Source organism: Marmota monax, unplaced genomic scaffold (genome assembly GCF_021218885.2).
Source record: "Marmota monax isolate L192 unplaced genomic scaffold, Marmota_monax_Labrador192_F-V1.1 WCK01_AAM20220418_F8-fsc00018, whole genome shotgun sequence".
Classification (NCBI taxonomy): domain Eukaryota; kingdom Metazoa; phylum Chordata; class Mammalia; order Rodentia; family Sciuridae; genus Marmota; species Marmota monax.
Window position 1 is genome coordinate 16,423,053 of NW_026692201.1, and position 144,179 is coordinate 16,567,231.

Sequence of the window (144,179 nt, forward strand, 5' to 3'; positions counted from 1 at the left end):
ACAACTTGTTTCATTTTTCAGAGAAAATTGTCTCAGTCATTTACTTTTTAGCCAATTAGGTCTTATAATTGCCACCAAAAACCTTATTCAACCTCTGCCACCCAGTATAAGTTAAGATCCATTCAGAAATGGTGTCCCCTACTCTTGAAGAAAGCCTAATGCTCTCCAGTGTTTGGAATTCACTCCTCTCTACCCTGGCACATATTCCTTAAGAAGATCATCTGGCTCTGGACAGGAGGATTCAGCACCTTCCTTTTGCTGTTATTGCTTAATTTATTTTTGGTAAAATCATAAGGAGCACAAATAAATTTGCTCATTCATCTGTTTAACAAATACCTATGTAACACACACTACATAGTACAACTGATATTAGGTCTTGGAAATTCAGAGACAACAGGGTTCTAGGATATGCCTACATGAAGTTTCCAGTTTAATTGGAAGAGAAGGTAAATTGGTACTATAATCTAAAGTATATAAGTAACAAAGAAACAAGTGTTCAGGGAGAACAAATGAATTATGGAGTAAGTAACAATGAAGGGATCTGAGGATATGATTCTGTGGTAGAGTGCTTGCCTTCCACCCCCAGCTCTGAAATAAACAAATAAGTAAACAAATAAAATAATGATAATAAAAACGAGGGAAAGTATCTTTACATAGAACAATAAGGACAGGCCTCAGAAAGAAGGGACCTGTTCCATGAGTGGCAGGGAAACAAAGATAGAGAGGAAGATAGGTACAAGTTTCCTGAAGCAGGTAAGAACTTCTTGTTAATGAATGTGTTGTTAATGATGAAGCCCTTGAACCTCAGTGAGGCTAATGAGGAAGGAAGCAGGAGACAGACATGAAAATGAGACTGGAGTGTGAGAACAGGTCAGATTCCCAGGGCCTCTTCAGTCTTCCAAAGCAGTTTAGATTATACTCAAAAGCAACACCTAAATTATTTTAGCTGTTCTTCCAGAGTATAGATATGAAGAGAAGATACAGGTAGCCCTGTTGAAATGCACAAGGTCAGAGCACTGACACTCACAAAAACACTGCTTTGGTTTTGGGGGGTATTTCTACAAAGAAGCATGCCTAATAGCCATTTTCTAAGCATGCATCCATTTCAAGCATATTAAGAATTTAGGTTAAGTAACTTTATATCAGTATTTTACTAGTGAAGTTTAATTGTTTTATTTTAAGTGGTCTTGTTATTGTTGTTTGTTTTTTAAACCTATGATCTCTGTCATCCAAATAATCAATTAGTGATGCTTTTCAATCCTACTTTTGACTTGGGCATTTCAATCACATATTGTTTTAATTTATACTTTATTTTAAGCTTTATTTAGCTATTCTGTTGTTCTCCTTCTTTATTTAAATATGAATATGCTCAGCAGGCGGGTGGCTATATTTATCAAGCCGCCCCCTGGTCTTCCTAAAAATAAATAAATAAATAGCTCTTATGTAATGAAAAAATAAGTCAAATAAATTAACTAAATCAAATATTTTCCTCCTACAAAATGTCCTTTTTTGGATATTCTGCCTACTTTTTGGCTACCTCTTTTGCTGCCTGGAAAGGGAGCAGAGAGGTACAGATGATATTCATAACTTGTAAACGGTGTCATTAACAGAGTTTTAGATTATTTGGTTTTCGGCTTCTCTGTAAGGGTTGAAAGAATCCGATCAGATACTGAAGTACCTGTCCACATATGAGCACAGCCCTGTTTTCAATTCCTTACAACCCACTGGCAGAGCGATCATCAAGTACCGTCTTGTACAAAGAAGCATGCCTAATAGCCATTTTCTAAGTTGCTTGGAGCTATTTCGGCTGTAGCATTATTTCCAATTCAGGAAATGTTTTCCAATGCAAGGGAAAAAATAGAGATATTTTTAACAACTCCGTAAAAAGAAACCTTGCTTTAAACTTTGTTCTGCTCCTGATGTCAAAGCAGATTGCCCAACTAATTAGGACTCTAAGGTCTCAGTCAGGGCCCTCAGCTTTCCTGAAGCCTTTGCCTTGACCTTATTTACAATCAGTTCAATCTATGAATATATTCCAACAATCATCTAGGTTAATTCCTAGCTTAATTTCTTCCCTCCTCGCCAAAAGGCCTTTCTTTAAAATCACATGTAAGAAGTAAACCAATAAGGATGAAATGCAGGCTCGGTGGGCTGTATGTATGTAAAAAGCCTGTCTCTTGTGTCAACTTAGACAAATACTTAAACTCTCTGGGCTACTATTGCCATATTAAAATATAGCATGCTCAGTTAAATTTGAATTTTAAATAAGTAATGGATATTTTTGGTAAAATCATATTCTATATTATATTTGGCCACCCTCGGGTTTCAGTTTTCTTAAGTATATGATGAATATAAAAGAAGAATTGTGAAGTTTAAATTAATCCAGTGGAAGCATTAAGGTTAGGTGTCCGGCAGATGCTAAGGCTTCACTGATTACTAGTTGCTGTGCTGCTATCATCTAGTTTTCTGAGAAACACAGGAATATACGGAGCACACTAGGTGAAAAGGGGCTTAGAAATTGCCAGAGAAAATTTATTCTGTCAATACATTCTTTGTCGGATGCAATCATGTGACAGGACATAAATGTTCCCATTTAGTCCCAGAGTCTGATGTGTCATTATTGTTTTGGGCCCATTTTAAAGATTTTCCAATGTGAGAAACTAAGACTCTAGAAGTTGAGTAAATTGCTGAGAGACATAAGTAATATTTGGTAAAGTCGGAGTTTCTTTTGTGAGATTCCAACATACAGACTGCTTTGTCTATTCTAATCAATGTCCTAAAATAAAATGAAATTTGATACTACTCAAAAAGTATTCAAAAGTTCTTTGAATTTAAGGGAAAATATGGATTTCTATCTTAGTATTAATAGGAAAACGATAATGAAAAATTATATAATACTAAAAAGCTAGGATGGACCATCACCATAATTTAACTTAATTATCTCACAATAGACCTATAAAAGTGAAATGTCTAGTTATTCTTTTCTTACAAATGAGGCAATGAAATTCAGGATCTAGATTAGCATACAGTTGTGTTAACATCAGGACTAAAACCCAGGTGTTATTATCTCTTAGGTATGCTGCAATAATATACCACAGATTGTGAGGTTTAAACTACCAGAATTTACTTTCTGAACATTCTTGAGACTGGAAGTTCAAAACAAAAGTTCCCACAGGGTTAGTTTCTCCTGAGACCTCTCTCCTTGGCTTGCAGATGACTGCCTTCTAGTTGTACCCTCTAACATGGCCTTTCTCTAAAAAAATGAATACCTGAGTCACTCTTCTGTATTACAAGGACACTAGTCATAGTGAATGAAACCCCACACTTAAGACCTCAAAAACCTCTTAAAAGGATCTGTCTCCAAACCCAGACACATTGTGGATTAGGGTTTCAAAATAGGAATGGGGGGGGCACAATTCAGTCCATAATATCAGGTTTTTTCTCATCTTTTAAGCATAAGACTTTTCAAATCTGATAATTTGCACATTCAGTAATTACACACTTGGGATCTGTTCCTTCTCATATCAGCATGGTATCTTGGACTAAGAGAAAAGCAATACTGAGAAGCAACTGATCATAGCTTATGAAATAATCAACCTTATGTGTCAAGAAGTATCAGAAATTTAAAATTTATTCTGATATGTATAAGGAAGAGATAGTGATGAGGCATACACTATCTTATCCCAATCCCTTCAAATTTGAAACTTTGAAGTGTAGAAAGTGTAGGCAGCACTCTATAGGTCAATCCAGGTATCTACAAATACCAGATTAGAGATTAATAGCTGTTTATGCTACATGATTAAATGGATGATTCATAAGACTACTACTTACTCCTGAAATAAGGTAGATTCTGTGACATAGGCTTATTTGTGCATATTTAGCTACAGCATGGACCTAGTAAAGAAGCTATTATGATAGCAGCTGGAGAAGAAATATGTAGAAGAAATGTAAAAAAAAAAATTTCAACACATTGAATATAGGTAGAGAGCATTTAATATGGACACCACTATAAATGGTTTTGAGCTTCAATATTGGTTTTTTAAAAACACAGTCTGTACAGTGGTATTTTTATAGGCAGTGTCAAGCACAGTCGTTTTTAGTTACAGCTTGCATAACAGTTCAAGATAAATCAAAGTGAACTGTTCTGGAGGAAAAAAAATAGCACAGATTTGCTAGTACTCTCATCATTGCTTTGGCCAAAGGCTACTTTGCACTGTGTCTACATAACACTCATTTAACAAATATTTATTAAGTGTTGATTATTTGCCAAATACTGTCCAAGGTTGTGGGAATATATTAATGAATAGAACACAGTCCCAACATGCAATATGCCTACAGCCTCTTCTAGGGAGAGAAGTAGCAGCAGTACAGGGCATTTAGGGCTAAATGATGTAATGACCATATTCTCTGGGTTCTATGGAAGGGGCTGGCACTTTTTGGCTGATGGAAATCAAGGTAAATTTCCCCATGAATTGGTGTCCAAGCTCACATCAATGGCTCAGAGTTAGGCAAGTAGTTGTAGGAAGAGTCTTCTGAGACATAGGCTGTGATCAGTGTACTGAAAGTCAAAGTGAGCACAGTATGGGAAACCGTATACCACAATTAGACAACAGAACATGACACTGGGAGCCTTGAGAAATGAAGCTGGGAAAGTTCTCAAGGAAATGTATATGCAATAAGGAGAAGTTTGGTTTTCATCCTGGAATAAATAATTACTTTTAAAGAATTTTAAGAATGGTAGGAGTGTTGGGATTTTTTTGTTTGTTTGTTTGGTTGTTGTTGTTTTGCTGTGGTTATAGAAAAATTACTCCAGTTCACCCCAGGTGTGATATGATTGGAAGACCAGGTAAAGTTAATATAGAATATAGACATAAGATTAAGGTAGGTTGACAAAAGCATAAATAAGTTGACACATCTTAAAGAGACCCCACTGACAGAATTAGTGGTTGGATTAGATGTGGAAAGTGAAGTAGAGAAAGAACTAAATATGCTCTCCAGGTTTCTGAATTAGGCAACTTGTGAATCATGGTTGATTAGCTAAGAACAAAGAGCAGGTTGGGGGAAAACAGTCAGTCGTGTATGTATAATAATACTGCTTTTTAAAAATTCAAACAGTCCTTACAGAAACCCTATTCTGTACTTGATATCATTTTATTTAGGATGCTATAATGAAATATCATAATATGAGTAGTTTAAATAACAGAAATTAATTTCTTATAATTCTGGAGGCTGAGAGGTACAAAATCAAGGCACTGGAAAATTTGGTATAAGGAAAGGGCTCATATTCCGTCTCACAGATGGTTGTCACTTTACTATACCCTAATATGGCAGAAGAGATGAGGGAACTCTCTTGGACTTCTTTTATAAGGGCACTAATACCACTGGTGAGAGCTCTGCCTTTGTTATCCAATCAGTTCCCAGAGACCCTTTCAAATACCATCACCTTGGGAGATAGGTTTCAATATATGAATGGGGGAAGTCACATTTAATCCATATTATTTCACTCTAGGCCCCAAAATTCTTGTTCTTCTCACAAGCAAAATGCATGCATTTCATTCTTACCAACCCAAAGCCTTAACTCATTCCAGCAACAACTCAGAAGTCTAAACTCTAAAATATATGAAAAGTCATCTAACTAAGGTACAGGGGACACTCAAAATATAATTAATCCTGATAAGAATTGTAATGCAAAAAAATTTAAAATTACACGTATAAAGGCATGAATTGGCGTGAACATAATCTATATACGAAGTTATGAAAAATTATGCTCTATATGTGTAATAAAAATTATAATGCATTCCACTGTTACGTATTTTAAAAAATAAAATCAATAAGACTAAAAAAGAAAAAAAAATTAATCCTTACTCCTTTCCAGCTGGGAATTTGTGAAATCAAATTTTGTGCATCCAAAATACAATAGTGGGACAGTCATAAGATAGATATTCCTGTTCCAAAAGGAAGAAATAGGAAAAAAGAAAGAGGCAACAGTTTTCAAGGAAGTCCAAAATTCATCAGGACAATCAACCTAAACCTCAGTGCTTGAGGAAAAATATTCTCTGACATTATGCTCTTTCACCTTCGGGACCCTCCAGGGTAGGATAACTACCCCTGAAAATTTGCTGGCAGGAATTAGGCCCTTAAGACTGTGTGTGGTCCTGTCCCCATAGATTTGGGAGGTTCCAACCCAATGGCTTCACTAGGCATTGCTCTCATGGGGATTTACGGTGGTCCTGCCCCACTCAAGGTTCTCTGCCATAATCCTACCACAAAGGCAGTCTTCTGCTTGGTTCCCAGCCCCAATGGTATCATGTGCCTGTGGCTCTTCTGGATATACTTTGAATCTAGGTGGAGATAGCTGTACCCCGTGGCTCTGCTGGGTACAGTGCACACCACACTGGGCCCCTCCTGAGCCACACTTGGGGTCCCTGAGGACCACAGCAATGGAGTGTGGGGAGTGGAGTCTTTGTTGTGAGAAAGCACTAGCAGCAAATTTTGAGGTCCCACAGACTCTAGCTTCCTCTCCTTTGAAACTGTCGGGTTCCCAGGGCCCTTGTACTCTGGGCCTATGATAAAAGAGGCAACCCTAATAAGCCCTCCTCAGTTACTTTAGTGAGGGAAACAGGGTTTTTCTTTCATGATTTTGAACAATATCTCCAGGCATCTGTTGAGATGGTTGACTAATCCCACCACTGTCTTGATTAATAACATCTGAATGACCCATACTTATCTCCACATCACACGGTTGCTTGGCAGCATTCTCCCCTGAAGAGGGACTCTGTTCAATATTGATAAGCTGAGAACTTTCTAAATCTACATTCTTCTTCCCTCTGATTAAGAATCCTATCTTGAAATCATTTATTTCTTTTAAAATTTTACTATAAGCTATAAAATGAACCAGACTATTCTCTCAAAGCTTTGATCAGATATTTCCTCAGCTGAATATCCAACTTTGTTTCTTGCAAATTCCACCTTGCACAAAATAGGAGGACACAATACATTCAGCTACGTTCTTTGAAACTGTATACCAAGGACACCTTTTCTTCCACTGTCAAGTAATGTGTTCCTCATTTCTTACTGGGGAGTCATCAGAATACCTTCCATATAACATCACTCTGTTTAGGATTACTTGGGAATTCTCTTAGGAAGACTGAAATTTTCTCCACAACTCTCTTCTTTTTGAACTTTCACCCAAATTGCTCTTAACAGTCTGTTCATGACAGAATAGGCTTTTTAATGCCTTTATTAATGCATTATACTTACATATAATAGTTGGGTTTCTTTTAATATAATCATATTTGCATGGAATTGATACCATTTTGGTTCCTAGTACCCCACTTTACCTTTCCCTCCACCATACCCTATTCCCCTTTCTGTATTCCACCCACTCATTTATTTATTTTTAATTTTTGATTTATAAATATACATAAAGGTGAAATTCATTGGGCTTTTTTAGATAGTCACCTCAAAAATCTCCTAGTCTCTACCCATTACCCAGATGAAAAGCCACTTCCATGTGTTTAGATTTTGTTACAAAAGCACCTGACTCCTGGTATTGATTTTCTTTCTCTTTCTGTTTGGTCTGTTATAAACAGAAAGTCATAGATTGTGTGGCTTATAAACAATAGAAATTTATTGCTCACAATTCTGGAGGCTGGGAATTTCAATTCCAAATATGGGCAAGTATAGTATTTAGTGAGGGCTCTTTTCCTAGGTCATAGCCATTATTCCATTATGGCTTCATATGGCAAGAGAGGTAAACTAGCTCTCATTGTTCCTTTTATAAGGGTGCTAGTCTAATTCCTGAGAGTCTTTCCCTCATGTACAAATCACTTCCCAGAGGTCCCACCCCCAATACCATCATACTGGAGGTTAGCTTTCAACATATGAATTGGGAGGCAATATAAACATCGGCATTACAGTGGTAAGGTGGTATAAATAAACTCCTAAGCTGACCAGCTATTGACGTCCTTTACTAGGTGGAATGACATGGGTGACAGTGGTTCGTTCACTGTAGGTGTTTGATATAAGAGGAATTGCTTTCTGGTTCATAGATGGTGACTTCTCACTGAGTCTTCAGATGGTAAAGGAGCTAGCTAGCCTTTTGGAGTGTTTTTATAAACTCATGAAAGTTTCACTCATGACTTAATATTACCAATGCATGGGTAATATTCAACATCATGGGAGATATTTGACACCAAAACATTGAGCAACATAAGAAAAAAGGTTTAAGATGTTTTAGGAATATAACTTATGACAGATAATAGGAAGCATTTTTGAAAATTAAGACGTGATAAGAGGTACCTGATGAAAACCAGAAGACATTGGCTGCATGGTAGAGACACCATTTCCTGATTCCATGAATCACAGTAGAACACTAATCCATGTTACTGTTATGAAATGGAATAGATTATTCAAGTCTCTGAATAAGCTGGTACCTATCCCTTTTATTTGAGCTAACAAAATAAATCTCTTTTTAATATTGAGTTGTAGGAACAGAGATGGAAAAAGCCACTAGAATGAGCTTTTTCTCTCATGATAGTAGAAAAATGAATATCTTCTCTTAAGAAAAATAAAGGAAAACTGAATTCTAGTCCTATGTACAATTGTATAACTGTTATAAATAATCAAGTAGTTGAAAAATATAATTCCAAACAACATATGATGGATTTAATGTTATGTTTAGGTTTTCCTCTTTTATTTCTGCCTCTGATATTTCTGAATAGAAATCCTTATAGCTATAATAGTGATACTGATGAAAAATTTTATTAAATGCCACTCGATAGACAATGTGTCCTGCATAAATTCCAATCATCACAAAAATATTTTGAGATTATAGTTTAGGAAATCAAAATTTGGAGAAGTTGAGCAACTTGTCCAAGATTACATGGTGATTATGTTGGTGGAGATTGGATTTGAAAAAAGATATGCCTGACTCAAACACATGTTCTAAGTAGATTGATTTATGACAAAACCTCCATAAAGCTGAAGATCTTTGGATTTTTCTTTCAGCTACGAAGGTCTGTATTATGCTCAGAATCAATTTTCATCTTGTTTTGAAACTAAAGAATATGTTTACATTTCATTCATTAAAATTACATAATGCCCTCACCTTGATAAGATATAACTTCCATAAAAGTGAAAACAAATTTATACAGTATTTTCTCCTATGAATTTTTTTTAAAGAGTTAATTTATTCATGAGCAAAAATGAATAAAACCACCTTCTCACCAATAAGGTCATGTTGCTAACATGAATCACTTTTTGCCTGATGAAGCTAGATACTGTCCATTGGGACTGTGTTTTCTTTCATAAGCAGGTGCCAATAATGGAAGAAAAAAAGTGTGTTGAAAATGGTCACTGGTCACCAGAGTCTGGGCTCCATTTATGGAAAATGCCAATACTTAATTTGCTTCCCTTAAATCATGTAAATTTCTTCTTCATACAATTAACCATCTTTCTCCCTTGCTGGAAAGCTACTAGCATCACATCCCCTTCCCCTCTATAAAGCAAAGGGTCTGGGGTTGTGGTTCAGAGGGAGAGCACTTGCCTAGCACATACAAGACACTGTGTTTGATCCTCAGCACCACATAAAATATAAATAAATAAATAAAATAAAGATATTGTGTCCACTACAACTAAAAAAAAAAAAAGAGTCTCAATAAAGCTTTCTCTTAGAAAGTCCTAGCTTTTATCCCTTGTCATAAATTGTATTGTGTCCTCCCCAAAAGTATATGGAACCTAATCTCCAGTACCTCAAAATATGACTGGCTTTATTTGGGAAATAGATTCATTGCATGTGTAATTACTTCCATACTGGAGAAGGATAGACTCATAATCCAATACAAATGGAGTCCTTGTAAGAAGATGATCATGTGAAGACACAAGTAGAATGTCATGTGAGAAAACAAGGACTGGTATTATGCAGCCACAGTCAAGGAACACCAGAGATCACCAGAAAACCAACAAAACTATCATAGTTCATTTGGCCTCTATATAAAAAAAGGGCAGGGAGCTGGGGGTCTGACTCAGTGGTAAAGAGCTTGCTTAGCACAAAGCGCTGTGTTAGGTCTCTTGGCACCACAAACAATAACAACAAAATTCCAGATTGGGTACCTATAAACAGCAGAATTGTATCTCTCACAGTTCTGGAGGTTGATAATTCTAAGATTAAGGTGCCAGCAGATTCAGAGTATGGTGAGGAATTGCTTTCTGGTTCATAGATGGTGACTTCTCACTGAGTCTTCACATGGTAGAGGAGCTAGCTAGCCCTTTGGAGTCTTTTTATAAACTCATGAAATTTTCACTCATGACTTAATAATCCCAAAGGCCCCACTTTCTAATATGATCATGTTGGGGATTAGTTTACAAATTATAAGTTTTGTGGGGTCACAAATATTCAAATTATAGGAAGAAACTAAGAGGAAGGCATACAGCAATTTCTTCCCTAGGTCCTTCAGCAAGAACTTAGTCCTAGTGATATCTGGGGTTTGAACTTTTATGTTCCAGAACTGTGAGATAGTAAATTTCTGTTTTTTAACTCAACAAATTCATGGTACTCTGTTATGACAGCTTTAGAAAGATGAATGCTTTTTAAAAACTATTTTTGCCACCATAGTCAACTTTGTATCATGAAATACTCCTGGACTTTCAAGATTAATTCACTCATTGAAAAGATTTCAAGAGGTAGAAGAAGAACTTCAGTTCATGTGGTCTAATATCTTATCCTTGGAGTGTTTCTTTTAGAAGCATTCTTGATAGATGATCATCTGACCTCTGACTAAACTGGTAATCACCCAGGATAGACACATTTGGAAACACAATAAATATAAACCATCCTCTATCTTAATTGAACTTGTCATTTATACCAGAGAAAATATTTGCAAACAAATGTGTATTAAAAGGTTTAAATACATGGAAACAGTATCCTCTAGGCTGCTTGTGCTTAAAAGTTCAACTCTAGTTTAAGTAATTCATGTAACAGAGTAGTACATTGATAGGTCTAATCTTAAAATCTATTTGACAGAGAATGCAAAATGTATCACTAAAATTATATTTTGTTACTTCTTACTCATGTCATAGGTGTGGAACATTTCTGGATCTAAACATAAATAAGATAATGTCAGATATTATAACAACCAAATGAAAAGGGTATGTATGATCAATCTCTCAGTAAGATTATCTAAAGTTAACAAATACTGAGTTTGCATGGGTGACCTCACTTTTTACATAATCACTGGTCAAGGGCAGCTGAAAACCCACCTTTAAAGCACCAGGCTTCTAAGGAGAGGAAAGGGTTAGACCTTGAAAGGAAACCTGAGTGCTCTTAAAGGTATAAAGAGACAAATCTCATTGGGGAGGCAGTAAACCAATATCTACTGAACAAAATAATTTGTATCAGGTTATTTTTGTACATAAAAGCAGAGGACAAAATTTATTTCTCTTGAGCTATTTGAGAAATTTCTCATAGAAGAAATGTATTTCTTTACTAGGTTTGAAATAGTAGAGCAGGTACAAAGAAAATACAGAGCTATATAAAATGACCAGAGTTTCAAAAATCAAAACAAAGAAGCCTAAACAAACTTTGAAGTTTTTTGAGCAAGGATTAGTATGAAGTAAGAGTGCAAAGAAAAGTTGGGTTGGGTTGCCAGGAACACCATTGAAACCAGTGCTGACTCTACACTGAGGAGCCATGGAGTGGAAAAGTGTGTTTTAGAGGAGTAGCTTTATGAGACAAATTAAAGTGATGTTACACTAGAAAGTACAGTAATCTTTAAAGTGAGTATGGAGACCTGAATAAGAACTGAGAATTGAAAAATAGAGAAAATAAGGCACCAAGTGGGCAATTTCCAGGACTTGGTGGTCAGTGAGAGAAAAGAACAAGGAAAAATTATCTATAAGATGTTTTTATGAACCATAGGGAGAAAGCACCACCTTTAATCAAGGCAGGGACTGATTTGAAGAATGAGAGTATGTTGAAGAGATAATGAATTATTATGGTTGTACATAATGTGGAGTTTCACTGATGGTGTATTAATATATGAGCATAGGAAAGTCATGTCAGATTCATTCTACTGTCTTTCCTATTCTCATCCCCACCTCCTGCCGGTCATTCCCCTTTGTAATAGGTTGCACTTCATGTATGTATAATATATCAAAATACACCCTACTTTCATCTATATCTAAAAACAACAAATTAAAAAAAGATAAGTACTATTCAAAACAAAAAGATAATGACTTCAGTTTTGGATTCAATGATTTTATAATATTTAAATTTACCCATATGAAGATACTTTTCAAATTGTGTGTGTGTATACATGTATGTGGATATATGTATATATATGTGTGTGTATATATGTGTATATAAATATATAAGCACTTACGTATATATAAATATATATATAGATAGATAGATAGATATAGATATAGATATCTCAAGTCCACATTTATTAAATTATTATGGATCCTTTAATTATTAAACTTATTATTAATCCATAATTTCTCCCTCATTTAAAACCATAAAAATCCCTCACTGAAATGATTTCACTGAAAATACCCCCAAATCAATGTGTGTTCCACATCTTTGACTTTTGTGTCATTCTTTGTTTTTAGACCCCCAAGCTCCTCAGGGTAAGGACTTTGTCATTAATTTAGCACAGCTGAATATATTACATGGTGCCATGTGTATTTATAGAACTTTGCTAAGTAATGATGATTCAGATTTGGTAATCAGCACTTGCGATGGATCATATGGTTATGCAGATCAACACTTACTATGCAAAAATCATTTCCTATAGGGGCAGATGTGCTGGTCTCACTCTTAGTAAATTTTTAGATCAGTAAATTTCTTGCAATATGAAAATCTGTTTAGGATTATGCCTTTGATGATCTTGTTACTCAAGGGAACCAAGAATGCCATAACTCTTCATGGTTCCAATCTGTTAAAGATTAATAACATTTATGGCATTAGCAGTAACTTATTCTAATAATTCAAATGACACAAAACCCTCCTTATCAAATAGCATAAAGATTTTACTTCACCAAGTCAGACATTCATAGTTACGAAATTTAAAATATTTAGAATATGGTTCTCTAAATGTACTTCCTACACTGAAGCATATTGAGATTCTATCAGAATTTGGAAATAATTTTCACATTTTTTGGAAAATGACACCTGCTTCCAGATTTCAGATTTAACTGCTCTTCATAATCTCATTAACTTCTTTTAAAACTCCTGTAACATCTATACTGATATCTTGAAAATATTTGCAAAGACACCATGTATTTAATTTGCACTCTGTTAAATAGTGGCTTTTATCAAAATAAGATATGTAGATATCAATCCAAGTTAGCAAGAAAAAGTGGAAGAGAAAAAAAGGAGTAGTAAAATAAAGAAGAAAATAAAGAGAGGGAGAGGTCTGGAAAATTGAAATTTTTATTTCTACAATATCAGAATGCAACCATAAAAAGCAAATTATTTTAAAAGGAACCTTATATCCTTAAGCTGTTTTCTTGTGTAAATCTTTCAACATACTCTCAAGTGAAATTTTTCTATGACTATATACCTGGTCTCTCAAGAATTTTTTTTTTAATCATTCCCTCATATTTACAATAATCATCACCTCTAGCTGATTGAATTATTTCATACTCACATGTATAGTTGATATACAACTCTAACCCCTTTAAAATCTATCAATTAAGTGGCTTTATATTACTAACCCCTCCAAAAATCCCTCAATATTAACATTAATATGTTCAAGTAATTATATTCTGGGATGCACTTAACAATAAATACCACCACAACAGAAAGTGTTAGCAGAAATGATGACAGTTTCACTGTGCTAGCTGCTGCACACACCAAATATGATTAAGCCTGTTGCTTTTTTAGTCTTCCCCCTCCCTCTGCACTTGGAAAGTGGTGGGTAGGGAGGAAGGCTGCAAACAATTTCTTACTTGTGTATGGATGCATTTAAATTTTTCTTCTCTGTGCTCATCTTTGGAATCAACTAGAATAAAAACTGTAAAAAAAATTCCTTTAGTACTAAAATGGATTTCTTTCTTTCTTTGTTGCTATTGTTATTGTTTTGTAAAGATTTGTGTGAAGAACAGCTTGCTATTTATGTATTTTTGGAGAGTTTCGTTGAAAAATGTGGGTCTATCCAATCATGATGGGGATAAGTGACTAAAAAGCAATGTGAAAGGAGAGAATACCTATACCTATGTGCCAGTGTTATACAGGTTCTAAATTAGATATGCTTAGAAAATGAGCTCTTCCTTCCCCCAAATTTATGAGATGGGAGATTATAAAAGAAAGGATGCCCTAGTGATATAAAGGCAAAATTGGACAACTATTGGGTGGTCAATAGAGTAAAGTAAAATAGAAAACTAGACTCAAAACACTGGAAAATGTTGAATGTGATGGCAAAGAAAGAAAAACGTGTCAACTTTCTGATTCACCTTCTTCCTGAGTGTTCCATCATGTTTGTGAGACTATTACTATAGGGTGAGTAAAGGGGGAGCAGGAACAATTTCTCATATGTGTAAAGTTTTACAAAGAAAACTATGTAAACAGTGCCATTGTGTCTTAGCAGATACATATGTGTGAATGCATTAAATTTTTCTTTAGATTTCCTAAGTATTATAAAAATAAAAGCAAAAAACTCTCAATTCATTCTTTTTGCAGGATAGAAGGCTGTAACTAGATGGGAAATACTTTGTAGAATTTCAGAAATGAACAATTTAATACAAGGGTAAAATATAGTAATGCTTCATTCAGGCTTGCAGATGAATAATTTTAAGAAATTATTCAACATCCTATAAATATGGCAGCAAATTTATATACATTGTGGTCATTTGTTACCTGCGATGTTTAAAAGATAACATCTACAAGCTTTATTTCTTTCTTTCTTCGATTCAGGGACAACCACTCCTACAGCCCCACTCCTTCTTATTTTTATTTTATTTTATTTTTTTATTTTGAGACAGATCTCATTAAGATCCATAAACATTTTTAAGCACCTCTTTTGGAAGAATAATTGGAAAATAATATCATAAGAAATTACTTTTTCTATTTTGTAGGGTTTTCAGAAACATGAGCACACAATAGTCATTCATACCAATTATTCTACTGTTAATTAGAGAACTGTATTTTATACATTATGCCCTTTGCTTAATATCATAGAGAGCAGGTGAAGAGGTAGAACTCCTTTGTTTAAAAAATCTTTGTAGGCTGGGTCTATGGCTTGGAGCTAGCGCACTTGCTTGGCATGTGTGAGGCACTGGGTTGATTCTTAGCACCACATGTAAATAAATAAAATAAAGGTCTCTCAACAGTTTAAAAAACATTAAAAATAAAATCTTTGTATATATTTCCTTTCCTCTCATACCCTTCCATTTATGACTTTTAATTTTTAAGTAAAATGTTCTCAGATTCTCAAGAATAGGAAAGCAAGATCTGTTTGTGTTACTGCCACTCTCATCTGCCTTCTATGCTGTAGATTTTAGTAAATAAATACAGGTCACTCACTAATTTCAACTTTGTTAACTCCAGCAACTGATAAATGAATAATAGGGGAATATACTCCCTCACACATACAGAAAATGGGGAAGTAGGTTCATTCTCAACGATGCCAACTAACCAAAATTTTCAGCTACTGTAGCCACTCCTAGATGCAGGCTCAGAATGGCCATGTGTCTTGATTTTCAGAGGGTCACTTTTGTTGTTTTATTTTGATCATCTTTCAGGGCATCTAACCAAATACATATCTTGGATAAACTCCAGTTGTCAGGTTTAGAGACTTGGTAGAAATGATCACATCAGAATTACCCCAAGAAAAGAGATTTCTCTTTGTCTTTAAAGAATTATTTGTCCTCTTTGCTCTTGTCCACTCTCATTGAGTACTTTCTTCCCTCCCAGAATTTCCTAAACCCATACTTCTTCTCTATTCAATCTTTCTTTATCCTTTCACTTTCTTGCACTGGAGCAAACAATGACCATAGCTCTGCACCAAAGCCTCTACTTCACGCACCCGCCTCACATTATTTTTCATTAGTCTCATTTCTCTGCATCATCAGTCTTTCCCTAATAACCTTTATTCTTTCAAAAGTCATGTTCCTTAGTACTGTCAGAGTATTCTTCCAAGAACATGTAAAATTGATCCTTCTGCCTCTTGCCTTTGACTATGATTCTTTCTCTTCATTAGCTTTCTTGAAAGCACAGTCCATGTTCAATACTTTTATCACCACATTTAAACTCTTTTTCATGAAAGAAATCTAGCCCTTGAACATGACCTCCGAAAGGCATTTCCCCTTTTTTAAATTTTCCCATTTTCCATTTGTGTGTGTGTGTGTGTGTGTATGGGGGGGGGGGAGAGAGAGAGAGAGAGAGAGAGAGAGAGAGAGAGAGAGAGAAGCTAAAGACTGAACCCCCAGGGTCACCGACACTGAACTATATCACCTACCTTTTTTATTTTTTTAGTGACAGGGTCTCCCTAAGTTACTGAGGCTGTCTTCAAATTTGTGATTCTCCTGACTGAGACTTCTGAGTTGCTGCTTCAACAGGTGGACTCAGTCCCCATTTATCTCTTTTTCCTCTCTTTAAATTCTTTGTTTTTTATTTTGCGTGTGACAGCTGAGCCTTCCTGTGTTTCTTTGAACTAGTTTCCTGCTTTAATTTCTGCAACATTCCATTATCCACCTACATGTATTTAAATTTAATTTTGAAGAATATTTTGTATCATTTTTATGACATTTAGTGTTTTCAGTCACAAAACTAATATAAGTTAAATATAAACTGAAAAAACTGCATGAGATATTTTCTACAAATGATGCTGAGACAACTGGATATCCCACATGCAAAAGAGGAAAGTTGGAACCATACATTACATCACATACAAAAATAAATTCAGAATTGATAACAAACCTTAACCAAGAGTTAAAACCATAAAAATCTTTAAAGAAATCATAGATATACATCTTCATATTTTTGGAATATTTTTTTTTCTTGGATATGGCTCCAAAAACACAAGTGTCAAAAGAGAAAATAGATGTGTTGAATTTTATCAAAATAAAAAAAAAAAAAAACTTTTACGATTTCAAGAATACCACCAACAAAATTAAAAGACAACCCACAAAATAGAAGAGAACATTTTCAAATAATGTATCTGTCTGAGGGATCTGTATCCAGAATATGTTAAAAACACAATTCAGGAATAAAAGATAGCTCAATTTTCAAATGGCCAATGGATTTTATTAGGCATTCCTCCAAATATGATATACAAATGATCAATAAGTAAATTAAATGTTTATATCATTAGTTATAGTAAAGTAAAACTCAAAACTAAAATGATGTACCACTATGTATATCCACAAGCATGGCCAAAATAAAAAAGAGGAAAGCAATTATTGACAAGAATGTGGAGAATCTGGGGGCTTAGAGATATAGCTCAGTTGGTAGAGTGCTTGCCTCACATGAACAAGGCCTTGGGTTCAATCCCCAGCACCAAAATAATAATAATAATGTGGAGGGGCTGGGGTTGTGGCTCAGCAGCAGAGTGCTCACTTAGCACGTGTGAGGCCCTGGATTCAATCCTCAGCACCACATATAAATTAAAAAATAAATAAATAAATAGACGTATTGTGTCCAACTACAACTAAAAGAAAAATAAATATTAAAAAAAATGTGGAGAATCTGGGACCCTGTTAGAGGGCTGGTTGCAAAACCTTAGAAAATAGTCTGGCACTTGTTTAGAGTTGCCCCATGACAGAGCAATCTCTCCTAGGCATATATATAAGAAAATTGAAAAACATACCTTTACACAAAACTTGTGTACAAATGTTCATAGCAGCATCCATCTTTTTATTGTTCTTCTTCTTCTTCCTCTCCATATCCTTCTCCTTCTTCTTCATAGTGCTGGCTATTGAACCTGGGGCTTTGTACATGCTAGGCAAGTGTTTCACCATGAGCTATACCTCCAGTCAAACATTATTCTTAGTAAGCAAAATATGAAAAACACTAAATTATTAGTGAATAAAAATGTGATATGGCCATACATAAACTATTCATCAGTGGAATAAAGTAGCAATATATGCTGTATTACATATGGATGAACTTTGAAAATGGAATGTTAAGAAGCCAGTCACAAATGAATATGTGCTCTGATTCCATATATACAAAATGTCCAGAATACACAGATTCATGGAGACAGAAAGTAAGCCAATAGTTGGGGGAATGAGGAATGAGAATACACAGCTAATGGGACTTGGTTTCTGGGTGAAGAACATATTCCAAAATAAGATAGTGGTGATGACTTGTACAACTCTAAATACACTAATAGTCATTTAACAGTGTATTTTAGGTGGATTTCTTGCTATATAAATTTTTATCTCAATAAAATTTTTAGAAAAAATACATGATAAAACAAAGCATAAAACAAATATCACATATGAATGCACTCTCAGAGATGATCACTCTGAACCTAAAAGGAAAATGGGGCAGGTTCTAGGGTCCTTTAGATCTGTGTCCAAATTCTTTCCTTTTCACTTACTAATATAATTTTGGCTAAGGATTTTAGTTTCTTTGACTCTTTTTTCATCTGTAAATAGATGCATTACTAAGTGTAAATTTACTATTGTTACAAATGAATTCTGAAATACAGTGTATCTACGCCTGGGTTCATTACAGCCCAGGAGAGCTGGCTTCAGATTGGTGGATGTTCTTAGAAATCTGAGAATCCAGTTTCCTGAATTTTGACTTTGGTATCATTTAGGGCAGGATATGATGACTTTTTTTGGTAAAGAGCCAGATAATAAATATTTTAGGCTTTACAAACCCCAAGTTCTGTGTTGCATTTACTCACTTCTGTTATAGTACAAAGTAGCCATAGACTGTTTGTACAGGAATAGGCATGGCTGTGTTTCAACAAAATTCTTTACAAAAGAGGCAACAGGACAGAGTTGGTCCACAGGGACACATTTTGCCAACTATAGCTCTAGAGTTTGTAGTCCATCTGCATCTAGCTAGCAAAACCAAAAAGAAGGTGTAGAGGAAGTATGTCTGGTTCTAACTACTCTGCCTGTAAATTATACTCAAACACACCATTCTGTATACATACAATCATCTCTAGATTACTTATAATACCTAATACATAAATGCTATTCTATTGTTATAGTATATTGCTTAGGGAATAATGACAAGAAAAAGTTTGTACATGTTTAGTACAAATGCAAATTTTTTTCAAGTATTTTCAATAATTGGTTGTTAAATCCACATTTAGAACCCTTGGATGCCAAATTTTTAAATTACTGACAACTGACTGAAGTTGGTATGCTGTTCTCTGTTCTTCTGTTTCTTTTTCTCAAGTCCATTAGATACCCAGGACTGCCTTAACAAAGCAAGTGACTTTCATAGTTGGCTGTTAAAGGTAAGAAGCCTTTTTTGAATTTTAAAGTAAGTGAACTTCCTTTAAATAACACCATAGTGTTGAATCTGAGCATTTACTTGTTTTTAACCCCAACAACAATCTGCTTTCATATGTATTTCACACACAATACAAATTCTTCAGTATTCTTTTCTCTGAAAGATTTCATGAAAGTCTAAGTAGTACTAATCTCATTTATCTTCTAATATTTGAAAATCTGAGGTTGAATTAAGTTTCAAAGCTCAAACAAGGCTTAGTGATCATTCAGCCTTTTTCATAAATAATAGTACCTAGAAAAATTATATGATTGCCATCACGCTGCTAATTAGTGCCAAAACTACTATTATAAACTGGGGGATGTCATGTGCTCTTTGCAGTCAAATTGGAGATAATGAAGATGAAATCCATGGATGATCCCTGAGAATGAGAGCTCTGTGTGGAGGTCCTGCCACACTGGCACAGTTGTCATGGAGTGTTGCTTGCAGACAGTAGTTCTGTACACAGAACATTAATATTTCTTAGAAAACAAATAACAAACCTGTGCATACATAAAGGCTCACACTACAGCCTCAGAGAGAGTAAATTCAGGAAAAACAATTTGAAAAAGGGGGGTTAGAATCTTTTTTTCTTCATATTCTCTGTAATTTTTTTTTCAAACTTTTCATTCATTGTAAATCACTGGGGATTTTGTAAATGGAGATTATGATTCTATAGATCTCAGGTCAAGGCCTTACAGAATGTATTTCCAACAAGCTCCTGGGTTATGTCAATGCCTATGATCCATGAACACACTGAATAGCACAGCTGAAATATGTGTGTAGATGAAAATTACTCTGGTGGCTAAGGTATGCTCAGCCCAGGCCACAGGACACCCCCCACTATCCTTTCAGTGACCATAACACTTGCTATCTCCAGTACTGATTTGGCCCTTAGCTCTATTCTTTTTTAATGTTATATCCAGGTTTTCTTTTTACACAACTAGAAAATTCTTACAAAGAGAGGACATTATAACCCACCTTTCTTAATCTCTCCAATGCCAAGAAAATGTTGGTTACTTTGAAATGTTGTGATTGACTAAGTTAAGGGGCAAATGCTTAGAAAAAAACATGGATTCAAAGAATGAAGTCCTTTTTAAACATTGGTTCTTGATCATGATCTGAATCATTTTGTAAACTAGCCATGAAACACTTGCATTAGAACAATGTCATATTGTAAAATGTCCAGTTTGATTCATTATATGCATTGATCTATAGCATAATAGTGCTTTACTTATTTTTGAAGAGAAATATTTAGTAATTCTATTTACAATTTAATTTCTACCTAAAACTGGAAATGAGAATTATCATTAATTATATGTAAAAATAACTTTGTACATGATAACAATAGTTGCAAAAAAAAATAAAGGTAAATCCATTCCAAATAATGTGAAATATTTTGGAGACTCATACTAAAAGATGAAAATAAATATTTAAAAATAATTTACAGGGACTGGGGTTGTGGCTCAGTGGTGCCTGTCTAGCACGTGTAAGGAACTGGGATTGATCCTCAGCACCACATAAAAATAAATAAATACAGATATTGTATCCATCTACAACTAAAAATATTTTTAAAATAACAAATACATAAAATAAAAATAATTTACATGGTCAAATAATAATAAAATCAATACTAATTGAAAATACATACTAGAATAAAGGTTGATATCTTTATTTTAGAAGGAAGCACTTTTTTCCCAGTGAAATCAGTTGAGGGTAGGATAGAATACCTTTATATTTCTCTAGCACTATTGATCACAAAAAAGAGGTATAATTGAAAAAAATTATTCTAGTGATTCATTAATTTTCTCAAGACCTCTCTTGGTTTTGTGATATCCATGTACTCTCTTTTGGAGTACATACAATATTCTCATCCTAGGCAGTTTTATCTTTTGTAGTTGGTGACTGGTCCCATATGCTGATTTCTCAATGTTTTTGTATCTTTCATAATAATTTTCATTGTCTGAAATTATGATGCTATTTTCTGTAATAGCTGACATTCCAAACTCAAAAAGATATTTATTGAAAGGACATGTATTTGCATATATACCTGGAGATAGAGTGTGCTCCAGATATATATGATAGGTGCTCCAAGAGACCAACAACGACTTGTGTTTTCTTTATTTCTCAACTTAACCTTAATTTTCTATGTCTCATCCAAAGGATGGTTTCATGATGGTTTTCTGAGATATTTAAGAATCTTTTATTGAATTCCATAAGAAAAGAAATCAATGACATGTGAAAAAAGAAAACTCTCTCCCATTCTCCCCAAAACCAAAAATGAAAATCATTCTCTTTGGATGAATGGAAAACTAATGTATAATCTCGATTTGGATCAATGATGGTTAAGAGGGACTTGTCCATCATTTGAATAGTCTAATTAAAATCCCCCTCTGCATATTGAGTCTATAAAATCTAGCATCTTTTACAGCTTTCAGGTTCAGGTAGCAAAATATTTGTTCTGCCTTCATTTTGCACTATCTTCTGACAATCAGGTGAGAGTGACAAAGTATAATTAACAAGTGGCTGGGGTTGTGGCTCAGTGGTAGAGCACTTGCATAGGTTCGATCCACAGCACCACATACAAATAAATAAATAAAATAAAGGTATTGTTTCCATCTAAACTAAAGCAATATGTATTAAAAAGTATATACAATTAACAAGAATGGGTATTAATAGTAGGGGACAGGGACTAATTTAACAAGTTATTATCACAGTGATATATATTTTCTTGTCATAAGAATTTTTTTCTCTTACTACTCTTTCAATTGAGGAAACTCAGGAAATGAACATTTATAAAATAGGATACTCTACATTTCAAATATAGTTGATATTTGTGACTTATTAGTTCCAAAGAAAAATATACTAGCAGTTTTTACTGTGCATCAACAAAGAAGAATATGGAAATTGACAAAAGACCCTCCACTTTTGAGTTATAGAAAAGTAACAAAAAGGACCCTTGCCCCAATTTTTTCATGCACAGGGACAGAATGAATTGGAGGCATTTTCTGGGAGATAGTGGAGCAGCTGAGCATCAATGAAGAATGCAAGGTTATTGAAAAAATCTCTGTCCTTGGTGCTTTTCTCTGGCACAAGGAATGGCATTTATAATGATATTGGTAGACAAAATTATAATTTGGTCTACTCCCCCCGCCCTACACTTTTTTTAGTTCTAAATTGATATACAGCATTTGTGAACCCATGTAGGAGTGAATTGTGTTCTAATGGAATTCTTTTATATCTGGTAGTTAGAGAGCTATGCTAAATTTATAGAAAAAGAGTGGAGAAAGATTGGATTTCTTTTTCGTATACATTGAGGACTGAATCTGTAAAAGGGGATGACCTTCAAAATGATATATTGTTTTTCAAGTGTGACATCTGAATGGTGAATGTCAGTGATGACAGGCACAGGGCAGGAACATCAGCCAGCAGCATGGAAGCCTTTGTCCTTGATGACAAAGTAACAAGCACTGGGTAGTACTGAGGATGCTAGAAGCTAACTTTATGTGTCACTGAAGAAAGTAAGAAAAAGGCCAAAAGGTTAAAACAAAAGAAAAGAAATGGATCTCCACAGACTGGTGACTAAGGCAACAAGTTATACTGAGGCTCAGAATAAAACAGCTCAGAAAATACACCTCCAGTGTGTGAAGAAACACTTCTGTCTTAATTTTGACTGTCTCTTTGTTTACTCTATCCCTTTTCTCTGAGCAAAAGTACCACATGGGAGGTGTGGTCTGCAAGAAGAAAGAAATTGAGGGAGGGAGCAGCATCTAGATATGCAAATACTAACCAAGATTCAGGTTAAATAATGAAAAACAACAAAAAGAGACTATTATATCTACATGTCTAATCATGTGGGTAAAAATAAATTCCCCTCTTCCCCACAAATAGTCTCTTCTCTTGAGTATTATCAAGGAGGCTCAGCACAACATGGAAGAACCAGTAAAGCGGCGTTCTTATTTCACTACTTGCCTGACTTTCTTTTTTAGGTGTCTTGAGTTATCATTTCCCCAGCACACTTAATTTTAAGAGAAAAAAATATATACAGATAGAGAATAATACTAGACATACAAAAGGGTACAGGAAACTGAAGTTCATGATAAGCAAGACGAAAAAGACAGTCAATTCTGCTGGACAAGGTGGAGTATGCCTGGAATCCCACTCCAGAGACTGAGGCAGGAGGATCCTGAGTTCAAGGTCAGCCTCAGCAATTTAGGGAAGCCCTAAACTGCTTAGCAAGACTCTGTCTCAAAATAAAAAGGGATGGGGATGTAGCTCAGTGGTAAAACCCCTCTGGGTTTAATCCCCAGTATGAAAAAACAAACAAACAAAAGCCAGTTCACTGTGTCTGCTTTGAAGATGTTCCATATGGTCAATAAATATGATTGCTAAAGCACCCACTTTAGAATTTGTTTTATTCTAGTTTTTTGATACCAGTTACCTTATCCCTTAATTACTTGTGCATTTCTAATGGGTTCAATCATGGTACCTTCCTAAAAAAAGGTTCATTCTATAGTGTCAAATGTTCAGTATGTAAAAATAATTATATTGTTTGCATTTGTTTTAAGATTGCTCTTTACTAGAGAAAATTTAAACTGTCTTACATTATTAACCCTTTTGATCCTCACAACATCATTTCTGTATAAACCTTAGCTCAATCTTACAGATGAGCAAACTTATAGATAACACAGAAAGGTTAGCACACCTAAATCCCATAGAACCAAATGGCAGGGCTGAGATGTCAACCCAGGTAGACTGAATCCAAAGCCCATTTGTTTAACTACCATGATACATAATCCAAACTTATTTGCACATAATATTCAGCAATAAAATTTTTTCTGCTTTGAAATGATTTTTGTCATATTTGCTCCTCCTAAAAAAAATAAAATGCCTCCAGTAGCACAAAAATAAATAAATAAATAAATAAATAAACAGAATGCCATTTATACTAAGCTTTATTTGGATCTTTGCATGATTTGCAAAAATAAGCCAACCCATTGCTCAGTTTCTTCAGAATTTCAGGAGATGGATAACTAGGATCATTGAACAATTACAATTTAAATTTAGGAAATTTTTGTATTGGCCACAATTACAATTCCTTCATTCATTTTTTTTTTACAGTGTAGTGCATTTGAAAAATGCAAAACATAATCTAAATTGAAAGAAAAAATCTCTGGTAACCTAATCCCAGATAAAATGGGAAAAGAGTAACTAAACTTTAAGGAAATATATAGAACTAAAGTGTGATGGGCTTGTGAATTGCTAGAAATAATTTTTAAGTGAAAACCTTTTTATTCACTTTACTGTAAGAAATATCACAAATAATTCTTCTCAAGAAAGAAGAACCTCTACTGTTTTAAAATATTTCTCCAATTGTAAGGATCCCATATAATATTCTCTTATCACTTTGAAAGGTAAGCCATTTCTCTGAGAATATCTGATTTCTTCATACTCTATTAAATATTTTTAAAAGTAAACTATTAGTCAAAAGAAAATAGCAAGTTTTTTTCCCCCAAAACAGGCCAAAGAAGCCGCGATCAACGCTAGGGTTTATGATGACATAAACTTTTCCTAGACACTAAAGCAAGACATTGCTCCTAGCACTCTACCATCTGCTGCAGATATTTTAAAATTCTAAAGCACTAACAATGATGCAATTTGCTACATTTTGAGCTGCATTTTACAACTCTCTTTTTGCTGAATTACTATTGATGACATTAAAACCCTTTACAAATCAAGACAACACATTTGCTTGCTATTGCCACCAAAGAGCTGTCAGCTACTCTTTCTCTGCTGAAATATACCTGCCACCTTCCATGGTCAGCAATATTTACACCCTTTTAAAGAAGGAGAAATAGAACACAACATCATTGTCTACATTAATTATCCTAAGAGAAAATACCCAAGGAGAAGGCAATTATTGACTCAGAAATAAACTGAGCACAGTGAGCAGCAAATTTTTAAATAATTTTTTTCATCTTCTTATAGACAAAAGAGAGTTTTCTAGGTTCCTGGAAACAAAGACAAGGAGAATAAGTTATATAACATAGGAGGATCCAGAAACTAAAATATTTCTTCATGAATATAGAACTAAAAGTTGAAGAAGTACTCAGAAAATAAATTTCCTGAAAGAAGAAAAATTTCAAGAATTATGATTTAAATATACTATAAAGATTTAGAAATTATCTTTTTCCCTTGAAAGTTGAACAAATACTAGTAGGGCCAGTAGTAGTCTCATTTCTAGTTAAGTTTTAATAATTGCAATTTCATAATTATTTATGGCCCACGATAATGTGATATTTGGTTTTTGCAGTGATTCTTGCTTAGAGGAAATAAAAACCACTCAACAATTATAATAGAAGCTTCAGCTCTACATGCCACCTGATAAACTGTGGTCACCATTTCAAACTTCAGAAACTATTAGCTGTGACTTTGTAAAAGTGACTATAATATTCAAACATTCGTCCTGGAAAAAAAATGACACCTGTCAGAAAATATAGCAGTATAAAATATGTCTTCGTTCATTTCACAGGACATTTATCACCAGAGATTTTCATATATTTGGGGTAAAATTGGGAGTTCATAACCAACTTGAATCTAATGTATGAAATATGATATGTGAAGAGCTTTATAATGTTTTGAACAACCAATAAAAAAAAATTAAAAAAAAAAAATAAATAAAATAAAATAATCATTTTTCGCATCATAGGTTAATTTCCTAACTCTTTCCCTTAAACTAGGCTCTTTTAAAAAGATTTTTTTTATGTTCAAATCTCATAATTTGTATCATGCGTCTTCATTTCTGAAATAGCTTTAACTATTATTATACCAATTAGGAAACCCACACCTACAATTGTCCTTAATTAGATTTTTTTAATGGTTATTAGACATAAAATACATTTGAATTTTGGTATAAAATTATTTGCCTAGATGTGGAAAAACAACAGTTAAACTTTAGGATAAGTGGGGGAAACCATTTGTGTCACATAATAGTTTTGCTTCTAAATATTCTACTGCATAAAATGAAAGGTAACTTCACAAACAGCTTTGATGTCTGAGTCACCACACTTGGAAGTGGCAAACTTTTTGTCATTTTATTTTTAGTATGGACCACTCAGTTAAAGTGAAAGAGTGTTGAGGTCACAAGCAGGTGACCAGGCAAGAGGTGAATGAATCACTTTGAGAGAAGGCACTGATATGGCTTGTCACAAGAGGGAAAAAAATTGAACAGAAAGAGCTATCCATAAAATGACCCCACAAAAAGCTCTGTCCTTACCCAGGCAAGTAGCAATAGAAATAGTAGTAGCAATACTGCCCAATGTGTATGTATTATATGCTTGTCCCAAAGCAGTCACTATGTAGATTATTTCTAACCATTATCCCAGTACAAAGTAAGTATCATTACTTTTACTGATAAAAGGAGAAAGTGAATCTCAGACCATATATATTTATATAAGGTGCCAATACTTAGAAATGGCTTACCTATGCTCTAATACCAGAGCCCATACTCCACTTACTCTGCTACTGCATGCTGGTAGTATGTGAAGTTTTGTTTTTTGTGTTTTTCTGGGGAGAGTTGGCTACACAAGGGCTAGACAACTTGAATTTTTACTATTTAATTACTTATTCAATTACCAAAAAGGAAAGTAGGGAATAGGCTTATGAAATATAAATTTAATATACAATTACAATCACTATAGAAATTTCTGTCAAGATTATATCCTGTAGTACCTATAGTAATTATATCACATAAGATGTTGGATAGACAGTGAATCAAATGAGTTCTCCTCTTCATTCCCCACCCCTGTGCCTTTTACTTTCTCACTTTAGAAATGCTGAATTGGGCAGGGAATAGGCTTATTCTAGTTGTTGGATCAGTGCCTTGGTTTGAATCAAAACACACAGGCATGACTGTTTTGGTTGGAGGAGGTAACACAAGGTAGACCTTTCCATCCTCTGTAAAGTTGGTCATTCTAATTTATTACCCTTGCCCATGCCTAACCAAACAGGAGAAGCCCATCTCTAACACCAGAACACTTTGTCCGTAGTTCAGAAGCCCAGAAGAAAATGCTATTAGTTTCTTCATAACTTCTCATCTGCACTGCATTAAAAATAATACTCATTCAATGATTGCTAATTTAAAATGTGGTTCTGGACATTTCGTCATGTACAATTAAATTTTTAAGTGTTTCTAAAGATTTTATTGAACTATGTTTTCCAACTTATAATCAAACAAAGCCAAATTTGGTCTTCAAGAAATATCCCAATTACATGGAAAATTCATGAGCTCTCTAGAAACATTACCATAGAGTGACAATCTGAAGGAGAGCTGAACAACTTAAAAGAATGAAGAGTCCTAATCATAAACAGAAAGACTCCCCCATTTAAGCAATGCATGCCAAAATGAAGTAAGTTTTCTTTGAAATGAATGCTTAATACCTAAGAAAGGAGCATTTTAAGTTAGGCAATGCTTTACCTTTTGTTCTGTTTTATTTTAACTCTATTTTTCTTTGTAATTACACTGTAAACAGTTCATCAAGGAAATTTGTTAATGTGCTGCAGATGACAAGGGGACTGTAGAGTATTTTATCCTTTAGCATCTTGGTCACTTAATTCTCATTAAAATGAGTCCCAGTGTTATACTTAAGAAGAGGTATTCATTTTTTGTTTGCTTAATTGTTCACTAAGAAAAGTAAAAATTAAACACCAGCAACCTGACACCTGGATATCTCTTTGACTTCCCTTGCAGTTACATTTGATTGCATTAAAGTTATTTACCTTTTCAATATTTAAGAATGTTAGAAAGAGGACACTGCTTACATAAGTAAATAAACTGAAGTTACATTTATCCAGATATCACATAAACATAAGTGTGTGATGTTAAGGGCAAAAACAACATATTTTAATTTTATATCATACATGTAAGTTTCTTTAAAAAAATTTATGTTCCCTATCAGAATCTGATTTTGAGAATTTTCAAAACTCATTTATTTTAGTTGACAAATACTAGTGGTACATACTTATGGGGTACAGTGTAATAATATGATGCATGTATACATTCTAGAATATTCCACTGTTTAATTTTTAAATTTTATTTGAAATTAATGCCCTCTCCCCAGTATTAGTTTTAAAAAATCAGAATAAGCTAAGTAACAGAATTCAGCACTGTCAGTAAGGCAGTTTTCTTCTGCCTTGCCAATATCTTTGTAGGTCTCCTTGTTAATCATTTTACTTTATTATTTATTCCATATATATTTCCATGAAGAGTTCTTAACTTGATGAAAATCTGATTTCTTGATCCACAATCAAATCTCACTATGGCCAGCTGCTATGTCTTCATAGCTGTGAAAATATTACATCTCTTGCAAGTTGGCTCTAATACAAGGAAGGTTACTAAACTAACCCAATTAAATTGAGCATATCTGCAAGTTTAGATGATTATTGCTGTTGTCTGTGAGGGCTGGGATCTAAAGTGATGGATTGCTGGCTACCCTAGTGAATTCTAAAGGGGAAAACTATCCCATACTGGATTAGCTTGAATTGGCTTACATAAAAGTTTTATGATGCAAATTGAAGATATTGGACTTAGTAACAACCTACAATATCTGTTATATTCTCCTGCATAGTCACAGGAAGCTTTCTAGAGTATGATGCTCCATTCTCATTAATAAGCTCTGTGTTGTACATCTTTGTCTGATATGAAGCTGCCATACCTTGTCACCAATTATAGACTCTGAAAAGACCCATCTCATTATAGTACTTAAATTGCTTGTTCCTGAAGGTGATGCTTGGTGTGTCTCTTCTGCCTCTTGCCAACAGGAAAATCACCCTTGAAGTGAATAGATGTCAGTCAAAAGCTACAAAAGAAAAGCAAAAAGAATTAATAAAAAGCCTGGCTAGAATATTTATCAGCTTATTGTACAAAAAAGAATATAGATCAGACAAATAAATTGCAAGGCTAAAAGAGACACTTTTGAACATTTTAATCACATGAAACCTATCTGTCCATAAATTTGAAACCAGGAAAATATCTTGAATATGAAGCACACATGTGGACCAAAGTAGATTGTTTACCATCCTGTCATTGTATCACTGAATGAAGGATGTGATGTTTGAAAACACCTTTTCTGTGTTCCTCATTGCATCTCTAGGTGGTAGGAAACTGAACACAATGCAAAAGGATTCTTTCTTGAATGCCACACTCTGAAGAGCAAACTTGGTCCATGTATTTTTTTTTCCCTGTGGTTGTAATTAATGAGTAAATTGAGATATCAGTTAATGAATTACTGCATCAATTGGGCAAGAAAGTGTACATCAGAATGCTCTTCTGCCAAAGGAAAGCTGGGAAGCAAACATATTAAACATGAAAGCATGCAGAACATTTAAAATGCATCCAGAGGACTTCCATTCCAAGGTGCAAAGCATTCTATTTATTCTATTCCATTTCAAAATTTGTCACAAATTCACCTAACAATGAACTTCAGTATAAGAAAGTGAAGGAGGAAAACATTTATATTTTCCTTATTGCATCTTGGTTTTTAGAATGTATGTTTCTATTCACAAGTTAAGCCAATAGAGGCTATTTTAATGGTAGGGTCTCTGTAAAGGCATTCTAGGTTGAGTATCTGCCCCAGACAACCCCATCTACAGAATCAAGTCTGTAAGGGACAAATTAACAGGTTCACAGATGCCTCAGAAACTAACATGGAATTCCTAGTTCAGATCCTACAACACAAATATACCCTAGTCCTTTACAGTATATTTTAAAAGCATTGATCTTGTTTGGGCATATTTTTAAGAAATATAATTAATTAATATAAAGAAAAAATACCTAAATTGAAGTTACATTTACACAGATATCACCTAAACAGAGAAATGTAATGTTAAAGACAAAATTAACACATTTTAATTTTACAAAATACACATAAGTTCCTTCTTTGAAAAAGTTTATATTCACTATCAGACTCTGATAAAGAGCACTTAAAAATTCATTCATTGCACTTAGAAAAAATTGTACATGTTTATGAAATACCATGTGATATTATGATATGTGTACACGTTCTAGAATGATTACATCAGACCAATGAACATATTCATCACCTCACTTACCTATTCTTTAATTATGGTGGGAACACTTAAAATCTTTTTTTTATACCCAATATACAATGTATTGTTACTATTGTCACCATGTTGTATAATACATCACTAGAATTTACTTTTCCTATCTAACTAAAACTTGGTAATTTTAAAGCAGCAATACAGAAAATGATTTTTTTGAGTTCCAATGGCAGAAAAGTATTTGAAAACAAAAATGCCATTTAGCCATTAGGGAAATGCAAATCAAAGCTACAATGATATACCATCTCACCCTAGTTAGAATGACTATCATGATAATAATAATAAGTTTTAAAATTCTGGCAAGAATGTGGAGAAAAAAGAACTCTTATACACTGTTGTTGGGAATGTAAATTAATACAGTCATTATGGAGAACACTATAGAGGTTCCTCAAAACACTAAAAATAGATCCAGCATGTGAATCAGCTATCTCACTTCTGGGTATATATCCAGAGGAAATGAAATCAGCACACCAAAGAGATTCCTGCATGTTCATGTTTACTGAAACACTATTCACAATAACTAAGATATGGTTTGAACATAAGTGCCCAACAATAAATGAATGGATAAAGAAAGTGTGAGATATATATATATATGTATGTGTGTGTGTATATATATATATATATAATTCAGTTATAAAGAAAAATGAAATTTTGTCATTTGCAGAAAAATAGATTGGATGAAACTAGAGGACACTATTTTAAGTGAAATGAGCCAGAAATAAAAAGACAAGTGTGTTCTCTCTTATATGTGGAAGCCAAAATAGTCAACCAAAGAGTAAATGATTACTAGTGACTAGAAAGGATGAAGGGGAAGGAGTAATCTGGGCATGGAGAGAGCATTACTGAATTTGATCAGTGCACTCTGTATACATGTAAGGAAATATCACAGAAGACCGTATTAATATGTATAATCAAAATGTATTAATATTTCAAAAAGAAGATGTGAGTCACTACTTTTTATTCTGTATGCAAGTAAGAATGAATACTATACCATGCTTTTGCAATTATGTCAACATAAATTCTATCATCATTTATAACTAAAAAGAACCAATGAAAAGTAAAGTTTAAGAAAGAATGGATAACATAAGAAAAAGGAAATTGTATGTTTCTTTGCCTGAAAAAAATATATAGTTCAGAAATAAAAATAAGAAAAAGTACATGAAACAAAGAGAGTGAATTTATGTGGATCTACTAAGAAGTAGATACACATAAATCTAGTCAACTGATCTTTGACAAAGGTATAAAGACATAAAAAGAAAGCCAAGACAACCCTTGCAACAAATGGTGCTGAAACAAGTGGACATCCAAGTGCAAAAAGAATAGAAGACTGAATACAGACCTTACAATCCTTAAGACAATTAACTCAGAATGAACTACAGGCCTAAATGTCAAACATAAAACCATAAAACATCCAGAAATATTTTAGAAGAAAACCTAGACATCTATTAGTATGGTGATGAATTTTTTGATATGATGCCAAAGGTAAGATCTAAGGAAGAAATAATCGATAGCACTTCATTAAAATTAAGAACTGTTGCTCTGAAGAGGACAATGTCAATAAAAGGAGAAGACAAGCTACAGACTGGAGAAAATAGATGCTAAAAACATTATTTGATAAAGAACTGTCTCCAAAATATACAAAGAATTCTTAAGTGTATAATCGAAATGTATTAACAATAAGAAAACATCTGGTTTAAAAATGGGCAAAAAAACCCTTAACAGATACTTAAGCAAAAAAGATAAACAATTGGAAAATAAGCATATGAAAAGATTATCTATATCATACCTCATCAGGGAAATGTAAATTAAAGCCACAATGAGGCCACCATAGGTCTATGAGAATGGATAAAATTCAAAACACTGACCACACCAAATGCTAGTGAGGAGGTAAAGCAAAAGAAACTTTCATCCATTGGTGTTGGGAATGCAGAATTGGTATAACTACTTTGGAAGAAAGTTTGGCAACTTTTACAAAACTGAACACATCTTTACCATACAATCCTACAATTACACTTCTTGGAATATATCCAAAGGTATTAAAAACTTATGTCTACACAAAAACATGCATACAGGTATTCACAAGAACTGTATTTGAATTTCCCCAAACTTGGAAGCAACTAAGACGTCCTTCAGTGAATGAATGGATAAACTGTGGTAAATTCAGACATTGGAATGTTATGTAGCAATAAAAAGAAATACAGACTCAAGGAAATTTAAATACTTATTAATAAATGAAAGAACCCTACCTGAAAAAGCTACACACTGCAAGATTCCAATCATAGGACATCCTATGAAATACAAAACTATGGAGACAGTAAAAAATTCAGTACCAGAGGTTGTGGGTTGAGGTAGGGATTAATTGGCAGCACATAGAGGACTTTTACGGTAGTGAAAATATTCTATATAATATCATCACAATGGATAAATGTCATTACACATTTGCCCCAAAACATAAAATGTGCACTATCAAGAAAGATAGCTATGAGGGCTGAGATGTGGCTCAAGTGGTAGCGCGCTCGCCTAGCATGCGTGCGGCCCGGGTTCGATCCTCAGCACCACATGCAAACAAAGATGTTGTGTCCGTGGAAAACTAAAAAAAAAAAAAAAAATTAAAAAAAATTCTCTCTCTCTCTCTCTCTTTTAAAAAAAGAAAGCTATGATCTTCAAGTGATTATTATGTGCAAATATAAGTTAATGAACTATAACAAATGTACCACTCTTGTAGGGGATGCTTATAAATGGAGAGAATTTATCTGTGTGGGTTCAGGGGTTATACAGGAAATATCTGCACTTTCCTCTTAATTTTCCTGATAATCTAAGATAGGTCTTTTTTAAAAAGTTAGTATTATTGGTTCTTTGTTCTTGTATATGACAATAGGATTCATTTTGAAATAATTATAAAAGTATGAAATATCATTTTTTCTAACTCAGTCCTTAGTACTTGCCCTATTCCCTCCTCTATACTCTAATAGTCTTTCTACTATTTACTTATAGGGGTGTGTGTGTGTGTGTGTGTGTGTGTTTAATTAATGTCTTGTGGATGTACATGATGATGAGATCTACTGTGGTATATTCATACATGTACATAGAAAAGTTAAGTTATATTCACTGTCTTCCCTACCCCATCTCTCCTCCAGGTCTTTTAAAAAAATAGACATTTAAAACAATAATTTTTGTTGGTTTTAAAGGAAAACAGAAAAAAAAAATTATGAGGAGGGTTTATCTCAATATAGGTGTCAAAACACATATTTAAGGGTCTAAAACCTGCACTTAAGTTTGTCAAAGGGCAAGTGGTGATATTTTTCTTATCTTACTTGTCTCAACACAGTGAACTTCAACGTTGAAGATGAATGTGGGGTCATTGTTTTCTACACCTCTCTTAAAACTCATTCATCTCTATTTTCCCCGTTAGGTTCCCACTTTGTGTCTGGTTCTCCCCTAATGGGAGACATGGAATTACATCGACTGTTTTATGATTTCTTCATGTGTTCTGCTACATGCCTTATCATTTTTCACTTCCACTTTGGTGAATTTGTCTCCACTAAAAAAGATTGGCCACTAATCTTTGCAAATGTCTTTTTTTAAAAAAATTTGTAATTGTAGATGGACACAATAGCTTTATTTTATTTATTTATTTTTTAATGAGGTACTGAGGATCAAACCCAGTGCTTCACATATGCCAGACTAATGCTCTACCACTAATCCACAACCCCATTCCCTGCCAAAGTCTTAATAATGATATGTGTCAGTGTTATTATCTAGTGATAATAATGATACCCAACACGTCAATGTACCCAGAGTCTTGTGTCTTTAGGGGTGGTTTCATTTTCTGCTTAGTTCTTAAGACTTGTATTACTTTATTTTAAAAAACAAAGTAATGCATTTTTAAAAATAGCTTGGTATCTAAAGTAAAAAGATTTATAAAACAGAACAATCTTTATATTTTGTTTAATGTGTATTAATTAAACTCTTTTTAGTGATCAAAAAAATAGCTTGGTGGAGTTCAGTAATGTTATGAAAGATAGTTCATTAAAATGTCACTAATCCTTAGGGCTGCCTTGTTTGAATTTGCAGTTTGGTGTTAGACAATCTTGGGAACTACAATTCAGATAGAAAATAAAATGAAAGACATCTCTTACAACCCCACAGCATGCAAGCTGTACCACTGTGCACCATGGCCTTGGTGACATCATGGGCAAGGAGCAAGAGGTCTTATACCTCAAAGTTTCAAAATATATGCACAATGTCCCCAGATAGACATCTTTAATAATATATATGTTCTGTGGATATAGCAACTGATATTTTCAGAGTGCTAAAGATATGTTTTAACAGTAAACAGAAACAAACATGAGCACACATGAGTCTCTGAAATAGTGAATCCATAAAGAAAGACATCTGAAATCCTCTGGTTTGCTCCAATGTAGGTGTCTCTGTTTCAGACACAGAGTCATACAAAAAAAAAAAAAGGAAAAGAAAGAAAGAAAGAAAGAAAACCAGTACCTTGGTCTTCACACGTATGAAAACCTCTCCCTACTGAAAATGTTCATAATGGTTTTCACTTTCAGGAGTCCAATGAATGTGATCATTATCTCACCTGGTGTATAAAGCACCATTGATAGGTCAGGTATACCGACCCTAAGACATGTTCAGATCTTTAACTCTATCACCTTACTGATGATGAGAGATCCAAGTAATACAAGTAATGTAAACATACAGCCCTGCATTTCCTTTTGTTTTGATATTAAACACAATTCAAGCTAAATTTTTATCCCTTTAATATCTATTATTATATACATTCCTAATGACCAACACATAAATGAAATGAACCAGCAGCTTTTAAATCGCTATTCAGAATCATTTTTAATTGAGATGGTGACTCCTTGCTGAGATTTCAAAGCCACCTTCCTTTTTAAAGAAATAAAGAGGGTTTCTCTCAAAGGGATGCATCTCTCTGTGTGCTTCCATAATTCTCTGTAAATTCATTTTCAGTTGTGTTTCACAGAAATTTACTTACAAAGCAATCAATAAAAGCAAACTGCTTGTTTTTTATTTCCTTCCAAAATATACAAAGAAATGTCACTTCAAGATACAATGTAACACTTATCATTTTTGTTTGTTTGTTTGTTTGAGTACTGCAAAGTAACCTGGAGCCTGAAATTATCATTTTTCTTTTTGCTAGGCAAGAAGAAAAAATTTCAACTTTATTTTTTTATCATTTAGCTAAACATGTGCTATAACAAAATAAGTGTCATTTAATTGATGAATTAAATATTGTGCATAATATTATTAGCATGAGGAAAATGATAAATCAAGAACTAGGGTGAGAATATTTTATACTCATCATTGCATTTAAGAAAGATATCTTTGGTTTCTGTCAAGAATACATTTGCTAAAACTTCAATTTCTTAGGTTAATTCTCATAACAGTTCTGTCTTTACTACCATTTCTCTAGTTTCTGAGCTTTTAATCAACATAAATAACTAAAAATCACACAATCTTCATAAAATCATGACAAAAATCCATTTCAGCAACCTATATTATATCCAGATTCCTCACAGGAAATAAAAAAGACTTTGGAAGTATGACAAAAATTGTTGTCACAAAGTCCATGGAAGGTTTTTATTTCACCATCAATTCTGAAGCTTAATTTTGCTGGATATAGTATTCTTGACTGGCATCCATTTACTTTCAGAGCTTGGTATAAGTTATTCCAAGACATCCTAGCTTTGAGGGTCTAGGTTGAGAGATCAGCTGACCTCTGAATTGGTTACCAGCTAAATGTTATTTGTTGTTTTTCTTTATCAACCTTTATTTTTTTTCTTATTCTATGTTAGGCATTGTCAAAATGAAGTGCCTTGGTTTCTGTTGTAATTTGGTATATTGGGGTTCCTGTAAGCCTCCTGTATTTGATTTTCTATTTCATTCTTTAGGTTTGGGAAATTTTCTGATATTATTTCATTGAAAAGATTGTACCTTGCTTTTGTTTGTATCTCTGAGCCTTCATCTATTCCAATATATCTTAAATATGCTCTTTTCAGGTTATCCCGTATTTCTGGGAAGTTCTGTTCATGGTCTCTTAACATCTTTTCTCCATGGTCAACTTTGTTTTCAAGATTTTATATTTTGTCTTCATTGCCTGAATGAAACTTTCTTCCAAGTAATCTAGTCTGTTAGTGATGCTTTCCACTGAATTTTTAATTTGGTTTATTGTTTTCTTCATTTTAAAGATATCTGCTTGTTTTTTTTTTCTCAGAATCTTTCTTTATTGAAGTGATCTTTCACTTCCTGTATATTTTCTTTCTGATTTCACTCCTTATACTGCCCTTTATTTCATAGATCAGTTTAACTATGTAGATTCTAAACTTCTTCTCTGACATTTCTTCCACCATGGTGTCTATGGATTTTGTTACAGGAGTATCTTGCTTTGTTTGTTTTGATTTATTCCCTTGTTTTTTCTTGTTGTTTGTGTGTCTACTCATCTAACAGTATGGATCTAAGGCAGTAGAGTTTCTACCCTGTGGACTTATAGTGTCCCTGAAGGCTTCTAGTACTTCACATTTCTAGTGGAAAACAAATAACAACAACAACCAATGCAAATATATGTATGTGTGTGTATATATATATATATATATATATATATATATATATATATATATATATAGCATTTAGCCAAATAGTTCCTACTATGATGTCTACAATGTTAATTATCACAATAAACAGAAATGGTATGTTCAATTATTGCCTATAGTAACAACAGCAAGTTTGTAAAATGGTTTACAATTTCAGATGGACAGGGACAGAACAGAAGTGATATGGTATGTGGTAATTATGAGGGAGGAGGAGAGAAGATAGAAGTAAAATATTAAAAGAAGTGTGAAAGAGAGAACAATAGTAATTGGCTGTTAGTAAAAAAATAGAGAGAAAAAGAATTATGGGAAAATGTAAGAGAAAAATGTATATATAGAAAGTAAAAAGTTTAAAAAGTCAAAAATAAAAATAAAAGAATACAAAGCAAAACTAAAATATACTAATCAAACAACCTAGTCCTCAAAAAACTGATCCATGAAAAATAACTGGCTTCAAAAATACTAAAAATTAGAAAAAAAATATGAGTATGTATAATTGCCCATGTACCATTAAGGTCACAAACAAGAGAAAAGGGGGGGGGAAAAGTAGGAAAAAAAGAAAAAAAAATAGAAAAAAAGGGAGAAAAAAATCTCAATGAAAAGTTAAAGAATTTTTTTCATCTGAAGTTCAAAATATTCTCAGCTACTCTTCTCAGCAGTTTCAGGTGGTGTCATCTAGAGCATGATACTCCACCCCGTGGATTGCTGGAGTAAAATAGGTAATCCTGTATGCAGAATTCCTGGTGGCAGGGTTTAGGCTTAAGTAGGTGCCAGGGTGTTCACTGAATGCAAATTGGTCTGGAGATTTTAAATTAGTGCACCTCCAGGGCCCATTAATTGCCAGTCCATGCTGGAATACTGTACCCCAGAGATCTCCCCTGGGTTCCACTCATGTAGAAGAGGAGCCAATTCTTTACCTCCTAAGTACTCCACATTCCTTGGTTTTGGGTTTAATTTTAATCTCTCCTGAACCCCAGCCATTCTGAATTCTCAGCCAGACACATCTCTCCCAGCCAATCCTACAGATTGCACAGGTTTGTAGTCTAGGAGCAAAAGACTATACTATGTAGCCTCCATGCATAGTAGACTATACTATCCAAGCTTATGTAAGTAGAGGCTCAGAGAGGCTGGCACAATGATAAAATTGTCTAGCACATTTCTCAGAACATATCTCTGTCTTTAAGTGATGCATGACTGTGTATGTGACATATGTATATGTAATATGTGCAACAGATATACTACATATATATTACATCTACACTTTATGAATATCTATACAAAGTATTTTGTGTGTATCTTAATTTTGAAATACATGACATTATTATCACTACATCACTTTGCTTCACTTCACTCAACATTCTTTATATAGATTTATCTCCTAAATGACATCTTGTATTTTTGCTTTCCAGATTCTCTAATCAACTGCTTTCCAGATTCTCTAACCAATGGGGGATACAACTGGGTGGGTTTTCGTGACCAGTTTTCCCCTGTTTAAACCTTACTTAATGTTTGATTTTCTCCTCATCATTTAAGCACAATCCATGTTGTACAGTGTGTATTTTTTGGTCTTGTATCTCAGCCCAAACTCAGATTTGTCAGGAATTGGCTTCCTCAGGCTGCCGGCCCCCACACTGTGGTTCCTTCCTTTGTCCTCCACAGCTTCTTACCCACACGAGGATATTGTGCAGCATGGATTTCAATCTAGGCAGGCAATGTCCTTGGTCTCTAAATGCTCCCTACCCAGGCACACCTCAGACCTTCTAAAAATGTGAGTTTATTTAATTCCTTTATCCTCCATTTTGCTCTTGGAGGGACTGTTCTGGCTCGTGTTTCTGAGCCACTGGGAATTCCTTCCTTATTTTATCCTACTTTTTGAGTCTCTAATCTGCTTTGAATGTCCAGTTTTGAATTCCAGTAAAGGTACCCCCCCCCCTTTTTTTGTTTGTTTGTTTTTCATCCACCTTGCTGAGAAACTCCCTGTTTGCTTTCCTTTCTTGGTTTCATGCCAGGGAGCAGCCAGAAAAGCAGACTCCTCTATTCCACCATCTTGATAGTCCTGCATGTATGACATTAATAAACAAAATATATTCTTTGTTCTTTTTGCATTGAATGAAATTGTAAGTGAAACAGAGTAATTCTTCTGGAAAACAATATTATCTATGGAACAGTAAATCATATTTGCTTCTCTCAGGAAAAAAAAAAAATTCTGTCCCCAATCCTGTTTTTATTTCTCTTTGTGACACCAGTTAACAAAGTAATATAGTGTGCTTTATGCATGTTTCCTGCAAACTTACTCTTTCACAGTTTTACTCCACTGTCATGTTTCTATACTTCAATTTTACTAATACTATGCTGTTAGTGCTTCTGTCGTCTCTAGTCTCTCTGTGAAATTTTTAACCCAAAGCAATAGGAAACCTCCTTCAGTAAAAAAATGAGAAATATCATCTGAAGAACCCCTTGAGGACTGTACTATGTGATTTTGAGGGAAGAACTCCATTTTTACCGAAACAACTGAGGTAGATTATTGCAGAAGCAGAGCAAATAAATGTGTTATAAACACTGGTATAATTATGTGTTAGTAAAATTCACTAGAACTTTCTGCTATTCTGCAAATGTTGTATACCCATGAGGTTCAATACAACAGTTTTAGCCACATGTGGCTATTGAATGTGGTTAGTAGGAACTAAGAAACTAAATTTTATGTTTTATTTAATTTTAATTCATGTAAATTTAAATAGCTTCTTGTGGCTACTGGCTACCATATGGAACAATGCAAAAAAAATTTTTTTTTTTGGTGATATTAAAGATTCAAACCATGAGTATCCTACCACTGAGATATATCCTTTTCCTTTTTTATTTTGAGACAGGGTTTCACTAAATTGACAGGTCCTCAAATTTGCAATCATCCTTCTCAGCCTCCCAAGTAGCTAGAACTACAGTCGTGCACTACCATGCCTGGTTTGGACCATGCACTTCTCTAGTATGAACCAAGGTATTTTTAATTTGGTTTGAAGTTAATATATAGAATATTCATGATAAGAAGTCAAATGAATGGAGGTACTTACATATACATGCAAATATATGTAAACTTTTTGTATTCTACCTGTACCCCCAAGAGATTAGGATAGTTGTTTATCATGTCTTTATACAACTCTTAAATAAATTAAATTTTTCTAAATATCTGGTATAAGATTTCATCTACATACCCAAATTTATTATGTATCTCAGTGAAGTTTCTGTTCAAGTGAAAGCAGTGTGTCAGAAAAAAAATCATTTGTTTTTACTTATCTTTAATAGAAAATTTCAAACCTACTTTTAAAAAGTGGAAAGACAGTATAATAAACCACCATATACACATTGTATATTGGTTCCTTAATTCATTTTCCTACCAACCGTATACTTCAAAGCACATTCCACACCACTAGCTCCATAAGGCAAAACCAATGCATTATATTATAGGAAGAAATGAAATTCCTGAATATTTTTGAGGAGAGGAGAGACAACATTTATTTTAATATATATTATTATGGATATTTATATATTTATATAACATATATTTGTATAAATATTTATATATTTATATAATATATTTATATAAATATGTATAAATTTATATATTTTTATTAACACTGACAGATTATATAAATATATAAATCATATATACAAATATATATTTTAATATTTAATATATAAATGTATATTTATATAAGTTATATATAAATATATATATTATATATACATATTTTATATAATTTATATATAATTATATATATAAGTCTGTCAAGGTTAATAAACATTGGAATTAAAAAAACAGAATATCAAAATATAAGTCTTTGTCTCAAAGCTAACAAATATCTAGAGACTTAAGTAGTTATGTAATAGTTTTGTACTAAATAAGTGAATAAATTCACACAAAGAGAAGAACTATTACTTCCTTGACAGAAAATTTAACAAAACTCAATAAACATTGAAGAACCATAGAAGACAGAAATAATAATAATAATAATAATAATAATAATAATAAAAATACCTGAAAGTCTCTACTTGGAGCTCTCCTATTCCTCTACTTTCTAGGCCAAAACTGTAGCCTCTTCAGAATCAGGGCATTCTTTTATCTGCTTCCCTCTGAAATGTGCATGGTGACTTTGTGACAGACCATCTGGTGGAAGTGGATGTGCCCCCTTTTAAATCACTGTCTCACATAGAGAGCTGTCAAAGTCTTTGACACCTTACAGTATTCAATATCATTCCTCAGTGTCCTCGACAACCTTTATTTCACAAGGTTTTCTTCGCCTAAGCCTTTTTTTTTTTACCCTGTTGACTCTTGATTTTCTACTTGTGAATTGTTTAAACTTTCAGGCAGTTTTAAATTTCTGAACATCCTCATTCTATTTTTTTTTTCCTCTTTGTAAACTATGTGATCATGAACTTAATTACTAGGACTCTACCTCAACCTACAGAATAAAGTCCAGAGAGGCGAAGCATTCCTGTATAAATTGTGATTACTGAATAATAGTGTTTGGATGTTATAAAGACCCATGTTTTCAGAGGAATGTTTACCTGACAATGATCAGCGGCAAACCATGTAATAGTTGTTAAGAATGATAGAGCAGCCTAGGTGTCCAGGGATAGCTAATCTTCTCCTAAATGTATTCAACTGGAAGGTTGCAGGAGAAGGAAAATATTATTAAGTCACAGTTTATTCATGCAGTAGAATATAGTCAGCAATTGCACTGAATGAACTGGAAAGCAAAATAGAAGATGTCACTCAGGAGATAAATCTATATATAGAATGTTGAGTGAAGTGAAGCAAAGTGATGTAGTGATAATAATGTCATATATTTCAAAATTAAGATACACACAAAATACTCTTTATAGATATTCATAAAGTGTAGATATAATATATATGTAATACATCTATTACACATATTACACATGCATATGTCACATATACAGTCATGCATCACTTAAAGACAGAGATATGTTCATGTTCTGAGAAATGTGCTAGACAATTTTATCATTGTGCCAGCCTCTCTGAGCCTCTACTTACATAAGCTTGGATAGTATAGTCTACTATGCATGGAGGCTACATAGTATAGTCTTTTGCTCCTAGACCATAAACCTGTGCAACATGTTATATTACTAAACATTGTAGCAATTGTAACACAATGGTGAGTATTTGTGTTTCTAAATATTCCAAACATAGAACAAGTACATTAAAAAGCTAGGTGACAGGAATTTTTTAGCTTTATTATAATTTATGTGACCACTGTTATAAATGTGGTCTATTGTTGACCCAAATATTATCATGTGGCATATGACTGTCTATGTATTACATTTGTTTTTTATATATAGGCATATATGAATAAAGTTTTAAATGCCTGAGATGAATGGGAGATATTTATGCCAGTTTTGTATGATGACTTATGTATATTCAGAATACATAAAGAATATCTGTAACCTGACAATAAAAAGAGAAATAACCCAATTTTGAAATAGACAATAGATTTAAAAAGACATTTTCCCCAAAGAAAATATATAAACGGGCAGTAAACACTTGAAAGGATGTTCAACGTAATTAGTCACTGGGGAAATGTAAATAAAAAATTCAATGAAGTATCACTTCACACCCACCAGGATATGGAGACATTGGAATGCTCCTGCAACGTTAATGGGAATGGAAAACGGAGTGGCTGCTTTAGAAAACAGGTGATTCCTCTAAAATTAAACATGGAGCTATCACATAATGCTGTAATCCCACTTCTAGGTGCATATAAAAGAGAAATAAAAGCACATGGGTCTATAGCCATATAGATGATGAATGTTCTTAATAGCATTGTTCTTCATAGCATAAAAGTAGGGATAACTCAGATGTCTATACAGTGATAAATGGATTAAAAACATAGCACAATGTTATTTGGCAAAAAAAAAAAAAAAGGGAGTGAAATACTAATCATTCCATGACAGGTATGAACATTGAAAACACACTGAAGGAAATGAGGTCAGTAAGAACCATATATAATATTATTTCCCTTGTACTAATTGTGCTGAATAGGCAAATCTGTGGCATCAGGAACTAAGATTATTTGTTGAGGGGAGCTAGTCGTGTTAGAAGAGAAATGGGAAATGACAGCTAATGGATTCAGGTTTCTTTTGGGAGGCCAAGCATATTCTAAAGTTAGATCATGGTGATAGTTGCCCACCCTGTGAATAGATCAAACACACTGAATTGCATATAGTGGATAGGTGGATAAAATGGCATGTGAACCAGGCATCAATAAAGTTATTTTAAAATATTATTAAACAATTTTGAGTCATATTTTTATTTAACAGAGGTAGAAAGTAATGCAAATGCTTTTGATTTACCTATGCAACTTTATTCCTTTTTTAAAGTATTATGTTAAAATATATTAAATGTGAGTGGTGGATACATGGTATCTGGTAAAACATTTTAAATCTTTTTTTTTAAGTTTTAAATAGTCAAAACCTCAATTAATGTTGAAAACAGATATTTGAAAAGCTCCAAACACAGCTAAATGGTTTCACATGAACATTACTTATTCTTCACATTTCTCTGAGGTATCACATATTTTGTCTTTTTTAATACAGTAAAAATGAGACAGGACAAGACATGAATTCAGTGAATTAATGTAGTTTAATGATGATATATAGCTTTGAATCCAGACCCCAAGAAGTCACACTCCTTATACCGTGTCATACTACTTGCCCATAACAAATTAATTTTAGAAAAAAAAATATTAAAGTAGGATTTGGTACCTTTTCTATTAATAGTTAATTTTAAAAATATTTCATTTCATTTGGCATCACTTGCACTCAAATCCTTGTAGAGAGGTAACTGCAACCTTCAAAATGGCATCAAAACACCACTGGCTGTGTAGCTTGCCAGGATGTTGGTTACCTTTAACTTTCTCAGGGGCAGTTAGATCTCCCACTTCTACTAAACTCTGATGATCTTCTTGGCACTGAAATGTTCCAGCACCGGCTCAAGTTTTCCTTCTGTGTCTTCAGCTTCCTAATACCTAGCTACCCTCATAAGCATGTGAGCTTAACTTGCTGTTTTAGTCACCCTTTTTGCTGCTGTGACTAAAAGACTGACTAGACGAATTGTAGAGGAGGAAAGGTTTATTTGGGGGCTGATGGTTCCAGAGGTCTCAGTCCACAGTTATCCAGCTCCACTTCTCACTCTTGACTTGAGGCAGAACATAACGGCAGAAGAGCGTGGCAGAGGGAAGTGGCTCACACGATGATCAGAAAGCAGATAGAGACTCCACTCACCCGATATGAAATATAGATACCCAAAGGCACACCCCCAGGAACACACATCCTCCATCCACACCCCACCTGCCTTTAGTTAACACTCAATTAATTCTATCATGGGATTAATTGAGTGACTGGTTTAAGACTCTCATAACCCAATCACTACTCCTTTAACCTTCTTGCATTATCTCACACATGAGCTTTTTGGGGATCCAAACCATAAAATTTGCCTTACCTCCAACTTGCTTACCAGTCTCTTAACACTATACTTGCCAACTTCAACTAACATCAGAATTTTCTACAGAATTTTAATAATATTAATTTTCTATAAATACTCATTTTTTAGTCTTATCTATTCTTAAAAGTTTTACTTGATTTTTAATTTATTTTAATCTACAACTTTGTCTTCCTGTCCACTGATTCCTTATAATTGAGCAGCTAAGGACACAGGCCATGTGACCTGTTAAATTTTCCATGGTTTAGATCTCCCTCATTGTATATTGGTTGTGTAGTTCAGCATTTTCTTGTGCTTTTTCTGTTTTCTATAAATTAGAAGCTGAATGAGAGACTCGTTCCCTTTGGCAAGCCTATAAGGAGTGTTACATTGTTCAAACCACCCATGTTTCTGTAGTTAGCACCCATTAGTGTTCAGTGCATTTATCTATTCATTGAGGCACACAAATTCTAATTCTATTGTTTCTTTTCTTCCTTTTCTTTCTTTCTTTCTTTCTTTCTTTCTTTCTTTCCTTCCTTCCTTCCTTCCTTCCTTCCTTCCTTCCTTCTTTCTTTCTTTCTTTCTTTCTTTCTTTCTTTCTTTCTTCTTTCTTGTTTTTTGTTTTGTTTTGCTATGTTTTTTGTATTGGGATTGAACCCAGGGCTGCTTTACCACTGAGCTAAGACTCTAGACCTTTTAAATTTTTATTTTGAGACAAGTTCTGGCTAACTTGCTTAGGGCCTCATTAGAGTTACTAAGATTGGCCTCGACCTTCTGATCCCCTGGCCTTAGCCTCCTGAGTCAGTGGGATTATAGGCATGCATCACCACACCAGGAATCATTTCTTTATTAATCATTAACTGAACAGACTATATTAAAAAAATTTTGACCATATTTATGATTTTAAAAATAAACATATGATTCTATTTCTATTTAATGGTTCTCAAAATATTTCTTTCTTAACTTTAGAAGAAGCCAATTTTTAGTCTTGAGGTATTATTGAATCTATGTATTTATGCATATTTGATGTATTTCAATAGAGTATGATTCATATGCTCATAGTTAAACTGTTCCATTGTTGATCAGTAGACACCTCTTTGTGTTATCTCTTAGGTTCCCTTGAAACTATTCGTAGTCTTTAATGCCTTTTATGCTATCTAGAATAAACTACAATAGAAACATACCTTGTACATCTCTTACCAGTTACATGGAAGCATTCATTTATTCAAGACATCCTGATTTCTTCCATTGGGAAATGATATCACTATATCACAACCTGGAGATGAGTGATGTTACTAGATTTTTATTTCTAGACTTCTTTAGTAATAGCAAGAGCTATATTGTATAAAGATACAAACTCATTATTTTAAAATATGCTTCATGCACTCATTTTGATTATTTTAATTCAAATGCAGTCTCACACTGATTTATTTCAATCTTCTCTATTACAGTTAGATTTTCTTAGTCAAGTTAAGAGGGAATTAAAATAGTCTTCAGCCAGGCACAGTAATGTACACCTATAATCCTAGCAACTTGGGTGGTTGAAGCAGGAGGATCATGAGTTCAAAGCCAGCGTCAGCAAAAGCAGGGCCCTGAGAGACTCAGTGAGACACTGTCTCTAAATAAAATAGAAAATAGGACTGGGGTTGTGGCTCAGTGGTTGTGTGCCCCTGAGTTCAATTCCCAATACCCTCTTCCCGCAAAATTCTACAACTACTCTTTTGCTTTATCTAGCCATAGAAGCCCCAAAGCCCAAGTAAAACAATACTAATTTTGCTTCCATATCATCATGGAAAAGATGTTTATCATCATGGAAAAGATGATATTTTGCATATGCTCCCTACTTTCTCCTACATTTTAAACAAATTTGTTGTTATTACTGGAGTGTATAGTCAAAGCCAAATATATTCCTTTCACTTTATGTGATCTTAATTCTACAGCTGGGTCTCTTGCTCACAGTCATCATCGTCATCATGGTAAGCACACACCTCCAGCGTGAGATTCCTTAGGACAAGAACATGAAACACTTTCCTTTGACTCCTTCCCTGTAGACAGCAGTTTTCCTTTCTTTTTTGTATGTAAAACTTCATTCTGCTTGTAAAACCCTTGGCTCACATTTTCTTTTAAGTTACTTACATATATTATTCTAATCTTTCTTTTTCCCCCCCTAATACAAAGCAGTCTTATTTTTTAAAAAGTATCTTTGGTGAGAACATTTAACCTCCATTCTGAATAACACATCTGTTAATTTTAAAGATTTACCATTTCACAACGTATACAAACTTTGACGTATCATATGATAAACAAAAACACACCCAATTTCATCTGTCAGTTTAAAACATAAAAAAAATTAAAAAGTATTTCCACGTTTTTTCAAAGTGTCTTTGAATTTTAGTTTACAGCTTTTTTGATTCCTTTGCTAGCATTTGTCTCTTCAAGATCTCTAGCAGTCCAGAGAGAGGATCTTTTTTTTTTCCTACCATCAATCTCAATTGCTCTTTAATCTGTCTTCTTTCTTCATCAGTCCTTTTGATATTTTCAGTAACCTCCTTATTACTGCTCATTTCTCTCCAGACATAATGGTTTAGGCTTACTTACTTTTGGATTCCTTTCTTTCTTTTTTTTTAATTAGTTACACATGACAGTACAATGATCTTAACATATCAAACATTTGAATCAAATGGGGTATAATTTCTCACTTTTCTGAGTGTACAGTTTGCAGAATCACATTGGTCATACAGTCATGTATATACATACAGCAATACTAGTGTCTATTTTATTCTGCTGCCCTTCCTATCCCCCCTTCCCTTCCCCTCCCCTCCCATCACTTCTCTCTACCCAATCTAATGTGACACATTTCTTTTTCTTTTCCCCTCACATCATCATATATGTATTTTGTATAACGACGAGGGTCTCCTTCCTTCTTCCGTGAAATTCCCCTTCTCCTTCCCAGGTTCCTTTCTAGTTTACTCTCCCATTCTTAGATATTTTTCCTTTCATTTTCATTTTTCTATGTTCTGTAGACAAAGTTCTATTTTTTCTAACTTTGGTTTATATCATTGTTTCATGTTTTATGTCATTTTATTCATGTATCTAGTTCACTTTAAAGTACTGCACTCCAATTTTGGTCTAGTACTTGGTCATTTTTCCAGCAATATTTTATGGTTTGTGTAGATGTAATTATTTTGCTCTCTCTTTGTTAAAATAATTTTGAGTAAAATTTGATGTCAATAACAATTTGTTGGTCTTTTTATGTAAAATTTACATTCCTGAATTTTTAGAATGAAATTGTATACCTTTTTTCAACTTTATTAGATCTCCCTACACACCCACCCCTCCAGCTGCCAACATTTTAAAAATGTCGTCTTGCTTGGAATCTTTTTTTTTCTTTTTTAATTAAGGCATTAATAGTTATAAGCTTTCCTCTTAGAACTATCTTCCTGATGCTCTAGAGATTCTAATATATTGTATCTCTATTTTGATTTGAGTCAGAGAAATTTTTAATTTCTCCAAATTTGTTTGTTCTATAATCCATTAATCATTCAAAACTGAATCACTTAATCCATATGCTTACATAGGCTCTGTAGTTTTTCTTGCTGTTGATGTATAATTTCATTCCACTGTGATCCAATAAGACACAAGAAATTAAGAAATCATATTTTTTGTATATGATAAAGTTTGCTTTGTAGCCTAAATAATGGTCTACTTTAGAGAAGTTTCCATGAGTAGCAGAGAAGAAAATGAATTTAGATGCTGTTGAATGAAATATTCTGTAGATATCTGTTAGGTCTCTTTTATTTTTAACATAATTTGCATATGAACAATCTACTGTTTTTATGTCTGGATGATTTACCTATTGGTGAGAGAGGTATGCTAAAATCACCAGGTATCATTATACTGGGGTCTATCTGAGGTTTTACGTCAAGTAATGTTTGTTTTATATAATTAGGTGCACCAATGTTTGGGGACAAATATTTATTATCATTGTATCTTCTTGTTGGAGTTTTCCTTTACAGGTATGAATTGACCATCTTTGTCTCTTCAAATTAATTTTGTCTAGAAGTCTACCTTGTCATATATAAGAATATTTATTTCTGCTTTGTTTTGTATTCCATTTGCATGGAATATTATTTTTCATCACTTCACTCTTAGCCTGTGTCTGTCTTGGTCTAAAAGATGAATCTCTCACAAACAGTATATAGTTGAGTTTTCCTTTTAATGCATTCTTCCAGTCTAGATCTTTCAATTGAAGAGTTGAGAACATTAACATTTAGTGTTATTACAGACAAAGGCTTATTACTTCTTTTGCTAATATTTATTTTTAAGTTTTAGGTGGATACAATATCTTTATATGCACAGGCATGGATATGTTACAATAAATATTTTACATTTATGTGGTGCTGAGGATCGAACCCAGTGCCTCATGCATTCTAGGCGAGCACTCTACCACTGAGCTACAACCCCAGCTCTGGTTTATTACTTCTTGCCATTTTGATTTATTTTTAATGTTTAATTTGGTCCTGTTTCTCATATGCTTAGCTACTCTTCGAATGAGATTCATCTATTCAGGACCTCTGAAATGTGTTTTTATTTCTTCTTGTATAGAATTTCTCTTTCTTATTTACTTATTTAGGTACAGGAGACTCAACCCAGGGGTGTTTTGCCACTATACCATATAGTGCTTTTTATTTTTTTTTATTTTGAGACAGGAAATCACACATGTGCTGAGGCTGACATTCGAATTTGTAATAATCCTGCCTCAGTTTCCCAAGTTGTCAGGATTACAGCTTTGTGCCACTGTGTCTGGCAGAATTTCTTTACATCTTTTTTGTAGCTCTTGATTAATAGTCATAAATTCTTTTGAGTTTATGCTTTTCTTTTAAGTTTTTTATTTCTCTCCTCAAAAGACTTGAAACGGAACCACTACCGTAGAACCCAGCTATACCACTCCTTATTATTTTAATAAATAATTAAATTTAGCATATTATAGCAATACATGATTACCCATGTTTATAGCAGCACAATTGACAAGAACCAAGTTACGGAATCAGCCCAGGTGCTTTTCAACAGATGAATGGATAAAGAAAATGTTGCATATATACAAAATGGATTTCTAATGGATAAAGAAAATGTTGCATATATACAAAATGGAGTTCTATTCAACCATCAAGACAGAAAAAAAATTGTATCATCTGAAGGAAAATAGATGGAACTTGAGAGCAATATATTGAGTAAAATAAGCCATACTCAGAAAGTCAAAGGTCATATATTTTCTCCCTATACTAAAAATATAGAGAAAATATGGGAAAGGGGAAAGGTGGTGGAATTTCATGAGATTTGAAGGAAGACAGTACAGTAGAGAAAGGGGACTGAGGGAGGGAGGAGAGGAGAGAAAGAAAAAATATAAGAAATAAAATTGACCAAATCATGTTATGCACAGGCATGGATATGTTACAATAAATCCCACTATTCCATATAATTATAAAACACCAATAAAAATTAATTTTAAAATGTCAGCTTGCTTTCTCAGATTTATCTTTGTTCATTTTGTTTTCAATATTTTTAAGTGTGAAACTTTTCTTTCCTTTATTTTTATCCTTTCTGTCAAACTCAATCTTGATTTCTCCACAGTAGTTCCTTCTCAGTATGAAAACCTGTTTTAGAAGAAAGCCTTGATAGTCAGTTTCAAGGTTTCATAGGGACCTGACAGCTCCCAACTCTTTATGTCTGGTTTTAGACCTGTTGTGCTTACTCATTGTTGAAGTAAATAAACCTAATCCTGTTTCAGTTGTTATTGTCAAATTTAGCTCTTCCACTTTTTAGTGAATACCCAAAAGTATATTTTAGGGATTTTTTGTTTGTTTGTTTGTTGTGTGTGTGTGTGTGTGTGTGTGTTTGATGCAAGGTTAGCATTTTAAAGTCCATCAACTACTCCACTGAGTCTCTTCACTTTGTCCACTCTGCCACCTTATGCACCAACATGTAGCTGTGGCCCTTGGTCATTTCACCCAGCTGCTTGTGCTTTAGAGTTCATAGGGCTATCTTTTGATACAGCTTTTTACTAAATGTTGTGCAGTGCTTTAAAAAAAAAAAAGTTTAGTTGTAGGTGAACACAATACCCTTTATTTATTTATTTATTTATTTATTTATTTATTTATATGTGGTACCGAGGATCGAACCCAAGGCCTCAAGCATGCAAGGCAAGTGCTCTACCACTGAGCCCACAACCCCAGCTCCTGTGCATGTGCTTTTGATGTTGATAACTACATACTCTAATTTTATATTGGAATTTGGAAAAATTAAAAAATGATGCTGTCAGTACTGTCCTGGTCACATCCCTGCTCATAATCCCAAATCTCTTCCAAATTGTATTTAGTTTAATCTGGAGTGGGGTCTGAACACTGTTATTTTAAAAATCTTCCAGGTGATAGTATTGTCAATACAGATTGAGAGCCAGTGGTCTCATCCAATGAGGAGACATCTTTTAAGTTGACAAATGAAAACTATACATATTTACCTTATACAAAATGATGTTTTGATAAATGTTTACATCATGGAATTGCTAAAACAAGCTATTTAATATATACACTAAGTCATATATTTATATTTCTGATATGGTGAGAAATTTAAAATTTACATGCAGCATTTTTCAAGTATACAATACTCTGTTATTAACTATAGTCACCATGATACACAATCGAACTCTTAGGCATATTCCTCCTATGCAATGAAATTTTATGTCCTTACATGAACATTTCCCTACTCTCCATCTTCCTGCTTCTGGTAACCACATTTTTACTTTTTGTTCTTTTGAACTAACACTCTCTCTCTCTCTCTCTCTCTCTCTCTCTCTCTCTCGATACTACATGTAAGTGGGATAATGCCATGTCATATTTGTCTCTCTGTGTCTAATTTCATTTAACATCCTATCCTCCAGCCTCATTCATGCCATTGCAGATGACAGGATTTTAAAGCCTGAATAATATTTTGGTGATTATTTGTGTGAGCTTCTGCTGATCACTAAGGACCATGAGTTTCATTGCCCCAATTCAAAAGTGGTTTTAACCTCACATAGGTTGGCTATGCCAAGAAAGGCGGCTAGAGGATGAATGAAAGTGAGGACAGGTGTGAGTCCAGGAGAGTGTCTATGCAGGATGACCTCCATGCTATCTGCTGCCCCCTCCTTCTTCATCCTGCAACTTTTTGGTAACAAGCCTCTACCAACACACATATTCCCAAACATGCACATCATAACATGATTATCTCTTATTTTTATACGATGATTTAATTTAGAAAAAAGAAATCATTAAGAAAATAATGGGTATTGAATTTACAGCTTAAATCTGTGAATTTCACACTGGATGTTCCTTAGTTTTTTAGAGATTTTGTTTCATAAATATAGATTCTATCATGACATATGAAAGAATAGATGCTGCCATAAAGATCCTTCGACCATTATCTAACTCAAGGTGAGTTTTCTGTGATTTTATAACATGTCTACTGAAAACACTTTTAATTTTTAGAAGTCTTCTTAAGAAAATCTCCTGCACCTCAGCATTCACTCTCCCAAGTCAGGGGGCAAATGAAGTATTGGCGAGACTCTCAAATCAGGTGGTTTGGCTGCATGTCTATCCTTTCTCCTTCTGTGACTCTACTTAATCACATCCCTTGTTTGAATGAAATGCATTCAATGTTTCACCCTCTCTCTTTCATCTCTGGGCTTCAGATTCCTCAGTGTTCCCAGTTAAGATTCCAAGACCTGTCTTTTCCCTCTATGTGTGCCCCGTGTTTGACACAGTGCTCTGACCCTGCCAGAGCCTCCCTGAAGACAGACTGTGCCCTATTAGTGTATGCAGGCTGCAGTGTTGGCTCTGAGTCCCAGTCCACTTGAATTTTAATAAAGATTCATAAGCACTTGTTATGAAACAAACACCATAATGACACTCAGACAGGCTGGAGATTTATTTTTAGGCAGATGATGTGTGTGGCCCATGCCTTAGGCCCACCAAATGATAATAATAGTATCACCATGCAGTAAGTAAAAAGAACATTTTTTTCATAAAAGCTGCATAAATCATAAAATGTTTCCTGCCATCCTTCTGCCTCCTGCCCACCTTCCTTCTCCCACCCACCTTCCTCTTTACACCATCACAAACTGCAGGGTTCAGTGTTGATTACCTCACTGAGCCCAGGAGCAACCAAAAGAACAATGAATCTTTAATTTTAAGTACTCATTAGAGAAAAACAATGATGACACTACAAACATACAATAAAAACAGCCAAGCTTTACATAGTTTGAAGAACTAAACCCAGATCTGTGTGTCTTTTTAAAATAGAGTTAGAAATGAATTCTTCCATATTTGACATCTTTCATATATATGCGTGCACACACACACACACACACACCACACACACGCACACACACATCAATATGTACTAGCAGCATAAAACCTGAATTAATGCACTTTAGAAAAGAGCTGTCAAGCTGAAAACACTTAGAAGGAAAGGACCATTCTTGGAATCTTAAGAAACATAACTATCATCAGTAGAATAAAGAAGCTCTTTTTACAGAGTGTCATGTTAGGCTATTGATAAATTTAGATTGCCAACATTGCATTCACATCTTAGAAGTCAAAGATCCAAATTTCTGTTTCATCTAGAAGTTAAAGAAGCTACTTTTTTTTTTCTAAAGCTCTCTATTTGCTCTTCCATGGACTGTTAAGAACTGCCAAGATTGGCTAAATATGGAAACCATTTAAAGGAATCTTATTAAAAATCCAGCTTCCTAAAATTGAACCTTAAGTGAACTCCAGCATCAGAGGAAACCAGCAAAGTAAGATGAATATTTAAGGCAAAACAGATTAAAGAGGAGGTTATAATACAAATAATTGAGATAGCAAAAAGTTTTAAGGTATATGTGTAATTTGGTGCATTTCCTCAAAAATCTGTAAAAAGATATAACTAAAACTCAGAGAGCACCAGTGTGGTACTAGATTCAGGCGTATCAGAGTCAAAGTCCTGGCCACCTCTTGACCTTGGGTAATTTTTCTCTCTTTCTCCCCCTGTTTTCCGAGCTATGAAAAAATAGGAAGCAAATAAGGAGTAAAATGAGGTTTATTTTCCCTTATGGAGAATCTAAGGGAAGAAATACAAAGAAAGGAGCTATAATAAGCATAGTTCAGCTATTATTTAGGCTTTTGTTCTTTTTTATAAAGATTGTGTTAATGTCCATACTTTTCTCTTTCATATATTGTCCTTTGTTTTCTTCTATTTCCTTCCAATTTTTGATTTCTAAAATTTCCTATTTCATTTTTTAATATTTTTTTAGTTGTCAATGAACTGTATTTTTTATTTATTTTTATACAGTGCTGAGAATTGAACCCAGTGCCTCACACATCCTAGGCAAGCACTTTACCACAGAGCCACAACCTCAGCCTTATTGATGCTTGAATTCTTTGTATCTTTTCTTTCATTTCTTATTATTTTTTACTTTATGTCCATTTAAGTATTTCATTTTATACTAATGCTTTGCTACTCCCACTTGTACTTAGTAACTAATTCAATTTTCCTTCTCTTTTTTGTGAGCTAAAAACACATACTCTTTCACTATCTTCTACCTTTGTCTCAAATACTGGTGCACTGAGTAACTCGTATATGTCAAGCTGCCCACCCATTCATTACAATAGGGAGATAAATATGTTGCTGCATTTCTTTTCTAATTCCATGGGCTAATCCAGACTCTGCAATCGTCTTGTGTTTTACTGTGCTACAAACACATGCATTCCTATGTCTTACAAGTTTGATGTTCTCTGAAAATTTCTCTACTATGTCTTATGGAACTCCCTTTAATATTAAACTAATATATATGTTAATCTTGAATGTGGGGAAAGTTGCCTCACTATTAAAGGCATAATAGGGAAAAACTGACAAACTGATGATTTATAAAGATCTGAAATTCAATTTTACAAAACAGACTAAAATTCACTTTATAAAAAGTCCACACCAAAGAGTGTGTCCCAAGGGCTGGGGATATATCTCAGTTGGTAGAGTGCTTGCCTTGCAATCACAAAGCCCTGGGTCCAATCCCCCCCACACACACACACAAAGTGTGTTCCAACACATGTTTATATGCTCAAAGAGACCCATTGTACCAACCTTCCTTACAATTCCAGATCTCAGTACATTTCTGAGTTGAATGGTGCCCTCTACTTTTCTTTGATATTGTACAGTCCACATACATAGCAAATTCCTATACTGGGCTTTACAGACATATATAGACCTTAAATAGAAACAAACAAAAAATATAATTGAACAATAATAATAGTCAACAAATTAAGAAAATAATAGTCAAGATAAACTCCCTTTGGAGACCAGTTAGTAAAAATACAAATAGTATTGCCAACCTTGAACCTCAGGTTCTTGCTTTGCTCTGCTTTACCTGATCATGTGCCTATCTGATCAATAATTTTAAAAAATATTTTTATAGTAGATGGACACAATACCTTTATTTTATTTTTATGTGGTGCTGAGGATTGATTTGCAAAAAAATATATTCTCAGTGATAATGAAAGGAATATAAGAAACTGATTGGTTGCAAAAGGAAATATAAAATATTTGACCCACATTCTGTCTGGAAAGGTGAGAGATAAGAAAAAGAGTCAATTGTGACATATCCATTTTAGATATAATTTGAGAGGAGAGATGATTTTGAGAATCAACCAAGCCATTAGAATAAGTGTTACTCCTAGCTCTGAATATCAGGAGATATTGAATGGCACGGGAAATTTATCAGCAGACAAATCTTTTATTATATTAAAACCAAGTCACAAGACTCTCTCACCAAGGCACCAATTCTGTTTAGAAGATGAAATATGTTGACTTAACATAAAGTATTACAAGCTCTCTTGTGAATGGAAGTGACAGAATTGCCCAAGACATTTGAAAAATGGTCCCTTCCCATGCCAGACACCTTTCTCCAAGAAAATGCTTGTTGGAGCATTGTTCCATATGCCTTCTGTTCATAGAGAAAGCAATTCTAGCTATTCTGGGAAGACAATCATCCATGTTTTCTGGCTATGCTTTTCCTTGTTAGGCATCTGAAAAAAATCTAGATTGAAAAGATATATAATAGAAACTCATTTCAATTCAAATAATAATAGCATGGAGTCATTCCCTGAACTACCAATCTTTTTTATAAAGATTGTGTTAATGTCCATACTTTTCTCTTTCATATATTGTCGTTTGTTTTCTTCTATTTCCTTCCAATCATTCCACCTTCTTTTTCTTCTTTCTTAGAATCAGTACTCTCAGCATTTTAGAAGCTGGATGTATATACACATTCTAGGACACAGAAAGAATTAAAGAGCATTACAAGCATGAATTTTAAAGGAGTAAAAGAGATATTTACTTTGAGAATTTCAACCTTAGTTAGTGGAAACAAGCTAGAAACAATGGTACACATCTATAATCCCAGCCACTCTGGAGACTGAGGCAGGAGGATCACAATTTTGAGGCCAGCCTTAATATAGTGAGACTCTCGACAATTTACCAAGGCCCTGTCTAAAAATTAAAAGGGCTGGGCATGTAATTCAGTGGTAGAATATTCCTATGTTCAATCCCTTGTATCAGAAGAAAAAAAAAGGAGTGAAACAAATCAGTGGAGCAAAATATATTCAACAAAGATAATGCAGCAAGACATACAGTATGATATGCAAAAAATGGAAAGAGAGGCTTTAAAGACTTTGTGTTCTGACTAATCTCTCAGCATGCAGTCCACTGTCAGCTCCAGTTTTTAAGGAAAGTATCCTTTTACAAGTGCTTCTGTTTGATCAAGAAAAAATGGTTCTATACTTCAATATCTTTGCATAAAGTAGCTGCTTAACAAAGCTGAATAGTGCAATGTTCTATGGAATAAATTCTATGAAAAGCAAAGCAAAGGAAAGGAAATGAAAATTCACAGCCCATATGTGAGTCAAAAGGAAAAGAAGACTGTCATATGCAAGAGAAACAATGAATTGAAATCAATGTCTTAATTTTTAAATACAATACTTTTTTAAAGTACCCAGGAACATAGTAGGTTTGTAATAGCTGTCACTGCTTTCTGAGATCTTTCTACAGGTACATAATTTAATCATTCCACCTGAAGTGTCAAGCACATAAAGGTATTATTAGTTAAAACTGAATAGAGGTTTAATTTGAAATAGGAGACTTGAATTTTGTTTTTAACTATTAAAACAGAAAAAAATAAAATGAATACTTTTATGGTTTTAAATAACCACATTTCTTGCTATTTTAGCTTTAGCCAATGTGATCTTTCTAAATGTATGACAACATTTATTGTGAGACCTATTCAATTTTAATTTTTGGAACAAGGTAAACTAAACAGCACCATGGAGACTTATAACCTTTGAAATTTCTATTATATTTTAGAAAGAGGGATTGAAATCAACAGTAAACACACAATCAATGACTAAATGTCAGGCATCATTAAGCATTGTATATGAAGAAATGGTAAGTTCCAGTTCCTACTCTCCATGATCCCACAGACTAATGGGCAAGATACACACATATAAATGTATTAGGCACAATAGGTTAAATGCTATAGTGAATATGTGTACAGAGTATTAAATAATTAATTGTAAGGTACAGATAGTACAAGATATTTAAATGACAAAAGTTTCTAAAGGATGTAATAGCTTAATTGAATTGTAAAGAAAATAGAAATATCATTTCTACAAATGAGGACTAGGAATAATTCCTGGCATAGCTAAAATGTACATGGAAATAGGGTGAGGTATGAAACTGAATGACAATTCGAAGACTATGTTAAACAGTATTTCCAGAGGATAAAGAAGGGGAAATCTGAGAAATAACCCAGGAAATAACTGAGTAAATGTTCATTTACTACAAAAAAAAAAAATGATACAGTTGTTAAGAGTTCAAGCTCTGAAAAAGTGTCTGTTAAAATTAGATCCATAAAATTACAGATTAAAATTTACAATATGTTAAGCCAACAGCTTTTTCTTCTAGTCTGGTAGCTCTTCTGGAAGGGACTCTGGCTGAGACCTTGGCAACAACAGGATGTAACTGGCTGGGCTGGAAAGCAGAGCAAAATCTTCAAAGTCTTATAGCACTTTGATAATCCAGAGTTTTCTCTAGAAATTCCTATAGTTAATCAGAATAAGTCTCCGAGGTTTTATATTTTATTTTTTTTATAATTCTGGAGATTGAGCCCAGGGGGGCTTAACCACGAGCAACACCCCCAGTCCATTTTATTTTTCATTTTGAGACAGGACCTGGCTGAGTTGCTTAGGGCCTCACTAACTTGTTAAGTCTAGCTTTGAACTTTCGATCCTCCTGCCTGAGCCTCCAGAGTGACTAGAATTACAGTTGTGTGTCACCAGGCCTAGCTAGATCTGACTCTTAAACTATCTCACAAATAAATTAGATAAACTATAGATCTCAAAAGTATGACCATCAATCAATATGTTAAAGAAATTACCAAATAAGATAAGCTAAATTAGAAAGATGTGTATTTCTCAATAAAGAAAAGATCTCTAAAGAGAACAATTGACCCTCTCAAATTGAAATTTCTTAAAATCTCAAATTAAGAATTTTGGGGGCCATAGTGCTTAGTAAATATTGTATACAGTAGCAGAAAGAATCAATGAGTGTGCGAATAGGAAATTAGAAATTATCCAACATAAAGTATATAGATTAAAATACCTTAAACAAAAATCTAAAAACAGTTTGCAAGAAAAACAAACAAAAAATAACATTTGTAAACCAGAGTCCCCAGAGAAGAAGAGAAATCATTTTTAAAACTAAATGATCCAATTATTTAAAACGCTCATTAAACTCATGCCAGATAATTACAAATAAAATTATATTAGGACACACCAAAGTCAAATTGCTAGAACAAATTCAAAGAAAAATTCTAAAAAACAGACTGAGATGAAATTCATTTTTCTTACAGAGAACAAGAAGAAAAATGGTTGACATCTAATCGGAAACAATATAAACTGGGAGATACTTAAAGGCCACCTTTAAAGAGATGAGTGAAAAAGGAAAAAAAAAATAGCTGTTCACTATTATTTCTATACCTAGTAACCTAGTAAAAGTATTATTCAAAATCAAAGACACAAGGAAAACATTTTCAAACAAAATCTGAGAGAATTTGTTGTCCTACAAGAAACTCTAAAGGAAAATTCTCAAGAAAGATTTCAAGCTGAAAGGAAATTATCAAGCCCTGAAGCACTGTCCATGGGAAGGAGTGATGAGTGCCTAGAGGATAAATACATGATGAAAAATTATGCTTAAAAAGACTACTAACATTAAAACTGAGAAAGTTTTAATCCTAAACATAATGGATAAGAAGGATCTTCATAAAAATTAAACTCTTTTTCATCCAAAGACTACTTTAAAGATATAAAAGATGATTCACAGACTGAGAAAGAAAATCTTATAATGCATGTATCAGAAGAGAGAATCCTCATTTCCAAAATATGTAAAGATTCCTAAAAGTGAATAATAAAATATAAACAATTCACAAATGTGCAAAATATGTGAACTGGTCAATAAAATTAAGAACTGTGTTCAGTAATGTTATTCATCAGAGAAATGTACTTTAAAACCACAATGAGATGTCACTACATATCTACTAGAATGACTAGTAATAAAAGCGTCTATTATACTAAATGTTGACAAGCAAACTGATCAACTTTACCTATGTTACAACAGTTTGAAAAATACTGCGATTGGTTCCATTGAAGTAAATCATACACTTGCCATTTCTCCAAGAAATGCCCCTCTCCTAATTATGCATACAGAAGGAATGAGGGCACATGTATTCACAAGGATTATACAGTAATGTTTTTATGACAATCATGTTCATAAGAGTTGATGTGTAATAATCCTAAACTGGAAACGATCTAATATCCCCAATTAAAGGAGTAAATAAACCAACTGCTACATATTTGAACATAAATGCGCAGTAATAATAATTTCTTAAAATACTTTGATAACTAAGAATCTCAAAAAATGTTGAGTAGAAGATAAAACACAAAATAGTTTATATTGTATAATTGCATTTACATGAAAATCTAATTTGGCAAAATAATCTGTGTTGATAAAAGTCAAATGAAGCAATCTTCTTCCTGATGAAATATTCTATCATTTAATCTTGGGGTTACATGGATATATACATAGAAAGAATATGTCATACTACATACATAATATTTGGTCACATCATCCCATGCATTTCATGCCTCAAGAAAAATAATAAGCTCTAAAATTCTACCAGTTATATATACTATATGGGATAATTTCAAGTTCAGTACTGGTTATCCCCTTAATGTACAAATGTGTTCAGTAATGGTAGATAGGGAGCTATTGTTATTACTTATGTAATGTTAAATGTGAATGTCAATAAGTTTCTTACCATTGAGACAGAAACTTACTACCTATTTATATTCATTATCTTATAAATTTGTTTCTGTGTTTTAAAAAGTTCCTAATGAAAGCTGTTTAGGTTCAGGCCCAGGAAATTCAGGAATTTAAGTTAGGTGAAGACAATTTTGGCTTTAGGTCTGTTGATGTTAAGTAATATGAAATCTAACCCACCAGCAGGATGAAAGGATACCAGTACCATGTCTCCTCTGTGTTCATTGGATCAGTTCTGCTATTGTTTTCCTGATGTTATATGTACTTGTGTTGGTTTCAAGTCGCACTGTCATGGGAGTTCTTTGCTTCTGTCTTCTCCTTGTTCTTTAATTCTTATTTTCAGATGCATGGTGACAAACTAGTAATGTCTTGTGGGAAACTGAATTAAGTCAAGATGCCCATGCATCATTACTACTTGAAATTCCAGTTTCAAGCTACAAGCTATTTTTTTCAATTAAAAAGAGTAAATAAAGTGATCTCCAGAAAAGGTGAGTTTGATTTGAATCAACTCTTCCCTGAGAACTAGAATCATGGAGTAACTCGTGTGTGTGTGTGTGTGTGTGTGTGTGTGTGTGTGTGTGTGAGAGAGAGAGAGAGAGAGAGAGAGAGGAGGAAGAGGGGTCCTCTGTAGGCAAGAAAGAATTGCCAAGCAGGAAAATGTTGAGAGTCAAGACCCAAGAGGAAAGGTAAAGTCCATCAGGGGTCACTTTTTGTCTAGGGACTTATGCTGAATTGGATGGGTAGGAGCTGACAGACAAAGAAATAATTTTAACAAACTCTTAAAACTGGGTTTGGGGGTAGAGGTAGGGAAAGTAGCATTTGGAATCACTAAGATACCACTAATGGGTTTTGGGGGATCATAAGGATATATCCAGGAAGAAAGCTAAACTTAAATTAGATCTTAAAGGATTGAAGTTGAGTTTAAACTCATCTCTATTTCTGTTTGGCTTAAAGTAATCTCTGTTTGCAAATGCTTCTAGATACCAAAGCGAAATTTATTCATTATTATTTAAATGCTACAAACTTAAAAAAAAAGGAAATCCAAGGAAATACAGAAGCAAAGTCATCCAACTCAAACTATGAAATGAAGAAACAGATGATAGAAATAACATCTTCAAGGGGCTGAAAGATAATAACTGTTAACCTAGAATTCTATCTATAATTCAGCAATGGAGGTGAAATGAATATATTGATATACAAAAACTTAAGAAACTGATAACAACAGTACTGCACAAAAGGGAAAATATTTACTTGAAGCATAAATTGAATTATCACAGATGCAAGCACAAAAACACAGGAAGAATAAGAGTAATTGAAATATTTAATGTAAGGGTATATCTAGATTAATACTGACTATCTGAAACAAAAGTCGCAGATTGCTTTTTCCTTAGGACTTATTATATATTTATAATTTGGACAAAAATAGCATTCACTCTGGAAAAGTATAAATGACATGAAAATGTTTTAAAGTCCTTATGCTGTGAAGGAAATAGTAAAATGATTAGTTTGCTAAACTATATTAATCTTTAAAATAAACACTGGAAGAATAAAAAGGGATTGTTTTGGTAATTAACTAATGGAGGGGGAAATGGTACAATTAATATGCAATCTGTCCAGAAAAAGATAGTAAGAAGAATAAGAAGCAATATAGTATATGGGAAAGGGAGAAAATATTATACTATGATGATAGACTAAAGAGAAATATAATCACATCAAATATAAATAGACTATTTCAATCAAAGGAAAGAATATCAGACAAAAATTATGAAAAAAATAGAGCTGGGGTTGTAGCCCAGTGGTAGAGCACTTGCCTAGCATATATGAGGCACTGGGTTTGATTGTCAGCAACACATACAAATAAATAAAGGTATTGTGTCCATCTATATATGTTAGTTGTAGATGTGTGTGTGTATATATTCTTTCCTATATATATATATATATATATATATATATATCTCCTAGAATTTTATATATATATATATATATATATATATATATATATATATATATATATAAAAAATATATACTGTAAATTTAAATATACTGTAAATTTAAAATTTGGAAAGGAACTTGCTATTTATAAGTGACATGGATTAAATACCTATAAAGATACAGAAAAAATGAAAGTAAATGAATGAAAAAAACACACCTTTTATTATTTATGATAGTAAAACTTGACAAGGACATTAAAGGAACAGAAAAATTCCAGGTTGATATCACGCATAAACACAGATGAAAAATTCATTATCATCAACAATAGCACAAACAATATAACCAGTCAGAACTGTCAACATAAAAAAAAATGACAATTTATCAAGTTGTGATGTTCAGATTGAATGTAATATGCTGGTGTAGTAGTTGTCTGGGACATTCTACAGAATCTGCTATAGCATCATTATTTAATGCATATTGTATCTATACATGTTACAAACCCAACCATAAGCTTTATAATTATTGTTTTATATAACCAATATCTGCTAAAAAGCTTCAGAGAAGAGAAAAAGAGCAAGTACATATTCATATAGTTTAATATAATAATCTTATTTCCATTTCTGTTTCTTTCCATTTTTTGGTCTGTTCCTGAGGATTAAAGTTACCATGAAGTATCATGTCCTTGCTCTGAGCAGCTTTGTTCCTACCCGTTCCCTTCATATTTTAGCTGTGAAATATATTTCCGTGTTTTAGGTTCAACAGTACACTTATATGCATACCATTTTATGCAATTGATATTTAAATCAGCTAAAAGATAAAAAGATAAGAAACAAAAAAAAATTATTTTATAATTACATACATAATTACATTAACTGTTACCTGTTTTTATAAAGTAGATTGGAATTATTGTCTAATGTCACTTGCATTCAGTCTGAAAAGATTAGCATTTCTTATAGCTTGGATTGCCAACAACAAATTCTCTTAATTTTTTTCATGTTGGAATGTTTTAATTTTACCTTCATTTTTGAATCATAAGTTTTCTCAATATAAAATTTGTGTTTATCAGCTTATTTTTCTTTTCAGCATTTTGAATACGTTCTATCACTGCCTCTTTGCCTCCATCATTTCTGACATTAAATCAGCTGTTAAACTTGGGAAGCACTTATGTGTGATAAGTAATTTTCTCTTTGATTTCAAGGGTTTTTCTATGTCTATGTTGAGCAATATTTAGATTATGATGTGTTTTTTGTTGCTCTCTTTGACTATTTGGAGTTCATGGAGTTTCTTGCTATGCTGATTAATGTTTCTCATCAAATTTGGAATATATTAAGGCCTTACTTTTTAAAATACTTTATTCTGCTCTCCTCTAGTAATTTTATTACATTTATGATCGTATACTTAGTGGTATCTAACATTTCTCTGAGACTACAAGTTTTACTTCATTTTTTAAAATTTGTTTTCATATTAAACAATCTCTATAGAACTTTCTTTAAGTTCTCTGTTTTTTTGTTTTTTTCCCTGCCAGTTCAACCCTTTAGTAATTTTCAGTTTTGGTTGTTACACAGTTTATCTTGAACTTTCACATTATTTTTTTTTAATTTTTGTTTTTTTCTTGATGAGACATTATATTTATTTAGTTTTTTAAACAGAAATGCCTTTAGTTTTTTGAACGTATTTGTATTAGTTGCTTTAAAGTCTGCTAAATCCTACACATGGACCCTTTTAAAAACAGCTTCTATTGCCTACTTCTTTATATTGGAATCAGTCACACTTCCATTCTTTGTGTATCATAGATATTACTTTTTAATTTCTTCTTTTATCTTTCTAATGCATGTCTTTGGTCACAAAGTGTACAATGTGAGTTTGATGTAGTTCAGGAAAATTTCAAAGAGAAATAAATCAAAGGTCTCCAGTTATATCTCTGTATGCTACCTTCAAAAAACTATAAAATGCTTATTGATACTAGCAAATTATACAAAACATGTAAAATTCTATCATTTTAACCTCTGTTAGCTTTTTTCTGTAGAACATATAAAACATTTTCATATGCTAGCACTTGAATTGTATTCTTGTATAATTCCTTGTACTATATCAAGAGAAATTTCTCCATACATTCAACTTCATAGCTTATTCTTCAGGGATGGATTCCTGGCCTTTTGCTCATATCTATGTACTTCTGAACTATTCATTTTTGATCTGAAGTATTATAACACATGATGAATATCTATTTTGATTACCTTTCTTGACAGTAAAGCAGCTTTTGATGATGACTGAGTGTTCACCTATAAACACATCTAATTCAGACATCTAAGTTCACCAACCTGATTTTTTCAGGCATTTTATCTTTCTTTGCATCAAATGTTGGTTTCATTTCTAGTACTTTTGTGGTTCTCACTCACTTTTCATTTAACAAGCAAACAACAACAACAACAACAAAAAAGAGGGAGCATAATTTTTCAGCAAATTGAGTTTATTTGAATGAAAAAGATGATTGTTAAAAACTATAAGTGGTAAAAATTCATTTGGTTACCATAAATATTATCTCTAGATAATTTTAAACCAAATTTTACTTGTTTTTTCCTGAAAAAAATATATAATTGCCACTATTGATCTAACAGGTTTTCAAAAGTCTACCATAAGGTAAAAATCATGCAAGTTTTAGGTGGCAGACAGACATGAGGAGTAGAAACAAGAATTTATGGGGCTAATTCTACAGACTGGGCCTACATGCTAGCCCTCCAACTACCTTCTTTTAAAACGCAATTTAACTAAGGCCATTCTGGCCCTACTCTGGCTTAAGTAAATAGGATGTTAGATTCCTCACAAACATCCACTGATCATTAGGGTTATTCTCTCAGGGCCAAGGAATATAAGAATACTCTCTTCCTATAAGAACACAAATTACCCTAAAGATGATTTTTGTGACCTTTATTCTGACCAAAGATCCCAAGACTCAGGAAGAAAGGATAATTAAGAGTAAAACCCACTGACCAAAAAATCTGTAGAAACAAGTTCCAATTAAAATCAGTCAGCGCAGACCAAAGTAACCAAGAGTTGCCTTTAGATCTTGAGCATGCTATTTTAATATTATTATAATAGTAATCACCCTATGGGTTTCACTTGGAAATTCGTGAGCAAAATCATGCATAACAGAGACTTTAAAATTATGATTCGATCCTATTGTCATCCAAGAGTTAAGAGGTGATACCTGGGTTGTACATTCTAGTAACTTCCCTAAGACCCTATTTTCTTCAACTTTCCTTGCTACTTTGACCAAAAGACCTGACAAGAACAATTTTAGAGAAGGAAAAATTTACATGGGGGCTCATAGTTTCAGAGGTCTCAGTCCATAGACAAACAACTTTATTCCTAGGGTTGTGAGGTGAGGCAGAACCTAATGACAAAAATGTGGCCGAGGAAAGCAACTTGAGACATGGCACCAGATAGCAGAAACGGAGAGCTCTGCTCAGCAAGGACAAAATATATACCAAAGGCATGCCCCTGGGAACCACCTCCTTTAGCCACATACTACCTGCCTACAGTTACGACTTGGTTAAGATCTATCAGGGGATTAATGCAGTGAAAAGTTAAGATTCTCATAACCAAATAATTTCACTTCTAAACCTTGCATTGTCTCACCCATGAGCTCTTGGAGGACAGCTCATATCTAAACCATAACAACTCCCAATAAAATTAGGGAGCAAACGCAGCAAATTGCTCTCTGTGAGATGACCCACCATTTCCCTTTCTCTTCTAATAAACTTTGCTATACTTTTACTACATTTTGTGTCTTGCTTGAAATCTTTTCCTGCAAAGATACAAGAGCTAAGAAATACCACATGACTCTCCCACCAGATTCCCAGGATCTCTGCTAACAAATAAGAAAGATTTAGCTGTAATACTTTATAACAGTGAAAAAATCTGAAAAATAAAACATTGAAAACAGGACTGATTAAGCAATCTGTGGCACACAGATATAATGAATACCCTGCAACCATTAAGAATAAAATTCTATCAGATATTAATGTCATATCACATAATAAAGCTGTGTCAAATCACATACAATGCATTCCTGCTAAAATACAAATACGTGTACAATTAAAAGTAAGAAATACATGCATTTTACTTCCTTTTACATTTTAGTTCCTTTTGTTTGTTTTTCCCAGCAGTTTGTCAATTATAGTATAAAGAGAATGAAAAAGTTATATATGGTCTCTTCATAGGAAGCCTCAATTTGTTTCTCTGTACCTGTGCTTATATGTCAGTTTGGATACTATAGAACTAATCACAAAAATTGAAGGAATTTTATTTCTTTCATAATCCTACCCACCAAAACATAGAACTTTAAGCAAATCAGTATATTTACAGGTGACTTATGTAAATTTTATCCTCCTTTAATTTGCTTTTTACCCCGATATATTCAATTTATTTATTTATTTATTTTTAAATTCATTTTATTTTTTTAAATACATGACAGTGGAATGCATTACAATTCTTATTACACATATAGAACACATTTTTTTTTCATATCTTTTATATAAAGTATGTTCACACCAATTCATGTCTTTATACATGTACTTTTTTTTGCATTACAGTTCTGATTACATACATATACCACAATTTCTCATATCTCTGTTTGTATATAAAGTAGGTTGACACACAATTTGTGTATTCATACATGTCCTTTGGATAATGATGTTCTTCACATTCCACCATCCTTGCTAATCCCCTACTTTCTCTCTTCCCCCGCTCCCCTCTTCCCTATCTAGAATTCATCAATTCCTCCTATGCTCCCTCTCCCTACCCTACTATGAGTCAGCCTCCTTATATCAGAGAAAACATTTGGCATTTTTTTTGGGGGGGATTGGCTGACTTCACCTAGCATTATCTTCTCCAATGCCATCCATTTACCTGCAAATACCATTTTATTCTTTTTTATTGCTGAGTAAAATTCCATTGTGTATATATAGCACATTTTTAATCCATTCATCCACTGAAGGGCATCTACATTGTCTCCACAGTTTAGCTATTGTGAATTGTGCTGCTATAAACATTGATGTGGCTGTGTCCTAGTAGTATGCTGTTTTTAAGTCCTTTGGGTATAGTGTGAGGAGAGGTTTAGCTGGGTCAAATGGTGGTTCCATTCCAAGATTTTCAAGGAATCTCCATATTGCTTTCCATATTGGCTGCACCAATTTAATTCTCCCCTTATTAGCAGTACATTCTCAGTGGTACAAGATTGAGATAACCTCTCCATGAGCCACACTTTATTCTTCCTTTTGTTTAACTGGTGACCTAGTATGTTCTTGTTCCTGTAAAAACTCCACAGCTCATGAGTTACTTCCAGGGTGGTATTTTGTTCTTTAAGTTTTTCTAGGGTGAGGACTCAAACATGTAATCATAGCTACTTGAGAGACTAAGGCAAGAGATTCTCAAATTTGAGGCCAGCCTGAGTGATTTAGCAAGACCATGTTTCAAAAACAAAAAGCAAGAAGAAAGAGAGTGTTGCTAAGTGGTAAAGCACTTGCCTAGCATGTGCAAGACCCTGGGTTCAAACCTCAGTACTACAAAAAAGAAAATAAGCTTCTTGAGCATTGGAACAAATTCATATTTTTATGTCCTTCGTCTTTGCTAATGATAACTGCTTCAGAGTGAATAGACAACAAAGATAGACACTTAGGGAAAGATCATGAAATAGATCAGAAAATGTCATTTCTCCTAGAATTTTTCCAAATTCAATGGGAAGAATTTACCTTTTGTTCTTTCATCTGTGCTGTCCCATACATGGTAAAATGGGTTTCTTTTTCTATTTTTTTCTCTATATCACAATTTTATAGGTAATGCATCTCCCATCTCTGTCATAAATCCAATGCTTTGAGGTCAGAGCATTTTCTGCTCTCATCTTTGTTTTTAATCCCCAATACCTCAAGAACGTAGAATGATCATTCAATAAATGAATGCATGAATGAACGTGTCAATCCATCATTAGTACTAGCTATACTGCCAATTGACTCTGTAATTTTAATCTGGTTGGTTAGGTCTTTGAGTTTAATTTATTTATTTATATAATGAAAATACTAACATCTTCATAACCTTATTGGAGAATTGATCAAGGTAACCAGCATGTAGTTTTATTCATTTGCAAAACAATAGTGTTCTATTAGTGGCTCAATGAATACACATGAATGATTTCAATTCTAACATTGGTACTGAATCCAAACTTTTTTTTTTTTTAATGTAAAAGACTCTACTTGCAAAACATCTCACACAGAGTTAGGCATCTTGTTTGCTCTTTATCCATATTGTATCTTCCTTCCCAAACATTTTAACATGGGTTATGTTGTACTTTTACATCTCCATAAAGAGATCATGCTCTTCTTTCCAACATTCACATATACAGGAATTTGCCTTTATATTCTTTTTTATTAGATTGTTCTGTCCTCCAAAAAATTTACTTGCTCATATTTGTGGCCTCAAAATTAAATTTAGCTTATAGAGATATGCCTAAGTTAGTGTTCAGAATGTGTGAGCTGCTTAATATAATTCTTGAATGAAAAAATTAAAAATGAATTAAAGATAAGAATTTTGAATTACTTTCATGCTGTCTCTCAAAATATGGAATAAATCTTGACATAGCATATAGCATTAGAAATGCTATGAAACTAATTGATATGGGTTGTAATATTAAAGCTGACCCAGCCAGCTTTCTGGGTTCTCTTTTCCTAGTCTTTGTCCTGGACCTGAACTTTGGCAAGTAGAAAGTATGTTCTAGTTTTTCACTTTCATCCTGCAAAAGGAAGACCAGGGAATTTCAAAATTAATTTTGACAGATATGACAAATGGGGGTTGCCATTTCACACCTAGAGCATGAATATTTCAATGGCAGAGAGTCAGCAACTGTTAATTAAAAATGGGTATTGTTAATTGGGCCCAGTGTTGTAGTTTTGTCAGCAGCTTCAGACCCTTTCAGACCTATTTCAGTGTATTCTTATGGTCTGATAAGATAAATGTCTTTTCTTTCTGGTATGGATGATAGCAATTATGACCCAGATTTTTTCCCCTTTATCATATTGGTTCTATAGGTATATAAGGACACACAAGGGATTACGGTATCTCCACGGTCCTCCCATCATCTCAATCCAAAACATTTGCTTAACACAGCAATATCATAGATGTTTATTCACTTCGCAATCTTTCTAAAAATACTTTTTAGTTGTCGATGGACCTCTACTTTATTTTATTTTTTTATTTATATGCAGTGCTGTGAATAAAGCCCAGTTTTTCACACATGCTAGGCAAACACTCTAACACTGAGCTACAGCCCCAGCCCTTACTTCACAATCTCTTACCATGTAAAGATTAGAGATAGGCAAGCAAACTGGTGAAGCTATAATTTAAAGATTCTTTCAGACCGAAAACATTTGCTTAAAATGTAAAAATATTTGAGATAAAGATTCCTTTTTATTTAGATTATTATAACTATAAATTCTCAATCCTACAATTTATTTTCACCACCAAAGTATATAATTGACAAAATATAATAATTTAATGTACAAATATTAATTCTGTGGACAAAGAAAAAATAATTATTAAAAAATTATGTATTGGAGCAGAATATTAACTGGATAACATTAACCCAATTTTCCCATTAATATTGATTTAGCAAAACAAAAAGGAAGCCTGAAGTATACATTTGGATCCCCGCTTTCATACTAGTGATCAAACTCAGGGCTGCTTTACTACTGAGCTATATCCCCAAACCCTTTTATTTTTTATTTTGAGACAGTGTCTTGCTAAGGTGCACAGACTGGCCTCAGTCATGAGATCCTCCTGCCTTAGCCTCCTGAGTAGTGGGGATTCAGATGCACGCCGCCATACCCAGCATACATTTGAACAATAAATCCATTTAAAATTATTGCATGATGCAAAAAAAAAAGTTAGCTACAGCATCATATCTCCATGTTTCTAGTGACTACAAGGAAGCTTCTCAAAGTGTCTTTGTAGAAAGAAAGTTTGATGGCTGCACGGATGGTGGGAGGGATTGCAACATGAAGAGCTACTTACTCCAGAAAACATGTCTCTTTCTTTCATTTTTTTCTATTCTTTGAATATTCTCTGATTCAGTTATTTTGGGAACCAAGGGTCAAAATACTACAGACACACTCCAGAGCCACTCTGAGTGTGCACATTTGAAGACAAAATGTTCTTCCTTGTCATTTGTAGTTATCATTTAAGCCATGTAAATGTCAAATATAGTGAAGAAATCAAATGCTCAAAAAAGCCCTAAATTTTAAGTAAATCATTCTTAATTATCTTTAATAGACTCCTTTTCCTTAACAAAATTTTCTACAATTTTAATTATATATGCACACTCATACACATAAAGTATACTACTCTGAAAACTCTGACAAATAACCATATAATTTTAATTTGTGCATGCCTGTGTATAGGTAATATTGATATCTGGTGCAGAATTGGTGTTCAGAAATTTCTTGTTGAAAGAATGCATAAGTTGAAGAATTTTTTTAAAATGGAAATATTGGTATTTTTGTGTTGGTCTAAGAAACCTGGAAAGGTATAAGGTAGCATTGTCACTGGAATTATTCATAATTGTTAGCTAACTCATTACAAAAAGTATACAAAAATGATGAAAACTCTGGAAGAAACTGCTATCTTGAGGGATCTGACATATATTTCAAGGAAAATAGAACTAGATACTCTTGAAATAAAATTTTCATTTACTTATATATTCCAAAACAAATGAAACAAAACAGTAACACAATAAGAAAGTGAACAAGATTCTTAAATATTAAAATCCATTTCTCTGTCATTATATGGTAAAGAGCAGGACCTAGATTATTTTTTAAAATAATTTGTCATTTTTAAAAATCTTTTTCTTTTTAATGTGGTGCTGAGAATCTAACCCAGTGCCTCACACATGCAAGAAAAGCACTCTACCACTGAGCTACAGCCCCAGCCCAAGGACCTAGATTTTTAAAATGGTGTTTTGTCTCTTTCAAACATACACACACGTGCACATACTTACAAAAAACACCATCATTTATTTCATTGTATTATTTTACAGCTAATAAATAAGCATCAAATGCAAACAAGTCCTTCCAAATAGGGCTTAGGAACATGACACCCTCACAAGGCCTATTGTTAAATGCCCACTCATGTCTGGCCTTTTGGAGTGGCTACCAATGGTGCCATTTAATAGCAATGATAGAATGATTTTTTTTTCTAAATTAAGATTTATTTGGTAAAAAACCACTAATTCATTTTATATTCATTACTGACAGCTATCAAATAATAATAACCATGGGTCTACATCAGGCTGGTTTGTATTCAATCTTTTTATCTACAGGGAAAATATTCCATATCCTATTACCAAAGCCCTGAGCCAAGAGACCCCAAAATAGACTTACTCAATACTGAGCCTTAGTGACCAGAAATAGACAGATAAACATTGAACTAAAAAGGTAGGATTTCATAAAGCTTTTGTCTATAATCCTCCAAGTAGGGTAGTTGGTTCTGCTGCAGAGTTAATTAGCATACATGTGGAAGCAGTTTATGGATGCAGTTTAATCCCAAACAAATGTGAAAATAAGCTCACATTGTTCTGTAGAATGATTTACATTCATTATCATCTACTTAAAAAAACACATGCTTTTAAAAAAAATCATTATTCCTTCCAGAAAATCAGAGAATAAAGCATTTCCATATTTGTACTTTTGAAAATTATGTATTTCCAGACAAGGTCATATTTTTTCAAATTGAAATAAAGTATAAGCGTATGTCTAAAACTGTGGTTTCTAAACTTTGTCCATATACAAAGACATTACAAAATGACATAGGATTCATGAAATTAGTCAACAGATTTCTGACTATACATCATTAGAAATCCAAACTTGCTTTGTTAGTTTCTATAAAAAACATTTTGGATCTTCATTAAGTAAAATCTCTATAAAAGGCTCATGATGGAAATAACTTGAATACTCTTATACTACTCTAACTATGAAATAATAAGTTTTATATTTTAATATGATTTATAAAACTATCTCATTATTGTTTGTGATCATGGTTTTCAGTGGAAACTACTTGACCAGAGATACAGTTGTTGTACAAGATAGTTATAATGATGAATACAATTGTAATGGAGTTTGACTACTCATGGGAACTTGCATCAAAATGAATATACGATGAACTGAGTTGGTTGTATTAGGATCTCTGAAATGGTCTAATTGGAATGCTCAGGGAGGAAAAATGGAATCCCCTCACTCCTAGTCTTTCTGAGCTGTTGTACAAAGAACAAGGCCAAAACACAAGTGATAAGACAGGGTGAATAAGGAAACTTTCAATCTGTAAAACACTCCATCAGTTTACAGATACTTCAAGTATAAGCCTTTATCATTCCACAAATATTTAGGATCTTTATCTACCAGGCACAAGACTAAGGGTTTCAATGTTAGTTTTCCTTTTTTTCAGAAGGTTATAACCTCATGGAGGAAAGACTTAAGGAAATCACTAACAATAGGATAAATTTTATAATAAGCAAATCTCAGGGTAATTGTAGGAGAGCCACCTAACTCCTAGGGAGGATAAAGTAACAAGGATGATTTGTTAAAGGTAAGTAGATTGTGAATGAATGGCATTTAAAAAATTATTTTTATTTGTTCTTTTTAGATATACCTGACAGGAGAATATATTTTGGCATATTATACATACGTGGAGTATAACTTATACTAATTATGGATGCTATTCTTGTGGTTGTACTTGATGTAGAGTTACCCTGGTTGTATACTCAAATAAAAGGTTAGGAAAGCCATGTTCAATTAATTCTACTGTCCTTCCTATTCCCCTCCCTTCTCCCTTCCCTTTATTCCCCTTTGTCTAATCCAATAGACTTCTATTCTTCCGCTCCCCAACCTCCCTTGTTGTAGGTTAGCATCCACATTTCAGAGAGAACATTTGGCCTTTGGGTTTGGGGGACTGGCTTATTTCACTTAGCATGATATTCTCCAGTTCCATTCACTTACTGGCAAAGGACATAATTTCATTATTCTTTACTGCTGAGTGATATTCCATTGTGTATTTATATCACATTTTCTTTATCCATTCATCTGTTGAAGGACACATAGGTTGGAATAAATAGAATGATGACTGTTAACCCAGAGAAAAAGACAGGGCTGCTTCTAAAAGGATGCTTGTTTTGGAAATGGAGAGTATTCACTGTGGCTACTATTTCAACATAGAATTTGAACATTAGAGGTTGGTGATGCATGAAACTGGAGATATTAAAAGGAGGGATCAGTCTGGAGGCATATTAGGAACTTTGAACTTTACATTTGACTTAGCAACTACTCGTCTAGACTCATGTCACTCTTCTGTGATGTTTATTAGGCTTTGCGTTTAGCTGAGTAGTGTCCTTAGCTATGTTTGAAGTCAAAATTCACTCTCTCTCTCAAGATGAATTTTGGAGATGATGGATCTACTCCATCTAAAAGTGTTGGTTAGGGCAGATTCAAAATGAAACACTCATCCTTTCTTCATTTCAATACTCTGTTTCTCAACATAGACTCACAGTAGTCCATAGGAGGAAGTTGCTAGTGTGTGAAGAAGGTAAGTGCCTGCCCCAAGTTTATCATGTTTCAATATCCCAAATCAATTCTTCATTAATTACATTTAAATTTATTTTCATTGGCAGGCAACTAAGGTTTGGTTGTTTTTTGTAAGGGGATACATAGAGGAGAAATTAGAATGGGCCCACAAGTTTAAATAAGCATGATTCGTGTGTGTTGAAAACTCAAGTTACTGGATCCAGGGTTAGATAATGTGGTCAGAACTGGATTTCAGGTATGGATTACTTCGATGCAAAGCCTCTCCTTAGACTGCTTTCTTCGCCCTATCTCAAGACATTTGGGGATATGCTTATACAAGTACAATACCATAAAACAAATAAATGAATAAAGTTAGATGGTAGTGATCCTTTTTTAGAGAAAATATGCTCTAAACTGTGTTATAAGTGGTCAGTTTGAGATTTTTAGAGATACGCAGATCCCTTAAATCTCTTCTAAGTGAGGTCAGTATAGAAGAAGAATGTTTGCTCTTAATGAAGCCTCACAGGCATTCCTATGGTTACATGAAAACAGCTGAGAAGGCCCACTCCTACCAATAGATTCATGTGTGGAGTTTCTCCCCCTTTTAGGAAATAGGATGAGAGGCCTCTGAGAAGGCTTACTGCAGTTGTCCTGGATTTTCAATCTCTGTTCCTTTTAGGGTTGGAACTGGGCATTTCCAAAATTGTTCAGACACTAATCACATAATGATTATGACACAATTCGTATGACACTAATCAGATCTTTTGGAACCAGTAGCACCTCAATCTCTGATTGTTTAACAGGCCCAACTATTATAAGTGATACATTTCTTTTCTTATTATTTCCTTCCTTTTTGATGTTTTTAAAATTGTCTTTATTAATGAGGACTTCTTCATAAGAAACATAGAAGTATAGTTTTCAGAATTAACTTTTTCCTGACTTTGAAAGCACTTTAAAGCAATAACAAATCTGTGGCAGTTTTCTTGTTTCTTACCATCCTAAGTAGGATGAGAACACCTGTTTCAAATTCAACAATAATTTGTATAATGAATTTTCATTTAATTTAGACTAGAGCATTAGTTGATTTCCCTTTTACTCCTGAATGTGAAAATCTCTTGGAACTTCCAGGAGTTATTTTTATTGGTAAAAATTGGTGAGGGAGGTGTTTTTGCCACAAGGCTATATAAAGTAACTCATTTATTTTCCTTTTCCTCATTTATAAACCACTGTGTGACTCAATACAAAATGTCTGAGATCAACACTACTGACATCCATAAATTCAAAGAAATGAAATATAATTTTTATGTACATATTTTTTTTTCTTATTGACCTCTATACCACTAGAAATGTTTTTTAAAGATGAATTTAATGATGTTGTTCCACTGCTAAAAATTATTTAGTAGAAAATTTCCATTGCTTTCAGTGGGGAAAAATCTTCCTCACTATATAAAAAAAAAGAATTTATTCAGTCATGTCATAAATAAATAGAAATATTAATATTAATAATTAATATTTATATGGAGGCACTACTCTAAGTTCTAAAATAAATTAAGAGTAAAATTAAATTCTAGATTCAAGGAAGGAAAAGATTAATTACTCTTTGATCATAGTTACAAGTGACTACAAAAACCAATTTTAAGCCCATCTTAACCTATCCAATAATTTTGTACTAATAACCACACTTCTAATAGCCACTCAGTCAGGGTCCATCCTGTCACTAACCACCCACTCCATGCCATGCTCCTAAGAATCAGTCAAGCACCAAGAGTTACACTGAAGTAACAACTGTTCTGCTGCTAATGGCCATCTGAATATTCCAAATTCTGAAATTTTCAACTTCCAAGATTTATACTTCCTCAAGCTTCTAAGAGTTTGATCAAGGACACTATATCTTATAAAGAACATTCTCCTTTGCTTACCCAGCAACAACTTCAGCTTTTTGTTTCTGATATGGAACTATCATCTCTTTTTTTCAATAGCACACATTTATTTAGTCCTCAAAAGGTTACACCATTATTTTGCCCATTTGACAGATAAAGATATAGAGTTAAAAAGATGTTCATACCTTGCCCAGCATTGCTCCACAAATAAACAGTAAAGGAAAACTTGAGTCCAGATATGGTCCCTGAATCCATACTCTTTGTTACTATTACATATAGTTTCTTAATTTCTCTTCAAGGGCAGACTCCATTCTACCTTTCAAAACTGCCTAGTAGTTACTACCCACCCTTCCTGTAAAAATTACACACTTGTAGCTCCTTGAATGCCCCTCCTCTGCCCTTCCTTTGATCTCTTTTACATATCATTCCTTTAACAGAAAGAAAATCTCTTCCCACTTCAACTGTGTATAAGGTAATAGTCACCTTTAATAACTTGCCCATTTACTTTAAGAGACCTCTAACAGTATTGTTATTTTACAAATATGAAATTGAGTTGTAAAGGACTAAATAATCTACTGATATGTACTTTTTAAACATGCAAATTTTAAAATCTCTGCATTTTGTCATAGGTGATTCAAAAAATAATTAAAAGTATAGTTTAGGGGCTGGGGTTGTGGCTCAGTGGTAGAGCACTCACCTAGCAAGTGCAAGGCACTGCGTTCAATCCTCAGCACCACATAAAAAATAATAAATAAATAAATAAATAAATAGAATAAAGGTATTGTGTCCAACTACAACTAAAAAATTTTTTTTAAAAAAGTATAGTTTAAAGTTGAGAACTCAAATTTTTGGTTACCAAAGTCAGATCCAGAAGTGCATTCAACATAGCTACAATATTGTTTGGCTCACAGTAAATTCTCAATAAAGGTTTACTAAGGAAGTCAAATAAAGTCTTTGAAAATATTGAGAGTATATGCTTAGAAAATTATATTTCTAAGCAAAATTATATTTGAAGATTACTTGCTATCATTAATTTTATGTTTCTTATTGTCTTTGTCTAGTGCATTTTTAAAAAATTCTAAGATGAATAATATTTTTAAATCTGGTGACACTTAAAGTACATTCTATTCTATGGAGATCAATCACAAAACCCGAAAACTAGCATGATAATCCATTCTCAAAACCAACCTGAATAACTAATTAAAAGTAGTATTAGAATTTTCACAATCATAAAATTTGTTACCTAATAGGATTTCAAATGGTACTGGACTTCAGTGGAATACTGACAAAGGTATCAGAAACTATAATGAAATCATGTAAAATAAGGCTGTCAGATAAAAGTAACAATGTTTCCCAAACGAAGTATAAATTAGGTATGCTAAAAATAAATTTAACTAAATGGGCTTCTCATAAAAAATATAAAATGTACATATATATGTATGTACAGTCATTTCTTAGTGTCCTGGTAGGATGGTTTCCAGATCCCCAAGGATCTCCAAATCTACAGAGGTTCAAACTCCTATTTAAAATGATGTAGTATTTGCATAGATCCTGTGCATATCCTCTTGTACACTTTAAATAATCTTTAGATATCCAACATAAGGTAAATGATTTGCAAATTTTTGATGTCTGTAGATGTTCAATACAAATGAAATTTGTTTTCAAATATTTTCCACCTGTGTTTGATTGACTCCATTGATATAGAACCTATGCAAAAGAAGACCTGATAGCATATGGCATTTGTGCTTGTGTATACACGTGGTTAAAAAGGAAATTATTACCTGTTTTTTTTTCAAAACTCAAGCACCGAGAATATGACCCCAGGTTTGAATTAACTGAGCTTAGTTCTCTATTCAACATAAATATGTCCTTGTTTCCCAGATATAGAACAGAGAAAAACTTCATTAGACTTCATACTCTATTGACCAGAGAATACAATGAAGATCGAACTGTATTATTCTTCAAGGCCACTTTATCCTTGATGTTGACTTGGAAAGAGAAAAAGACCATAGCTATAGAAAATCTAACCTATGAGAGATTTTTGTTTATTGTGAACTGAGGAACATTCTCAAGTAAACAGATGGTGTAGATACAGAGCAGAGTGCTTATGATAAGCACTAACTTAATCTCTTCCCAACCCCTGGATATCTCTCTACTTTCCCTGGGCTTCCTTCCCAGAACCACTTCTCATTTCAGTTTCTCTTACTCAATATTCTATGCTATTATTTGTCATCTCCTATGGATGTTCTCTCATGCAAGGACAATTTCACTTTTTCTTCATTTTACACAAAACACTGTCCATGCAAGGTGTCTTCTATGCATGTAGCAGATTTTACTGAAGTTGTAGAAAAGTCAGCTTTATATTCTAAGCATCCAAAGACATTGATGAGTGACAGTTCAGTTAGTGAAAGAAACAAAACTTCATGTTACATTGTTTTTGAGCTATATTTCCATCCTCTTTCCTCCACTCCCCTCTTTTTTCACTCTCATATTCTATTCACTTATGATGTTCAGAGATACTCATCTTTTTGCTTTCTTATCTCCAGCCATCACATTTCTTTAAGGTTTGACTTATAACACCCCCCCGCCCACATACACTATCATTCTAAGTATTTATCAAAGATTCATCCCAAACCAAGAAAGAACAAATGAAAGATAAATCAAAACCATGTCCCTTCCCAAGAGGAATCTTAGTGCCAAATGTCAGGATTGTTCAAAAGCCTGCTACAGGCGTAATCTCTGAACCCTCCTCAGCCACACTCTGAGCATGTGTTATCTAGAGATGGTATTCTGGAATCTGAAGATTAAGCTGTCACCAAGCATGACCTTAGGGTGTCAACCAGGGTGATATTGTCAGACAGGGTTGGTTTACTCTTGCCTGCTTCTTCTATTCCCAAGAGGAGAAATTTCTTCTTTTCATTGAGTTCTCTTTGGGGCAGTTCAAGTTCTATATACTTCTACTTTCAAGTAGATACTGATTTTCTTTTTATTAATGGTTCTATCACCTTTCTCTTCCTGTGTGAACAAATTCCCTGTTTGAAGTTCTTTGAGGTTAGAAGAGAATGATTTGAATGGGATGAGACAAACAACTTACTTTAAGATAACAAAAAGCTAACTGATTCCTTCACTTGCTTTCTCTATTAAGAATAGGAAATTATGATTTTAAAAAATCAGCAAGAGTTTGTTCTTATTGCATTTCATGCTATTTCTGAGTTTGTGAGCTCTCAGCAGCCTTCCATGGTGTCAACCCATTATATACCTTAAAAAAAAAAAAAAAAAAAAACCCTGCCTCCATTAAACTTTAAGCTGTCAAGGATTACAACGAAAGATGCAATTTTTTTCACTGCAGGAAAGGTCTGATTTAGTAACAAGCTATAAGCTAACAGAGCAGCAGAATTCACATATAACGTTTCATTGAAAGGGGAAAAAATGCTGCTTTATTGTGTGCTTCAATCTTTTTTTTTTCTCTTTTAATATGTGTGTATGTGTGTGAGTGTGTGTATATACATATAATTGAAAAAAAATAAATACTAGGACTGTGTTCCTCTATCAGTTGTAGGTATAAATTTTAGTGTTCACAACATACAAATACATGGTTGGTTTATATACCTTCTATATTGAATGCCATTGAGAAAAATTGTTAGTCCATGTTGCTGTCTAGCCTACATGTTTAATATTGATTTAATTAGTCATTTAATTCCAAACACCCTTATTATCTACTTGTATGAAAAGGCTATTTACTTTCACCACAATGCATACGTTAAAAGCAGTGACTGAATAGGAAGCCAGGCCTGTGGCCTGCTGCTTTCTTGGTGCAGAAATGATATCTTCCTCCCCCACTCTTGCTTGAGCATCACAATGTCAAACATTCTACACACATTCCCTAAGGAATCTGCAAGGCTAATTAGGGTGAGCTTCACCATAAAGAATACAGTTGTTAAAACAGCTTCTGTACACACTAGAGTAATGAGCATTCTTTACACACGCTGTGATTTGTTACTGCAATTTGCAGTCATATATCTCTTAGGAAATAACTCATATGTTGTTATTTATTACATCTATGATTATTAATGATATATTAACAACTGTTGAAAGCAACTTATTTCACCTCAATAACTCATGCACTCGGTTCAATGTTTGAAGAACCAGGGAAGCATCGGTTTTTCCATAAAATTATGCCTTTTGCTTTTTTTTTTCCTTTCCAAATAGTAAAGAAAATTTCAAATTCTTATAAATAAGAGAAATGTCATTTAAATTTCCTTAAGAAAGGTTTATTAACACAGTTACAAGAAAATACTTTTAAAGCTGTATCTTTTAAATTTTTTAAATCCTTCATAAATCAGATGACCCCCCTATAATCCAATTTCTAATGTAAAAAAAATCCACTTTTCTATGTTAGTTGTTATTAGTGGCTTCAACAGGGACAGAATCATGTACAAAGCTAATTCCTAAATTAATGTTACTAGAAGAAATATGTTGCTGTTAGTCAGACTGAATCCAAATATAGAGTTACCTAAATACTTCAAAATGCTGTGTTGGTAATTTATCTTGCATTAAATATACAAGGGAGGTTAAGCTACTGACTTAAATATTATGTGTGAGACATAGCACCATTCAGCATTGATGAAAACCGAGCTCCTTACTGCTTCACCTTCAGCACTGACAGATTTTTACCAATTAACTAGTACCCAAATGTCTTCTTATAATTGGAACACAGAAACAAGAGAGCTTTTGTTTCAGAAATTAGAAATATAGCATTAGATTTAAAGTTTATAAATCTTGGAGCTACTACCAGGGATGATTTCAGGGTCTAAAAAAATGGTTTTCGCTTACCTGAAATCATGGGTGCTCTGTGCTTACATCCCTGCAGGGATCTTTTCCAAAGATATAAATCGCATTACAAGTGTGTCATATTTCCAGAGAGACAAAAGATTCCACCTTTTGAAATATTCAGAGATCTGAAGAAAGCACTACACTGTATTGGGAGTTCATTACCAGATAATGCCATAGATCTACATGATGGTAAAGGCAAATAAACAATTAATTCAGCTTTGATGATCAGAAAAAAATGATTGCTGACACAAAGTGATGCTATCTGAAGAGACAGCACCTTAGGTTGCTAATTACTTAAGTTTATAAAATCATTTCTGACAAGTATTCATTTCATGAGACTTTTTGAGCTCTTGTGAAATAGAGTTTTGCAATGACAATGACATAGCAGTTAGTAAAGCTGATATTGAATTTTGCCTTCTTTGAAATAGTATGCATTGGACATGTTTTTTTTTTTTTTTTTCAGGTATATTGAGTTAAAAATCAACTGAAAGCATTTGGCTCTCAAAGGAAGAATGTGACATCATTTGCCAAATGCTAGAGGTATCAGGCAGAGAGCAATATAACAATAAACAAATAAAGAAACAAGCAATTATTGAGTGATGTGTCTCTAGAATAGTCTTTCTAGAAAGACTGAAGGGACAGGACTTGAAGAAAAGCAACACATCTGCATATCTAAGGAGAATGATAACAACATCAGATGAAACAAGTGAATATCAGGATTGAAAAGGCTGCAAGAGTTTGCAAGCAGATGTCAAAAAGCATACACGAAAATGTCAAGAAAAGTATAACAAGCAGCTAAAACTGGTTGCAGAGATTATGGTGCTAAATATATGCATGATGAGCACACTACTCTATGGCTTACAGACCCAAGAGCTGCTTCACAAGCAAGAAAGGGAAAAAAGAGCTTCATAAATAATTTCTGCAGATAAAACTAGGGTCAAATGTAAACAGAGGTAAAAACAAAATAAAGCTCTGCCTGGAACTTGTTTCCAGAATCCCTGTGCTAAGCTGCTGTTTTGCCAGATCATGAGAGAGAGTTTTGTTAAATAGAAATTACAAAAAAAAAAAAAAAAAAGCTAAATCTAGAAAGGAAATATTGATAGATATCCATAGGTAATTGTTATAAACTCTGATTTTTAGAATCTTACTCTAGTAAATATTACAAATCGGAATTATAATTTAAGGTTACAGAATTAGATATGTCTCTATCACAAAACCTTACAGTAGAATTAAATTCCTGAACCCAACCTAAAGAATACTTCTTAAAAGTAACTGTTGACATTTCAGTTATAATCCCCCTCAGTTATAATTATGCATTTATTCTGATTAGACATGCATGATGTATAGATGACAAGCAAAATCTACCAGACAAAATCAATAAAAATTATAGGCAAACTATCATGGGGACATCCACCACAAGTTATTTTTTAAATCAAACTCTATTCTTCAGATAAGGATTTGGGAATCAAATAACAGGACAAAATACCTCCCCTTTGAGACCACAGTTAAAGGAGTTAATCATTCCACACAAATGCATATTACTTTACACGAAGTATGTCTAAATTCAGTCATCTTATTGAAAAACTATGATGAATTATCTCAAACATGATGTAACCACCAACTCTGCACATCAATTCCTCTTTAAAGTACAAACCACTTCTGAACACAGCAGAAGCCACTTAACAAGTCTAAAGTTTGCTTCTAAGACTTGAATTTACGATATTGCATATTCAAGTCCTCTTAGTCTTCCCTTTCTTGTTGTTGTACTTGCCAAAAGTCTTCTCAGCTCCTCGCTATTTAGTAAATATGGTCCTCAAGCACAGACTTCTAAAAGATCCCTTTTCTCCACTACCTTTATCCATTTCTTAAGACATGTCACCTCTTGTCACAGAAGCATCACTTGCGAGGTCAGTAGGAGGGTGGTCACTGAGCCATCTCTTTTCCTATCTACAACTTTACACTTTGCACTTTTATCAGAAAGACACCAAAGCCATGTGAAAAAATTGATTTTTTATAAATCTTGAAACAGATTCTTTGTTTGGTAACTTGCAACTCCTGATTCTTAAAGAATTCAAACAAATTTTTAAAATGGTAGTTTTATTAGTGAAAGTATGATAGAAGATACATATATTTATATAAGTTCCTCATGACCCTGTCTGGAGATTGTATCATGAAATTGGTTCTCTGGGACAATATTTTCTTAATATCATTCCCCTCAAAATTATCCAATGCATCCCAGCATGTACAGAATAAATTCCAACTGTTCTTTATGTTCAAAAAACATAAATATGTTTAAATATGTTCTTTAATCTATAAACAAAATCAATTCTGGAATAACTCACTGAACACATACTAGGTGTTAGAGGTAGTGTTTTATACTGGAAGAATAAAATGATTATGATACAGTCTCTATTCTTACAGAGCTAAGAGTCTGGTAGACCAAAAGCAAATAATAAATACCCCAAACTTACCACTACTGATCTTAATGATGAGTTTTTTATTGTGTTTTCTTGTTCAGAAATGCCATGCCACACATAAGCCTGCTTAACTCCTATCCCTCCTTTAAAGTTCATTTACTGCTATACCTGTGTCCTTTTCTGAATGGACACTTGAATAGTAGGCTATTGTCAGAACTCCTATGGAATTGGTCACTGGTACAATTAATTTTGGCACTACTGCCATTATTAAAATCTGCTCCACAAAAATCTATTTTTCTTCATTCTATACTAAAGGATGCTAATTTTAATTGAAGAGGAAATATGCAGAGCTAAAAAGTTAGCTCCCAGCTTGCCTTGCAGAGAGTAAACTTAAGAAGTAAGTGGGGCTTTCAGAAGTTTCTTAAAGGAACTTGACTCAAATAGACATCACTGCATCTTGCCTTCTATCTACTTCGTTTTTCTTGCATAGAATACAGAGAGGGAGACTGAAAATTTAATAACCATCCTGGATTACAGCAATGAGGGTAAAAACCATGTACAAATAAAGAAGGAGAAAGACTAAGGATCCTGAGTCAGTAAATTATGGAATTGCAACACCAGTGCTTAATGAAAATACATATGAACTTCATTTACATGAAAGAAAAAAACAAAAATCCATTAATATAATCCTATGAAATTTTGCTGGTGTGGTAAGAGGAAATTTCATTTCATTATTTTAATGCAATTTCTAACAGATTAGTGCTATTTAGCCTCAAATTCAGGTGTTGAATTCAACAATACATTTGTTGTTCACCAGAAAATTATATATAGCAGATATGTTGTTCTATATTGATGACACAAAGGCAAATAAGAACTGCTTTGCCTTCCAGGGGTTCCCAATGCAGTGGGAAAGAAAAACAGAAAGAAAGCAACTTGTATAATACAGGGGACTTGGCAACTCTCAGGTGCTAGAGAGAGCATATTGGAAAGACATCAAAGGATACCCCAAAAGAAAATGACACCTGAACCACATCCAAAAGGCAGCCAGAGTTAGCCTGAGCTGAGCAAAAGGGAGGATGGAGGTCTGGCCTTGATGCTGGATAGAGGACAGATTATGAAGTGCTTCTTATGCCATATCCAGGAACTTAGTGTTTCATCTCAAGGTGCTTTGAAGAAATTGAATAATTTTCAAAAGGAAGAACAAAATGAAAATTTCATAACCATCATATTTAGGACACATCTATCCACAAATTATTTGGAGAAACTTTTGAAAAGGTGAAGGTATCTAAAATGCAGTTGGGCAAACCATACTATCAAATAAGAAGTCCTGGGTCTGGAGGTAGCTCAGTGGTAGAGCATGGCCTACAAGGTCATGAGTTTGATCTCAGCACCTAAAAAAAAAAAAAAAAAAAAAAAAAAAAACAGTCCTCACAGTTATTTCGAGAGAATTCATTGTAGAGGTTTTGGGGCAGTGGATGGACACACATATGATTCAGGCTTCTGCTTTCTAGAGAGAATTAGAGTATAATCAACAAAATGAGGGCAAATGAGAGGAAAAAAGTTTTATTGAATATTGTAGGAAAATGACAACTTCAGTTTTTCACAGAATGGTCTTGCAATGGTATAAGAAAGCCAGGTGAATATTTCTTATAGGCAGTTATATTTAATCTCTAGAGTTCAGGATAGAGGTCTAGGCTGAATTTCAGAGTCACTGGTGTCTATATGATGGTAAAACCATGGTATAGGTGAAATCACTCAGAGGATGCAGAGTTACAGGAATAGACTTCTGTCAAAAGCACCACTTTTTAACAGACCAGCAAGTGACAAAAACATCATGAGAATGTCCAGAGAGATAAATGAAATCAGGAAAGAATGGTGAATTGAATGCTAAGAAATAAAAAGTTTCAAAAATGTGTAGAGGGGTCAATGTTAAACGTTGCAGATCACTAAAATGTTGCAATGCTTAAAGTTTTAAAGAGAACTTTAAAAAGTATATTATTTTTGGCTACAAATTCAGGTAGATCTGTTTCAATGACTTGTAGAGACAGATCTAAATTGAAGTATGTTGAATAACAAATGGTAGGTAAATGAAATAAAGTGCAATCATTCCCTGGTATATCATATCTCTTATGCTCAATTAAACTATAAATTTCTAGAAGTCAGTTTTTATATGCCTTTTCTATAATTCTGATGTATAATTTTATATAGTACATCCAGAATTCTGTGTATACATTTATCTATTATGTGCATAAATATGTATGGGTTGTGTACACATATTTATGTATCCATATATTTAAAATATTATATAGGTGTGCTTTTCCTATACACATAATTGTGGCTGCAAAAGTATCAATGGCTAGGTTTGATCTGATGAATAGAAAAATGTAGTCCCCAGGGTCTCCAAGCCTACATTGACAGCAAGCAGCAGTGACACTTTTTATCATTGTTCTTCCTTTTTTCCCATATCTTCTAAGCAATGTTCAACCTGTTTTCCCCATAGTCCTTTGTGTAAACCAAATGTGCAGCCTGTTATTTCTCTTTGCTTCCAAAAATTTATTTTCCTCTTTTATATCTACATTTTCTTTCCTCCTTAGCTCAGATCATGAGCAGCCTGCCTCTAACAGCTGGCATTTATAGAGCTATAAGTTTCCATAACTTCTACAGGAGCTCTGCATGCATGAGCATGCCAAATCAAGCCCTCAAGCTATTCTGCAAATAATTTCTACAGTAAATTTCATTTGTAATGACCTGAAGTTGAGTCTGTATACTTTAGGAAAGGCTATATCTTCTCACAGAGCTTGCAGGCTCTTTCCTTGCAGCATTAAATGTAAATTTCACTTGTATAATTAGTATACATATGGAATTTATGGCACAAAAAGTGTAACTGATTAAAACAAACTGAATCACTTTAAGCAGTACTAAAGCACAAACATACTTTTGTTTAGAAAACCTTTTATTTTTCTTACCATGTCTTGGGCTTAGGGTTCTCTCTAACCACAATACGGTGTGTTTGGGGCTTCTATTATCTGTTTTGGCATTTCACTCACAGAACACCTGCATGAGATAGGTTCCTTGACTCCATAAACAGCTTGCAGGGTAAGAATTTATTATTGAATGAGTCTTATCCATGCTGTTTAAATGAAAGGAGAAGTGCCACCATGGTTTCTTTGGTTTAGTAACTGGAATGTCTTATAGTTTCATCTAAATTTTATTTTACCCCATATGTTTATGGAGTTTTATTCCTCTGAAGTTGAAAATTTTAAGGCTACTTGTTAATACTATGTCGCAAGGTCTTGATGAACTATTTTTCTTTTCCTGCCACCTTTTCCTCAAAATTTGCTTTTGTTCTTCCTACAGGCTTTTATAAATCTGTCCTTTCCCCCTAGTATTCTCCAATCTAAAAGGGTTAATAAAACGTGGGTGTTAAATAAAAGTCATAAAGGGGGAAGACAAGTTGGAAGAAGGAGATTTGAAGGGGAGGATGAAGGAAAAGCAATCAGTTCTCCAGGAAATATAATCCAAATAGCCCCAGTAACTGTGTTGGTCAGCTTTTCATTGATGTGAACAAAATACTTTACAAGAACAATTTAGAATAGGAAATGTTTATTTTAGTCTCACAGACCACTGTCACTCCATGGTCTGCTGGCTCTATTGCTATGGGCTGAGGAAATATAGAAAATCATGACCAAAGGACATGTAGGTGGAAAGCTTCATAGCACATGGCAACCAGAAAGCAGGGAGGAGGGGGCAGGGTGAAGAGACACTAAGCTTGGAGCCAGGGACAGGACATAATCTAAAGATATGCTTCCATAATCTGCCTCTTCCAGCCTGTCATCTAAAGCCTATGGTGTGCTAGTTTGAACTTTATGGCTTAAAACTTACCTTAGCTTTGAATCCATCATGAAGGAGGTGGGAAAGTTTGGGAGGAGGTAAAATACTTGATTTGTAGCATTTGCCAATTTCTGTGGTATATATATTTCCAAAGATGATAAACTTCAACTGAGCAAGTTTATGAACTAGGTCTGACATATTTTAAAAATTTATTAGATGACCCTCAATTACTATTAGCTAGCTGCTGCATGCATAGCATTGAAAAAGGACTTCATGTAAATAATGTTGAAGAGAGGAAACAAACCCATTTTATTTTCTACCCTACTAATTACTTGTTTGTATCAATGAAAGAAATGCCCTTACAGTTTTCTCTGGGCCAGTTCTAGGCAAACTTGCAAAGTAAGTGTGACATACCTTCAGGGTCTTTGTTCTGCCTTTCAATTTCCCCAACTTTCAACATTTTCTTGTTCTTATTCTCACCAAGTTAATATCAGGTGATTTAGAAATTCCACAGAATAATCTCAACTCCTTTAAAATTACTTGCCCTGCTCTGCATTCCAAAACTGACCTAATCACCTACATGTTTTAATAAACTCACAGAGGAGTTAATGAGCACTGTCAATTGACATAAACAGCTTGATTCTTTTATTCCCTTCAATGGTAAGACTGATGGTCTTAAAAGAATCATACTAACTCTGGATAGTGACTGGCTAGCAGGGTCTGACACTAAGAAAACAAGGGAACTTTTATGTCAGTGATATCAATTCTCAAATGTTATACAAATAATTAAACATCCAAGTTTCTCCCAAATAAGCTGAGAAAATTCTAATGAGCAGAGAACTTTATCCTGCTCAAGAGTATTTTACAAATTTTCTCTGACTTTTCAGGGGTGTTTCATTCATAGTTGTTTAAAGTCTTATTTAGAACCTTCTTTTGTTTTATTCCTCAACCTTCTCACTCCTCTCTGTGCCTTTGTTTCCTCTTTTTGTATCAAATTCAGACCTTCTTTCCATCTTCAAGTCCTTTCATTACTCCTTTGAGATGATCCTCAAATTTAGATTCCTTTTTTGTAGGTTTTTTTTTTAATTATTTTTAAAATGGTTCTTTTTTAGTTATACATGACAGTAGAATCCATTTTGATATGATTATATAAGCATGGAATATATCTTATTCTAACCAGGAACCCACAGGTAACAATAAATATCGATCAGGACATGGTAAAGAGGTACAATCATGCATTGCTGGTGGGACTGCAAATTGATACAACCACTCTGGAAACCAGTATGGAGAGTCCTCAGAAAACTAGAAATGAAACCACCATTTGTCCCAGCTATCCCACTTCTCAGTATATATCCAAAATATTTGCAATCAGCGTACTACAATGAAACAACCACATCCCTGTTTATAGCATCGCAATTCATAGTAGCTAACCTATGGAACCAAACTAGGTGTCCTTTAACAGATAAATAGATAAAGAAAATGTGGAATACATATACACAATAAGGTACTGTTCATCCATTAAGATGAATGACCTTATGACATTTGCCATTAGGTGAATGGAGACTATTATATTAAGTGAAATAAGAACGTTTTCTCATTTGTTGATTCTTGTTATTAACTCTTATGCTATGGGTGTCCTATTAAGGAATTTGGAGCCCGACCCCACAATATATAGATCGGAGCCAACTTTTTCTTCTATCAGACGCCGTGTCTCTGATTTGATATCAAGGTCCTTGATCCATTTTGAATTAACTTTTGTGCATGGCGAGAGAAGGGGATTCAGTTTCATTTTGTTGCATACGGATTTCCAGTTTTCCCAGCACCATTTGTTGAAGATGCTATCCTTCCTCCATTGCATGTTTTTAGTCCCTTTATTAAATATAAGATAGTTGTAACTTTGTGGATTAGTCTCTGTGTCCTCTATTCTGTAAGAATCAACAAATGGGTCTTACTTAAACTAAAAAGTTTTTTCTCAGCAAGAGAAACAATAAGAGAGGTAAATAGGGAGCCTACATCCTGGGAACAAATTTTTACTCCTCACACTTCAGATAGAGCCCTAATATCCAGAGTACACAAAGAACTCAAAAAATTAAACAATAAGAAAACAAATAACCCAATCAACAAATGGGCCAAGGACCTGAACAGACACTTCTCAGAGGAGGACATACACCATCTCTAGCAGTCAGAGAAATGCAAATCAAAACCACCCTAAGATACCATCTCACTCCAGTAAGATTGGCAGCCATTATGAAGTCAAACAACAACAAGTGCTGGCGAGGATGTGGGGAAAAGGGTACACTTGTACATTGCTGGTGGGGCTGCAAATTGGTGCGGCCAGTTTGGAAAGCAGTATGGAGATTCCTTGGAAAGCTGGGAATGGAACCACCATTTGACCCAGCTATTCCCCTTCTCGGTCTATTCCCTAAAGACCTAAAAAGAGCATGCTACAGGGACACTGCTACATCGATGTTCATAGCAGCACAATTCACTATAACAAGACTGTGGAACCAACCTAGATGCCCTTCAATAGATGAATGGATTAAAAAAATGTGGCATTTGTACACAATGGAGTATTACTCTGAACTAAAAAATGAGAAAATCATGGAATTTGCAGGGAAATGGATGGCACTAGAGCAGATTATGCTAAGTGAAGCTAGCCAATCCCTAAAAAACAAATGCCAAATGTCATCTTTGATATAAGGAGAGCAACTAAGAACAGAATAGGGGGGAAGAACATGAGAAGAAGACCACCATTAAACAGGGACAAGAGGGGGGAGGGAAAGAGAGATAGAAGGGAAATTGCATGGTAAAGGAAGGATACCCTCATTGTTATACAAAATTACATATAAGAGGAAGTGAGGGGAAAGGGGAAAAAAAACAAGAGAGAGAAATGAAGTACAGTAGATGGGGTAGAGAGAGAAGATGGGAGGGAGGGGAGGGGAGAGGAGGGGGGATAGTAGAGGATAGAAAAGGCAGCAGAATACAACAGACACTAGTATGGCAGTATGTAAAAAAGTGGATGTGTAACCGATGTGAATCTGCAATATGTATACGGGGTAAAAATGGGAGTTCATAATCTGCTTGAATCAAATGTATGAAATATGATATGTCAAGAGCTTTGTAATGTTTTGAACAACTAATTATATATATATATATATATATATATATATATATATATATATATATATATTAATTACACAAAGATCAAGAACAAGTGGGAGCAAATAGTGTAGAAATTCAACAGACTATAGTGAGCAAAATGTTGTCTTAACCAAATCTGATTTTGTCAAATCGGTGAGAACAATGCTACATTAAGGCAGCCCTCAATATTGAATAATATCAATTAGAACACTACCAGACAAGTCCTTCCATGTGCCATGCACCAAGAAGTGCTTTGCATAAGTTAACTCATTTACTCCTCTGGATCATGGAGCTATTCTTAGTATTCCCATTTTTCAGGTGAGAAAACTGAAGCTTAGAGAGGTTAAGCATTCACACAAATGGTAAATGAAGACATCATGTTTGAACATGAAAAAGTCTGAGCCCATCCCACACGTGGATATGATTTCCAGAATCCATCAGGGGCCCTTAGGAGACAATACATTCTCACTCACAAGACATGACTGCAATGCCTTCCTTTCCCTCGTGGGTGCCTGAAGCCTAAGATCCAATATCTTCTCTTAGTACAAAGAAAACACAAAAAGGATGGCTTTCCACCAGATTTATTTTCCCAAGTCAATCAGTCAGAGTCTCAGCAGAAAACAGATGATATACTCAAAAGAGAGAAACAGAAGAGAGTTTTATAGAAATACCAGTCAGGATATGTGGGCAGATGGAACCAACCATGAAGACCCAGACACTAGCAATAGCAGGCAGCATTATCACCCGTAGGCACAAGGAGGCTGGGAAAAAATGATGAGCAGGACCTGGACAGAGCTGGAGTCATGGTCGTTATCCTTGAAGAGTTCTGCTTCCTCACATGTTGAAGTTTGAACATTAGAGAAGCACACCGAGGCAAGCATATAAAGCAGTGTTTATTTAAAAAGGGGTAACATAGACTTCTCCTGGGAGGGAAAAAGGGGGCCACAGTTAGTATCCTGGTATCCCAAGAAGCGAGGTGTTCTGCACTTTTTATGTGTCCTAGGCTTCCTTTTTCTCCTGACCTCTTCCCCTTATCTTTCTCCTTCCTGCCTAAATGACTAGGCATTTGACTAGGCCTAGGAAATGCTGGGTGGGACGGCCAAAAGGTGGGAAACTGGTAGGACACATTAACAACCAAGGACACATTAACAACCTTATAGCTCCCTGTAGGGAGGGGAAATTCCTGGGACAGGTTAACATGGCAATAGGCTGAAGGTTCTTGATAAGTGTAGAGGAAGGGCTCTGAAGGAATTAACATTTCAATCCCTCAGGGGACAGTCTCCAACTTGACTGACTCACTCAAAATTGGCCTCCTTGATCCAACCTAACTCGATTTACCTTTCTTTACTGACTGCCTGTCTAATTCTGGCTTCAGTAGGACCACCAGACTGCAAATGCAGCTTGCAGTAGGCAAGATTCTAGAACTAGTCTCAAGAGTCCACGCCCTAATCCCCAGAGCCTTTGAATGTAATAAGCTTTCACTCCTATGATTGGGTTATGTTACAGCATGGACCTTCAAAAAGGGAGATTACCCAGTGTATCCTCTCTAATCACAAAAGCATTTAAAACTGAAGAACTGTCTCTAGCTGGGAAGAGGAAAGTGGGAGGGGAAATCAGAATCATCCAAATTGTGAGAAACCAGCCTCTACCTCAGAGCAAAGCCTGTCCAAGGAAGGGGGCGTGACCCTTGTCCTTGGAAAGACCCTAAGAGCACTCCTAGGCACACACCCACCCGGATGAGTTGTTTATCTACAAATAACAGGAGAGATCTGTGGAGCCAGGTGTCCTGACTCAGTCAGGTTAGGTGGGGACCCATAGCAAACCCCTAGCAACCACCAATCAGCATGAGGCAAGGAAAATACCTGGGATGCCAGATGATCCTCCCAGTAGTTTATGGTGGTTGATAACATGTTGGGAAACCATGTAGTTCAGCACATACTCCCCTCAAGGCTTAAACCAATCAGTTCAAACGAATCTCCCTCTTGTACTAACCAATTGCCCCTACCCAACTTGTTCTCGCCAGTGAATGTGCTAATCATGTTTTAGAGTTGTTTTATGATTTTCCCGCGGTGTGTGACGATTTGCTAAGAGATGCTATGATGTATGTGGGGTCCCTGCCTTCCCCAAAGAGTGTATAAAACTGCTGCAAACCCTGGGCTCGGGGCCTCTCAGCGTCACCAGTTGCTGTGTGTGTGCGGAGGACCGAGGTAGCTCGCAATAAACACCTCTTTGCTGCTTAAAAAAAAAAAAAGAACATTTTCTCTACTATGGAGAAGTTAACCCACAATAAATGGGGTAGAGAGGAGAAGCTCAGTAGATAAGGCAAAGGGAAAGTGGGTATAGGAAAAGGAAAGACAGTGAAAAGAATATGACATAATTTTCCTATGTACATATATGAATATACCACAGTGAATCCCACCACCATGTACTCCAAAAATTAGATCTTTAAAATCAAATTTTCTTAATACCTGCACCACTATGTCTTACTTTCATTTCAATTGCATTAATTCTACTCACACTGTTTCCTTACCAAATAAATAATCTGGAGCAAGTTATTTCAACATGCTGGGCCCTAGCTTCATTATCTGTATCACGAAAATGTCAATAATATGTACCCCAAAGGTATTGTGGAAATTATGTCTGTTACTATGTGAAATGCATGAAAAAAGAAATTGCATTTACAATAACCTCACAATAGATCTTTTTAATTATTACTAATACTAATACATGATATTTTCAATCCCTTATCTAACTCTTAGATCTTTAAATCAAATGTCTTAACCATCATTGTATCCTGAGCCTCTCTCTTCATACCTGGCATTTGGAAAAGGTTTAACATGTTTATCAACTAGCACATGATATGTGGTAAAATTTTTGCCTGATCAGATTGTGTACCTATGTTAGTTCCTCCAAACTAAATTGTAATATTTTCCATAAAATAGACATGTCTTCTACTTTTTATGAATTCCTCAAAGAAGGTAATGCAGTACAAGATAGCACTCAGAAATAACACTAACGAATAAATTGAGTGTGAAATGATGTTAACACTGGTTGACCTAAATCCATTGTGTTCTCTTACTTCCTTTCTCTTTTTCTACACTATCACTTGCAGAATCCAAAATACAAGCTGCCAGGGCAGGTACTACATTTGCTTCACATATTTAAAATGCCAAATAGTTTTTCAGTACTCAGTGAAGAGTAATGACAATAATAATAAAGATAAAAACAGTACTAAACTGGTTAAACAAGAATTATGCACAGAAACTGGCCTTTCTATTACATCTGAGGAAACGAAGCATGACTGCTCTTCAAAAATGGAAAGTCACTTTTCTATTAAACCAAGGGTATTTTGCAGTGGTTGCAAATAAGTAAAAATGAGTCAGATAAAGAAAATGGAAAATCTGAAACTCAAAAGTCCTCCACATTGAGCTAATATTTAAATAAGTGTTGTGAGTTATCCAGCCCACCTAGATAGCTCGAATTAAGGCAATCTTCCATAGTATTGAAGCTGAATTAGAGACTTGATTTGTATTAGACATAATAACATTTATATTGGATTTCAAAGGGCTCCAAATTCCTAGCAATCCTTGCTACATTCCTATTGGCAACTGCTACTGTTAAAATAGAAATTAAAAAGAGAAAAAAAGTGACTGAAGACAAACAAAAAGGTAAATGCGTCAAAACAGTCAAATAGGATATCTTGCTAAATAGCAGCTCAGTATCTTTTCTGAAATGAAAAACAAAAGGAGAAGCTTTAGTATCAACATCATATCTCTTCTTCTAGCAATATGCTTATTCATTCTGTAAGCATGTTTAAGCTATTACAGTGCTGAATGCTAGGTGAAATGTACACCTTGAGACATACATGTGCAGATACTATACTCAAGGCTCATGCTGAAATCAAGATTAAAATATACTTTGATATTTTGATTTTATGTCAAATTAAGCTATTCTATGGGTTAAAGTGTTGTAATTAACAATATAAACACTGAACTCCTACTATATGTTGAATACTGTTTTAAATCTTTCCCAAAACTATATAAAGTAGGTATTAATATTTTCTTCTTAAAAAAAATTCTCAGGCCCAGAAAGACTAATAAAATTGCACAGTATCATTTAGCTACTAAGCAGCAGAGCTGAAGTTTGAGCCCAAGCAGTCTGCCTTAGGGCTTATGGTCTTTACTGCCACAGCTCACTCTCTCAATAATAGTGCTAGCTAAATCTGCTTGATTATTATGTACTGGGTGTTCTGAATATAGGTTGTTGATATTCAGAATAACTCTCTAAGGTAGATACAGGTGAGGCTTCCATAGAGGAAAAACCAATTCTTTAGTAGCATGTATCTAGTAAATGATAAAGTTAGGACAGAAAGGCTGACTGTCTCTAAAGCTTGTGCTTGTAACCACTACACAGTGCTGTCTCCCCTGAGATCACTTCCACCATCTTATGAACAAGACACATTATACAAACACTATGTTGTTCATCACTAGGAGCAAGGCACACATTTTGTTCTATACAAAACAGAAAAAAAAAATCTGGATCCCTAAGTTTGTAAATATGTAAATAGAACAGAAGTCACAGCACAAATTAAAATATTTTAACAGAAAGAAGATTTGTACTAGTTCACCAAGTCTCTTTCCCCTGTATACATAATCTATGGCTCAAAAGCTGAACTACCATGTGCTACCCTTCATCAGGGAAGGAATGTCAGGAGAGTTGTTCAGGCCTTGGAAGATCATACAGACCATGGAAGAGAATGGTAATTGTTTTTTTTTTTTTTTTTTTCGTTTTTTGTACTGGGGATGGAACTCAGAGGCACTTGACCACTGAGCCACATCCCCTCCCCTAGTCTACATTTCATTTACAGACAGGGTGTCACTGAGTTGCTTAATGTCTTACTTTTGCTGAGGCTGGCTTTGAACTCACCTGCTTAGCTTTCAGAGCCTCTGGGATTACAGGTGGGCACCACAGTGCCTAATGAGACTGGGGTTTCTTGAAAAAACCATCTCCGTCTTGGCTTAAAGAAAACGGGTTTGTTGGTTGTTCAATGAAGATACAAATGCAATTGAAGAGGAAAAAGAAGAAGCAGAAAAAATTAAAAGCAAGTCAGCAAGCTTAAAAACAGAAATGGAAGTGGATATAAAACAAATTTTTTAATAAAAGACAAAATAAACAAAACTAGTAGAGACAATATATAGAAAACAACCACCAAGACCATGGAAGACTGGCTTAAAACAAATGGAGAACAATTAAATGTAGGAAAATAAAGTCTTAAACATAAAGAGATAGATAAATTCTTCTGTATGAGTATTTGCATATTCTCATCCATAGATTTTTCTATTTCTTTTTTTTCATTTTTTATTTATTTTTTAATTTGTTTTTATTAGTTACACATGACAGTACAATGATCTTGACATACATTTGAATGGGATGGGATATAATTTCTCATTTTTCTGATGTACAGGTATTTTTCTATTCCTGAAGTTAAAAAAAAAAAGTCTAGAGCACTCAACCTGTGGCTGGCTCCTGGAAACCTTACCTCCTCCCACTATGAAGAGCTATTTACTCTAGAAAACTTGTCTCTTTCTTGCAATAGGAATCTGGGCAGGTGCTGGGATAATGAGTGCTGAGAAAAATATGACCAGTCTGTTACAGCTGACTTTTCAGAATTGGTAATGTGTTGTAATATATCCTCTCATTCCAGATAAATACTCAGATTCATAAATAAGATAATTAACCCTAGACAAAGAAAACAAATAAGATAAACAACCCATTGGAGGAGTAAACAACAGACAGTGGATTGCTAAATGAAAGAAAATGTAAACAATTATTATATCTACCAAATTGTCTTTTAATAATTAGCTAGATAAAGAAAAATAAAGGTGCTGGTGGGGGGTGGGGGAATCTCATGAAATTTGAAGGAATATTAATAGAGAAGAGGAAAGTGATAATGTGAGGGGAGAGGAGGGGAAGGAAAGGGAAAATTCTGCAAAATTATATTGGCAAAATGATATTGTTTTGATGTGCATGTTTGAACATGTAGCAATAAATCCTACCATTATGTACAACTATAATGCACCATTAAAATATGCAAAAAATTTTAACACAACAGGTAAACTTTTCATAAAGTCCAGGCTATACAACTCCCATGAGCATTTTGGAGAACTATTTAATCATGAAACCCAAATGGATAGAAATGAATCAAAGCAAAGACCAGGAATGGAAAAACTTGAGACAGACTATATAGATGGTGAGCAGTCACTCCATTTACATAAAAGAGCTAGTGATAAAGAAATGTGGATCCTCTTATTACATGTCAGCTATATAAAAATATAACCAACAAAACTGGGAGAGGGAGTGAAAGAAAGGAACTTTGACAAAGTGAATTTATAATCATACCCCAGGTAAGAGCTCTAGAAATGCTAATTCTTCCAAATCAATGTTAGAGATAAAAGTTATAAATAACCTATATATATATATATATGTATTGGAAGTGAGAGTAATTAAAATGTTACTAAGAATCTATAAACTAACTATGCTTATGTCTTATCTTTTGATGTACTGATGTAACCAATTTTCTAAAGTGAATAAATTAAAAAATAATCTAACATAATAAAACTTACAAGAAGAACTTAAAAATCAAAACACATTCCAAATAATCACAAGAAAAGAGAGACACACAAAAAGAAGGAAGCACAACAAAATATAAGCTATTCAGGAAAAGGTTGAAAACAGATAAATATTTGACTATAGTAGTGAAAGCAACATTTATTGGATCAATGACAGTAAATAGAATAAAATAACCTATTAACATTAAGAGATTCTCTAATTTGATCAACAACAAAGCTCAATTCCATAATGAACTAAAGGGAACTTTTCAATAAAGTGGCTTTAAAGAATTAAAGAAATGAATGGAAAAGACCTCTCTAAAAAAATCTAACAAAAAAAAGAAAGAAAGAAGGAAAGAAGGAAAGAAGGAAAGAAAGAAAGAAAGAAAGAAAGAAAGAAAGAAAGAAAGAAAGAAAGAAAGAAAGAGCAAAATTGGTGATACTAATATGAGGGATGAAATTGAGGAGGAAAGGGGCATTTAAAGAGTTAAAATGGCCATTTCAATACATTATAATGTAGGAAAGGATACAACACACTATACAGATATAATAAACACAAAGTTATGTAGTAGAAGCAGTAAACTGAGGGAAAATAACAAAAATGGACATCCAAAATGCTCAAACTGCATCGTATGATGGGAAGATAGAGTAAAAACAGTGTTAATATTTAACTTGTATATTATAGCTTATTTGGTCAAATATACCAAACAAATATGTATAAATATACAAAAAATATGTTGAGCTTCATGTCCAGTTCCTTATAGAAATTAGGTAATAAACATTTAAAACAAGTTTTTTAAAAAGCAGATGAATTTAGAGAAATCTTTTGCTATGGTGCACTTAAATTAGAATAACAAAAGAAAAGTGATATTCTCTAAAGACTTAGAAGCAATATGTTAACCAACTCCTGTTTTTTTTTAAGTGCTAAATCAAAAGTGTAGAATATCTAGAGAAAACTAAAAAGTCATTATACCTCTGAAACTATAAAAATTGAGTAAAGCTGGGGTTGGGGATGTGGCTCAAGCAGTAACGCGCTCGCCTGGTATGCGTGGGGCACTGGGTTCAATCCTTAGCACCACATAAAAATAAAATAAAGATGTGTCCACTGAAAACTGAAAAATAAATATTAAAAAATTCTCTCTCTCTCTCTTCTCTCTCTCTATCTTTAAAAAAATTGAGTAAAGCTGAAATTTAAAGAAAATGTATAGGCTTTAACCATTGTTAACTAGCTAATTAACTTTCTAAATAACACAGGATGAAATGAGTGAATTAAATATTCTACCAAGGAAAGTAGAAAAGTAATCAAACTGAAACTAAGAAAAACAAAAGGAGGACATTGTTGGTGATAAAATCAAAAATTAATAAATTTAAAAACATAAAAAGTGTCAAAAGGCAAATTTACTAACTGGTTGATGTGTGAGTACATTAAAATTAAACTGATATGTATATAATCATATTCTAATATATAACGTAAGCATATATACCTATATATGTAACTGCATATATACCTATATATGTAACTAATACAAAAAATAATATTAGGAAGAAAATGTTATTAAGTATGGATGCAGCAAAATTGGGAAAAGACATACACTCTGGAGATGAATTTTGAATTGTAAAAAAAAATTAATGTGTTCAATGAAAAAAATGATGAAATTGGTGCTAGAGAATAGCAAAAGTTAAAACAGTTGAGGAAAAAATTTTCAACTTGCAAGGGAGAATAATTAAGAAAAATGGTTATATCTATTCCTAAATAAACCAATCCCCTTCCTAAACAAAAGGACTTCAGTGGTGAATTCTTACTGTTGAGGAACAGATAATTCCAAACCTGTTAAAATATTCTAGAAAACAAGGGAATAGATAGATAACTTCCGGACTCACTTTTTATAGAGCTCCAGCCTCAAAATGACCTTTTTCCAAAGAGTAAGTGAAACTCTCCAAGTCCATACCTCTTTTGTATGCAAAGCAAACAAATGAAGAAAACCCTCAGAATATTCAAAGTAGAGCACATAATTAAACAGGTTTACTTAGACAGTGTGAAGGCAAACATTTATATAAAACCTATTTTTGCTTTGTAAAAGTTACAAAGTAAAAAGATAGCATTCAATAATACACTTGGATAAGAAAATGTGATTCTGTAACAGTTATTATCATATCATGATATTTGAAATTATTAATACATTATAATTTTGTATTTTGTTATAATTTTACATATATGTATATACATATATATGTGCATGTGTGCATGTGTAAAATATGTATATCTACCAAAATGTAGTCTGAAATATATATATATATATATATATATATATATATATATATATATATATATAGTTTCAAAGCAAAATACATTATAATGGTGAAAAAACTAGAAGCATACCTATTAAATCCAGCACCAATTAAAAGAATACTTATTTATATCACCATTATTCAGATGTCAAATGATTTATTTTTAATATTATTTTTAATATTATTTAGTAAGTGCCGAATGTTTTCACTTTAAAAAAAAATATATGACATAAAAAATTCACATGATTATATAACCCAAAAAAAATAACTAAAACTAAAAGCAATAGAAACACTATATATTTAAAAATAAGTAAATATATGAAAATTAACTTCTTTCCTGGACGTAGTCAAATGCAGTTATAAAGTGCAAAGAAATAAAATCCCATCTTAAAAATAAATTGAAAAAATACAGAGGTATGAAATTAATGACAAAATTGAAAAATCACTATAAAAATTGTAAAATGCTACTAAAGAAAAAAATATATATAATACACACACACACACACAGAGGCTTCAAAAGAAAAAGGAAGCTTATACAAAAAGATTCTGTATTGTAAAAATGTAAGTTCAAACTAAATTAATCTACAGATTTCACATGATCCAAATAAAATACCAACAGCATTATTTTTGGAACTTGAACAAGCTGATTCTAAATTGCTTATGTAAAAATAAACATGTAAAATTGGCAGTAAGTTTCTGAAAAAATTAAAAGTAGTAAAAGAGAATACTTCAATAGGATAGTAAGATGTATTTTAATACTACTGTGATTGTTGCTGATTGATAGTCAAGCTGATCAATTAAATGGAAGACAAATTGAGAAATAAACAGAAATACATTTGAGAACTTATTGTATTATAAATTTGCCATCTCAAATCAGAAGAGAAATAGCTTTCTCAATGAATGAATCTCGGAAAACTGGCTTTTTAAATATAAGAAGAAAAAAACACTAGTCATTGCTGGGAGAGTAGACCTCAGCTGGGCATGGTGGCACACGCCAGTAATCCTAGAAACTTGGAAGGCTGAGGCAGGAGGATCACAAGTTCAAATTCAGCCTCAGCAATTTAGTGAGCCCCTAAGCAATTTAGTGAGACTTCTCTCAAGATAAAGCAATAAAAAGGGGTGGAGATGGGGCTTGGTGGCTAAGTGCCCTTGGGTTCAATCCTGGTACAAAAAAAAAAAAATAGGCCCCAACAATTTTCAGGTGTAATAAAGACTTATAAGATAAATGTACTGAAACAGTTTTCATGCTTGAAAACATAATTCTGGGGCTGGGGATGTGGCTGAAGTGGCTAGCGCGCTCATCTGGCATGCTTGCGGCCCGGGTTTGATCCTCAGCACCACATACAAACAAAGATGTTGTGTTCGCCGAAAACTAAAATAAATAAATAAATAAATAAATATTAAAAAAATTCTCTCTCTCTCTCTCTCTTAAAAAAAAGAAAAAATAAAACATAATTCTGCTATGACAATATTCTTTCTAAATAAGGGGAACCACCCAGAAGCAGAATTAGAAAAGATTAATAAATATGGCTACATAAAAATTAAAATATTCTATGACACAAACCACAAAAAATAAAAATAACATTTGTTGAATTGGATTGTTGCACTTATAGATAATAAGTACATATATAATTTTTAAGAAAATGTTAATATACTTGGCAAACTTAGTTCTACATATCTAATGGCAAACTTAACCAAGGCCATGATTCAACAATGCCATTTTAAGGCACTATTTTCTAGATAAATGCTAAATAAACAGGCATCTTAAAACAAAGAAATAAGAGCTAAATATTCATTGTAGAATACTTTGAAAAAACAAAAGTCTGCAAAACTTCTAAACATCAAGGAGTAATAAATGAGCTAAATCAATTTAAGGGCACCCATCAATGAGATACTGTGCAGGTATGAAAAGCGAGAAGCACGGGAGTGGGTGATGACAATATCCCTAAACCATAGTATTAAAAAGGGAGAGAAATATTTCATGAAGTTTGAATGTATAAACATTTTTTTTTAGAAATATGCACAAAAGATTTAATCTAAAAATTGAGACTGAAGTACAGGGTAGTAAGAAGTGTCTCTTTTCATATTATGACTGTTTTACTATTTAAAACTTTTGCGCATACATATATTATTTTTTATATTTTAACAGAAGAAAATAAATGTTAAATCTGGTAGTTAAAATAAGCATAATAAAAATAAAATACCCTGTTTGTAAACTTCACATTTTTATAGCTTGATAATAACCAACAATTGTTATAAAATCATTTTAAAAGTTGGACAACATAATTTCAAGTCACAATTTCTCATCTTAATATTGGTCCTCTCAAAACAAGAGTAACCCTAGGGATGAGTGGAAGGCAAAGGTGTATTGTACAACCAGTGTAATCTTTTTCACTCCTGATGATGTACCTGCAAAAATATTCAAGCATTTAAAATGAAACACTAAGCAGTTAATAGCAAGTATGTGATTTAGAGCAAAAGGTACTGAAATTGTATTCAGATCATCTGGATTGGTAGCTTGCTGTACCACTTACTTGGAGAAGTTATTCAATCTGTAAAAGCCTAAGCTTATTGAATGGCAAAATAGACAGATAGGGGTAACAATTTTATAATGCAGTTATGAAGACCACACTCCAACATAGTAAAGTTGAACAAAGATTTCAGGACATTTAGAATGATGGGATGACTGTCCAAAAGAGGTTATCTTTGTGGTATTGTCTACATCAGCATCTTCAGGCCAGAAAATGGTTAGAGGTCCCAACAGATCCAAAGTAAATGCCAAAAAGCTATAAAAACAAGAAAATGGAAACCATATGTAACTTAATAGAGTCTCAATTCACTAAGCAGCACGGAAAGCTGACCAACACGGAAAGCTCACAGAGGCATGTGGGTTATATTCAGCTGGATGAGTTTTGAATGCTTTTAAAATACTCTTTAATTTGTTATTGTTGTTAATGACCCTATTGAGAATTTTTAGGGTCTACTAAAGAAGCATTTTATTTGTTAGTTAGTACTATCTCTTTTCCTCCAATTTTCTTCCCTCTCTGTTTTCTGCCTCTTCTTCCACTACATAAATAGATAGAGCCATGCCATATGTGTAATTTGCTTCAATTTCACTCTTTATCCCCTTATAGAAAGTTGTTTTAAATGGACTATACCAACAGAACTAGAGGTGCTAACTAGATCAAACAGTTAATTCTGAAAAATTTGAAGGCTTTCCATGACATTTGTTTATGTTGGCTTTTTCATTTAGTTTCTAGGAAAATTTTATCACTGTGACAGTTAATTCAAATCCCAGCAAGACCTGGTAAGCAAATAACTTGCCAAGTTTTAACTAGAAGTACTCCTTAGCCTTTACCAAAAGAAGGACCAATTTGAGGTGTATTTCTATAATGGATGAGCCTTCTGTCTGAGTATTCCATTACCTCATTCATTTTAAAGTCAATTTAGAACTTATGGACAGTGCCAAATTTACAGCCCTGAGTCCAGACTCCCTTTTTTAGTCTACAGAGGAGTCATTGCATAAGTTGTCATGCTGCAAGCCTTCTGAGCCAACTCCACTCCATCACATCCTTTTTTCCTGAGGGGCACAAGGGTTTCAGACTCTTAAGCTATCCAATAATGTCAGTACCATTAAAGATCAGCTAATCTAGCTGAAACCTCAAATCTCCATCTTATGGGACATTATCATACCACTAACAGAAGGGGTTGGCAAAGGCAACCAAGCTCTAAAGTACCCAAGATTCAAGCCACTGACTATCTTTGTGTTCACTCTATGATTAAAAATTAGTAAACAGGAAGTTCATAAAATATTTAATTTTCCCAAATGTTTTTAAAGAACTATCCATTGGGAGACTCATGCCCCTAAATGTGGAGCATAAAGCTTCAAGGAATGAGAGATTAGACCATCTTCTCTAAGAAGAAATGATGTCATAGTTGTTTAGGGGAGCTAAGCTTATTTGTGTGCATACCTCATCTATAATTAGCTTCTCTAAGGGAAGGGCTAAGCACTGCTGGGGTAGGATTACCTCTGGTATTTCACAGTATCAGTGCTATTGTGAGGCTGGTTAGATCATTCTGACAAATGCCCTGATATAAGAGGGAACAGAGAGTTTAGGCCCAACAAGATGGCTTATCTTTTGTCACACACATTGTGCTCTTTGCAGTCTTATGTCTTTCCCCCATAATTTCCTCTGCCTGCTGGACATAGTCATGTTTCCCCTTGATAGACAAAGTAAACTTTTTAAGTACATCAGATTAGCCTGCAGGTTTGAAAAGTAGAGTAAAATCTTACATGTCCAATTGGAACTTCAAAGTTAAGAAAGGTACATCTGTTTTCAAGTATGGAGGAAAACTATAGAATACAAGGTCAAGAGTACTAAGATTGCAGAGGGCAATGAAATTCAAGTTTCTATGAATTTTTTAAAAAAGTGATAGGTGTCCTATGCTCAACTTTTAGAAGTGATGGAAGCCTATTTCAAGGGAGCACCTGTTTGTTTGAAAGGGTAGAATCAGGATATCCAAGTATTCCTTCTACCTCTTTTTTGCCTCATAAGTCTCTTTTCACCTTCACTTCCAAACTCACATATCATCTATCTACAGTCTTCTGCAACTATTTCCTGAGTTCAGAGAATGAATCATTGTCTCCTGAACTCTCTCAAGACTTGTTCAGATTGCCTAGGTGGAACTTATCATTTTAATCTAGTTTGTTACAGATTTATCTTCTTGAGATGAGGCCAGAAATAATATTTTATTTCTCCTTATAGCTCTAAAAACTAACCAATTCATAAGGTAGATGCATAATTTACATTAGATGAATTCAATTTAAATGTTACTTGCATCCTCTATGAGACTAGATTATGCATATAACAGGTCACAGCAACTTTAATGAACCAGAGTTTATTACTTACTTGATTAATTCCATAGCTACCACAAAATATATCTTAGCATACCCTAGAATCACATAGGAAATTTGTAAATAAATTAGATAAAAGAAAAAAATATTACTGAAATGATCATGATTATATAAATCAAGTGAGGTGAGTTTCAGAGAGAAGATAAATTTGCTTTTTACAATTGACTTGAAGAAGACATAGTTAGATGATGGAGGGGGAGAAATAATTCCATTGAGCCACCTACTGTGGAAGATTATTAAATATCTATGATAATTGTGATAGCAATAACTATTTTTAAGAGAAAGGAATGTACTTATATTACTATAGTGGCATCTGTGAAACATTTGGATAATTCTAGTTCACAGTTTCAATCTTTCTGATTTTCAGAGCATTCATTGTTGCTGTGCCCTGTCACTTTGGAGAAGGAGAGCTCATTCATAAGGAGCTGTATCTTAGTTCTTTAGTCATTAGTAAAAATGGGTCATAGATCATGTCATGTTGTCTGTAACCTAGTTATAATTCTGGCAGGAGGGAAGTTTTAAAATCTTGGTTTCATATAGAAACCTTTAAAAACTCATTAGCTTCTGATAATTATACTAATATCTAAAGCATTAAAATCATGGAGCTAATTTCAGAAAAAGATCACTGGTGAACGTGTTCTAGGGACATTTTTTCTTTCAACTTCCTAGGAACAAAAGAGAAGGCAGTTCAGGACTCTAATGTGACACTCTATTTTAGAGGCAAAAGAAAATCAAGTTCACGGAAGCATCACGTCGTGAGTTAGCGGATTCTAAAATGAAAAGCAAGAATATTAGAGCAACATCTCTAAATGTGACTCTGGGCACTGGAGAAGCCTCTCCACTTGTGATTGATTTGCATTTCTGCCTATGTCGAATTCATATTCCATAAGCACAGATGGAGGTGTGATAGTTTTTTTTTTTTTTTTTTTTTTGAGCACATCTATTTATTCAGATACCGGATTCAGTCTCTGAGTAGGGAGATGGTAAAGGCTGCTGTGAGCAGATGGCACATAGGCACTATGACTTTAGAAATAACATTCTTTAAAGATAAGTGGCACAGTAATAATAATAATACTTAGCACATATATTGCACCTTTGGTCTGCCAACATTAACTAATTAATCTTCAGTAGACCCCTGTGAAATAAGGAAGTGCTTATAATTATCTCTATTATGCAGTCAAGTCAACTAAGAATGTGTCTGCACATACTGTGGAAGAATTGGCCCAAGTTAAGGACCGGGTGGATGCAATTTGCATGGCTCTTTAAAATTTCTGCTCTAGTAGCAGAGACTAGTATTTCTAGACACTCTGCTGTTTGAGGCACCATGTCGATTTGAAGCAGGATATCAACCGCAAGATTTATTTCATTCAGAAGGTTTGTGCTGCAGGCATCCAAAATAGGCCTGAGAAAAGTTGAGTCATTTTTCTAAAGCCTGAGAGGCCACGGCTGGCCAGAAGCAGGTGTGGAATTACAGAGTGCCTGCCTGCTTCTATGATTTGAAGAAGGCAATTTGGCTGCACATATCTTTTAATGACATTCTTTAAATTATTGAACAAATTAAAGAGTTCAGAGAAGTCTGGTTACTTCCCTTAATATTTGCTGCGCTTGAGGTCTCTCCAATGTAAGTTGGTTGGACGTGACCTATGGCTTCGGCCAGGGAGATTAATAATACACATCAGAATGAAAGACTGTTGAGCTGCTTAAAGGTGACACTGAATTGCTCAGATTCTGAGATTCTGAAGCTGCTGACATGGAGGAGCAGAAGTGTCTTGTCTTGAGGATATGAAATTTGGCATTATTGGAGTGTATCAAAAGAATTCAGTCTCAATTTGGAAATATCCAGGAAAAAAATAATAACACGAATACATGCCACACAAACTTATTAGGAGAACTTAAAGAGAAAAGATATGGGGAGAGTCTCTAGGCCTCTAAGTTTTATAGACAAATTACTAATATTTCAATCCCCAACCACCCCTTATTAGCAATATGATGATCTGAGGCAAGTAACAATCATTAAGATTCAGTTGGCTCATCTGTAAACTTGGCTAATTCCACCAACCACAAATAACTTGAAAGATCCTAGAGCCACTTCTGTTCTTTTCAAAAGAGTCAAGGGGTTTTCATGACTATTTTAAGGTCTCTTTGTTTTCCATTACAGTATCTATTACAACACTTGCATTTGAAGCCACCAAATTCTTTACCTTTAAACCTTGGGAGGTGATTGTCACTGACCTTCTACTTTTCCTTTTCCATTTTAAAACAGCTCTAGTTTTATGCAAGGGATCAATGATGATGCTTAGAGGCAAATTATTGACTACATGGTCCCACTGCAGCTTAAGAACTAAATGTCATTTTTAATACAAATCACAATCAGGGTCACAGGAATATTTCATAGGTCATGAAAGATATTTCCTTCCCCAGATAACATATTCTTCTGTTCCCTTGGATTAGAATGCTCTCTTCCTTCTTCTCTTATCAAAATCTTTTTTTTTTAATTTTTAAAAGTGTAAATTACATCCAAACTCTCCCAGAAAGTCATTCCTAACCTTCTACTGTTGATATCTACCTCTTCTTATGCAAAATTCTTAAGTTTCATCTTCTGCACATCTGAGCTACAACCCCAGTCTCACCTTTTTCTTTTAAAACATTTCAAATTCTGAACATTTACAGAAATTAACATCTCCTTTCCTAACAAGGAGAATGCACATCTGGGATCACAAGAACCCTGGATATCATGATAGTTGTAAGCTAGCCACAGCTCGCCTATTTTGTTGTTACAGTGGCTATAGCTGGGTGTAAAATTTCCTTCCTTCTTTGCTGGGAGTTAACAACAGGAATAAACAAAAGCCCAATAGGAGAAAGCATATTATAATAACATATCACTGTTGAGTATTTTGACTCCAGTCCTCTCAAACATAGATTGAGTCTGGAGAAGACAGTAATTGTGAAGTTAAAGGCTTAGGAGGGAGGGGATGGAGTGGATCAATGTTCAATGTGGCAGAAGACAAGTCAACAAGAATTTTTTTTTTCCTTCAGTAGCAAATGACATTATTCATGCATCCACCATTGCTATTCTGATGGTGATAGAAGGAAGACTGGAGAACTTAAAATAATGATACAACTAAAGGAGCAAACTTGGGTTTTCCTCATTGTAATAAACACGGCTCATTCATTTTATCCGTCGGTTCTAGAAAAACTCTTTTCAGAGCATTTGTTCTCAGTTCGGTGAAGCAGTACAGGTGGTGCTGCCTCAGCAGGAAACTGTCTCCTTGCTGAGGGACCGCCAATTATTTGTAGTGAAACTGAAACAGAGGAATAAATATTACATGTTGATGGATGCTTGTCAGTAAGGAGAGTGAGGTACTTTCAATGGGGCTTGTCAGACACACACAAAAAAACCTTCAGCAAATCTGCATTTTCAATGGCAAAGTGGCTAGAATTCTCCAGCTGCTTCACTGGTGAACCTCAAGATTTATCTCATAAATTTAAATTATAGATGACATAGCACTGGAATGGAAATAGATGACACCTTTAAAAATAAATCTAGTGCAACATTTGGGAAAAGAAATCACACATTTAAAAGGGGAAAAAAAGAAAGTTCCAATGTGCCAAAACAGAGCTTTTATTTGTTGTCCTATTTACTATTCTCTGTCTAAAATTAGCATCTCTCTTACTTTTTCTCTTTAGTCTCCTGTATAAGACATGCTGTGGAGAAGCTATGAAAGTTTCGTGTAACTCAAGGAGTAATCTGGGTTGCAACTATAATAAAAAGCTTGCCAAGGTTGGGAGCCAAACTGGCAAGGTTTTCTGTTGTGTCAGCGTTTGAGTATTATTGCAATGTTATCATATCACTGAAGAAAGGAGAACATGGAAACAGCATAGACAAATGCTAAGGAACATTAGAAGGAAAGTGTATACCTAGCTTCTATAGGTATTTTTGCTCTATTGGACAGGGCTTAATGTTAATAGGAAATAGTCAATTCAACTTTTAAAGCAATTATATGAAACTGTGTTTTTAAAATTTATATCAGGAGATCATGATTCCAGAAGTTTTCCCAAATAAGATAGCAAGAAAGAATAAGCAAGATAGTAGGTCTGAAAAATCTATATCAGCAGATGAAGGCTTGCTTGCATTGAAAGGACATTTGCATTGGCCAAAGTAGGAAGAAATTTGAAAGGAAATTTGAGAGAAATAATTTTAAGATTTTTTACCCCTTTATGTATTTATTCACATGCCCAGGTAAGGTCAAGGAAAATTTAGAATATTTGCATACCAACATTTTGATTATCCCATGCAAGGTATTCTCTAGATCAGGAATATTAAACCAAACTGTATAGGAAATGCTTCAAAAAAAAAAAAAAACTAAATAAAAAAGAAAGGAAACAGGACACAGAGAAGCAAATGTGCTCTTCCAAAGGAAAATTTCCCACCACTGTCACTAATTCTGTTCTCTAGTATGTCATGGAAGTATGTATATATGTTTCAAAGAATGTAAAGACTGAAGTGAGTTTAAGAAGTTCACCTCAATTTGCCATTAGTCTCATTTGATTTCTAATTCCTTGTAATTAGAATGGAACTGGATGGATCTCACCAGTGATTAGTTTAGGTTTTCAAGTGACACTATGCACATGGAGCTCAGAAAAACCAAACACCTACAGGAATGTGTTGAAGAAAGCATATAGCAAGGCCATCAAGTTACTCAGTCTCTGTTTCATTCCCTGGGGTTTATCAACTTTGTTAATGGGGCATATGTGCTGAGAATTATGTAACATTAAACATGAGGAACCGTTCCTGAAAATAATTCTCATTGTTCCTCAAAACAAATGCATTGGTAAGTCCAGTGTCCAGGTAAAACACCACCCTCTAGGGTATATCTCTAAATAATGTTATGACTGCTCTGATGGTACTGATTTGATAGTCAAGAATATTAAACCAAGGATTATAATGAAGGCCAACTGCTACTAATATGCATAAGGGAGTTCATGCAAATATTAAATGCATAATGAGTGAGGTCAAAATTCATTGGTGAGGTCAAAATGTATCTTTGCTCAAAATGAAGCAAACAGTTGATCAGATGAAAGAATCCAACACAGACTTGAAAAAAAAAAGACTCTTGAATTGTACAACTATTTGCTGAGTATCTGGTATGTGGGAGATGCTATCCATTGGCACCATAAGAGCAATAAACACTTAAACCATGGAATGGAAGAAACATTTTCCAAGAGGTGAACATCCTAGGAGAAAAATCTCATGATGCCTGCTCTTTGGGAAAATAACACTAATTTCTGGGGTCAAGGTGGCATTCAATTACCTAAAGAATATAAAAATATGATAATAGAAACAAAAATATTTCTAAGAATTTTTCAAAGTAATTGCCACAAAAATCTAAATTCTCCTATTATACAAGGAGAAAACAATGCTAGTTGGTGAAACTCTAGATTAGAAGCTCTTTTGTAGTTATGTACCCCGATTCCATGGGAATCTTAGGAATAAATGGAACACTTTTAAAAGGTTTTTTATTCCCTGCTATGAAGATTGTTGGAAAGTCCTATGAAGACATTTGGCATTGTTCTCCTTTCTTTGTACAGCTCTCAAAGAAATTTAACTCTTTGAGAATATCTACTATTCCTTTCTACACTGGTGAATCTCTCAAGAAACTTCTTTTCTTAAACATATTTGGCTTAAACTGTTGAATATAGAATTGGCCTGGTGCATATAAGTCTGAAGCAGTTGAATGTGGTAAAAAATTTGCCCACAAGACATGAAATTTATCAACTTTATATACATACATAAATTTTCTCAGAATATTTTCAAAATGTCTTATTGATATTTCTTTCTTGGTATCTTTCCATAGAATCAGAGAACACACCTAGGATCTCAATCTAACAAGAACATCATTGCTCACCAATATAATCCTTTAACTAACAGCAAGTTATTTAGACTTTTGCCACAAGCAAATATTTTCTCCTATACCCACAACTGTGATATAACTGCCTCAAAACATTTTCTGGAAGTTGTTGGAATTTAATTAAATACCCATATATGTATGCATGTGAATATTCTGCCCAAGTTTATGTGGAATGAACATTGGCTGAACATAGGCACTCAGGTAGAAAATATCTACTAAAAATTATAGTGAAATTACCCTGGAAATTGTCTTATGGTATAGCTATGAAAGATACACAATTATTTAACAGCCTGGCTCTGATTCTAAGTAGTATGTGAGTTAAAAAAAAAAAAAACAACTTTTATTACAGACCTCAGATTCCCTTCTCCTATAATGTATACTAGAATTGAATGCTAGCAAAATATTCTTCAAGTTGTAATAGTTCATAGTTACAAAGCTTCTAAGGCTTCTTTATTTGGCTCTTTAATTAACATTAAAATGTAAGTTTATATAATTTTGGAAGCTAAGATTAATGTTGGCCATAATCAACACCAAAAATATGTAAAAGAAAATTTTTGAATAAATAAGCATTCTAGTGCTGATGCCTCCTTCTATGCTTCCTAGCAGTTAGCAAAAAATGGTGCATAATGATGCTGTCCAGTTCCACTATGACTAGCCACACAACGTCCCTGGGCTTTATGTTTCTTACCAATAGAGTAGGCATTATATTTAACCTTACTTTGAATGGCTATCTTGAGGATGAAATGTAACTACACATATAGAGCTTTTACCACAGACTTTACATAGATCAAGTTTTAGCAGTCTTTTTTTTTTTTTTACTAATACTAGAGAAAAAAACATGAGAAGGAAAACCTACTCCAATTCTAAGTTTTAGAAGAATGTTTGAAGGAAAACTATTTTTTTAGCTCCACATCAATAGTTAATAATCTTTAGTTATGTCTTTGCAATTGGCATCATCAGTGACTAGAAATACAGGTAGCATCTGGCCAATGCTATAGTTTGTACCATGGAAGTGATATTTCGGAAGGATGGGTTGTTTCAATGAGGCATAACTGAGCTGTCAAAATGGTTAGTGAATAATAAATACAGGTATGTGGCATGCCTCCTCACAGTATTCTCAACAGCACATCAGTAAGAATGCACAAAGAGTAGCCACGAAAGCATCCACTACCACACACAATGTAGTGGGAAGAAAGGCACATTATAACTGTGGAATACATAGCAATCTCTACCACAGGAAAACTATAGTATTTAGTTAATCCAACAATATGGTTTGACAGGTTCTTTAAAAATAAACAAAACAGCACATTGTGAAATTTATCAAGTGATTTTTTTCAAATAAATATCCATGCTGTGTTTCAGTGTTCTCTATGCCTTGACATTTATGTTGAGTTATAAACTTGCTATGAAAATGGGAACTTGGATTTCTCCAAATGAAAGCCTTTTGGAGTTGATAAACAATTCTCACTGCAGCTTAATAGATTCTCTTTAAATTTCAAGTCCAAATGTCAGAGCTAGAGACTATGAAGCCTGAAAAAGTAGAGGTTTTGTTGATGTTTTCTATCCTATTACTGTTCTTATAAAGGTTTTTGTTCCAACTGAATATAACACATCATATGGTCTCTAGTTAGCACTGGCAGGAAAAAAAAAATGAATTTGCAGAGTTCAAAGAGACTAAACTGATAGAGATAATATGGCCGGAGGATATCAGCTTCTGTACATTTATTTCTTATATTTAGTGCTGTGCATAAAACTAAGTGGGTTTTGAGTAGACTGCATTATCTTAAAAGGGTGTAAAAAACACCCTGAAACAAAATTCGTATTTTGAGAACTCTGACAGAAATGAGGAACTGAGGCCAAACTGACACTACTTAGCAATCAACAAGAGTTGTCCGTGTATTCAACGGCTCTACTGGGCACATTTAGCACAATTGATCAGGATAACTTTGAGAAGGATCACAGGATATAAAGACTCCTTGGAAGCAGTAGGAAAATGAATAGCTGAATGGAGAAAATTGTGCCACACATCTTGTCCTATTACTGTTAACGCCAGCAGGCACAATCAGTAGTTTATTGTATAGGGCAATCTTGTTGATTAGAAACTGGATTCAAGTTCATCAAAATGGAATGGCATGTAACTCATCCCTTCTATTCCTACAGAAATAACTTATGCATCTTTATAGACATTTTTATTTGTAGAACTATATTATGTCATAAGAATTGGCTTTGGAAATGTATGTAATGCCTTGCCAATCACTTCTGCCATTCATTTCTTAAAGAAACCAGAAAACAAATTGGAAAAAAGTCTCACTTTCTGTGGCAAAGTAGATATTTCTATGCTACTTTTATTAGGAAGGTTTGAAATATTTGTCTTGAGGTCCAATTGCTTTGTCATATTATTTGGACTATGTTTATTTCAGGAAGTAGACACTTTGCAAAGGCTCCTATATATAATTTTTAATTTAATGATCTGAAAGAAACAACCCTGAAGAAGCAGATTAACATGCTCAGAATTAGCCAGAGGTCACCAAATTTGAAAACAACACAAAGCCCAAAAGTTTAAAGTTCATTGTCAGCCACTAACTCCTTTCTCTGGCACACAACATCAGCTCATTACCCCCAGTCCTGACCCAAAAGGAGAGAATAAACAGTTAGTTGCTTAGCAACAGGACTGCTGAGCAAAGAGGTAGAATTTGCTTTAATGTTGCTTCTTGGGCTGATCATTTCAAGGTCTTTGCAGATCATGCAACTTCTAAAAGCAGCAACTCTCCATAAATACTGACTTAGATTAAGAATCGTGTTGACATTCAAATACTGAGTAGAAATGCATTTAAATAGCAACCTTATAATAATATTATTTAATCAACATTTATTGAAGTCTGACTGTGTTAAATATTTTGTTCTTTATGTTAATTTATATAGAGAAAATATGAAGATTATACATTGTATATTTGTTAAGTATATATTAGATAACAAATTTAATATTTGCATATATTTATAATATTATGTATGTGTGTGGGTTCAAAAAATAGAAAAATGGTTTTAAGGTGTGTGTGTGTGTGTGTGTGTATGTGTGTGTGTGAAATTTTGGCTTCATAATTCAGCTAATACACAATGAAACACTGCCTAGACTACTAAATTTTATTAAGAACAGTATGTTAGTTATCCTTAGCAAATCAGTTATTTTTATAACCATCATCTTCTTGAGGTTAACTCTAAAGATGTGGATCACCAGGTATCACAATGTGTAGATCGGGCCATATCTTATTATTTTTCCTCATAGAGGCATAGTCTAGCAATGGAGCACTGAAGTCATCCCAAGAAAAACAACTGATTGAATATAGATCAAAATTTAGCGTTTTCTATGCATAATTTGAATGCCAATTTGCTTGTTTTGAAACACAAAACTATTCCATGGTTGATAGAAAGACTCTAAAGTTCATAACTTCTTTAAGTCTACTTGGTTGTTCTACTACAGGAAGACGGTCTTTCAGATTCTGTAGATTTACTTTGGGAGGAAAAAAGTTCACAGTGAGAACAATAGTTCCAGGCACCACAGATGGAAATTTAAATGTGGTGTGATACTGCACATCAGGAGCCAGCTAAGGTAACTGTGCTGCAATCTGTGAGCTACTCTTGTGAAAAGATCCCTTGGCATTTTCTTAACAAGAGCAGAGTGTTAGTGCCAGTGTTTTGACTTGCTCCCATTTTCCAGTGTATGAGCTCCAACCACCAACACTTTTTCTACATTTCACATCTTAAATGATTTTTAAGGTTATGCAATTCACTTTAACATTTTCTCTCAAACGTGCACTTTAGTAATAGCAATGCAGACTTTATTAATCGTTTTGAGACTTCTTGGGGAAAACATGTGCTGCTCTTGAGCTCCAGTAACAGCAGTCTTATGTCTCCCTTTTTTAAAACCAAATTTCAACTGCATTTTCTTAAATTATCCAGTGCATAATCAATTTAAATGCTTTGTGAGTGTGAACTAACTTCAACACACAAAAATATGTAAAATAGAGGAGAGTTGGACAATAAATACAACAAAGCACATAATATCTGGTAGCATAATAGAATTTTTATCTTTAAAGTATTTTGTTGCTTAGGAAAATGAAATGTGATTTGCAAAATACAGATATATACTTTAAAATATAATTAATTTTTTAATCTTATAAATATTTTCAGTATTTTTGATCTAATGAAGGATGAACAAATAATCAACATGATTTGTTTAAAGAATACATTAATTTCAAAGATAAAATATTTTTGAGACTAAGTCTCAAAGTAATTTTAAAATGTATTGAAGTAACAGTAATAAATTATCACAGTTATCAAAAGTTGATATGGACTCGTACTTACTTTTTTTAATATTTATTTTTTAGTTGTAGTTGAACACAATACCTTTATTTTATTCACTTGTTTTTATGTGGTGCTGAGGATCCAACCCAGGGCCTTGCGCATGCTAGGCAAGCGTTCCATGACTGAGCCACAACCCAAGCCCCTCATACTTACTTTTTAGTATTTAAAATTTTCTAGTCATTATCATAATCATAGGATTCAACCTCTTTTCAAGTCATCTCAATTAATTTACTCTGCCTATATTCTGTTGTTACTGTTTATTTATTGAGTGCTCTCTCTTTTTATTAAATATTATTATTTTTATATATGACAGCGGGATACATTACAATCCTTATTACACATATAGAGAACAATTTTTTGTATCTCTGGTTGTACACTAAGTATATTAACACCAATTTGTGTCTTCATAAGTGTACTTTGGATAATAATGATCATCAATCCCACCATCATTTATAGCCCCCTCCCTCCCTCTCCAAGCCCTCTACCCTATCTACAGTTTGTCCATTAGAGAAGATAATGCTAAGTGAAGTTAGCCAATTCCAAAAAACCAAATGCAAAATGTTTTCTTTGATATAAGGAGGCTGATTTATTGAGTGTTCGATTGACGTTTAGTACCTAATGGACATAATCCTATTTAACCTTCACATTCACACTTGGAACTAGAAATTTATCATGGCTATTTTACAGGTGAAGAGTCTTAGATTTAAAAATGTCAGTTAACTAGCTAAAAAGCAACAAAAACAGGGTTGGAACATGAAATTGACTGTTAAGTTATAGATCTATTGTGTAAAATTATTAGCAATGATAAACTATACTTCAACAAATCTTACCACTTTTTTAAAGTTTAGGGTCCAAAAATGTCTAGTTATGCCTTTATGAAAATATTCTTCTCGGAACTTCTGAGTAAAATTAAAAATAACTTCTTTTTCTAGAACTGAGTAGTAATCAAAGATTCAAGTGAAAAGCTGGGTAAAAGTTTCTAAAAGCTTCTCTTTGTTATTTGATTTGTTACCATTCAATATTTTCCCAAGGTTTTGAGATAATTAATGATTATCTTAAAGGGACTAAGGCTATCTAGTTAAATACTCTAGAAGAAATAAATGATGGTAGTAAATTATAACTAAGAAGATAAATTTACCCGAATAGTATATTGTCACAGACAAGGGACAGAGAAAAATAAAAGAATATCAGATCAAACCAAAGCCAGATTAAAGACAAGTAGCTTATGGATATGAGCCCACGCATGTGCACACACACACACACACACACACACTTTCACACACACAAACAACAGAATACGCCATTATTAAGTTTTGATTCAGTCTTTTTTATGAAATAATATAGTTGATAAATTGTACTATAATTGTGAAAATCAAACTAGTATTAAAACTAAAACAAAGTCTGAAGTCTAAACCAACAAATGACAAGTATTGATGACCTCAGTATTATCAAATTGTATTTTGTGACTCTCCTAACTTATTATCCTTGCTAAACCTGTGACCATGACCCCTTACTTCTGATAGGTTATGCATGAGCATACAAAGGCAGATCCAGAACAGAAAAAAGAAAACTTCAGAATAAAAAAGGGGAGAAGCAGGGAAGAAGATGGACATTTAAACGGCTATAAAATAATCAAATTTAGGTTGGTTTCAACTTTTTCAATGTTTTCATTTGTCAGACACAATAAATTATATTGAAAAATAGATGGTATACTTTTGAAAATGTAAAAGCAATGTTTGACATCTAGTTCCAAAAGCAGTGGAGCAGGATAAATTCAAGAAGAGGTAAAACAATCACATTTCAAAGCCAAAAGCATGCTGAGTTTATTCCTTATTAATGGACTGAAACTTCATCTAGAAAAAAGCGTGGCAAGCAAGAGATCTAAAATAGGCATTTTCAAAATATTACTATAAAGAGAGAGATTGCTATAATTTAACCACTGAGCTGAAATCTGAAGTCCTTAAAGTGCATTTTTAGGCTGCTGATCCTGACCTCCTACAGACCAATTAGAGCTAAATAATTATTGTTGGTATGACAACCTCAGGGAGAAACAAAAAAAACCTTCACTTTCTTTAAGAGAAGCCACAGAATTGCTCTTTAGAACAGAAAATAAGAAGGGGTGGCCATAAATCCTGGTAGCTTATGATATCACATTGGGTAATGACATTTTTCTTCTAATAATGTTATTAAGATCACAATGGATCAGGGAGTACTAACATATGCACATCATTGATTTGTGAATTTCAGCCTTCCAGCTGAGAATTGATTATCAAAGTTAAATTGATTATTTAATTCATGTAAATAGTCATTTTAAGGACATTTCCAACTTATGTATTTCTTAGGTACAGCTTTAGTATCAGGTCTCCCTGGCAGGTGTTCAAAGATCTGATGGTCAGAGCTTATGTAGATTTTATTTTTTTAAATATAATTTCAGGGCTGGGGATACAGTTCAATTGGTAGAGTGCTTGCCTCGCCCTGGGTTCAATCCCCAGCACCACCAAAAAACAAAAAAGAAAAAAGATATATATATATATATATATATATATATATATATATATATATATATATATATATAATTTCAACTAAGTAAAAGCTGTTATTACTGACCATATGCAAAAGAAGTTATCTGTGGTCTTCATTGCTTTGGGACAATATGTTACTCTTGATTTTAAAGCTTTACCTAGGTATAATTGATGTGGAAGAAACGGCTCATGTTGATGTAGATTTTGAGGACCTGTGACTCATGAAACCATCATCACAGTAGAAATAATGGACATGCACAGTACACCCCAGATATTCTTATGCCCCAATGTAATCTGGTCCTCCATTCCCTCACCTTCATCTGCCTTCCTGCCATCCACAGAGAACCACTTATCTATTTTCTGTCACTTTAGATCAGGTTACATTTTGTAGAATTTTTTATAAATGGAAATATAAAGTAAGTCTTTTTTTACTTTTTTGGTCTGGCCTCTTTCACTCAGCATAACTATTTTGAGATTTATCCATTCTGGCACATTACATTTGATTACTGGATAGAAGTCTATTTATGAATAATATATCACAATTTAGTTTTTTAGTCACTTGTTGATGGTCATCTGGATTGTTGCCTGTTTTTTTCCAAATATTAAAAAAAATCTGTTATGAATATTTCTGTGCCAATAATTACCCAGACATTTGCTATCATTTCTCTGGGATAGATATTTATAAGCAGAATGGCTGAATCATATGGTAGGTGTATATTTTACTTTTTAGATTTTAAAATGATTTCGAAAGTGGTTATAATATGTTTTATTCCAGTGGAGTTCAAGTAATACTATATCTTTATCCCCAGTAGATGTTGTGAAGTTTCCTTGAGTTCACCTATTCTAACTTCCTGCTAAGATATCTTGTTATTATTCAGTTCCTGGTGACCCATGTCATGAAGTATTTTTTTTCGGGTACTTATTTAGTATCCATATAATTTCTTTGGCAATTAAATATTTTCCCATTTTAAGTTATGTTGTTTGTATATTACTAAGTTTTGTGCATTCATTATATGTTAATACTATTCCTTTATTAAATATGAGTTTTGCAGATATTTTCAAGATGATAGCTTATCTTTTAGCTTTCTTAAGGTTGTTTTATGAAAAGCTAAAAATTTCAATTTTGTTGAAATTTATTCATAACTTTTTAATTATATAAATTGTGACATTATTATCATATGTTGGTAATATTTGGCCTAAATTAAGAAGGTGTCCTCCTGGCACTTTTCTACTTTAACTCTTTTATTTAAATTCTTCCAACATCAATTGTTAAAAAGATTGTCATTTCCCTACTTAATTGCATTGGCATATTGTGTAAAAACAAATCAACTGACTCCATATTTGTAGACCTGTTTCTGGATTATCATATATGTTCCATTGTTCTTTTGGCAATGCCACACTGTTACTGGAGATTTATATTAGATATTAAAATCAGGAGGAATAAATACTTCATTTTTTTCTCCAAAGTTGGAAAAGCCGAAGTCATTTAGATTGTTCCAAGCCCTTTGCATTATTAAATAAATTTAGAATTGGTTTATCAAGATCTTAAAAACAGCCTGTTACTAATGATCTTGATTGAAATTACACTGAATCTATAGATCAATTTTGGAAAAATCAACATCTTGATAATATTGAATCTTTTAACTCAATAAAATGGAATATTTCTCCATTTATTTAGCTCTTATTTAACTTCAGCAATATTTTGTAGATTTTAATTGCACAGTTATTTTAAATATTTTGTCAAGTTTATCCTTAATTATTTCATCATTTTATCTTAGGTAATAATGTTTTTTAAAAATTATTCATTTACCATTTATAGAAATATATTTGACTTTTCCATGTGGTCTCTATGAAGAAATCTTAAAAATATAAAGTTTTAACAGTCTTGTTTTACATATTTTTGTTTATATGTCATCCTATCATTTGGGGCCTTAGATCTTTTCCAACCAATATGATATTTATTTTATTTTCTTTATGTACTGCCTAACATTCACAGTAAAAAGTTGAAGGTAACTGTTAAGAATGAACATCTTCATCATTCCTATTCCTGGGGTGAATAATCATAAACATTTAATTATTCACCATTTCATATATTATTAGCTGTAAATTTTGAATTGAAGGATTTTTCATAATATTATATCATTTTAATATATTGTTGGATTTGATTTTCTAAAATAATTAAGAATTTTTGCAAAAATATGAATGATGTGGGCCTGTACTTTTCTTACAATGCAGTTTTTCTATTTTGGGAATGAAGATAATCTAGTTTTGTAGATTTTTCATAGAATGCGCTGGGAAGTGTTTCTCCTTCTTCAGTTTTCTGGTAGAAATCTCATATTTTTCTATATTAAGTCTTTCATAGAATTTTCAAATTAGAAATTAGACTATCTCTGCACTAAGTCATATCATTCTGTAACTTCTTAACCATATGGGCATAATAGCAATAAATATTTTAATATTACTTTCCATTATTTTTATCATTTGTTCAATTGTGTTTCTTCTGGTTTATATTTTTCTCCTCATCATGTTTTACACTCTCTGCATGCCAAACATCATTGTTTTATTTTGTGAGAAGTTGTTTTATCTATATCTCCATATCCACATACATATATACATATAATTATGTTCTTGAGCTTTGCTTATAATGCAATTTACTTGAAAATCATTTGATCCTTTCAGAGTTTGCATTGACTCTTTGTTAGTTCTAGGGAAGCTCTCAGTCTGGGACTAACTTTACCCCAGTACTTAGGCAATATCCATACTGAGTTTTCCACCAAATGCCATGTTATGTGTAAGATGGTTTTTCTATTCTGGGGTATGGAAACACAAACTATTATTACCTATTCTCATCATCAAGGTTGTTTTGACTATTTCTTTCCTGATCCTCTCCCCGGTATCGAATGGATTTCTCATATACGTGTATTTATTTGTACTCAAGTGAAGGCTTAAAAGAATGTTGTGCAAATTGACAGTACTCTTTCTGTCTTTGTCTTTTGGAGGTCACTGTTTTGTACTTATTTTTGTTTAATGTGCTTGTTTTATATATGCTTTTCTATTTCTTGTAGTTTTAAAAAGAAAGGGTAAATTTATTCCAACACTTCATCGTAACCAACAGCTATATTACCTTTTATGAGAGAATTTAGTATAGTAAGAGGGAGGAAGCCAAAACCTTTTCCTTAGGAAAATAAGAAGGAATTGAGATTCATTGTGTTCAGTACTTTCTTCAGCATCTCATGAAGATGGTAGAGATGGGACTTCCATTCATGTCTTCTGAAATTGAGTCAGTGTCTGGTTTAATGTGATATCTATCAATGTATGTTTTCAAATGGAAAATTCAAGTAAAATGCTCCAAATTGATAATTATATTTACTCAGTATAGTATAGTTTACAATAAACTTTATGTATGCTATTTGAGTCAAGTTTCATAATATATTTGTGACTTAGAACATCAATTTATTTTAATTCCTTTGAAACAGAGAAAGTATTTAAGACCCATAACACATCAGCAGATTTTCCCAGCAACAGGTTACTTAAAAAGCAAACAAAACAAAACAAATCTTGAACAGGCATTTCAACTCCTGGTCCAGAGTTCTTCTTACTTGTCTACATATGTTTTGCCGACTACTGAATTTATGTTAAGACTGAAGGCTGAAAGTGTCAAATTTTCACGTCACAAGATGTTCAATACATACAGCTAAGATACAACATCATTTGTCAATCAACTTGATGAAATAAGGTTATATATTAATTATTTAAAACACAACTCATATTGTCCTAACTCAAGTTCTCTAAGATGAATCATTTCTTTGTGGCTATTAATAATGCCCCTTTCATGAAATCAAAGTTTTGCAGTGCCTCAATTTAATTACACGTTTTGAATATCAAGGTAATTTCCTTTTTCATTATGTTTTCAAAAAGCATTAAAGTATCTAGGTCTGCAAAAAAGGGAGCTACATCATCATCCACATATAGTCTTAAATCCTCAGTCAAAAATTGTATCTCTATGCCATACGTTTTTGAAAAGCTTTCCCTTTGGTTACAAGGCATACATGCCGCATACAACCTGGATTAATAAAAAAGGGCAGTGTTGTCAGCTGCAGTTCTGTCATATGGTTTATACGTGAAAAGCAGCCTATAGTTATAATTTGAAAACTCATACTTCGAATTCTGTGACCACACAAATTACAATTCTCACTCTAGAAACTTTTTCATAGTCTTTTGTCTTCTGAGCATATCAGAATTTAAATGGTTAGTAACAAACAAAATCCACATTTTCACAAGCAATACAGAAATCTTAAGTTCCATGTGATTTCTTAAATAGCTGCACAGTTTTCTTAAGCAAAGGTTTAGAGTCCTATTTTATAGGAAGATTTAGACAACTAGCTAGAAAGTCATAAATAGAACATCACTGGACCTACTGAACATGAAATGGTCAGAATAATTTTAATCCAAATGTACTTCATACAGAAAGATTTTGCTAGCTAGAATAAGAGACTTCCACTATGGTCAGTGTCTGTTAATTGTGTAGAAAAGAAACCCACGACTCAAAACACTTGGAGTAAAAAGGAAATGGAACAAGGAAGCCATCAAAGATCAAGAAATCTCTAGAGTTCTGCCCCTATTGGTCATTTCTCTTTCTCTTTCCCACATATTCTCACTCATGGTTTCTCCTTAGACAATACATGTTGTCCTTCCCTCCTCTCCTTACATAGAGACTTGGATCCAATACTATTTATTTTACTTGAAAATACTCTTATGAATTTTTCCAAGAATAATGAATCAGTTTTTCTTTTATACCATTATCTTTTAAGTAATGACAGTCGTTGGGGAAATTATTAAATGATAGTATGCAAAAACAGGTAATGATAATTGCTCATGTAAGTCTGCATTGTTCTCAAGGAGATTATGTAGGTCATGTCTTGTTTATTTTATGTTTATAATAGTCAGTTAAAATGTAAAATGTAAAGTTTGGGACAATAATTGTGTTACTTTTGCTGGTGAGCAGTAAAGCAAAAAAAGGCTCCAAAATGTGTAGGGTGCAATAAATTTCCATAAAGTCCCTAGTAGTATATTTTAGTTGATCAAAATTTTATGTTTATGTACAAAATGCATTGATTCCTTTAAGTGAAGTTATTGACAAGATTTTATTGTGTTTTCAAAATAATGCTTAGGTTTAGGGAATAAAATTCTCTACAATGTTATTACATACTCAACATGAATAGACATATTGTCCATTTTAATTTGATTTCAAAGTAGTCAGATAGCACACTTTATGTCAAAAATCATGTTTTCTTTATATTTATGGGTAAATTTATTTTTATGTTTCTATCAGTTTACTATAATTACATGTAATAGAGGGATTCATTGTGACATTTTCATAAATACACCTAACATAATTGCCCTAATTTAATTCCCCAGTAGTTCCCCTTTGTTCCTTCCCCTGTACCCCTCCTTCTTATTTTCTTGTATTTCTTCTATGTTCTTTACATATTTTTTCAATGGTACATTTTAATTATACATGGAAGTGGGATTTATTGTGATATATTTATACAAGCATATACTATAATTTGGTTAATTTTATTCTCCAGTTCTTCCCCTTTCCATTCCCTCCTTCTTTTCTCTCCCTTGATCCCCCACTCTACTTATTTCTCTTCTATTTTCATGAGATTCCTTTTTAAAGTTCCTATTCTCACTCTAGTTTTAGCATATGTATAAGAGAAAACATTCAACCTTGACTTTCTGAGTTTGGCTTATTTCATTTGGCGCAATGTTCTCCAGTTCCATCTACTTACCAGCAAAAGGCATGATTTTCTTCTTCTTTATGGCTGAGTAGAACTCCATTTTGTGTCTATACAACATTTTCTTCATCCAACATCTGTTGGCAGATACCTAGGTTCATTCTATAGCTTTGCTATTGTGAATTGTGCTGTGATAAACATGGGTATGCACATGTCTCTAAAGTATGCTGACTATAGTTCTTTGGATAAATGCCAAGGAGTGGTATAGCAGGGTCATAGAGTAGCTCTACTTTTAGCTTTTATAGGAACCTCTATAGGGATTTTCATAATGACTGCACTGATTTACATTCCCCCTAACAACATAAGTGCATCCTTGCACCTTTGCCACCATAAAAATATTATTTGTGTTCCTGATGATTGCCATTCTAACTGGAGTGAGACAGAACCTCAATGGAGTGAGATAGTTTTGGTTTGCATCTCCCTGATAGCTTAAGATGTTGAACATTTTTTTCATAATTGTTGGCTATTCATACTTCTTTGAGAAGTGTCTGTTCAGTTCATTTGCCCATTTTTGAGTTATTGGTGTTTTTTTAATATACTCTGTTATTAATCTCTCGTTGGAAGAGCAGTATCAAAGGTTTTCTCTCATTGTGTTGTCTCTTCACTGTTAATTGTTTCCTTGCTGAGCAGAAGCTTTCAAATTTGATACCATCCTATTTACTGATTCTGTCTCTTATTTCCTGAGCTATATGGGTCCTATTCAGGAAGTCTTTGCCTGCACCTGTATGTTATAGTGTTTCTCTATGGGTAAGTTTATATAAGAACATATTATTGTATGATAGATCTTGTTTTATTCACTTCAGTTGTGCTTGTGTGGAGCATCCAAATTTTCTCTAGCCAGTTTATTCAGCTGCTACTTACCTACTGTAGTTCATAGAGACTTGTGCTTCCCTGTTGCCTTTACGAGCAAAATATTAGAAACACTGAAATTTACCCAAAAACCCAGGCATACTTTGGCAGGAATAATAAAACAAGCCTTAGATGGAAGCAAGGCCTAATAACACTCAAATTCCTGAATAGTATCCAAATATTAAATTAATGCTAGGAAGGAAAATAAAACTCTATCAAAAGTTTTGGACTTCTCATGGCTTTAACAAAAGCAACTGACCTTAATAATTTTTAGTATTATATCCTGTGTTAGTCAAATCATGACATTGTTTCAAGAATTTTTAATTTCTCCCATCTTCAGACACAAGGTGTAAGTATTTCTTTACCATGCTTGGGTTTAGGTAATATCAAGTGACTTGCTTTGGATAAAGAAATCTGAAAGGAAGTAATGCATGTCACCTCCACATAGGAGCTTTAAGAGTCAAGGATTAGTTTGCCTTATTCCTTTTTCCTGCTTCATCAATCATCAAGATATACGTTGAGATAAAGCCTATATCAGCATGTTGTTGGATAAAGTAGGATAAATAATGTCCTCAATTCATCTGGAAAATCTTGGCTTACTCTGTGGAACATATAGTCTGAGGGAAAAGTAAACTTTTGTTTAAGAACTGAGATTTTTAAGATTCTATGCTTGGGGTTCTACAGCATTTTGTGTTCTGCCTGATACTCATAGCATGACTTCTTACATAGTACCTCATGGGTATCACCACACAAAATGGAAAATAATTGTATTGAAAACAAAGGATGAATTGAAAGATTTAAGGGGACATTCTGTCTTAATAGGTATTACAAAATATTTCAAAAACATTAAACCAGCTAGGTGCTGGGGCATATGCCTGTAATCCCAGTGGTTTGGGAGGCTGAGGCAGGAGGATCATGAGTTCAAGGTCAGCCTCAGCAACTTAGCAAGGGCCCTGTCTCAAAATACAAAATTAAAAGGCCTAGGGTTATAGCTCAGTGGTAAAACTTCCCCTGGGTTCCATCCCCAGTACCAAAATAAATAAATAAATAATAATAAGGGGAGGAAGAACCGTTCTCCAAAACCATTTCCATTAAAAAAATATTCTTAATAGTTTAGAGAAAGGCTGTGTTTTTCTTTTCATTGTTTCATTTTTTTTGTGAGTTCCTAGCACTTAAGACTTTGATTTCTTACTAGCAATCCTGAATACTTCTATGATTCCTAGACCTATTAATTTGAGCTTGAAACAAGAATTAGTCTTAAAAACAGATAAGTAATTAAATGATAAGTACAGAGAAAAAGATTAAAAAATACTATTCAGGAGTCTCTCCACTATGGCCACTAACATATTAGATATCTGTCTACTAAACTGCCTCGCACCCTTTACTCTGCCAACATAATAATGCTTTAGCCGAGTCTCTTCTACCAGTTGTTGAAAGTTTATATTTATTCAATCAAAGGATACTGAATCAATGGACACTAATCAACAGTCAGTTTCTTCCTCCCTCAGAACCTAGGCCGTTTCTCAGAAATTCAAAAGGGAAGTCTTACATATTTTAACAAATAAATAGGAGTTTCACAGCATGATAGCAAAGTTTACAACCAAATTAGCCACTTTGTGTTAGATAAAACACCAAAAAAACAGAGTAATAAACCAAGAGTAAGAGATCTACAAAGCAAATATATCAAATGTCTCTCTAACCAGATGGTCTTCAGAATATACATAAATTGTGCTACCTACTTTGAGTTATGTAGTGAAAAGGTAATTAATATTTTTGCATGAGTTGATGAAATTCATTTTATTTTATTTTTTTTGTTAGTGATAGCAATTGACTGAATATTTATATTTTTCCAAGTTTCATGTTGAAACTTAATCCTAAAATGATGGTATTAGGGGATAATTTAGGAAGGAATGAGGTCACTGAGGACAGAGTTCCATGAATGAGATCAGGGCCCTTGTAAAAGAGGCCTATAGAGCAAGCCCATCCTTCCATAGTATGCAGATAGAGCAAGAAGGTGGGTCTTCACCAGACCCTGAATTTATTGGCATATTGATTTTGGATTTTTCAGCCTCCGAAGAAATTTATTTCTGTTGTTTGCTTGCCATTCAGTTTTTGATGTTTTGCAATGGCAGTCAAGTGAACTGAGATGTGGAAACTGAAGGTTAATTCTAACAATCGCATATAGATGATTTTCAAGTAAAATATTCATTCACTTTCCTTTATTGCCTTGTCTGTACATCCTCAGAAATCCATTTTAAGGTTATGTAGTCATTCTGACTGTTAGGTATCAAGGTCTTTAAAGCTTTCTCAACTCATTTTAGTGAGGATACAACGATTCTGACTTTTAAGGTGATCTTAAGGTTAGCAATATATGTTTTCCTTTCAATCTCCCACAGTACACTTTTGCAAATTTTCCTTCCCTACTCATAGTACTTAAAATAGAACAAATAATTTTTGTGATATTCTTTTAATGTGCCATATTGTGAATTTAATTTGTATTAGCATTAAATCATTGAAGGACTACATATTTGTAAGAATATGTTTTTAAAATTCAGAATGGATTAAAGAAAATAATGTCTCTGTCCAAGAAACAATAAATCCCTGGTTCTATCAGGAAATTATACAAGTACTACACTGAACTCCAAAGAAAATGTTACTTTTAATGAAATGCAAAGGAATCATGATATAGAATATAGTTATACAACTCTGAGAACTCTAAGTCTTATTTGTAAATCAAGAGTTGAACTTGATTATCACATCTTTGCCAAATATTCTAGATTTGGTAAAAAGCCCTATCTTATTATAATTTCTTTTAATGTGATTTCTAATAATTTAAACAGTGTAACATCATACATAATACATGTCAATATACTGTGCCAATATAGGATGTGATATAGCTATACTCCTCTTTTATATTTAAGATGTATGAACTCAATACATCCTGTTATCCAATGCAGCCAGGAAGACATTTGTGAAGAAAGTTAACTTAGTACTCTTTTTCTCAAAAAATATTTCTTTCTTTGGGGTTTTGAGAGCATTACAAAAATCTTAATAAATTCCATTCAATGTATCCATCTAAGAGGAAAAATATATTAGTTAAAAAAGAAATGGGGTTTCAAAATAATAAATATGTTAAGTAAAAAATCAACAGAGTGAACAAAAGGAGAAGGTAGTAAATACAAAAATCACAAATTCCTAAATACAAGGAAATTAGGACACACCTTGTTCACTTTTAAATAAAATTATAATACTACTGATAACAATGGGAATAAGTATCTAGTGTCCTAAAGAATTTGGGATACTTTTAGCAGGGAAAAAAAACCTCATAATAACACCATAATCAAAATTTTAATGAAGCTTCCAACCACAAGATGCTTTAAAAGAAACTGTTCCCCCTGCACCACCCCAAAAAGAAATTCAGAAATGTGAAAGTTTTGAAAAAACAAAATATAGACTGGCAGGAAGAAATTCCATCTTGTTGGGTCTCTGCAACAGCAGAGGACTGAACACTTGTAAACACGGTACCTTGAGCAATAGTTGCCTTATGCCTTGTAGTTTGAGGCCAAGAATAGCATGATAAACTTAGAATGTGTTTATCTCTTGGCAGCTTCATTTTAGTTGCAAGCTGGGAGGGACAAAGACCAACAATTTTCCACCTACAAAGTGCAACTAAGCTGGCAGGGAGCTCAGTGAGTAAGTGAACTTAAGCCTTCAGATCACAACCACTCTCAAAGACAGATGGACGATTTTGGAAAGGGGGATGATTCAGCCAACATCTTACGGCGTTTGTGGTTATAATGTCCTAAGAGTTGGGATGTGGGAGTAGGGGGAGCTTTAAATTGGAGACTCCACATACATTTAGTGCTATTTTAAGAGACAAGCCGTATGTGTACAAATTTTTATAATTCCACGTTCATTGTGAGTGGAAAACAGGTAGGAAGGTAGCTACATTTTGAAAACCTGTGTTTTCTCTCTAAGATAGAGATAGCTAAGCAATTTGTTATTTTTGTTACTTCTTTCATAATAGTAAAGCCTCCTATCTGTTTTATTCAACAGCTTACATGAATTGTTTAATGAATATAAACCCAGACAGAATTTGAGTCGTATTTTCAAATTGCTTAATTTAGGAATAACTAATTTTATTAGGTGTGGTTGAGAAAAGAAGAGCTTGGATACTGCCATTTTCAAGACCGAGCAAAGGAACTTCTTGTTACAAGTTTTGAGACATCTGCTGAAGTTGGGTTATTTGTGTATTAGGGGTGTTATGTTTCAAATTACAGAGATATTTTGAGATCATAAAACAAAATTCTTTTTTTAACCCCCTGGATTCATATTTTATGCTTTCAACACAATCATCTCCTACTTCAAAATGCAGCAAGCTACCCAAGATTATTCCAGAATAATAATATTTGGAAAGAGCAGGTAAAATCTTTTGGTATCAGGAGAACTTATTTTATGGATACAGAATGACTCCAATTTGACAACAAATAGAAAACAAAATGATTTCTTGTCATAAGGAATTAAGTATGATTCTGTCCCTTTCCATAAAATCTATGATCAAACAAAAAATACAAAATAATATCAGAACAAAAATTGTTTAACCACTGTTCATTCAACTCCAAAATTTCTGTGTGAAATTTGTTCCATGTGGAAGAAGCTAAAATTATTTTTAATACTGTCTTACAAGTTATTAAAAAGTAGATTTATGAAGAGAAAAAGCAATGGCCAAAGCAATAGATACTTAGGAATATATTCTAAATAGTTCAGTGAATGATTCACCATGATTTTTTCCAGACAGTGGCAAATTAACATATTTTACACCCAAAGCAAAATTAATGCAATTGAGCTTGCCAAATTTGAATTCCTTTTCCTTGCCACATGTCCAGAATAATTGTTTGTTTTCCCCTCAAAAATAATTCCCTGTAGACCTCCACCACACCTCACACTGGATTTTAAGTTATAGCAAGAATGGGCAGTTTTTTCCAACTTACAACCCTTAAACTATTGAAGAGGTTCAGCCCAATTCACACCAGTATTACTATCATTTTCCTTTTATTGTGTACCTTAAATAAATCAGCTTGTTATGTTTGGGTCATACCACTACATGGAAAACTCTTTAAGTTTTAATCTGGATTGATAAAAGGTAAGACGATGGTATGCATGGGATTTGGACACACCCTTTATAGTTGTGAATCAGAATTGACATAAGCTTCCTTGCTGTTGAAATGAATCAGTTTCACCCAGTATCTAAAAAGTGAATGAGTTCCACCCAATAACTGGGTAACCAAAATTGATCATTCTTATGTAAGATCATAGCTCTTTACATATCAGTGTTTTTAAGTACTACAGTATGTAGTTGATGAAATCAGAATTGAACACTTTTTTAAAGAATTTTGATGTAAAGATGCTTTAGTTTTAGTTTTAGTTTTAGTGCCTTTCCATCTTTGCTACCTCCCCACCCAAATATGGAGAAGTTACACACTCAATATAAATAGTACAACATCCCTCAAAGGGAAAACCATTCAAAATGAGTCAGAACCTAAGGGAAAAAATAAGGCAAAGGAATTCTAAAAATATTTCTCAAAATATTTGTCAACAATAACAACAAATGTCACGGGGAAGAAGGATTGGGAGAAGAGCGTTTGTAATTCAATGTGTCTCCATACAGAAGCTAAGGAGATGAGAATGCATTCCCATGAAGGAAGGAATGTTACTAATGATTCTTATCACAGAGTTCTTGGGAACATACATCCTAATGGAGAAAGAGAATGATTCAGGAACTAGCAAGGAAACATAAAGTGAATTGGAATAGGACATAGATGCCTTTCTTCCTTAGAAGGGAGAGGGCACAGATGGATGCTTTTTTCCGTGGCCATGGTACATTGAGAGGAAGGAGAAATGTTGTCCATGTTCAGAGAACATGCAGATCCGTTCAGAGAGAAAGCACAAGAAGGTAAAGAGAGAGAGAGAGAGAGAGAGAGAGAGAGAGAGAGAGAGAGAGAGAGAGAAAATGCACTGTCACGGCATTAATGCCAAAAAGATCCCGAACTCTCAGCTAAAGTGGACTTTCCTGTCTACCAACAACTGAGTAATCTGTTGCTTTTACTGTCACAATGATATAAATATAGAAGCTTTGAAAAGTCTGAAACGATGAAAAGTTTGTTCTCCCCTCTATGCCAGAGAAGATATTCTGCCAACTACCTCTTAAAACTGTAGAATCCAGTCCAATGAGACTACGAGAGATGACGGGAATGTAAAACATCACTGTCCAGTACAAACTTAGCCAGTGAACACTTTCCACTTAAAAGCTTCTGCTGCTGAACAAACATAGCTAACTCCCTTGAAGGTTATGTTAGTTCTCATTGCCTTTGCAAAGATTTCTCATGTGACTTTGAGATTGTCCTTCCATCATGCTGCATACAGGCCACCCCTATTTGAGTATTATGAGAAACCAAAGCCACTGATGCAGATTGGAAGTTTGGCTCTGGACCATGCCATTGGAAGCAGGTTCAAATGTTTACCAATGCTTTTCCTTGGCTGTGTCGTACCTGCACCTGTGTTTTATGCTAAGAAAATATTTCTATCCCCAGGAATATTTAAAACTGCTTAAATTCAAAATGCAGAAGCACCAAAGACAACTCTAACTCTGTGTTAAGGACCTGATTATTCTGCCTTCATAGAGAATTCCAGCCCAAGTTTAGTTTTTCCTTACTTTTTTTTTCCCCTTATTCTCTCCTCCACCAATTTATATTTTAGTTAGTCCTTTGCCAAGTAAAAATTCTACTGGAATAGCCAATGGAAAAAAAGGCACAGCAATCCAAGCATTTCATAACAGAAATGACCAACGATTAAAAGCTACCCCAATTTTAATTCTTATGAGTTTCAGTTTCTATTACAAATTTGGTTCAACAACTTTTTCTGAACTCAAAACTTGTCAGGCCAATCCCTGAAAATCTAGTCACTAGAGACAATTTCTTTGAAAGCTAATTTGTGGAAGGCTAGCATGCTTCTATTTGATACATCTAAAAAAAAAATATAGCAGTCTATATTGGATAGGATACTTACACCATCTTTTAAATATTTCTGTAAAATTTTAATCACTTTTATTTTGTCTTTAAAAACCATCTTAAGGAATATTCAATTTCTCTCATCACAACAGAAAAATATAACTGTATTTATATCTACCTATATACACACAAGTAAAACAGAACATTTTAACAAAATATATACAAAAATTTCCAAGAAAATACAAAAACACTTCAATAAATTAATACAATTTTATTAACTTTGATTATATTTTTAATATAAATGTATTTGGAATAGCCTTATGAACATAGATTACTGTGATCCTCAGGTTTTCTCTTTTTGCTCTGCTTTATTTATTTATTATTATTATTATTATTATTATTATTATTATTATTATTATTTGCAGTTCTAAGGATCAAACTCAAGGCCTTGCATGTGCTAGACAAATAACTTTGCCATATCCCAAGCCCTGCCATCTTTATTAAATCTTATTATCTCAGTCTTCTCTTTCAATGCCCCTTGATATTCCTCTCCACTCCTTACCCCCTAAATCTTTCTCCATACTTTCCCTAGATAGGATGATCAGACATGCTGGCTCACAAGAGCACTAATTTTGCATTTGTGATGAATAAAATAATGTATGTTAAATATTTTAGTGACTCTTTGCCCTCTCAAAGTCTGGTTTGAATAATACGGTATCTTAATGGGTCCGTTTCTCCTTTGAGTCTTCCATCTCTATCATCTCATCTGAGACTTGTCTGATGGAAACAAACAGGCAGTTTCTATTTTTGTCTCAGTTCCATACAGTTATAGGACAAAGAGAGTCATATAAAAACTACTGAAGATATACTGAGAAAAACAAAATGAGAAATGATCAAGTAAAACTTTGCAGTTAATTCCAATAATTAATAAAACTATTCCATGCAGTAAAAGGCACCATTAATTTGTTCGAAATAGTCAAAGAAGAACAGTGTATTTGAATAATTGGATTTGTATCATATCAACCATTGGAAAATTGATTTTCATAAAATTAATCTAGAGCTAGATAAGAGGAAGTAGGACAATAAGCAGATATAGTCCAGAATTATCTAGGATGACTCATAAACCTCTCTGGAAGAGCAGCATTGATATCTACTTACTTAAATTTAGAATTATTCCCTCAAGCCTCTAAGTTAAGTATGCACAAGGGGTGTGACATTAACTCTTAGAATCCAAGAAATCTATACCACATTTATTTAATGCTTAATGTGGAATTATGCTATGCTGTTACCTCATTTAGCCTCAAAATAATACTCTCCATTAGGTATTATCACTTTTGTGATGACATTGATGTTTAAAGTTTTGCAACTTTCACAAGGTGACGTATGGTATATTTGCGGGAAAAAAAGAATGAACTCAGGACTACTGTACTCCATAGCTGCTGTCCCTAAACATTATGCAAAGACAATAGGCAAGAATAAGATACAAGATAACTATAATGGAACAAATGTGTATCTGAGATATAAATGATAAGGAAGTATGATTTGTAAGCTTTAACCTTTGTTTAGCAGATATAAAAATGTAAGATTTGTAAGGAAGTATTCATGGACTAAATAAAATTTCTTTGTGGGAGGGTTACTTTTTCTGGAACTTAGAAATACAGAAGCTGAGAATTAAGTATGTATTCATTTCTGTGAGGCTAATTGAAATATATAAAGCCCCTAGCACAATATCTGGCATATTTAAAGCACTGAAATATATTATAATTTAAATAATGTTTTAATAATACTAGCGTTCAAACATTATCATTAAGAGTACTTAATAAATATTATTAAGAATACTAAACACTAAACATTTTTATTATTTGACATATTTTAGTGCTATCACATGATATAAGCTGACAGGAAACATAATAAATATGGTCAGCATTTTAAAAATAAGTGCAGTTTTACAAAGATTTTTCAGCAGTCTTGATGAAGTTATTCCTTTTCAAAGGCATAGAATCAGCTGTATAGGCTTCAGCTCTTCCAGATGTGGATAGGTATATATTGATTGAAAGTGTTGTGACAAATATTTTCCCATGCGATTCACATGTTTTCAAACTCATAAAGCACAAAATGTGTTTGTAGACACATGCTTGTGTAAGTGTTAGAAATAGAGCAACTTTCTCTCATAATCAGAATCAAATTGGGGACAGGGAAAAGAAGGGACTCATTACTGTAGCTTTATTTTCACAGTAAGTGTGTGTGTGTGTGTGTGTGTGTGTGTGAGAGAGAGAGAGAGAGAGAGAGAGAGAGAGAGAGAGAGAGAGAGAGAAGGGGTTAAAACCACTAAAAATGGACAAAGCAGAACTTGAATTTAGATGATAGTATGTAGAGATGTGTTCTCACAATTTATTGCAGAATCAAAGTTCTGAAAAGATTTTTTTTCTACAAAAATATAGTATGCATTTGCACATAACTGTTTATAAGTAGAAAGATAATGAAATTTCTATTTATGTTTGTTTGTTATCATTAGAACTTACTTTATTCATCAGAAAAAGGCATTCTTCCATATGTAAGCACCAAAAGGATTAGTAAGCATTTTCTGTTCAATAGCCTAAAAAAATTGTTCAAAGTTATAAAATAATACAAACTTTTTATTTACTTACATTTGGCACAATATAACCTGTTTTTAAAACTACACAATTTCTCCTTGAACATCAAGTGGTTTTTAAAATCAATATTTTGATGATTTGATTATAAAGGCACCATAAACATAGGGACTCAATTTTATCAAAGGGCATGTGATATTAAAAATTCCATAATGCTGTTTAGTTTGAACTCATTAAAAATGCTTAAACAGTTGATTCTTCATTGCTTAATGTTAGAAAACATTGCTCAGTATATTAAAATGTAAACAATGAAACTTTATTTTCTAAGTATCTTAAGTCCTATAAATTGTCAAAGTTTAAATTCTACAGATATTATATATTACATATAATATCTGTGTATATATTTAAGTTGCTATATTTTTCAATCAATAATATAGATCTCATTTTTTTAGATTAATTTGATTACTATAAGGACATCATTCTTTTAAATGGCATTTGCACCCAAAAAGTTTATAGGAATAAACATGGTTTTTTTAAAATGAAAAATTTTTTTTAATGAAAATACATTTTTGGTGCAGAAAACTGAAAACAACACTGAAATTTTCAAAGGAAGAAACACAAGACCACAATAATACTCACCATCAGGTAGAAATAATCATTTTTTACTATGTAAACATCTTTGGAATTTACAACAAACATATGTTGTCTTCCAGAGAAATTGTAAACTACAAACTGTATGTAATAAACTTTGATTTAAAAAAGAGAAAGAAAGTAAGTAAGAAACAATAAAAGGACTGTGAAGACAGAAAGAGCAGGGAGGCAGGGAAGAAAGGAGGGAGAAACGGATGGGAGACAAGTAATGATGTATCAATGTGAGGTAATGAATCTGCCATTCTCCCCCACAGCCTTTAACCTGGGATAAGAATGAAGTAAGAGAAGTAAATTCACAGTCCCCAGCTACTTGTATATTCGTCTGAATACTGACCTCAGCATGTTTCTGTTTTAAATGCCTTTCAAGTGAAAGTCAACCATTTCATATAGTTTCTCATTGAAACACTGGGACTCATTTTAACTTTGGGGAAAAGTATGTCCTGAAGTTGTTGAAAGGACATACTGGTCTTTAATGTAGGACTTTCAAGTATGATTTGGATGATACTTGATTTTATTTTCAGCAGCTTTATTACAGTATAATTTGCACATTTTAAATTCACCCATTTTACATGTGCAATTAAATCATTTTTAATAAATTTACAGAGTTGTACAACCATCACCAAAAACAGGTTTTACAATATTTCCATAATTTCCCTTTTAATTTATTGTGTTAGTTTGCAGTTAATTCATGATCTCAATCCCCTAGCTCCAGACAACCAGTAACATAACTATTTGTCTTTATAGATGACTTTCCAGACACTTCATATACATGAGACCATATAAAAGGTTCCTTTGGGGTTTATACCCATGTTGTAATGTGGACCAATAGTTCATTTATTTTTTTTAATGAAAAATATTTCATTATATAGATATGCCACATTCATTGATCCATTCATCTTTGGTACACATTTAATCCTTTCTGTTTGGCTACTATGTATAATGTTGAGATTAATATTTGTGTATAACTTTTTGTATAAACATAGGTTTTTATTTTTCATAGATATATACAATTGGTCATTTGTTTCCATGTGTTTCTAGTCTCTGGATTCAACCATCTACAGGCCAAAATATTTTAAAAAGTGCTCTGTACTGAACATGAACTGAATTTTTTCTTATCATTTTTTATTAAACAGTACAGTATAAATATTGATATAACATTTCCATTGACTAGGTGTGATAGGCAATTTATAGATGATTTAAAGTATAGGGAAGAAAGTGTATAAGTTATATGCAAATACTACACCATTATACAGGAGGGGTTTGAGCATTCACAGATTTTGGTAGCCATAATGGTTAACTCTCCATAGGGTCATGGAATCCATCCTCTGCAGACACTCAGGGACAACTGTACCTAGAAGTGCAGTTATTGGGTTAACTTTTTTTTTTTAACATTTTGAGAAAATTTCAAACTGTTTTCTCAAGTGTCTGAATCAAGTCTAAAATCCACCATCCATGTATGAAGTTTAATTCTCTGCATCCTTATTAGTATTCTAGTGGGAGTGAAATGCCACCATGTTGTGGTTTTAATATGCATTTCCTTAATGATGTTAAGCATCTTCCTTTGCTTGTTGATTATTTATACATCTCTTAAAAGAAATTTTTATTGAAACATATCGCCCATTTAAAAATGTGGGTTATTAAAATGGTGTCTTAATTGTCAACTTTTAAGAATTCTTTATATTCGGAACATTAGTCTTTAATTATATATATGATTTGCAAATATATTCTCTTATTGTGTAGGTTTTTTTTCTTCTTGCTTTCTTGTAGTGTTCTTTTTAGCAACTAAATTTTTAATTTTGATGATGTCGAATTGTTTTTTCTACCATTGAATTGGTCTTACCTCTAGCAATTCTTTAACACAATGTCATGAAGATTTTATCTTGCCATTTATTCTGAATCTTTTAGATAATATATTTAGATATAAGATAAAATTTTTAGTAAATTTTTGTGTATGGTGTGAGGCCAGAGTCTAATATGATCTTTCTGCATTTTAATAATCAATTGTTCTAGAAATATTTGCTCCAAGATAATTTTTCCAACCATAGTATTGCCTTAGCACCTTTCTCAAAAAGTAATCTTAAAGATTAATTTCTGGACTTTGATTTTTCCATTAATCTATATGTCTGTTCTTTTGCTAATTTATAGTAAATTTTGATATAAGGATATTCTAGACCCGTTTGTTTTGAAAAAAAAAAGTTTAATTCTTGGTCTTTTGCTTTTTAATTTCTACCAAAATCGAAAAAAAAAAAAAAAAAAAAACTTTACCTATATGTTAACAGGAACTTTGTTCAATCTGTAGATCAGTTTGGGGAGAATTGCCACCTTAACAACATTAGACCTTCAGTCCATGAACACGGAAGTTTTTTCCACTTATGTAGTGCAAGTTTATTTTCCTTCAGCAAAAAGTTAAGCAAATTCTTAGAGTATAAGTTTGAAACTTTTTCTTACACTTATCCCTCAATATTTATTTCTTTGTTGCATTAGTGAATATTACATTATTAATAAAGCTTTTAAATAATTTGTTGCTAATGTTTAGAAATTCAGCTGATTTTGATACATTGATATAATTAAATAAAATTGATATCTATACGGATATATTTTTCTGGACTTATTATCTTTGGTAGGCTTTGGGAGATAATGTATTTTCTTCACACAGGGTCAGGTGAATCTCAAGTAAATTTTGTTTTAGATTTTTAAAAATATATAAATGCATTTAATTATCTTTTTTTTCTTTATCCTATTGCATTGCCTCAATCCTTCAGTACAAAATTGAATGCATGTGCTGATAGGGCCATGCCTTTCTTCCAATCTTTGGGGAAAATCATTGTATTTACTTATTAAGTATGATGTTTGCTGCAGTCTTTTTCATCAATGGGCTATCTCAAGATGAGGGAGGAAGTTCTGTTTGTTTTTTCATAAAATTTCTATCTTTTTATTGATACTCCAGTGAGTCATTATAGTTATACTTTCCTTTAGTTACTTTGCATGGTTTTTTGGGAACATATTTGTAAGGCTGTTGTGAAGCCTTTGTTAGCTAAGTCCAATATCTGGATCTCCAAAGACAATTTCTAATGATTGTTTTTCCCCTTGTATAGGTGTCATTTTAATATTTCTTCAAATATCCTGATATAGATATAGATAGATATGTATGTATGTTTTGGGGTTAGTATAAGGGATTTAACCCAAGGGCACACAAAACTGAGCCACATCCCCCCAGCTCTTCTTATTTTATTTTATTTTATTTTATTTTTTGATACAGGGTTTCCCTAAGTTGCTTGGGACCTTGCTAAATTGTTACATTTTTTGAAACAGTTTTTTTTTTTTTTTTTGGATAATATTTATAGCAATCCTAGATTGTGATTCCCATTCCAGGAAGTTTTCGTTGTTTATATGCTTTTGTTTTTGTTTGTTGTTTGTGACTTTCCTGGAGCAATTCTCAGAAGTCTCTTTTTCCCATGGCTTGCTGCCACTGACGACTCTTCAGCTTTTCTTTTCTTAGTTATTATTTTTATTTTTAAGCCTAGCATTTTAGAGGCCAAACCTGTGTCAGCATATCTTAGTGGCTGGCCAATATTACTTTGATTTTTTTCTCAAATACCATGGGTCTGCAAGCCTTTCATACGTTGCCTTTAATCTGTATTTTCTAAAGCCAATATATAATGATCAGTCACGTAAAATTATACACAAACAGTACCAAATGAAATTCAACAATATCTATGTCTATCTTTTTATTTATCTATGCATCTATCTATCTATCTATCTTTTTGCAAGTTTAGGAGTATTCCAAGAATACTAAATTGGTGTGATATTCAAATACAAATCAATATAATTTACTAATTTAAGAAAATGTAGAGGAAAAAGAATCACATTATCATTTGCACAGATTCACAAAAATTATTTGATAAGATTAAATTCTCATAACACAAATATTAGGCAAAATAAGTGAGACATTGAAGAACACATACTACATAGATCTATTTATATACATTAAAAACAAGCAAAATCAGACTACTATGTTTACAGATGTAAACCTATTTACTAAAGTTGTAAAGAAAGCAAATAATTATTAAAAATTAAATTTAAGTTCCTGAGTGAGAAGGAAGGTACTGGTTGGTAGGGCACAAGGGACTCTTTTAGATCAGCAGTGTTCTATTTCTTGGTCAAAATGGTGACTGAGTGTTTGTAATATGATGAATAATTGAATAGTATAACTTTGTTTTGTGTTTCTTTTCTATGTTTATTCATTATGTAATGGTTATATTCATTGTTCTAATTGCAGTGATGGTGTGATTTATGTATATACAGGTCAAAACTTATCAAATGCACTAGAAATAATGTTTGATGTCTAATGTCTTGAAATAATGTTTAGGTTTAATGTCTATAATAATAAATAATATAATTCTGTTTATGAAATAATGTATGGTTATAAATGTTTTTATTGTATTATTTGTTTACAGGGAGTCAACACTATGTTTCTGATAATTAGTATAAGATTCTACAACAGTAAGAAATATACTTCCAGGACTCAAAATAGACTTTGTCTCTCTACTTTGTATCTAGTTTATTTGGTAGATAGAAAGAAACCTTGAACTGCACCTGGAAAGACTGGAGTATGCAATAACTTTTTTTTTTTTTTAAAAAGACTTGATTAACACCTGCTTAAATATTTTCTTCCAATCTTTAATTAAACAGTTAAGGTAGGACTTCATTTTCCAGATATACAATCAGACTGAGTGAATAATACTCTACAGGTGCTAATTTCCCTTTCCAAAGAGTTAAACACCAAAAGATTTTGCACTTTCTAAAAGAGGATATTGCAAAAGAGAGTTCTTCATGGTCTCAAAGGAACAAAATCCTCAGAACAGAAAAAATATATATAATAGAGAAAATAATTGCAATTTTTTAAATTCTGAAAATTTAAATATGTGTTTTCCCTCATTCTAGGGAATTGCCTAAATAGACCACATAAAATTTAACTTGATCAATAAACAGATTGAGCAGATTTTCCCCTGTATTAACTATTAGTGATGTTTCAGAATGCATTTTCAAAGTTTAAAACAATAATGTTAATAAATTGACAAAGTATAATTAACCATCAGTAAAATAAAAATTTATTATAATTCTTTAATTTCCCTCAATCAGCATCACTCATATTCTAGAAAGCAAAGGGAAAGTTTATACAGAGGTGTTTATACTTTAAGTTTAAAATACTTAAGTTAATATTTACAAAATAGTTAAAGCTACACTATTTTCACAAGCATATTATCAAATTTCTTGTAGTTTTTCTGATTTGCAGAGTTTTATTCTCCAATCCTTCAACTAGCCAAATTTCTTTTCAAACAGTGAAAGGTATTTGATAATGGCAAAGAAAAAGGGCAGATAGGAGCAAGAGAAACACAAAGGGGTTCAGGGGAGAGAAGAAAGAATGAGAGCATCAGTGTCTAATGGTGTCCTAACCAGAGAGTACTGGTGGTTTTAAGGCTAATGTCATGGTGGCTCAGTTAAGAAACAGTGTTTGCTAATAATCTTTGCATGTTAGTGTGACAAAGAGCAATGCCATTTACTCCTTATATGTATGTTTATTTTCACATGGAAAAAAAATAAAGTGACATTAGTCAATGCTTTTAGTCAGTATGATGGCTAAAACACTCAATGCTGGAAGGAGATTGTGTGTTCTATCACTTGTTGCTTGACCCTAGACAAGCCACTTAGTCATTCTCTGCCTCAGCTTTCTCATGTGTAGAATGGGGATGATAATTATGCATATTTCATATGGTTGTTGAGAGGATTAAATGTGGCCACATATTAAAAGGGTTCAAAACATTGCTTGACAAATATATTCTATGAAAATTAAAATGGTATTATTTTTACTATTTTTATATGTATAAAATTATTTTCAATGCTTATTAAAACATGAAGTTTAATGCAAAAAAACTATTTTTTATTTATTTCAAATTCGCATTCCCTAAACTTGATGATAAAACATCATCAATCACAGTTAAATTCCAATGTGGTACCATGAAGCTGCATCACAACATATAGTTTGTAATAATTTATTCCAAAAAATAGTGACTTTTTTCCATGCTATTACCATAAATGCGTGTGAGAATTCAGATCCAAAACCCATTAAAATAAACAGCATCATATTTTAACTCTTCCTGTGAAAAGGAGCTTATAAATTTTAGGCTTACAGTAACAAATGAATTATAAAAGACTTCATAGGTTTATCAAATCTTTCATTGAAAGATCTTTTGAAGTTGGGTGTGGTGGTGTGCACCTATAATCCCAGCTATTCAGCAGACTGAAGTGGAAGGATGGAAACTCTGAGGTTAGTCAGGGCAATTCAGCAAGATTCATCACAAAATAAAAATTAAAAGGGGGCAGGGGATATAATTTAGTGGTAAAGCACTTCTGATTTAAATCACCATTACCAAAACAAACAACAAATTAAAAAAAAAAAACCTTTTAAAGATTTTTTTTAAATAAAAATGTAATTGCTTCCTAAAATATTGATAAAAATATTCTGCACTAAATTAAATTTTAATTAATTCCAAGTGACTTAATAGTGAGTGAATTCCAGGTGTCATTGTAGTAGATGGTATTATATGTTATCCTCATAATAATTATGTGACAAACTTATAGTTAACAATACAGTGCTTCAGCGAGAAAGAAATAATGATGCTAGAACACATGAAATTTGTATCTTGGAACTGTTCCTTTATACCAATTTCAGAAATACCCTCTAGTCATCTCTGAAACAGCATCAGAAAGACTGATATTTTAGAATAATAAAATCATGGTATTAAAAAAGTGAGCTAAAAAGAATGAATTTTGAAAGAAAATATTAATAATATGGAAAGGCATCAGATTACTTCAATGATAAGTATATACAGTTGTAGTGAATATTGTTTGTGTTGTACTGAGATAATTTTCTAGCAGATTCACTCATGCCAAGCTTCTATGAGTATTGGCTACTAAATGTTTATGGCTATCCTCTTGTCTCAAAAACAAGCTGTTGATGAATCTTGAATTCTTTGCTTTGATTTATTTTTTGTTTTATTTTATTTGTATTTTTGTGGTACCAAGGGACTTACACTTTCTAGGCAAGCACTGAAACACTGAGCTACATTCCAGCCTTTAAATCCTTTTCTTAAACCCTGCTGCTAAGGGAACACATCCTGAGAGACCAATCATTTTCCTTTTTCCTCAAAGTCAATCAAGAGGAAATACATTTAGAATTTATACAGGTTACAAGAAACATTATTAAATATGATTGCTGGTCTCTACTAAGTAGCAAATCAATCTTTCTCTTATTATTATTTAAACAGAAATGGAATAGTCCTTTTGTAATGGTAGAATACATAGATGACATGGTCTGCCCTGTGAGGAATCCTAAATGTGTGTATGTGTATGTGTGGTGGCTGTGTATGTGTTTGTGCATGTGTGTTGTGTGACTTTCTGAATCACTATTGCACATGATACAAATAGGCACACACACATACAAAAACACAGTATTTTGCTGTGTGGTCCCCAGATTAAAATTACCATATTTATACATGCAAATTAAAGAGAAGATGGATTAAAAAGAAGTGTGTTGACATTATTTTAACCTGATTTTTTTTTCAAACAATTAATTGGCTGTAATTGCTGTGCAGAGTTGGATCCAACTCTGTAAGTTGGATAAAATAAATAAATTTGTCAGTCAATAAATGTACTTAATGAATATGAGACCACTTCTGAGGATGTCTAACAGTCTCAGATAATTTACATTTATAGATGTTAAATCAATTTTCCATATGGCTGAACTTAAAATTTCAGTTCTTTTCTGAATTGAAAATAATTTTTAAGAATTAATTAAATAGAACTCTCCTCTTTTACTACACAGTCTGCTGAACTATTTATTTTAAGTGTTCTTTACCTGCATAGTTGAAATTGTCAAGAAGCTTGATATTGTTGGTATTTTCTACAATAATATCCTTTAGGAGGTAAATTCTGTGCTCATGTCTGTATAGATTAGCCCTCCACCAGGTACTAAGAAAAGGATAATAGAAAGTATATGAAGAAAAGCAAGTGCTGACCATGTCTCTTTATTTTGCCTATTGAACGACTCATAGAATGATAAGGAATTGCTGTGTTTCATTAGTAAAACCCCTGATACCTATTCTTAACTTTTGTGTCCCTCCCCAGGATTTTATTGATTGTGACATTGTCCTGATGGTATGCAGACAGCTTTTGAAGAAATTATTCACAGAAAATAAAAATTATATAGGTCAGCTCACAAAATCAAAGTCCAAATGTCCTATCTCATATGTTGATGCTAACACACAGTAAGGGTGGGAAGGGAAGAATAGAAGTTCATTGAATTAGACATGGGGGAATGAAGGGAAGGGAGGAAGGCGGAGAATAGGAAAGACACTAGAATGAATCAGATATAACTTTCCTATATTCATATATGAATACACCACCAGTGAAAGTCCATATCATGTACAACCACAAGAATTAGATCGTAATTAGAATAAGTTATACTCCATATATGTAGGATGTCAAAATATACTCTACTCCCATGTATATCTGAAAAGAAAAAGTAAAAATATATAAAAAAATTATATACATCAGAAACTTGGATTCAGAAAAAAAGGAGCATTGGAGAGAAATTAAATAAAGGTAAAATATAACTTTCCCTTTCTATTCCTAATTTATATAAAGATGTAACTGTTTAAGTATTAAGAGTAGCAATGTGTTCAGTGACTCTCACATGAGCATGGCAAGTAAAATGAATGACAGCAATATCATATTGATGGATGGAATGAAGAAGGACCACTCTTTTATGAAGTACCTGAACTGCACATGAAGGAACACAGTATTATTTAAAAGTATATTTAAGTTAGTTAAAATGTATATCCAAAATCTTAGAGCAAAATCCATAAACTTTTAAAGAAATATACTTGCTATGCTAAGAGTAAATACAAGGACTCATAGGAGGGTTCTCTTTCCAACTAAAGTTTTATCACTTTCTAAAATATTTTGTAGATATTCAAAACCAACATTTACTCTATGTTGGCATGGTAGAAATTTTATATACATACTTATATACATAATTTATTAAATGAATCACTTTATTTTATATAATACAATACATATTGTTGATTTTCATATTTGAAATGTGATACAATAATTTTATAAGTTCTTTCTGATTCTGGCACTATTTACATATCTTGATGCACCTATTTTATGTTTACATGTTCATTATTGAGAATTTTATAAATTATTTTTATTAGTATAAAATTTCTCATGTAATGTTTTTTTTCCTTTGAACTAGATATTGTCAAAGAAAATTAACTCAAATTTTCTTAAAGCATACACATCTGTATATTCTTTAAGCATATATTTCTTAAGGTTTACATAAGAACTTAGTTGAATATGTGGTGCATGCCTGTAATCCCAGACACTGGGGAGGCTGAGGTAGGAGAATGGCCAAGTTGAGGCCAGCCTCAGCAACTGAGTGAGACCTTGTCTCAAAATCTAAAGGACTGGGGATTTAGCTCAGTGGTAAAGTACCCAATGTTAAGTCCCCAGTAACAAAACAAAACCAAAAATGAAAAAGAAGAAAAAGGAGGAGGAAGAGGAGGAGGAGAAGAAGAAGAAGAAGAAAGAAAACTTGTAGCTATTTTATTTGTATTATACTCTGAATGTCTTTAATATCACCAGAAATTATTTTGCCATAAAATGTTTTCTGTGACTTTGTGTATTGGTAGTAATTTGAAAGGTAGAAGATAATTTGGTAATTTCTTCCCTTTTATTTTTTTCTATTATTCCTATCTAGTGAATAACTGTATGGCATTTGGGCGTGGAATGGGTAGATTTTTGTTTATTAACACTAGGAGCCTGTATCTGGTATTCCATACAAGCACATTAACTCATTTAAATAGTATGTACACACTAAAGAAGACAAATCTCATTTTTTCAAATTTTCACACAATCTTGTGTGTATTTTTGTACACATATTCATGTATGTGTATACAAACATACATACATAAATTTTATTGTAGTACTGGAAATTAAACCCATAGCCTCACACAAGTGCTGTACTACTGAGCTACATCCTCATCCCTTTTTATTTTTACTTGTGAGACAGGGTTTCTCTAATTAGTCCAGCTGGACCTGCAACTTCTGATCATCCTGCCTCAGGCTCTCAAGTTGGGAATACAGATGTGCACCACCATACCCAGCACTTATTTGTTTTCAGTGTAACACCTTAAGTGTATCTTTCTGACCCACATGGTAAACCAAGAGCCCACATTATCTTTTGAGATTTTTTTATCCCCTGTCATTCTTATAATTGCTCCTAGGTTGCTGCCATTCCAGGGATCCTCCCCACAAACTGGATAAGGTAGAGATAGGTTGGAGGAGGCAAGACCATCTTAACGCCTCCATTCTGGGAGTGGTGTGCATCACTTCTGCTCACTTCCATTGGTAAAAAAGAGTCAGACAAGGTAAGTTTAGAAATGGAAAATATTGATAAGCCAAGCATCTCTGTACATTTTATCACCACCAAGGGAAAGAATAAATTTTAAATGAAAGTCCATGAGTGATTCTAATTGTGTTTATATACTTATGTGAACATATATATTAATATATATTGGGGCATTCAATTTTTGAGATGCAATTACCAGTTCAAAGTTGGGCACATTCTACTGAGTTGGCCTCAATTTTATTTTATTTTTAAAAAAATTAACAGTGGCTGAGAACTCACCATATTCACCATTTACCATGCATAATGGTTAATTTTATATGTCAATTTGAATAAGCTAAAGATACACAGATAACTGGTAAAACATTGTTTTGGTGTGTCTATTAGGGTGTTTCTGGAAGAAGAGCAATCTTCATCAGTGCCACTGCTTATGGGCATCACCCAAT